The sequence below is a fragment of the Pholcus phalangioides genome, unplaced genomic scaffold (assembly GCF_987345545.1).
Source record: "Pholcus phalangioides strain wild (caught in Gottingen) unplaced genomic scaffold, Ppha-v1.0 ptg000015l_1, whole genome shotgun sequence".
Lineage (NCBI taxonomy): Eukaryota > Metazoa > Arthropoda > Arachnida > Araneae > Pholcidae > Pholcus > Pholcus phalangioides.
In genome coordinates this window covers 116933945-117074172 of record NW_028301608.1, presented here as the reverse complement: position 1 = coordinate 117074172, position 140228 = coordinate 116933945, and the positions used below count along the sequence as shown (strand labels likewise).

General features: G+C 36.6%; 2 protein-coding genes across 2 annotated transcripts; one reads left to right on the top strand and one right to left on the bottom strand.

Annotated features, from left to right (window-relative positions):
* Window positions 1-23786: 23786 nt before the first annotated feature.
* Window positions 23787-76790, bottom strand: Zip99C (Zinc transporter Zip99C). The gene is made up of 9 exons (XM_089245290.1): window positions 76284-76790; window positions 55223-55327; window positions 50959-51071; window positions 48650-48901; window positions 45037-45126; window positions 40723-40836; window positions 37437-37506; window positions 33225-33324; window positions 23787-31058 (listed from the first exon to the last, which is right to left on the bottom strand). The coding sequence occupies exons 1-9, from the start codon at window positions 76555-76557 to the stop codon at window positions 30986-30988; spliced, it is 1191 nt and encodes a 396-aa protein (XP_089101416.1). The 5' UTR covers window positions 76558-76790; the 3' UTR covers window positions 23787-30985.
* A 780-nt stretch (window positions 76791-77570) lies between these two features.
* Window positions 77571-136117, top strand: Nagk (N-acetylglucosamine kinase). Its single transcript, XM_089245289.1, has 10 exons — window positions 77571-78134; window positions 84535-84619; window positions 94735-94833; window positions 101136-101277; window positions 121978-122088; window positions 124631-124743; window positions 126473-126560; window positions 126668-126768; window positions 133100-133178; window positions 134101-136117. The coding sequence occupies exons 1-10, from the start codon at window positions 78100-78102 to the stop codon at window positions 134265-134267; spliced, it is 1020 nt and encodes a 339-aa protein (XP_089101415.1). The 5' UTR covers window positions 77571-78099; the 3' UTR covers window positions 134268-136117.
* Window positions 136118-140228: the final 4111 nt, after the last annotated feature.

Here is a 140228-nt window from a genome sequence, read left to right as displayed (position 1 = left end):
TTTGATGTAATAGTTAGCCCGCAATGCATGTCGTTCTTGGAATGCAAATACTAATACAAAGACCACAACAGGCAAAATACCCAACGAAGTTGGTGAAAGAGATGCCCATAAAAAATATGGATGTCAAATATAACCAAAATGTATCAACCCAATATAAAAGCATGTATCGCACCAAAAAATAATAGTAATTAATACTATAGTCGAATCCCGTTTTAACGAATACCGTTATAGCGAAAATCTCGTTTTAATGAACACTTTTCTAATCCCCCAGACAAGTTTACATAAGAACAATGCAAATACCTGGAATTCCTTTATAACGAAGTGATTTCTCCGGTCTCTTGGAGTTCGTTATAACGGGATTCGACTGTATATAATACACTGTCCATAAAAAAATTATGGTTGTCTTATCTAAATATGGATAGCTTCTCGATTTATCCCGAAATTTTTATCGTATTTCTTTTTGTACTTGTCGATTGTGTTAGAATTCACGACCCCCGGAGGTATCTGCAGAATTTCTAACGAATCGTTGCATACCAGAATGTATGTTTTGAGTTTATGTGTAACCCCCAATGTATTCATGTTGTCAAAGTTCTCTGCTGGTGATATCATCTTCCCCTCGGGGTACAAAGCGGGGGCAATGTTCTGGTCTGATGGTGGTGACGCTAGCTTCCATATTTGGAAGTGAAGATGGCAAATGCTTGTGTTTTCATATTATGTAAGTATCATGATGACGCTCTAATTGTTCTCGAGATTTACTTTCTTTAATGGTAGACCGGCTCGCATTCGCCCATCAAAGTTGGGAAACCGCAGAAAGCAAACTTCACTACTACTAAGACATACATATACCTAGTCCATATTCCTCTACGGAACCTCTAACGAATTGGTACATGTTGGAATGTGCGTGTATATGTAGTGAAACCTAAAGTGAAGTTTGTTTCTGTGTAATGCTTGTTATGGGTAGTGCTGCCATCTGCCACCAATTTTTCTAACTATGAGTGAAGTGTAATAGTTGAATAAGTGTATCGTTGTAGGCCTGTTGCTCTCTGTGGCTAGACTTTTCAATGGGGAGATCGGCTTGCATTTGCGCCTCGAAGTTGAGAACCACTGGAAGCCAACTTTTCAGCCGACCCGGGTTCGAACCCGGATCCTCGCGATGCGAGTCCGTCACTATGACCACTCGACCACAGTCAGCTTCAGTGCTGACCTCCACTATGCCGTCACCATACTGGTGGATACAACTGGGTCGACTATAGGGATGTGCCACGCGCGTTGTTGCATGGGGCGCCACTCTAGGAAGGGCACTGAATCCGGGATGGCAAAAGCAAACAATTGGCAGTACAGTTTGTAAAAAAAAGTTTTGTCTTTAAAGTTCAAACTAGGAATGTATTGGACAGAATAAAATGTGTAAAGTGTGTAAGTACATTGTATAGTGGGTAAAAATCGGAGGCATTTTTTCATTCGCAGTTTATACGCCAGAGGGTTGCTGAAAATATATCTCGCATGGGTGAAAATTTTCTCTCGGGCCACCCCTGAGGCACAATATACTGTGGGAAAACAACCATTTCTTAAAAAAGAGACACAATATTATACTGTTCCTCCTTCTAAGAATCATTATTAGCTGTGTATGACAGTATCTGAATTATTCGTCACCTTTCGCACATCTTTCGGTAGGAAAAATATCCAAATTTTAACCTAGGTTTCATCATTGGTTCTTTCACTAAAAATTAAAGTCTGGCAATGATACTCGTTAGCAAAAAAAGGGGCTGACGCGGTTTTCTGAGAATCTTAACCGCATCAAAAACAAATCCAGACGCGCGATTTCAGATACTTTTCAGGGTAACTGAAACATTATTACTGCAATCGATCATCTTTCGTAAAAATCATTTCACCAAGACCAAAGTCCGTAACGGAGAAAACGTCACGTCACTTGATCGTCTTCATTCAAATAATCGGATCGCTTTTCTGGAAGTCCATCGTAATTTCTAATGAGTCTTTTCGCATAAACGTCGTAGCATCGCTTTGAGGGCACAGGATGATCCCCATAAAAAAGCAATGTTAAAATTGACGATTTTAATGCAGAAATACGGAAATCTAGTAGGGTATTTTTAAAAATTAAATTCATAATTCTCAAATTCTTGGAGATAACAAGCTCGATACTGAAAAGTAGGTACGAATTTTAAAATCGATATATATAAAATTGATTTTCTGTGTATGTGTGTCCGTGTGTGTGTATGTATATGTATGTATGTATGTATGTTCTCTATACAAATCTACAATTTTAGATCGATCGTCACCAAAATTTGCATCACATTTTTCAATACTCTCAGTAATGAGGCTTTTTGAATAGACGTCATAATCATCATCGCTTTGAGGGTCAGGTAAACGATGATCCTCATAGAAATCAGTGTTAAAATTGCCTATTTTAACGTAGAAATTAGGAAATTTAGTGGGGTTTTCTGTTACATCAATAATTTTAAAAATTGTATAGAATTCGCGATTTTTGAAATATTGAGTTCGCTTCGAGAGATATACGAAGCCCAGAAAATTAGGTATGAAGTAATTAGCCGGACTTATTTCGAGTTGGATATCCATGCAATAACATTGATTTCAACTTTTTATTATTTACTAGCTATAATACCCGGCGCTGCCCGGGTTTTCTTCAATGAGGCTTTTTTGAATCACGTGATATCTCCCTCTCTTTTTCTTGAGGGACATACAAACCGTGTCCAAGTTAACCAATATGGCGACTTCCTGCGCGATTCATGAAATAAACAAATCTAGATTACTTACGCTAGGTATTTTGATAACCCCCCCCCCCCCTTCCCTGAACTTCAAGTTATCCATCTCTGCCTGTTCCAGCTTCCAAAAATGCTTAGTTAAAGCTGTGGAATTTTTTCGATGCACTTTTTTACGGGCTCATAACTAATTTTAAAATATCCTAACCCACATGAATATGGTTATTGTATTATGCAAATAAATATCAAAAGACAATACGGAGACATTAATTTTCATGCTTGAGAAGATATAAATAAAAAGTTGAAATCAATGATATTGCATGGATATCCAAGTCAAAAGTAGGTCCGGCTAATTACTTCATATTTAATCTCCTGGGCTTCCTTTATCTCTAAGCGAACTTAATATTTCAGAAATCGAGAATTCAATTCAATTTTTAAAATTATTGATGTGGTGGAAAACCCACAAAATTTCGACATTTTTACAGTAAAATCGGCACTTTTAACACTGATTTCTATGGGAATCATCCTTTGCCTTACCCTCAAAGTGATGCTGATGATGGCGTCTATTCAAAAAGCTCTTATTATTGGGAGGATTGAAAAAAGTAACAAACCATTATAAAGGAATAAACTATTATACTTATACGTACAGCATTGAAGAAATGACAAACCATTGTAAAGGCATAAAACACGTCTTAAACGCATTGCTAGGAAACCACGGTAACCAAAGTAAACGTTCGGAAAGTGATTGTTGAGGCCCAGAAACCATTGTTGCCCGACAGCTCTGACGAAATTTTAAAGTAGCCTATCGTTCAAGTCGGGTCCCATTTGGTATATATGCAAAATTTGGTGACGATCGATCTAAAATTGTAGATTTGTATAGAGAACATACACACACGCACACACAGACATACACACAGAAAATCAATTTTATATATATATAGATATCTTCTGAAGCATGAAAATTAATGTCCGTATTGTCTTTTGATATTCAAACTGCATAAATTCATGTGGGGTAACACATTTTAAAATTAATTATGGGCCCGTAAAAAGTGCATCGAAGAAATTCCACAGCTTTAATTAAGCATTTTTGGAAGCTGAAACTGGCAGATGGATAACTTGCAGTTCGGGGGGGGGGGGATGAAAATGCCTATGTAGCGTTCCTTTAAAAAGGAGGGAAAAAAATATATATTCATTTCTACGTTTCTTTAAATCTAGATTTGTTTATTTCATGAGTCGCGCAGGGACGCGACATATTGGTTAACTTAGACACGGTTTGCATGTCCCTCAAAGAAAGAGGGAGATATTGCATGATCCAAAAAGCCTCGTTGAAGAAAACCCGGGCAACGCCGGGTATTATAGTTAGTTGAATATAAAATCCGCACCTACTTTTCAGTATGCAATGGCATTGATTTCAACTTTTTCCTTTATCTTCTCAAGAATGAAAATTAATGTCTCCGTATTGTCTTTGAATATTCAACTGCATCCATTCATATTGTTTAAGATGTTTTAAAATTAATAAAGGAGCCCATAAGTTACAATGAAGAAATTTCACACTTTTAATTGAAGCATTTTTTGAAACAAAAACAGGCAGATCTATAACTTGAACTTTTTTATCGCTATTTTTTTAAATATTTAGCGCCCATCAGAATGTGAAAAAAATCTATTTATTTCTACATTTCTTTAGCATTTAGAGAATATAAAAGTGAACGAGATAACCTGTCATTGTTTACTGATAACAGAAGGGCGTTGCAGAAAGCGATAAGGGATAGTAAAAAGGAAGTTGAATCTCTAGAGGTTGACAGATAACATTTGCTCTGACCCAAAATCATTTTTAGGCACGTCAATAATGGATGTAAGAGGACAATTGCCCTAGGGTAGACAGCAATTTAGGCATGTTTAGAGCTATCAATGACTTTTTGTCAGTTTTTGATTTGAGAAAACGATATTCAATGTACGGCTGTTGCATGGGGTAATAAAACCCTCAACGATATTCAACTAAAAAAAGGGGAGGTCTTAAATCTTCTAAAAAAATGTACGTGCGAGCAAAGCAGAATGAACCAGATGATATCTATTGATGAGCTCCATCGCGAAAATTTTGGAAATTATTATCAAAAGGCAATTGGTGAAGTGGATAGACGAGAATAATGTGTTTTTGGATAATCAGCATGGGTTCAGGAAGGGGAAGTCATGTGTAACTAACCTCGTTTGCTTCTATATCTACGATCACGTGACGAAGGCTTTGGGTAAGGGAAAAAAAGGTAGATGTTCACTTTGATTTCCAGAAGGCATTCGATCGGGTCTAACATGGTAAACTCTTGAAGCGTTTTTACACGAGATTGGGATTGTGGGGGAAACTTGCTGAATTGGATATAATCATGGTTAATAGATAGGTCTCAACGGGTTATTATTGTGAACGGGGAATTCTCTGGTTGGACAGGCGTCACAAGTGGAGTTCCCTAAAGAAGTGTCCTTGTTCCCATACTTTTTCACTTTTTATCGATAAACTCGATCAGGGTATGGATGGGATTGCTAGCAAATTCGCAGATGACGTGGGGGTAATCGGGAATCAAAGCGATAGGGAGTTGCTCCAGACCAACTCAAACAGGACTAGGGCATGGGCAAATGAATGGAGCATGACGTTCGCGTTCTCCTAAAGTCATTCTTCCGCTTTTCCGAGGCTTAGTTCGTTCTGGACTGGAGTATGCTGTAAGGTTTTGGAGACCATACCTACGGAGGTACATAGACTTGGTTGAAGGGGTGTAGAGAAGAGCTACGCGTGTCCTTGCTGGCTTATGGTGCTTGAGTTATGCAAACACCAAACATAGTCCCCGCTCTGCCCCTTGTGGAATATAAGCTGGTTACCTTAAGACTGGGCAATGCTGGTAAAAAAAGCCCCGCCAGCCACCATGAACATGGGCCGAACGCCGGCCGGCATCACCCCACCGGACCTCCGACCCACGCAAGAGACCAATGAAAACATCCGAGCCATCAGCCTTCATCACCGTACTCTGTCCCCTACCATCAGCCGGATGACTGATCTGCAGGGCTTGAGCTATGAAGAGACTTTATGTTTTGAATATGTTTACATTGGATGAACGCGGGTGCCGGAGAGATATGATCGAAGTGTTCAAAATTTTCAACAAGATGAATAGGATGGACCATGGATTATTAGTACACCGTCAATCGACTGCTTATACAAGGGGGCACCAGTATCGATTGGTAAGGGACAATGTGAGGTTATGGTGTCGCAGGAATTTTTCTCCAATAGGGTTGTTAATAAATGGAATAGCTTACCCCTGGAGGTAGTAAATTGTAACACAATTGACACGTTTAAAAAGAAATACGATAAACATGTTGGGGTAAATCGAGAAGCTATCCATACTTACAATTAGATAACCATAAGTATTCCTTATGGGCATTGTGTAATATTTTATCATACGTGAATATATTGTTTGTAATGACATTTTTAATTGGGTTGCTGTATTTTTTAAATATATGGCATCCATATTTATTATTATGGGCATCTTCTTCTCAGCCAGCTCGTTGGGCATTTTGCCTGTTGTTTCGTTGTTTTTGTATTAGTATAACTTGAACTTCAATTAATTTCCCAAATATTTAGCGCTCATCAAGAAATAAAAAAAATTTATTTATTTCTACATTTCTTTAATCTATATTTGTTTCTTTGATGAGCCGCCCACGAATTCGCCATGTTGGTTACCTTGGATACGGTTTTGTATGTCCCTCAAGCCCTTCACTGAAAGGGGAAAATGTCACGTGAGCCAAAAAGCGTTATAAGTATGGCACCAAGTATGCAATAAAGAGATTTTGATGGATGGGGGAGAGGCATAAGCAATGGCTATCCATCTCAAATATGTTTTTACTATTCGTGCAGATAGAACATTTTTTCTTTCAAACGTATCTTATGTAATCGACTAAGATCGAGCCGATCTCAGGCAAATGCGAAAAGCGCAGCCGTGCATGAAATGTTAGAAAAAATGAATTAGAATTATAACAAGTGTGATATTTGACATAATATGCAGGGTGAACCCCCGACCCAGCTTTAAATTCATACCGTACAAATTACTGAAGGCCGAACTGCAATCCTGACAGCAGCAATTATGATGTGCCTATATATTATTTTCCACAGACGTCTCCTGTTTAGACACAGATTGAAAACCTTGGAGCAAACCTGTGGGCTCCAAGCGCTTTAACCTTGAGTACCGGATCAGCATCCAAGAGCATGACCCTGACGTCCCACAACCGAAATTCAGGTAAAATGTACATGAGACTACCATGATATTTGACGTATCTATAAGTTTGCCTAAATTTTAAGCTAGAAAGTTCTTTGTAAAAATTCAAAATGAAATGCTTAAACTGTTCAAATAAATAATGATTTCACATCTATTTTGATTACACTGGTGAAATAAATTAAGAGAATTTGCATATTTTATCGAATTTCATGAAAAGAACTGAACTGAATGTAAAACCACTGCTTCTAGACAAAAAAATGCAAATCTTGTACGCCAAATACGCAAGCGTACACGTGTGTGTAGGCGGAGCCAGTAGAGAAACAGGCTTTATAAGCGCGCGTAAGTTAAGACCCATTTCGTTCGCTAGCACACCTCGGCGAATTTCTTGGTGTTATTTTGCAGCAATCGGTTAATTTCAAATTGTAACAGTAAAAATGAGTAACCACCAACGTTTAGATGATGGAATGAGGTGGCGAATTGTGGGAAGGCTAGAAGCAGGCCAATCTCAAGTCCAGATTGGTAGAGAGTTCAATTTAACGCCCAGCGTCGTGTGTAACTTATGGAAACAGTTCCAGGATTCCGGATCCATCGAGAGAAAGCCTGGGCAAGGTCGTCCAAGAGCCACGACGGCCAGAGAAGATTGCCATTTGTCGATTATAGCGAGGCGTAACAGAAGTGCTACAGCTTCTCAGCTCTCTCGTGACTTGTATGCAGCCACAGGAGCCCGTGTATCAAGGGTGACTGTTTCCAAAAGACTTCATGAGAGAGGGTTGTTTGCAAGAAGACCTGCTGTTTGCGTCCCGCTCACTTCTACGGACAGGAGAATCCATTTATCATGGTGCAGAGAGCATAGAGATTGGAGTATGGATCAATGGGCGACCGTTCTCTTCACTGATGAGCCCCGGTTCAGTCTAAGCACCGATTCTCGCCGTACGTTCATATGGACAGAACCAGGGACCCGCTGCCTATCCTCCAATGTCCGCGAAATCTACCATTATGGCGGAGGAGGTTTAATGGTCTCGGCAGGCATCATGTTGGATGGCCGCACACCTCTCCATGTCTTTGAAAGAGGCACTGTGACTGGTGTGAGGTATAAGGATGAGGTCTTGGAGCCCTATGTTCGCCTTTTCAGGAGTGCAGTTGGCTCTGAGTTCATTTTAATGGACGATAACGCGAGGCCACATAGAGCTCTTCTGCTCGACGATTTTCTACAGACGAGGATATTCGCCGGATAGATTGGCCAGCCAGATCTCTGGACCTTAACCCTATAGAGCATGTCTGGAACGCTCTGGGGAGGGCAATTGCAACTCGCAACCCCTCTCCGGGAACCATCCAGGGAATGAAAACACGTTGCTGAACGAGTGGGACCAATTGCCACAGGAAATGATAAACTGCGTTTTTTCAAGTATGAAATCACGCTGCGAGACCTGTATATCTGTAAGAGGGGACCATACACCCTATTAACCCATTTTTTTGTTTATTCTGCAACCGCTGTTTCATATCTTCCGACTCCAACGAGTGTTACGCACGATCATGCGTGTGTATTACAATTATTGAATGGTTATTTGTTTTGTATTGTATCAATGTATGTACATATCAAATTTCATTAAAATCGGTACAGTAGTTCTAGAGATAATCGACCAAATCTGCAAATTCTCTTAATTTCTTACACCAGTGTATTTCACTTTCACTGCGCAATACTTCTAATATTGACTAGAAATTTCAATTTGACTCCAAAACGCCCTCTCTAGCTTAAAATTCTTCAAATTTGCAGATTTCATTTAAAAAATTTGATTACTAAGGGCATCTTCACAACATCGTGAGCCCCCAGGCAGTGGGGGTTCCTTGCAAGCACGGCTGTCTCAACAGCATCGTAGATTCTCGAGCAAAGTTATTTTCTCGGGCGTCCTACCTTGCTGAAAATGATACCAGCCTACCAATTGACATAGTACAACCCCCATGCACCCGAAGTTCAAGGCTTTGAAGTCTTCTGAGGCTTCTTTATAAGCATCGAGAGACACCCGAACTAGCCTATGCATTAAGACAGATCTGAGGCCTTAGTACCAAACACGCTGATGCATGCTTATATTATTAGGGCCACCAAATTGTTTTTGCACCGTCCATAAAATAGCTAAACTCCGTCCTTGAATGTGAAACCGATCAAACATTTCATATCCAAAGAATATCAATTCTTTTTCCTCGTGAACACTCAGCTGCTGGACTACTACAACTAAACTACACACGCACAGTATCCATATTCTTCTGCGGAGCTTCTAACTAATTGGTACATGGTGGAATGTGTGTGTTGTGGACCTAACGCGAAGTTCGTTTCTGTATAATGCTAGTTATGGTACAGTCATCTGCCATCTATTTTTTTTGAACAATGAGTGAACTGTAATGATTGAATATTTGTACCGTTGTAGGCCTGTTGCTCTCTGTGGCGAAACTTTTCAGAACTGTTGGACTGCGTAAGTATAGACTAGAGTCTAGAAGAGCGTGTATGTATGGAAATTCCAGTAACTTAGCAAATTCGGTGTATGATGATTCTCCTGTAAGGTGAAGTTGCACAAAAATTACCGAAAACAGTCTCTTCTGTCAAAAGCGAAATCGTGGAAGTGTATTGCTCCAAAGTGACGAAAATGATCTGAAATAGGAATACAAAACGGAATGACGTCGAATTCACCTTTGTACTAACCGACTGTCCCATTGAAGAACGGCATTTCCTGCACCGAAACAATGATGAACTGCTCGCATGTGGCCGTACTCTTTGAAATTAACGCGGGTGATCGGTTTTCACACACACACAAAAAAAAAACCATAAAATGTTCTTCCTTTTAAAAAGAATTGCATTAAACCTGCAGTAAAACCCGAAGAATTGAAGGTTTCTGCAAACAAAAGATCTCCATCTTTCAGAGAGGTTGTGACATTTGAGCATGTTTGTGAGCAGCAAACAGAATGTTGAATTCTTTCTTTTTGATTGTGTTTGACGAGAAACGGGGAATGACCACTCCCTGCCATAACATTCGCTTGCGTTATTTCCTCGTGGAGGAATACGTGGGTTTCATTTTCTTTTATTTAGATAGACTCTCGAATGAGCAAATTGCCGCCCACAACTCTTCGTACGTATATTGATTTTAGCCGAAACGCAGATGTTCCTTCTCGCGGGATTTTTAAGTGACTCGTGCCAGAAGAATTTGAAATCGTCGCATTGTTTTAAATGCAGACACACTTGTAGACGCGATCACAAGAACAAACAAACCAGACACGGAACCGCACTGCGTTTTGTGCCACACTTTTAAACATATAAAAAGCAGTAAATAGGTTAGTTTCTATCTCTTGCTCGTAAAACGATAAGATTGCTCTAGGTTAGTTAGTTTCATGAGAAATGGACGAGATCTAGCTGTTTATTTCAGTCGCATATGAAGGTTATGGTCAAGGCCACAGTTCGCCACGAAAAGCAGTCTTCATGTAATTGCGGTTGCGACATACGATTACGTACGTCATCGAATGCAGGTAAGAGTGAGACTTCATCGGATAAGATGCATTCCGTAGCTGACTTACGTGGCTGAAAATCGAGTCACGTGGATACACTTTTCTGGCTTTTAAAAGCGGAGTGCCTGGTATTTTCGCTTTTGAAAGCGCAAGAGGTTGAGATGATTTGTTCATTCAACGCCAAACAGATGATATGCAGCTGTTAAGATAATACTGGCCTGAACTAATCAAGTATTGAGTATTTTGGTTGTCACTGATTGCAGGTCTGATGGATGAGACAGACGTATAGGCTGAGAGTTAATCAGGGAAGATCACCTAGAGTAGTGATGGGCAAATTACGCCAGATGCGGCCCGCTTAGACATTCTATCCGGCCCTCTCCGATTTTAAAATAGTAGCAAAGAAATTTTCAATTTCAGGGTGTTTTCAAAAAATAATTTAAGGAGGGGAGGCTTGCTTATGCAAAATATAGCTGAGAATTCAAATAGAAATTAATTTAAAAACTTCGCATATGCAAAAAAGGAACACATCTTAAATATGCATAAATATTTATAAAGTTAATAAAATATACAGTGGAACCCCGCGTTTGTACGACGTTCAAGAGGTCAGGTCAAAACGTCGTATAAATGCGCAAGTCACACAACTGAGACAATGATCCTTCTCCAACAGACATACAAAATATTCTAAAATTCAATGTGTTTAATTGCGCTTGTAGTATTGAGAAAATATATAAAAGAAAAAAAACAATAGTTTATATAAACTTTTTTCTGACACAGCCAGCAATCAAAGCACCGCATCGAAAGAAAATTCCACTGGGAATGATCGAAAGAACTGGTACTGTGTGAATGTACTATACAGGGTGATTCAGAAAAGATAGGAAAAACTTTAAGATGTAATAGTACACACCAATACAAACAATTGTCATCAAAGAATGCATAGTCTAACATGAAACGCAAACGCGCCAGCATGTTTCGAAACGGCCGCTCCGCAAACGTTAAAACGGCATTCCTGTCGAAATTTATCGGGAGAAAAAGAACACCCCATGCATGCAAAGGTAACGTGGGGAAGAAGAAACCATATGCAAACCTGCGTCACAGTGAATGAAAGGCGTGGACGCCAGCCCTGTGAAGTTATTCCAGCGTGCAACCATCCTAACAGTTGTAATGTACGGGATAATGGCGCACTTTAGTAATACTGAAAAAGCAGACATGCATTTCATTTAAGAGCTGCAAACGGAAGTAACACAGAGGTAGCACGAATGTACGGTGAGCGTTTTCCCCCACAGCCAGTAATTTCATTTACGCATTCATTACGCAGACATGCATTTCATTCATCCATATCTGCTTTTTCAGTGTTACTGAAGTGCGCCATTATCCCGTTCGTTACAACTGTTAGGACGGTTGCACGCTGTAATAATTTCACAGGGCTGGCGTCCACGCCTTTTATTCACTGTGACGCAGATTTGTGTACGGAACGACAAATGGTCTTCTAATCGGCGTGATGGAGGGGGAAATGGCTGTTAGTAGTTTTCACTTAGAGCCATATTTCTTAGGCGTGCGTTGAAAAAAGACGGCTCAAAAATGATAGCAGATCTTCAGAAATTCATCCCGAAGGTACTTATCCCAATGTACATGGTGCTAACCATCTCGTGAATCTGCTCTGAAATGCTTACTCACGCAACCGGTGGAACAATATTGCCATCTGAGTTATATGAAAATTACGCTTTAATTTATACACGAATTAATAATGGAATGTTAAACACTTGAAAAAATTCTACGGTCAACTGTTAAAGTTCCTCTGTCGAATATCGAGTGTATTATTATTAAGAATGTGTATAAGAGACTAATGTAATAAAACAATGTGACATCATTGTTTGATTTCAATTGTGACCGAAGCCAAACGTCGTATAAATGTATTATAACTGAGTGACGTGACGCCTGTTTCATAAGGCCCCTTTCCACGGAGCGGATGCGGATGCGGGTGCAGAAGCGGGCCCGCATACCCTTTCACACGAACACTGAAGATGCGGATGCGGGTCCGCATACCCTTTCACACGAACACTGAAGGTTGAAATTCGTGCATAAAAACTATTTTTTCGCAATTTTTGTAACTGTTTTTCTCCTTCACCCCTGATTCAGTGCCCATATGCAGCCTAGAGGTATTCTTTGGTGGTTTAGTCTAGAACCACATAGAATATGGGAATAAAGATGTCTTAATTCCGATCCTCACAAGTAGTCGATGGGAGAAAATGTCTTCAAATATTTTCAAAGATTTTGAAAACAAATCTGTCTTTCCGGAAAAATATGAAAGAAAAATTCCAAAAACATCCAATGTTTGAAACATCCAATCCAAAAACATCCAAAACTAATATGTTCCTAAAAAAAAAATTCAGGAGATATCAAAGAATTTTCAAGTAGAAAAAAAGGGGAGGGGTGGGAACGTTCAAAATGTCTGTGCTTAGAAATATTCACATCACAATTCTGTCTTAGGCCGGGATTACAGTATAAAAGTTTTATCAAAGTTCGTTTATAAAACTTGAAAAATGCAACCGATAGGCCGATCAGTTAAGTTCGCTCGAATGTAACAGATGCGTTTATTGGTTACATTTTTCAAGTTTTATAGTGTAATACCAGCCTTAGGCCGGGATTACACTATAAAAGTTTTGTAAAAGCTGTTTGATAAAACGTGAAAAATCTTATTGGTTGAATTTTTTGAATGCAAAATGTGTGTGCGTGTGTGTGTGTGTGCACCGGTTGCATTTTCTTGAATGCAACCGATGCGCCTATTGGTTGAATTTTTCAACTTTCATAAAAGTTCTTTTATAAAACTTTATAGTATAATCCCGGCCGGATTACACTATAAAAATTTTATAACAATTATTTAAAAAAAAGCAACTAATAAATTTATCGGTTGCATTAGAGCAAATGCAACCGATAAATTTATTAGTTGCTTTTTTTCAAGTTTTATAAAATAACTTTCATAAACCTTTTATAGTGAAATCTCATCCTTAGATTAGTCTCACTTCTGAAAAATAAAATTTCATTTTTTTAAGTTTATAGACTGAATATTGAGTAAAATATACTTGTAGGTATCGGGGAACCACCAAAAATATTCAAGTGCTAGGGTCTTCAAACGTCTTAATCCGGCCCTGAGTGAACACCGTACGTGGATAACGTTGTTTAATAAAAGTATTTTTTTTAAAGTTTAAAAAAATTAGCAGATTAAAAATTTAAAAAAAAAACACATTTAAAATAATATTTCAGATATTTATATTTTTAAATAATTTTAAAAATTTAAAAAGAAAAAATTAAAATTTTTAAATTAAATTTAAAAGTTATTAAAGTATTAAATTAATAATAAATATTCGTAATGAACAGAACGGCTTATAATTTTGGTCCCGTCAGTGGCCCTTGTTGGCAGGTTTTATTGTATAAAATTGTAAAGTATGGACAAAAGCCAGTTAAAGTTGCTATATCTCAATCTCAGAAGGAAACGAAGGGATACACGTGTGTAGGTACATTATATTAATGAGCAGGGACCATCATATGGTGTTTTTAAGGGTATTTATGGCAAATAATTAAAAAAATTCCGTGAAAAATCACCTTCAAAAAGTAGCCAAAGATGCGGACGAATTCGCTCCGCATCCGCATCGTCTGAATAGCCCCGAATAAACCTATTGTCAAAACTTCTATGTGCGGATGCGGAGCCCGCACTTAGGTTTTGACACATGCGGACGACGTCCGGACCCTCATGAACATTTCCTAGGTGCGGAGATTTTTCGGCTCGTCTGAAAGGCGCAGTATATTCCAATTGTTAAAACTTCTTCCGGACCCGCATCCGCGTCCGCATCCGCTCCGTGTGAAAGGGCCCTAAAGTATACGCAGTTTTTTTAATTGCGCGTGATTTTTTTGTTTGAAGATTACCAGCAATGCTCCTATCAATTTCGTTATCTATTATCACGCCGATTAGAAGACCATTTGTTGTTCTTCCATTTTGTAGCCATGGAGCGGTTGAGTATCGAGCAACGGGTTCTTATTGTGAAAACTCATTACAAAAACGGGGAGTGATATGCAGAGACTTTCCGTACACTTGGCGCGATCTTTGGACGTGACGGTGCCCCTACCGCAGCAACAGTTTCGAGGTGGGTACAAAAATTCGAAGAATCTGGATCAGTTGCAACCAGAAAATCACCCGGTCGAAACCGTAATACAAAACATCGCGGTAGTGCAAGATAGTCTTAGAGAGTGAGTCCCGTGCAATCGCTTCGTCGTCGTCTACAACAGCTGGGATATCAACATCTTCGGTGCATCGAATACTGAGAAAATGAGAAATACGAAACCAGTGGATCATGCAACTCTGGATTAGATTTTGAATCGACAACAAGAGGACAAAAATTTTTCGATAAGATTAATCTTCGGGACGAGGCACATTTTCCTTCTCTCGGGGTATGTTAGCAAACAAAACTGCCGCAGTTGGGATGACGAAAACCCTAGAGTGATCCAAGAGCACGAAATACATCTACGAACCACGGTTTGGTGTGGTTTTGGGACAAGAGACGTGATTGCCCCCCCCCCCCCCCCACACACACACACACACACACATTCTCTTTTGAAGATGATGATAGAATTCTTCAGTTATTGTAAATGGCAACCGTTATCGGGGCCCGATCACTAACTTTCTATGGCTGGCTTTGGAAGAAATGGAGGTTGCCGGAATCGATAAAATATGGTTTTAGCAGGACGGGGCTATACTAGCCACACATCCCGGGAGACAATCACCTTGCATCGTGAAAGATTCCCTGATCTCGCTTCACGGCTGTGATCAATAATGGACTCCGAGGTCAACGAGTAATAAGCGAAATCGACAGGGACGTCTGAAAAATTAATCACTAATTTCAATGCTCGGGGAACTGCCTGCAGATAAAGTGGAGGTGGACATATGCTCGATATTATCTTTCATTATTAAATGCTGAATGAGATTAAATAAATGTTTTAAATTTTGCTTCGATTTTGGCTGATTTATTGCATTTTTATAAACGAGTACTTTATGAAACACCCTTAACGAACGAAGTTTCACTGTACTTATTTATTTTCACAGTTGTGAAATATAAACCATCATCGTTTCATTTGGACCCGCCAAATTTTTTTGTTTTTGTTTTTTGGCCCGCACCTAAAAAAAGTTTGCCCATCGCTAACCTAGAGCGTAATTATGAAAGCCGAGGCTCGCAAATGGCGTGCAAGATATATGGCGTTCCTGTAACAACAAACAAAATTTAAGTAGCATGAACAAATAATGCATTAATAGTTCAAGTTCATTTGCCACATTATTAATAAATAACAATGGAAAAGTGTGACGATTGGTGAGGTGTATACGAAGCGACGAACATGAAGCATTCCTTTATTTTGCATTAACCTGCGAAACACACAACCCTTCGTCATGAACACGATAAAATCGAACTCCTCGAGAATGTCTTCGTCTCTAGATACAACTTAAATCTCACGTGTCTCGTGAATAAAAGTATTGCTGTACATCCTTGTTAACAGCTTGCCTGTTACAAAAGTTAAATTGGCAAGAAATGGAAGGCTGGTTTTTTCTCATCAGTTATCGTCGTTTTGAATTCAACCGTGTGGCCCAAAACATTCCTTCCATGGCCAATACGGTTCAAAAAACCCAAATGTTTTCACTCCTCCCAAGGACCGTAGCATGACTTCTTGGGCAGACTTTTTCTTGGTGCCACCTCCCCTCCACGAAAGGGTTACGCAAACTAAGTGTACATTTTTTGTGGGCCCCCATTCGGCTCGGGGCCCTGGGGCAGTGCTCGGTTGCAATAGCGTACTTATGGGCCTGCTTCCCCCCCCCCTCTAATGTTAGGCTCTATGGTGGAAAATTCCTGATCTCTTGATGCTTAGCTTCTCATTCATAAGAGATACTAACCCCCGGCCGGCAAACATAGTTCGCCATACGGTGTTCCCCGAAGGAAGCATTTATTTTCTCCACAAAAAAAAAATCAATTCTACATCTTACCCGAAGGAGCAACCATTAACAACTCGCGAGCAGCAGTTTAGTGTCCCTGAGGTTTATAATAATTATTTCAAATACAAATACAACGCCACAACAGGCAAAATGCCCAACGAGGTGGCTTAGAAAAAGATGCCCATAAAAATATGGATGTCATATATTTCACTTAAAAAGGTATTACATAAATTTTACATTGCAATTATCACGCTACAGATATACATTCAAATATCATCATATGAGTTCGGCAATCATTTGATCTTTCAACAAAATAAAAATAAATAAAAAATCTTCTCATTCATAAGTCTACTCCGTGCCGGCTAAGGCTAATCACTCCCCCGACTTAAAACTTTCGTAGTCGAATTAAATACGTTACACTATTATACGTAAATTGAATTAGTATCCGCCAAGAGTTGAATTCACCGGAAATATGCACTACAACTTCAAAAAATCGAGCGTAACAACGATCTATTGCCATTTTATGACGAATACACAATTTTACCTTTTTTCAGAAGTGGGTTGTTCCGAAAGTATGTGTGAGGTAAGTGTTGTCATCTATATTTGTGAAGATAAAGATGAATATTTGCCCCCATTGTTGGGTCTGTTACACAAAATATGTATTTACTACTGGCAATTCAGTGAGTATATACTGACAAATATTTGTTTGTAAAATGCAAAAAAACAGTATCGTAAACTAGGGTTACTAGAGCCGCTTGCTGCTCCTTTCATTCCCAACCATTCATCCCGTGGCAAAAAATGGTTGCCTCGGCAGTTTCTGCTGATTCTTAAAATCTGGTCCATCTGTTTGGAAACACCCTGTATGTACGAAATTACTTGTATTCTGGAAAATACTTCCACTACTACTTAACTGTACATGCATCTTGTAAATATCCTTTTGGGGAAATTTTCCAACGCATTGGTACAGGCAGGAACGTGCTTTGGTTTCATGTGTGGCCCTAACGTATATGTGTTAGCAGACTTATGCGTGTTTCGTGTTCCGGGGTGCTGCCATCTGCCTTCCATATTTTCAAGTGAAAATGGCAAAAGCCTAATTTTCATGTTATGTATCGTGTTGAAGGTTTAAATGGTCTCTCGAAGTTGAAAAACCAAAAAAAAATCGCTCTGAGGCCAGGATTACACTATAAAAGTTCGACAAAAGATCTTTTATAAAATTTAAAAAAATGAAACCAATAAACGTTTTGGTTACATTCGAGTGAATGTAATTGCTAGGCTTATTGGTTGTTTTTATCAATTTTCGTAAAAGATCTTTTATCCGACTTAGCCAAAGTCGGAAAACTACTGCAGGCAATTTTGCGATAAGTTCAATAACGTTGCGTGGGCGTTTTTTGTGTGTTCCTTTGTTTTTAAATTAGTTATTTTGAAAAAAAACGTTTTCCCCTAAAGTTCTCGTTTGAAGCAACAAAACGTACACGGAACTCGGCAGTGAGACAATTTTCTCTCTCTCTCTCTCTCACGTGAATTAACCCTGTCTTCATCTGTGTCAGTCTCTTAACGTGCGAGAATTGGGCAACACGCTGTTATTATTACAAGAACTTTACAATGGATCTCATACAGCAGCCTTCAACTTGATGTCATCAGACAGACAGAGAGACAGAGGTCTCCGCCGTGACCTGAAGCTCTCTTGTCAGATTTTGTGGTTTCTCTCTCAGTAACAAGAAAAAGAAAAAGGTGTGTAGCAATATCATCACCAGGTTGATGCCAAGCATTTCTTTTTTTGGGATCTGACGACCTTGAAAGAAATCCATCGTTTACGAGAAATGCCTCGAGGTGTTGCTGTCACGTCAAATTACCATAATTTGAAAAATGGCGCCTCTTCCCTCCCTCCCTTTCTTCATCCACCAATGTTTTTGTTTCCAATAATAATACGTTGTTTCTCTTGTCCCATGGCAAAATCCAAGCTAACATTTTCATCGGAAACAACCGTCATAAGCGAGAATGATTTGTGAAACAATAATAGAGCCATAAAATTTAGCTCTTACTATTATTACGCCTGAACAAATTTCTAGGTAGCCCTCGTTATTGTTTGTACTATTTGTAACTTAAGAGAGTTGCAATCATTTGGTCATTTTTGTCGCACCACGGTCATTTTCTGCACATGAGGGTTATTTAGACTGGAACATGCAATTTATTGCGATTTCGCACGGCAGCGTTAGCCATTTTTGCCTTTGCACACTCATCGAGAGGTTGGTGCGCTAACCCCTCGGTGTGGGACTCCCTGCGTTAGCAATTTTTTCTGCGTGTATGATCATGCTGTGCCTCCGCGTCAGGAAAGTTTCTGATAAGGACGACTCAGATATCGAATTCGCGAAACTCTAAACATTCTTTGGTACTAAAGGTAAGTATCTTATCGACCTGGGCTACCACGCACAGTTCCACTTAAATAAACGAAGCTAAGAAAGATGACGTCGTGGTCTGTCATTCATTGTTTTTCCAGCTTTGAGGTACAAGTAATATAATCGGATTATATTACAATACTGCAATACTGTTAAGAATTTTTTTCATTTCATCAAATTTAACCTTAACGATTTTTTTCCCTTAATATTTTTAATTATATCCACTCTAAAACACGAGCTTTTTATTCACGATTACCATAACATTAGGAGTCGTCAAACTATCCATTTATCTATTTATCATGCAATGGTTTTATCTTGTTTTTATATTCTTTTGGCGTTACTAATTTTTGATAATGTGAATCATCTTAACTATTGTATCATCATACTAGTTATTATAGTATTAAGTCAACTTGATCTTACTCTTGCTATATTTAGTATAATTCATGCCCACCGCATTTATATTCAATCATCTAACTCTTGCCATAGATATGATCCCATTAATTCGAAATTAATTGCTAAATTACGAATTTATATTTTGCATTCTATACTTAATCACAAATTATCATGCATTAATATGTTCACTTACACTGTTACGTATTTTTGGACATTTGAACCAATTAATTCATTTTCAATCCTCCGGGGTTTTTTGGATGGGATATTTTGTTTTCTAATATGTCTAACAATTGTGAAATAAAACATTTCACACTTCATACCCTGGAGGATTTTGAAAATTTTTTAAATTCATCTATGGTTACTGATCATAAATCGATATTATCTAAACTCAATATTGTACATTTTAATATTCGCAGTGAAAGATCAAATTTTAATTTACTTTTATCGTATCTAGATTTAATAATTAACGAAATTGACATTCTTGTTTTGTCTGAAGTATGGGTTTATACTGATGAAGTTGATTTTTACAAAATTTCAGGTTTTAACTTAATATCTCGTTGCCGTGACTATAATAGATCTGGAGGTATTTTTGTGTATACAAATAAATCCTGTTCATTTTTTATTTACAATTCATTAACCATGCTTACTGCAGAATTGATCGTTTTATCTTTAACTGAATTACAAACTACTATTCTCTGTCTATACAGATCTCAGTCTTACTCAATTAACAATTTTGTCGATGAATTTGATGCAATATTGAGAAATGTAAAATGCAAAAATGTTATTTTTCTTGGAGATGTTAACATTGATTTATTAAGCTCTGATTCTAGCGATATTCAATACTACATTGATATGCTTTCCAGCCATGGTCTATCACCATTAATTAATGTTATAACCAGACCATCATCGCAATCCTGTTTAGATCACATTTTTATTCGTAATTTAAAAAGCATTACTAATATTTATTCTTCTGTATTTACTACGGATTTGAGTGATCCCATTCTTTGCAAGTTTATATTTTCATCTCCTAGATTGACGGCTACATTTAATTCTCCTACTGTGAAATTTATCGATTATACAGCTATTTCTTCCTATCTTTCTAACCATAGTTTTAATTCTCGTTCAAATGACCCGGGCAAGGCATTTGATGATTTTATTCTCTCCCTTGAAACAATTGTTAATAATCATTCCCGTTGTCACTTGGTTAACTCGCGTATGATTCCTAATAAATGGTTTACGAGAGATCTTTATGAACTGATTAAAATCAAGCAAAAGCTATATTTAAAATCCAAAAAATATCCATTTGATAATTTGATCTTATCTGCATATAAAAGTACAGCTTCCCATGTCAAATTAAAGGTAAAAATTGCCAAACAAAATTTTTATTCTCAACAATTTCACAGATGCAATAACCTAGATTCGAAATGGAAATTTATCAATAAATTATCAGGTACTAAAGATAAACAATCTAAATTGCCTTCTGTAACTAACCTCTCTCTACTAGCTAATAATTTTAATTCACATTTTATAAATATATCTCGTTCTAATTGTATTATACCTTTTGACTTCAAGTTTTTTCTTTCTCGTAATCCAAATTCTATTTTTTTCTCTCCTACTAACCCCCACGAAATCCTTCAAATTATTCGAAAACTACCTACTTCTACTTCCTCTGGTATTCTAAACTCTTCTATTTTAAAAATTCTCCCTTTTTTCACAGTCTCCACTCTGTCTACTCTTATCAATTCTTGCATTTCAGAAGGTGTTTTCCCGGATAATTTGAAAATTGCATCAGTTATTCCAATTTATAAATCCGGTGATTCTAAAGACCTCAATAACTACAGACCTATTTCAATCCTTAACTCTGTTTCCAAGCTGTTTGAAACCATAATAAAATCTCGACTGTTTCCTTTTCTACTTAAATCTAACTTTTTCTCCCCCAAACAACATGGATTCCTACCGAACAAAAACACAGAATCTGCTCTTCTTGATTTTACTTCAACTGTCTATACTAATATTGATAAATCTTACAAAACAGTTGCTATTTTCTTAGATATCAGAAAAGCTTTCGATAGCGTCTCTCATGAAATCCTGATAGAAAAACTTAGTTTCTGTGGTATAAGAGGTGTTCCTCTTAAACTTTTGCGATCTTACCTTAATAATAGATACCAATTTGTTAAGTGTGGTGATAAATATAGAAATATTATGAAAATTATTAACGGAGTCCCTCAAGGCTCTGTTCTTGGCCCCTTATTATTCCTCATTTTCATTAATGACTTTTGTAACATTAACATTGTTGGTAACATAATAACATTTGCTGATGATACAGTCATTATTTATAGCGCTAAAGACGACCAAACGTTGACTAATATGATTAACCAAGACTTAATTAAAGTACGCAACTGGTATTCAGCTAATAAATTAACTATTAATGTATCCAAAACCAAATTCATCTATTTTTCATTACTTAATAACCCTCTACATAATATTAATATTGTTTTCCATGATTCTAACTGCTCCCCTAATGATTGTCATTGTAATCTTCTTCAACAAGTACATTCTATCAAATATCTTGGTGTTTATCTTGACTCTAACCTTAAATGGAATTCTCATATCACAAAACTTCACAGCAAACTTCGTTATTTGTTGTACAAATTTTTTTATCTCAAATTTTATGTCAATTCCTCTTTTCTTTTAGTTCTGTACTACTCATTTTTTCACTCTCAACTACTTTATGGTCTTTCTGCCTGGGGTAGTGACTACATTACTAACCTATATCCTTTGGTCACTTTGCACAAAAGAATAATTAGACTGATTACCAATGATTATTGTACTCCCTCACTACAACTTTTCCATTCTCTAAACATATTACCTCTTCGACATCTCTATTTCTTCAAATCATTAATTATTTTATATAAAAAACAACATTCTTTACCTTTGAACACTTTTCGTTCTTCTGCAAGAATCAACTCCACCTATTTACTCCCTAGAATCTATAAAACGATTGGTAAAAAATATTTTTCATATCTTATCCCTAAATTCTATAACTCTTTGCCTGATCAACTCCTTCACAATAATACTTCATTATTAGTTTTTAAAAAACCACCGGGCCGGCCACCATGACCTTATCATGTTATATTGTGCTTAGTTTTTTTTTTGTTTTCTTTTTACTTTCTGTTCACTCATGTTCTGTCAATTATTTTTTATTTATTTATTTTTATGTTTATAAGTTTCATATCAAATTGTAAATCGTGATTGCTAGTAAAGGAAATTTGGCTCATTTCTGACTAATAATAAAGTATTGTATTTTTTTTTTTTTAAGTAAGAAAAGAAAAATTCCGGTTTATTTATCAATGCCCCTGTGTGGTCGTGTGAGCATCGCGCTGGACTCTCATCTGGAGGATGCGGCCTCAAACCCCGTTGGTGGCACAGTGGTGGCAGCTAAAGTTGGTTTTCTGAGATTTTCCAATTTCGAAGTGTGAATATGAGCCAGTGTTTTATTTGAAAAAGTCTTCCGCAGAGAGAACAGACAGAAATCATGAATTATTCATTCATTACACTTCACGCTCTGAGAGTTGAGGAAAAACTCATAGTTTAAAAAATTGATTGCAGATGGCAGCACTACACATAACAAGCATTACACAGAAACAAACTTCACGGAAGGTTCACTATACATACACCCACATTCCAACATGTACCAATTCGTTAGAGGTTCCGCAGAGGAATATGGACGAGGTGCATGTCTGGTTTAGTAGTGGTCTAGGGCACTCACCCAGCAAAGAAGAGGACGTGGGTTCGATTCCCCGCAAGGCCAATTAAATTTTCTTCCCTGGGTTTATTTTTGCATCAGCCAGCTGCTGAAACTTCCATAGTAATAGCGGAGAGTGACATCACGTTCGGATAAGCTGAAAGACCTTATTTGTCAACATTTGCAAACACACATTGCAAAATGCAATAGATATGTACTTTGCATCTTTTTTCCACTGAGAATCTCGACTGGGTTGTCTGACCATTTGATTTCGCAGACAGCGCTCAGGAAATAGATTTCACTGCTTGAGAACGAGATGAATTTATCGATCTTTGAGCCGATTCCACACAATCAAAGGTAAGTTCACCAAGAGTGAGGCGTCGGTGGCTGCTTTTGGCTTGGACTGAGAGGAGTCCCTAATCTAATGAAGAAAGCAATTAACACATTTTTGCCTTTTTCAGCTCATATCTATGCGAGCAAGCCTTCTCAGCTCTGGCGACAAAAAAATACAAAGGAAAAAATTGACTGAAAGATCTTGGACAATTTACGTGTTTCGTTGCCAACTATAAAGCCTGATATCAAGTATCTGTGCTCTAAGCATAAAAATCACAAGTCACAAGAACAAAACTCTATTGATGTATTTTTACTGTGATTTTTGTTGTAGTAAACTGTATTCTGGATTCAAGGAAGGGTGCCCTAAGTTTTTAATATCATTCCCAAGGGTGCCACGAACTTTAAAAGGTTAGGAAACGCTGCTATCAATCAAATTTTTAGTCCTAAGAAGTGGAGGGTTAGAAATGTCAGTTTTCTGGCCATTTTCTGTGAAGTTTACAGTGCTTGGAAAATAGCTCACAATGGCAAGATTCTCGTTATAAAGCAGTACATGTTATTCATCTGTTAGGCTGGTCTCCACTGCAAGCAATAACAAGTTACGTGCATGCGCAAGACTGGTATAAAAGTCTTGCGTATGCACGTGACTTGTTATCGTTCGTGGTAGCTTCTAGTGGACGACCCGCCTTAGAAATTAGTGTTTACAGGAAATCAAGAGGCATAGCGATCGAGAGCCATATCCGATATTCTTTGATTGAATTCGATTTTTTTTTTTCCGTTTTCTGAGCACATCCTCCCTGTTTAACTTCATAACAAGCTGCCCTGAGCAGTCCGAGCACTCACGGGTTAAAAACATCCCAGTAGCACATCGATCGTTTTAACGAAACCCCGAAACTTTTCTCCAACTCCCAACCCCATCTCGTCTGTAATCACCACAAAATAATTATCCGGGGAAAATATGTTGTAAAAGTTGTGTGTGCTTTTTCTTTTTTGACACAAAATAAAGAGTTCCAGACACTGCCACGAAGCTGGGCCGGAAGAGAACTCGGCAACGGGATAAATCCAGTGGCAAAGTTCTGGTGTTCATGCATTTAGTAGCACATCGATATATAACGACGTAGAGATTTCAGTACCGTTCGATGTCGTTTACCTATATCGTTCGACGTAAAAATGTCATGCATTTGTCATCGTAGAGAAAAACACTGAAATCACGCGCGTTTGCGGCTTGTAACGACGCCAAGCACTTTTATCTTCCAAAATGGTGGTTTTCATTGGTGACGCTCACTGATGAGAGAAAGGGGAAGTGAACGTCTTTTTTCCATCATTCTAAATGGCAATTTCCACGTTAAGATGAGTGAACATTTTTGAATTATTTCAAAAGAGACTAATTATCGTACGAGTAATTCTCCTTCTAAACGAATAGCTGTAAAAATGACAGCAATGTAAGACAATTTTAGATTAAAAAAAGATATTTTGGCGTTTATTGAGTGAATAAATTTTTACTACATCGTTCGATATCGGACCCGTAAAAATTTCCGACATTCGACGTTCCGACTTCTAACGATATCGTTGTTCTACTGGAGCTGCAAATCCACAAATTTCAGTCTGAACAGCAAATATTCGAGAAAAACAAACAAGGGTTAGGACTGGAAATAAAGCGGGTTTTTATTTTTTTTTAAATTGTACACGATAAAAACCGCGCAGTTTTTATCCGACATGATGCTCATTGCCTGCTAATACCATACGTACACATGCGCTCAAATAATTTTTATTAAATCTTTGGAGAATTACAACAAAAAGAAAAAACAATTTAATATAGTAATATCAATATGAAACAAAATACTCTGCATATGTACAAACACACACTCACGCAAAACAAGAGTTTTTTTTTTTTTTGCTGCTCATTCAGCGACAGAAAAAATAAATGAGATTCATTAAGGAAGGTTCACGAGTATAAAACAAAGCATCTCTCGCAATCATATATGAAAGCTGTGTAACATGCACAACAATGAAATAACTTGGGCATACCAAGTCTGATTGTAGTCACAAAAGAAAAGGGTTTTAAGAGAATGGCACTCAAGGGTATGGAATATTAAGGAGAGTGCAATTCAAGAAGCACTGAACACTTTATAATAATTACAGACACAGGTTCATCTAAAATGCATTTTGAACGATGAATAAAGTTAGTTTTAGGACTGAATGGCTCAAAGGCTGCCTTTATATGTCCATCACCAATAATTGGTGATTATTTCTCAATTATAATTAATAAAAAAATTAATAATAAATTTGTTTATATATCAATAACAATAAATAAATAAAATAATAAATTTGTTTCCTTAATAATTATTAAGGAAGCACCATAAAAATATTTGCTTGAGATTGTAAAAATGATTCATTTCATTCAACCTACCAGTCTAAAAGATTAATAACAAATGAATAAAGTAAATAAATCTAAATTCTAAATTTTTCGTTATATTGGAAATATAATTCACGACCCATTGTGAGCGCTTTCAATAAGTGAACAACACTGGAGCAATCTTTTCTATGAATGTTTCTTGTCTTCAGTGACTTTAAACCGCACACTTATTTTTTCACCAATTATTTACCTAAGTACAAGCATGTCATGTTCAATAATTAAATTAACACTTTTATGTGGAATAACTATTGCAAAATATATGCAAAAGAGCAGTACTTTCACTTCTTACTAAAATTGCAGGTGATTTGGTATTAATTGAACTGGGCTGAAATGAGTCACTTGGATGGTGCATTCAACCAAACAACAAGTTTCTCTTGTATAAACTTGGTATCAAACCAACCAAAATCCTTCTGAAGAACATCTGTAAAAGTTGTCAAGAGCTTAATAAAAATCTTTGAAAACCAAAGTCAATGCTTCTGAAACTTGTTTAGGACTGTCAAGATGCTTTTACTGCTTATACTATCTATCTCCTGTCAATGAAATCTTTCCTTCTTACAATGCATTTGGTTAATTAATAAATAAACACCTCTCCACAGTAAATGCTGGCCGAGGGGAGGGAGTATTTTTTCACATTACAACATGCTTTGGCCAGGGCCATCTTAAAAGCATCATAGGCAGTGCCATCGTAACGCATGGGCCCACCCGGGCAGGGTTCGGGAGCCTCAAGAGAAGAAGGGCCTCACAAAAATGGGATCTGGTTGAAATTATCCAGGATACACCAGGTAAGGCCTCCGAAAAACCACTTGGCCCGGGGCCCATGATACTCTTGAGACGGCCCTGATCATAGACCCTCAGGCGAAGTGGTTTTTCTGAAGCCTACCAGATAAATTCTAGAAAATTTTAACTAGATCTCATTTTCGTGACGCCCCTTCACTCTTCAGGCCCCCCATGCGTTAAGATGGCATTACTACTACTAAATCACACATGCACCTCATTCATATTCCTTTGCAGAACCTCTAACGAATTGGTACATGTTGGAACGTCCGTGTACGTGTAGTGAAACCTGACGTGAAGTTTGTTTCTGTGTAATGCTTGTTATGTGTAGTGCTGCCATCTGCCACCAGCTCTTCTAACTATGAGTGAAGTGTAATGATTGAATAATTTATCGTTGCAGGCCTGTTGCTGTCTGTGGTGAGACTTTTTAATAGGGAGATTGGCTTGCATTTGTGCCTTGAAGTTGGAAACCACGGGAAACCAACTTCAGCCGATCACCACTGTGGCGACGGTGGGGTTCGAACCCGGATCCTCGTTAAGATGGCACTGGCTTTGGCACCAAAAATCCCAATAGTAGTTTTAAAAAAAGGCTGAATTCAACCTATTTTTATGAAATTTAAAAAGATTTCAGACCTTATGAGTGTGAACCCATTCCCCAGTTAAGGGCTAGAAGTGCAATGAATCGGGCGAACAATATTTCCAGTTAGAAACGTTTTAAATTATTTCCCTCTTCCATTATTTTGTTTCTAATCACCTTGGGCCAAAAGCACAGGCGGAGATAGACTTGGAAGTCTACGGGGCACTGTCATTATTGCTGGGGGGGGGACACCGATGATGATGTCGATTCATATGTACACATATACATTAGATCAGTCGACTCTACCTTTGACGCTGGAGGGGGCAATCTCCATCCGTGGCCAAAAGCCTTAAAATAGGATGAAATGTTTTAGTGGTCATAAACTGCATGTATATATATGAATTCAGTTACTTACTCACATAGACATAGAACTGATGAAATGAAAGTGGTGAAATGAATAAAATGCAAACCAACGTGTAAAGTTGGCAAAATGACAAATGCAACTTAAATGAAAAAGGAAAATGAGTAAGAAATTATAAAATTGCAAGTTCAAATTTCTATCAAAAGAATGTAATACAAATACAACGCCACAACAGGCAAAATGCCCAAAGAGGTGGCTCATAATAATTGGAAAAAAAATTATATTCTGTAAAACCTAGAGAGCAAGGAGTGCACAAAATAAAACAGATCTTGAACATGTCTTCTCTGAACATCCTGCGGCAACATTCGTTGAAATGATATTTTTGTGGTCATTCTGAAGTGTGAAATTTTTTAGTTCCATCGATTTCAGCAACTTGCTTTCCGTGATTTAATTCTGGAATATTTTCTAGACTGCAATCGAACTGAAGCCATCACCATCAAATGATCTTATTGATGTATGTTAACTCTAAAATCGGTTCAATTTACTTATATTTTCACAGATCACAAATATACTAATTAAAAATAGCATAAATTATAGTACAATAATAATAATTACAAATATAACTTTTGAAGAGTTAAATATAAAGAAAATTTGAGTATACAGACAGATTCACGACACTGGATTGACACATCACCAAGGAATATCAAATAATATAAAACAGAGTTTTTCAACCTGCAGTTCATAAACATAAGAGAAGTGGTTTGCAGATAAACTTAAAACTGAAATGTAAATTTATAGTAATACCCTAACAGTCAATTGGACCCCCCCCCCCCTCCAGAAGGCTGGTAGCTCGGCAAATTATTTCAGCCAATTTTACTGTTCCTTTGTATAAAAAAGTTGAGAAATGCTAAAATAAAAAAATAAATGAATAAAATGCAAACTGATGTGTAAAATTGGCAAAATGACAAATGCAACAAATATAAACATTGTTGAGAAATATTTTTCAGCTTTCTTTTTCTCAGATGGTTTATAGATATTACTTTGATAATTGCAGAAAGGACTCAGAATTTTTAAATCCAACGCATTGAAATATGCAAGTACTGAGAACGAAAATTCAATAATTTTTAAGAAAATTAAAAACAATAACAAAACCAGACTCATTGTACACCTTACAATTTACATCATCATGCCTTCATTAGAATAAAAGGAAGAATTCTCTTGTTAAGAAAACAGATTCATGTAAATCAAATTTGGGTGAGACATGATATTCAAGCATCATTAAATTAACAAAGAGTTGCAAATTGCACACAAAACACAGTTGCTTGCATTTGCAAACATTGAGATTTTGTTACTTTGAAAGGCAAACATATCACATAACATTGACACTATTTCACATTAAGCTTTCGTCTCATTTTAAGAATGATGTAACAAGCATTAAACAATGTGTCAACAACTCACTAGTAATTATGAATGGTTTCAAATGAAAATTACATAATTTCTGAATGATTTTTGATCATATTGTTTTTCCTTTAAATGATCATGGGCAGTATATACCTTAATTTATACATACTAACAAAGAGAGGACAAAAGAATATAAATAACCCCCCCCCCCCAATTATTATTTATTATGCAAACACTCTCAAAATCTGAAGCAATTTGTTTTACTTTGATAAGAAATAAATTTTAAAAAGAAATAATGAAACTTAGATAACTTATTCCAGAACTCTTTTTTTGAAATTTAAAATGGTGGGGTATATAATTTATATATTTTATATTAAAATGAATTCTATTTTTCGCTCATGTTATATTCAAGGTTCAGGGATTTTTCGAATGATATAAGAGAGCAGAATCCCTGCTTGCATTAACACATAACAAAAGAGTGAGACAGTCACAGGCTTGTGCTGTGGATGCTACTTTCTTCAGGCATCTTAACAAGTTACCAATAAGTCAAATAAAGCCTCCTAAAATGATTACAATTTTCAATATATATATTGTATATAACAACTGTGATTTAACTTCTTATTTTAGTAAAAAGCATCCCCCAAGACAAGCTTAGAGCCCCCAGTCCCCAAACTTGCAGTGAGAAAATGAACCATCAGCTCAGTTGTGATCATGCGATGCTAGACAGACAATACATATATGCAAAGCCTTTTAGACTAGTCATTGCGTAGAAGACTCTGGTATTGTGCAATGCAGCTTGTTTATCAAGTCAAAATGTGGTTAAACCTTTTGCTCATCTTTCAAAGCACTCATGAACTAAGTGACTCATGATACAAGGCAAACCCTTCCCCCCCCCCCCTGCACAAAAGCAAAAGATATTTTTTTAGCATTAGCTATAGCATAACATAGATTAAGCTATAACACAGAGTAAAGAGTTGCTTTCTGAAACCAACAAAATTTTTCAGAAAAGCAGGCTTTCTTGCGAGAGAAATCAGTGTTAAGGCCGGATATCCAAATGATACGCAAGACTTAAAATTGTATGCAAGCTTCTTTCCATGATTGCAATGCCAAGCCGGTCCAGAATTAGAGGGAGGCAATTGGGGCAACTGCCGAGGCAGTAAATTTTAAGAGGGAACAAAAGCATTATTATTATAAAATCATCAAATCATACAGTGTTAGGGGTGGCAAAATCATGTTGTTGCTGCTGCACCCCCCCCCCTCCCCACAAAAAACACTTAGTTACGGCCCAGGTGCTGAGGGTTACATAAGCAAAAACGACAATTTACAAACTGAAACTGACAACAGATGTTGACGCCCCCATTTAAAATTTTAGAAAAAGTCAAAAAGAACGTAAATGTCATCATTTCAGAAGAACAGTGTAGGATAATGTTTCATGTAGATGCTGTAAAAACCTAAATATTTAGCATAATTATAGAGTAAATAATGTACTTACTGCATATATTTTTTATCTATTTTAAAATTATTTACTTTATTTTCAATTTGTTTTTTCAATTATATACGATATCATTACATAATTTTACACATTATGAAAACGAAACCTTTATTAAGTGGAAACCTGTGTTCAACAGAAAAAAAACCTCGGTCCCTTGTAATTCCGTCAAAGACAGGTTTTACAGTAATTGTTTATCCCCAGCAATGTAAGCTATGTGACTTGTTAGGAGGGGGGGAGGAAAAACATTACCTTTGAATAAAATGTCAGAAAAAATTTAAGTTTGCTGAGTAAAAACAATGGTGTTTGCATTATTTTGTCTACCCTTTGCATGTATCAAAATAATTTCAACATGCTTTCAATGAATGCATAACAGTGAAAAGAGGTCATCATTACAAAAAAAAAGACAAGATAAAAACATGTAAGGGATATGTTTTTCAATTAAAGAGTACATATGAAGAATAAAACCAATAAATAAAAACATGTAAAATTATTTTTTTGCCCTTTGGTTTGCAAAAAATGGCGACGGCAGATAAATATTCATATAACAGTTAAGAGGCTTAGTTCATAAGAAAGCTGTATATATGTTTTGTGAGAATTCACTGCAGTACAATGCTTCTCAGCTGATAACAACAGCTTGGATGATGCCCATCCATTAGGATAAGAAACTGACAAATGCCATGACACCGATTCCGATACAGAGGCAGACAAACTGTTTCATAGACTCCCTGTAAAGCACACACAAAAAAATTATGTAATAAAAGAAAGCTTTCAGCATGAATTTTTAAGAATGCAGGCTCAGCTATGATAAAATCATACTAAACATTGATCAAGCTGCAACTAGGGATGGGGAAGCAGGTGGGTCTGATGTCCCAGACGCTGGACTAGAGAGGATGCAAATTTCACCCTTTCACCTCTCCTTCAACATTACGGGAGGTGGGGGGGGGGGTTCAAAATGTGCGCTTATCCCGGTTGACCAAGCTTTTTGCTGCAACTCTGAACATGTGTTCAGACCTTTGGGGCATTAATAAATAAAAAAAAGCTTGTTCAAGAGGCAAACATTTGTTTGCTGTGTCAAAGTAAAGCACTAATAATTCAAGTTCTGCTAAATCAGAGATGATCAATGTGAAATTTTTCCATTTATGACAGTCTCCAATATCATGCAAATTATGTTTGAACTAACACCCTTTTGCCAGAATATTCATTAAAAAAAGTTGCTGTGTCATTCATTTTAAAATTAACTCAAATCTTAGACCTCAGCAGAGCCACCTTAACCTATATTTGGCGGTGTTGTTCTCAAAAGCAACAAGAGCTTATTATATTTTTTAAATAAAAACGCATTGTGTATTTTTGAGCTTGTTTTGGCATTGATGCTTCAAAGCCCTAAAGCATAATGTTTTGCATTGTTCTGCAACAAGCCCTCAGCTGCAGGAAATATTCTGCAGTAAATATTTCCAAAACAGTTTTTTCTACACTTTACTTAAAATTCTTCCAGATTATTCTGTGGCAGCACTGATTTCATTCGCAGATTTTAGCATATTCTGCTGTGAGGCTTGTAAGCAACTCCTAAATATTGAATTTTTACTTGTGAGCTGTTCATGAAGTTTCTATAATTGCTATAGTAGAATGTCGCAAAGGTAAAATGTCTCTTTCTTGACAAGCCAAGCAAGAACGGTTTTCAGCCCTTGCATTTTGGATGGAAATACCATGTATAAAGGAGACATATTGCTGTGCATTTTTCAACAAGGATAGAAAATTAAGTTGGCACAAACAATAATGACATTTTTTCGTATCTGAGTGGGTGTTAAGATGGCACTGGGCCTGAGACATTTCATGGAAACCACCGGTTTTGCTCCTGCACTCAAATGCACTATAAGTTTGTAGTACCTAACATAGCGTGTCGATAATTCAAGATAACATAGCGTGTCGATAATTCAAGATAACATAGCGTGTCGATAATTCAAGATAACATAGCGTGTCGATAATTCAAGATAACATAGCGTGTCAATAATTTAAGATAACATAGCGTGTCAATAATTCAAGATAACATAGTTCCATCATCATTGATTGGACTCAACATAACCCTTGCTTCAATCCTGTCTCTCTTTCTCTGGCAAAATGGACGTCTTCAGAAGACATTTTCACCATTGATGAGTATAATAATTTTCTGGCAAATTCTTAGTTAACTCCAGCAGCATAAAAACGTAGTGCTTTGGTACAGACTTCTAATAATCATAGTCAATACTATGGATGAGCCTATATTGCACAAACCTTTCTAGTCTTAAGGTGATATCTTTTGTTGTTACGATAAGATATTTTAATACTTTTTTAACACATTTATTGGGCTAATTATATTAAAACTTGCAATGGTGGAAACTGCTTCATTTCATTGTTGTCTGCTGATTTTAATTGAATTGGGCACTGCAACTAGTACATTGTAATCACACATTCATTTTTTAATGCATTCACGACCATCACAGTCATAAAAAGTAAACAGGTTACCAATGACCATCCAGTATTTTTCAGTTTAAAGTTAATTTGCCATGAGCTTATAAACTCTGATTTTTAAATTATTCAACTTAGAACATATACTTCTATTTTTTTAAATTAAAAAAAAATACATGGTTGTTTTTACAGAACAAAAAATTGTTTGAGAAACATGATCAGATGATATATCATTGTGAATTATTAGCTACCATTTGGATTCTTCATTCTGATTTTCAAACTTTTCTGCATGTATTTTTAAATGTAAATGAGAAATCTTGCAATTCAAGAAAATAATATAGGAAACTTTATAAATTTTTTCAATATGTTTCAGACATGACAATTCAAAGATTTTGAGGAATAAATACTAAAAAAAGATAAGAATTTAGAGAATTACATCCTTCACTTACCAGGGATCGTTCTCTTTAAGTAAGTCTGGCAGCACATTGACCAAAGCTATATTTAGGAAACCGCCAGCAGTAAAAGGCAAAATATAAGAGGTACATACACCTGCAAACAAGGTCTTAGATGAGTACAATAAATACATGAAGAGTTATTCATTGAGTAAGAATTCTTACTCAAGAATAACAAGTATAACATTAATTAAACATTAATTAATAACATTTATTAACATTAATAACATTTATTAACATTAATAACATTTATTAATAACATTTATTAACATTAATTAAAAACATTTATTAACATTAATTAATAACATTTATTAACATTAATTAATAACATTTATTAACATTAATTAATAACATTTATTAACATTAATTAATAACATTTATGAACATTAATTAATTAACATTTATGAACATTAATTAATTAACATTTATTAATAACATTTATTAACATTAATTAATAACATTTATGAACATTAATTAATTAACATTTGTTAACATTAATTAACATTTGTTAACATTAATTAACATTTGTTAACATTAATTAAATAACATTAATTAATTAAAATAATAACATTAAGAACATGGTTTAGATTATTTTTCTTGCAATAAAGAAGGAAACCATTAATAAAACAAATAAGACACAGTCATACTTTATTCAGGAACAGAGTATTAGGCACTCACTGACATTATTAACAATGACCTCATCAAAATTAGAAATTGGTTTCAATGTAATGATTTACAAATAAATGAAACAAAAAAGTAAATTTATAAATTTTTCCCTCAAATCAACCATGATATAACTTTCCATGTCTGTTCGCATTTCACCTCGTGCACGTGCTCTTGAACAAGTAACATCCATTAAATACCTTAGCATTCATATTGACCAAAATTTGAAATGGAATTCGCATATTAAATACCTTCAAATTCTGCTCCGTTTCATTTTATATAAGTTCTATTATCTGAAACCGTACATTAATAACCACTTTCTCATAACATTCTATTATTCAATGTTTCATTCATATTTAATGTATGGTCTCTCAGTTTGGGGAGGAGATTATTTAACTAATATTAAGGCTATTATCTCTCTCCAAAAAAATGCTATCAGATGCATCACTAATGATTATGTTACCCCTCTATTTGATCAATTTCATCGATTAAGAATTCTCCCAGTGCGTTACGTCTACTTCTGCTCGTCTAAATGCCATCTACTCACTGCCATTAGTTCATAAAAATATTCTTAAAAAGCACTTTTGCTTTCTGATTCCGAAATTCTATAATAATCTACCCAGAAAAATCACTGACACTACTGCACATATTTACTGCCTTTAAAAAACGCCTCAAACTTTACCTTCTGGAACTCATTAACATTGAGTCCCATTTCTGATTACATCCTCTAACATTATGCTTAATAAAATCATATCTTTAAATCACCTTCCATAATCCTGTACAAATTCATGTGCTGGCTCCATATTTATTATTTATATCATTAACATGTTATTCATTTTTTTTTCTTTTGTGTATTTGGGGTCAATATTAAGTCTATTAAGAATTCATGTTGATATTATTCATATTTAATTTTTATAGCACCTCCCCCCGTTGCATGAGAATATATATATATATATATATATATATATCCTTTATTATTTATCTGTAATATTTTTTTTTCTGTTAATTATACTATTTTTATTTGTAACCACTATCTTTCTTTTTGTACTGTTTTTTTTTCCATCATATCTGAAAATAGTTTCAGTGAGCTATATTTTATAAACCTATTCATTGTAACAACCAGTATGGGACATTTCGTCTCCTTGGTTGCCAATAGTATCATATAACATGTCTTCACACAAATTGTAAAATAAATTTGAAATTGAAAATTGAAGAGGGAAAAACAAAAATTGCTTGAGCATTTCAACACACATCATGTCTTCAGAGGAATGATATAATCACTATACATTGAATGTGAATCCCATTTAGGTTAATTACTGAATATTAATTCCAGACTGCTCAATGGGAAAAATGATTTCAATGCAAGTCAGGCACTATAGTTCGACCACAGCTAAAGTGACTTATAATAGTGTTCAGACCTATGACCCACACAAGAATGGGTCTTACAGGGCTCCATCCCTAGGGCCCGGGAAGATTTTCATCATTTTTTTGTTTTTCAAGCTATAAATTCATCATATAGGGGGCCCCATGAAAGTCTGGCCTGGGGCCAGAAAAATATCTCAACCTAAAGGTCCTGCTTCAGGATGTGGAGGGCCATGATCAGACCATAGCATATGACTTGCACAGAAATAATCTTTCCACTAAGAAAGCGAAGTGTACGTAGTCAGTGTGACATTGTTTATATCCCTGTTTTCTCTTTTTTTAATGATTAAACATCATTTGATATAAAGAAAACATACACAAAAAGGCTGTTTATACTATCAATACTTGATTCTTAAAAAAGTCTTGATAGAGAAGTGATGTACGATGGTTGTATTATATTAAGCTTCACGAAAAGCAACTTAATTTTGAAAATTATTCAGATATATAGATAAGTGAAAATACATTTGAACACATATCTAATACATATAATAATGCTGTTGCAAGAGAAAGAAAAATTCTATAGCTTATTCTTTTAGGCCTGCTGGAAGGACTTTTCAGTCCCTTCAGGCTACAAAGTGTTTGTAATATGTACACATCCTTTTTTTGCGTGTGTATTATATGTTTGTATTGGTGTAACACATGTTTGTATTAGTGTAACACATGTCTGAATTTGTGTAGTACATGTTTGTATTCGTGAAATAAAAAAAAATTTGAGGAAGACATTCCCATACACAATCAGAATGACAATATATGTGTCCCTTTTCCCTCATAATTTTTACAAAAATAAAATGACTATTCAATCCTCCCCATTACATACAAAACTAGTTCTTGAGAATAATACTGAAAATAAGCCATCCAGATATTACTTGAGATATGCAGACTGGTACAAACACAGACTTAGTAGTTAAACAGTTATATCAAGAAACACTGAATCTAATTGCTATGAGCAATGATGTCTCCAAATTCATAAATAAAGTAACAAGAAACTCCTCCCCTTCCTAAATAAAATGAGTTCCAAATAACAAAAAACTATTTTCAGGTGAAAAGATCTTTGTATGTACCATATATACTCGTGTATAAGCCGACTCGTATATAAGCCGATCCCCCCACTTCAGGACCACCAAAATCGCAATAAATTGAAAGCCTGTGTATAAGCCGACCCCAAAAAATCCATACATTTCAGAGAAAAAAAATTCTTATATTTTCATGAAAAATTAAGTTTACGGAAATTTACAATAAAAAACGATTAAAACCTTTTAATCCGTTTCTTCTGAGTCTCCAAGCTCATCGTAATCAGATCCTCATCGGGGGTCCGGCATCTTCATTTTTATCTTCATCTGGGCTGTCATCGCCATTGTCATTTTCAAAGAGGATATCATCTGCAGTTCCGTCCATCGCATTGCTGATGCAACACGTTTTGAACGATCTGATGATAATTTCGGTGGAAACAGAATTCCACGCCTCATGTGTCCATTGGCACACTAGGCCAATGTCAGGTTTCTTCAAGGCAACCACTTTTTTTTGTAGTTTCTTTATCATCGGAACCCATCCATTCGATCCACAAATTCCTCAAATAATCTTAGAAAGACTTGTCGATGCGCACATAAGGCTTTCCAGTCGACATTACCCCACCTGGTATCAAAGCCAATGATGTTTTCGATTTCTTTGCCTCGGATTTGACATCGGTTCCGTGGGGTTTGAACATATCCCATACCAATATAATGCCGGTTTCTCGAACACTGGTATAAAAATGACTACTGATTGTGGGGTCAAAATTTTCTCATCAAAAAATGACCCGAGTATAAGCCGACCCCCCCACTTGAGGAACGAATTTTTCCACAAAAAAAACTTGGCTTATACACGAGTATATACGGTAGTTTTATTTTGGTCTCAATTCTCTTCAACACCTGTAATAGGCATCAGCTGATGTTCTAGTAATATTCAAATAATGGAAAATGAAGTCTTGAATGACAGCAGCAAAAAAAAACCACTCAATTGACAACATAAACATTTTAATATTTTTCATATTGAACACAGTTCATATAATTAATTTAATACAACAACAGTATTCATTTTCCAACACTACCTTCAATAGTATAAAATAATTTAAAATTAAATCCTTACCAACTCTATCGATAGATTCTGCAGATAAGGCAACAATAACACCAGCCACTCCAATAGTAGCTGTTGATATCTAAAAAAAAAATCTAATGGTATAGATTACCTATAATAAAAAAATATGATTCACAGATACGAAAAGAACGATGCATTCATACTTTTTTCAGTTTGTCTCAATTGTTTAGTTACAGCAGATTTTCAAATGCTTTGTGGATATCAAAGAAACTCACTGGATATTAATGCAGAGACAAATTTGGGAAAGAAAGTCACGTTACTGTGAAAGAAAATTTGTTTTTCCAAATTTGTTACTAGTTGGTGCACTTGCACAGATTGCAAAAGGACCAAGCTTGATTTCCAATGGAGACTACCAACTTTTCTTTCCCATGTTCATTGCGACATTAAAGCCTCTTTCCTTGATGTGTTGTGAGCAAAGCCTGTAATTTAGTCTTCATCTAGGACAGTTGTTCCCAATAGTTTTGGAACCATGGCCCAGTGAATCAAATTTGTATGAGTCTACAGCCCAGTCTGGAATAGTTTACTCGTTCATAAGATAACTGATAAACAACCAATTACCTTTAACTATGAGCTAATTATTTGATTAATTAATTAAATTCTTTTAACTAATTGATAAATTAATTTAACCCTTTTAACTAACTGATAAATTAATTTAAACCCTTTTAATTAATTAAAGTCCTTTTTATAAATTGAATCCATTATTACCTTAAGGACTGATGTAACTTTTTTTTCTTTTTGGTACTGTATTAATAATGTGTGGAGAAGTCAAAACATAAATGAAGCTTTTCATCAGCAACTGCAGTAAACATCCTCATTGCATAGGTACCAGAACCTGGGTGCTGAGGCTGCTTGAGCACCCCAATAAATTTTATGAGGGGGCTGAGCCACCAATAATTAATGAATATACAATGCAATGCTCCACTCCCTCTCCTGCATAAGAGCTTGAGCCTGTATATACGGGACAAATGGCAACTTTCAGCCCCTCAATGTTTTCTTCATTTCGATGCCTCTGTCTCATTAGAAAATCTAATTTATCACAAATCAATCGAAACGTCTTATTGAATTTTATAGAATAATTTCACATACTTGGCAAAAATACCAAGTTTTCACTCACAGCGGGCAATTAAATTTATTTGTGCTGACATTGATGCAACACTTATAATTAGCACTTTCAATAATTTAGTGTAAAATATATTGTATGATCAAATTTTGTATTCAATAGAAAGAAGGTAATGTTAGGAATAAAAATTTCCATATTGTAATTCACCATAAAAGTCAGCTGAAGGGCAGAAAATGTTCAGTTTTAGGAGAAACACTCATTTCGGTATATTCGTGATAGATGCTTGTGTTAAATTGTGTAACTTAATCAATTTCAAAACCTTGAGCACGGGATTTTTCTACTCTAAAATTTGAAAACTTCTCTATTTTTTAACAGAAATTTTAATTTGTGAACCTATCATTTGAAAAAATGAAAAATATGACATTGGAAAAAATCGAAATGAAAACTCTTGCAACATTCTTGCAAAGAAAACAATATTCGTTATCACCAGTAGCTACGTGCACCTTGATGACTGATTCAAAACACAATATTTTCTGTATACAGCAGGTGCTTCACTGGTTAGTCGCAAACATTTGCCACCCATGAGAACAGGTGAATATATACTCCATCATTATAATAGGACTGCTTGAGGTTTTTACCGCTGGTCATAAATAGCAGGTTCAGTGGTTGAAGGTGGTTTTCTATTGACTGGAAATTCCAAATCACACACAACTATTCCCCCTTGAAGAGACGTGTTTTCTTTCCTTGGGGCCTTGCAACAAAACAAATGATTTTCAGTGCGATAGGGAAAGAGGGATCCTCCAAATTCCTATAATTTATGGTTGCAGCTGGAAGTCTTTGTTCTAGAACTATAGGAAGGTTTTTCATCTATCTCCCTTGTGTGATTTTTAGACTGAAAAATTCGAATAATATGTTTCACAATGATGAAATAAACCAATCATTTATTCATGGAAATACTTTGAGAAATGAAAGGGTAATTAATATTCTTATAATTAATATTCTTGCAGCCTGGTAAGATTGATGTCATGGCCCGGAAGTTGCGAAACACTGATCTAGGAGGATTTGGAATATGTACACCTTTGATTGCGAGAAATCTCTAGTTTATCTGTTAAAATGTTCAACATCTGTGCTTTACTGTATAAAGCAGTGTTTCTCAACCTTCCTGAAAACAAGGACCGGTAAAATGTCTAAAGCAATTTGATGGACCACTTGTGTCCAATATTATGAGACATGTATGTAATTTTTGTTGTTCCGATTTTTTTGTACATTTGTCCTGTTTTTTTTTTTCAATGATACTTATTTTAATTTTTTTATATTTACCGAAGTCAAATACACAGCATTTTTATAATATAAATTATATGATGATAATTATGGCAAAAAATTCATCTCACATGTTTGTTAAGCTTAACGTTTTGTCCTGAATTTTTTGGAGTTTTAATTGCAATTGTGCCTACTTCTGACAAGGATTTTGATGACAATTGGAAATGTCTCACATTTTATGTATTATTATTTAAGTTCCCATCTTATAAAATTTTTTCACAATGAAATATGGTCAGCATATCATTTGAATATTTTTGTGAAATACATGTTTGCTTACTGCAATTTGTAGCAGTCCTTTTTTTCCTACACCCTTCAGCAATTTCAGCAGTAATTAGCAAATTGCATTTAAAGCAAATAAATTTCAATTTTTGGTAAACTTTTGTTATATTCCGTAGTTACGATTGCAATTTCCTGCATTCTCCTTGATGGTATATAGGTATGAAGGTATAATTTTATTTGAACTCATTATGAATATTACCAAAATCAATTACAATGAGTGAATAATTTTATCAAGACTGCTTGCAGATCCCCTATGCCACTGTTGTGGACTATAGGTTCAGAAACACTGATGTAGAGAATTGAGAAAAAAATTCACACCTACAGCTTTTCATTGAAAAGCAACTAAGTGGTCACAGTGAAAATATTTTTTTATATCAACCACCTCTTTGCAGCCATCAAAAGCAATCGTTCTTGATTTTACCTGGTGTAGTAGCTTCTGAAATTGCCATGTAGGGTTTGAAAAAGAAAGGAAGACACACTTTCTTGAAAGACATGGAAAATATTCATGTCTATACTACCTCAATATGAATCCTGTCTGATGCATGTACATATACTACTTCAAAATAGTCAAATAATAATGGATCATTAACATTGATTAATTAATATATGCAAATTTACCTGTGCTTTGGCTGCTGTCAGTGGATGAAACCCTGATTTCAGCAGTATAGCAAAGTCTCCAATTTCATGAGGGATTTCATGAATGAGAATGGCAAATGTAGTCAACACTCCCATCTGTAAAATGCAATATGAAACCACAAATTTTAAATTTTAGAAATGTCCAAAGACAAATGATATAAACAAAAACCTATTTGAAAACCTATCTGTCTGACCTTAAATATATAATATAAAACATAAGTCAATCACGTATAAGTTTATTCTGAATAAATTTGAATATTAGTGAATGTTAATAGTTTTCTGTTGTGAATACAGTTTGTGAATTGAACTACAGACGTTCCAACATGTTGTATTTCATTTTCCTATAATCAAACTTCATGCATAAAACCTCTTTTTCTAGAGCCTGTGTTGATTCAGCCTAGGTAATCTGTTTAAGAATTTATGACAAGTATTGAAGTGAATTTTCATACAAAATAATGGAAGTTCATAAAAGTTCCTCAAAATTTACTTGTCAAATTGTACACTGATGCATTTGCTTTAGAATGCCAAGATTTGAATTGGAATATATGCTCAAGCCGAAGTTTCCATAATGTCTTAGCATGTTTAAACTGAACATACAGGCATTATCAGATGCATAAAATAAAATTTACTTTCACTCAAATAGTCACATAAACATAACTTCAAGGCCTAATGAATGGTGTCAAGAAACTAGAAACTCAGAATTGTGATGCTTAACTAAAAAACTATCACAACGAACTTGTTTTTGTCTTTGTTTCAAGATGTTCCCAATTTAAAAAAAAAAAATGTCAAGTGGCATTATTTGATCATTAAAAAAGTCAAAATTTTAGCTCACATGTTCAAAGTTAGTATCGGCTTACCAGTTCATTGTTGAAATCTGAAGTGTTGCATCAATGGTGACGAAATTTGTAAATTTTTATAACCAAACACCTCCAGTCTCCCAATCAAATTTCCTACATTATTTTGCAACCAAAATTTTCCGTCTTTTTTTAATATTCAAAATATCAACACAATTATCCAATTTAAAAATCTCTCTTTTCTTGCAAAAAATCATAATAAAGGTCTGTAATAACTCCTATATACAAATGCCACAGATAATCCAGATAAGGGGCCATTCAAGTATTACGTAAGCAGATTTTCAGCTGTCTTTGACCCCCCCCCCCCCTCGTCAGCAGCTTAGAACATTTCATATCTTCAAAAATGGGTGGGTGCTGACGTAAGCAACCTTCATGCTCCTTTCTCCCGTGTCATCCAAAGTCAGCAAATCCGAAATCTCCTTCCCCCCTCGATGCTGGCATAATACTTGAATGAGCCCTAAGATGTCCAACAAGGTGGCTGAAAAGAAGATGCCCATAGAAATATGGATGTGGAATATATTTTGATATATCTGAAATATATCAAAAATACCGCAACACAATAAGAGCACAATAAAACACCAATAATTATGATAAAATATACATACACATACTGTCCATAAAAATCATGCTTGTCTCATCTAAGTATGGATCACATCTCGATTTATCCCAATATGTTTATCGTATTTTTTTTATGTGTCAATCGTGTTAGAATTTATGATCCCTCCCCCTTCCCCATTGTTATGAATAAATGTAATAAGCTATTCCATTTATTCACAACCCCATGGGAGAAAAAATCCCTGCGACACCATATAACAATATAATTATCATATTGTGTAACAATGCTAGTAATGCTAAATAAAATATACACTAGCCAAGGGTTCCCACTCAAAAAATTCGAAAAAGTAGAACTAAAAAGTAGGATAGGTGTGGGTATCCCCCTTAGACAACATAATCATAGGATAATATAAAAAAAAAATTCGTAAATTATTTTTTTTATAGCACTATTTTAGTATCTTGTAAGAGTGACTCGAGCCAAAGCAAAATGACATAAATAATGATGATTATAAAAATAATTTTTTCACCAAAACAAGGTACTAGCAACCCAAGATAATTCTTTTCTGTCTCTCCCCACAATATAAATTACATTCTTTTTTGGCATCTCTTCCGCAGCCCAGTCTATTAACTCTCTTCGACAATGCACAGCAAATTATGAAGACATGTAAGTTTTTTAAGAATGGTGCTCTTTCAAGACCACTTTCAAAAGCACAATGTAAATTACACAGTCCACTGTAAGTATAAGCCAAGGTAAACCAGATGGTTTTATTGTCTCGTCAATCTTTTTTTAAAGCGATTTATTTACATTTTACTGTTCAATGCCAGTGGAATCGTTTTTGACAAATGAAGCCCTTTCATTTCTAGCTCTTTGCTGAGCATTGTATGTATTGTTTATGCCTCTGCATGCCCTAAAAATACAGAAAACTGAATGCTGCAAACCTAGAATAGGCATATGTGTCCAACTGTTTTATAATGCAAACTGTTGTTTCTCCTATACACAAAATCTGTGGTCTGATGGCAAAATGTCACAAGTCACTTTTCCCAAAACATTGAGTTGTTCACATTCTGAAGTCTTGTTCGTCAAAATTTTAAAAGGTGACAAAATTTTGTCTATCTCTTTCAGTTTATGAGAAACCAACAAAGGCAAATTGCAATAAGTCAAAAAGCCACCGTATCACATTTTTGAAAAATACTTTTTACAAATTTGCCCTCGTGAAATTTAGAAAAAGTGACTTGTTACATTTTGCCATCTGAGCACAAACGTGCACCATAATTTTGAATAATAAATGCTACTTACTCTCCAAGACCATGAATAGTAAATACGAAATTATTTTTTCCATCCAGATGCAAGTTTTAATTACTACTCTACTTGTTACATCCTCAAACTAAGCAAATTAAAAATTAATAAACCAAAAGGTAAATACATCCCCCTCCCTAAATAACCTTAAAAAACATACAATTTGTGCTTTGACAGAATCATTAATTGCAATCTACAGCATTTGTAACATTTCGCAATATATTTATGATTCCCTCTTCAATTAAAATCAATTACATAAATTTTGTTGATAGGATTTCACAAAAAGGTAGGAAAAGTAGGACAAAACCAAGAAAGTAGGACATTTTAACCAAAAACTAAGAAAAGTAGGACAAGTGGAAGCCCTGACACAAGCAGATCTATTCATTCTTACAGTACAGTACGAATCGCGCCTATTCCCCCAGCTGATAAAAAAAAGCTACTTATGCTTTAGGAGTCATTCAAGTATTATGTCAGCATTGACGGGAGAGTTTCCGATTTGCTCACTTTTGATGACAAGGGGGATGGGATTTAGATTATGCATACGTCATCAACCAACCTTTATAAAAATATGAAATATTCTTAATAGCATCTTACTCGGTGCGCCAAAATTGAGAAAAAACCTTTCGCTAGTTTGTGGGCACCTGAACTGACATTCTCCCTAATAATAGTCCCCTACAGATTCACTTTAGTGATCTCTAAATGTTTGGCGGATCCTTCAAGTACTCTGGAAATATGCCTGGGCCACTTAAATGCTCTGGAACTGCGCCACCCATCACTCAAGTGATCCGTAATTATGCCACGGATCACTTAAATAATTAGGAAATGTGCCGTGGGGGGTAACATCAGCGATGTAGAACTACACTGGGGCAGCTTAAGTGCTCTAAAACTCTGTCACATGTCACTCAAGTGATCTCTAAACATGCCATGGATCGCTTAAGTGTTCTGGAACTGTACCACTGGTTACTTAAGTGATCTGTGAATGCACCACAGCTGCTTAAATGTTCAGGAATTGTGCCACGGGTCATTTAAGCTATGTGTAAATGTGCCCCTTAGTTCATTTTCACAAAATTAGGTTTGAGTGAGTGGGCCACAGATAACTTTCAGGGCCACATTTGGTCCGCAGGTCAAGGGTTTACATATATGCCTTAAAGGGTGGGTCACAATGAATTTCTTAAAAAGAAATTTTGAGTTCTTAGCCTTCAAATAGCATTGAAATTAACAGAAATGGATTATAAGATTATGCTTATACATATAAAGGTATTTTCTTTTGAAATTTTAATTTAAAAAAAAATACTTTTTTACATTAAAAAAATAAATTTTCTTCTGGGGGAGTGCATGAGCCCCTTATGCCCCCCTCCCTCCCACGTACGTCTCTGATCCCACCAATATGCATTAGGAGGTGGGGGACGACAGGTGGTGCTGACGAAATTTCGCTGACATGGGGGTCAGAGCTTTGCTGACTTTTGCTGACATGGGGGAAGAGAGGATCAAAAATGGCTAAACATTTGCTGACGTAATACTTGAACGGCCCCGTATCAAAAATTAACAGTGAGTATGAAATGTTTTTGAATGTGAAAGCTCTTCTTTTACCTTGCAACTGACTAGAAAACTTGCTGCCACAGCTAATCCATGAGTGAAGTTGTCTATACTGTTGGCCATCAAGTTCAAATAACCAGCAATCTGGAAAAAAAATAAAAGTAATAATTTGAAACAATGATCGAGCTATTTGAACAATAGTGCTATAAAAATAGTTCAGACTATTTTCTACACATCTAGAATGCTTTAGGTTTTTGTCTTTTCAGTTTTGCTACCAAGTTTCATGTTTATTACAGTAGCCACAGCTTATGGCAAACCCAAATGTTGTTTTAATGTAGGAAAATCATTGGTTATAACCAGATCCCAGATGTTGAAATTTGCGTTTTTTTTCTTTTTCAATTTTTTTTGCATTTTTCAATACTTTTTCACTTTTAAGGCATTTTTCCAGGTTTTAAGGCATTTTTAGGGTATTTTTCACTTTTGAAGTTTTTTCAAAATAAAAAGTAGGATAGAAAAATTAAAAAAAAAAAACATTACTTTCATCACTTAACTTGTATCTTCCTTTACAGATGACAAACAAAATTTATATAGAATCACTTCCAGGTAAATTAAACATTCACTAAAAATTCCAAGAGCTGGTCTCACTTAACCAAATAATAAATGAAAGAGAATGCAAGAAATTCTGATCATATATGGGATGTTGAGAGAGAGGTTTCCATTAGCGAATACCTCAATGAATACACATAACAAGCATTACGCAGAAACAAACTTGGCATCAGGTTCACAACACATGCATGCACATGTACCAATTTGTTAGAAGTTTTCAGAGGAATGTGGACAAGGTACATGTGTAGTTTAGTAGTCCTTGCAGAAAAGTATGTAGCTTATCGATGCTGTTGATAATATCAGTGTGCTAAAAGTGGGGTAGGCCAATTTGCTACCATGAAATTTGAAGAAATGGAGAAAAAAGTGGACTAGGAAAAATTTTTTTACACCTTGGTGTCTTTACAGAAACGACTGAAATTGAAGAGTTAGCAGTGAATAAATCAGATCTCCCCTCCAAGTATTACCAATAACATCTGTTGATGATGTTGAGAGAAGTTTATCCTGTCTTTCAGAAATTTGATGAAATCTAATGTTGAGAATGAATGTGATTTGCAATAGATACTATACAGTTTTTTCTCTTTGACCTCCAGTTAATATAATGACTGGTTCAGTTTCCAAAAAATTTGTTATGTTATTTTAATATAATTTTTTCGTCACTTTTTGATAATTTTTTCTTTTAGTTTTTAAGGCATTATATTTTTTATTCTACAATATATTACCACCAGAAATATATATATATATATATATATATATATATCTTGTGCGTGTGTGGTTCATAAATACTGTAATGGTTGAACACTTATTTACATGCTGCACATTGTTGGTTTTTTTTTTTTCTAACATATAAAATTTTACTTGATGTGATTTTTGTTTCTAAATTTGACCAAACTAGTGAATTTGTTTCTAAATTGCACTCCTTTGTTGACATAAATATACAAATACAACGCCACAACAGGCAAATTGCCCAACGAGGTGGCTGACTTATGAACATCATGGATCCCCGAGCCATTTTTTGGAGGCCCTACCTACTACTACTACACCATACATGCACCCCGCCCACACCCCCCCCCAACAAAGTGAAGTTTTGTTGTTTCTCTGTAATGCTTGTTATGTGTAGTGCTGCCATCTTGTGCATAGATTATTATATATTTATATAATAATATGGCCTCAGAGAGAGCACCAAAATGTTCGGCAGGGAAGGGTTTTTTTTCCAATTGGTAACCCTGGAATCCAGATAATTTAGGCTCGTCACTGGACCAAGTAAAGGGGGGAAAGGTAGGCAGTGGCGTCAGAACCAGAGATGCTGCGTGTGCTCGAGCATCATGGTAATTTGTAACACTGGTCTGAGCACCCCCCAAAATTGATTAAAAAATCAGAGTTTGTTATATAAAGCTGAAAGCGAGCACCCCAATGTTCAAAACACTTCCAATACCCCTAGGGATAGGACTTCCTTTCTTTCAAACCGAGAACAACTTATGTCTAGTGCAATTTACTACCAAATGAGTTGTGCTAGAAGGGTGCATGTGTATCCAAGTCTTAGTGTGTATCTAGATTACAAAAATTTTAGAGTTGCCCTCTAAAAAAATGGGAGACTGAGATAAGATCAGTAACTGTAATGGATTGAATGATATTTACTGGTATTTATATTGGATAAAAAAATCACATGGCAGAAACATGGAAAAATTTGGGACCTGTAGTAATGGTCATTATAATGTAAGAGTTGTTATAACGGATAGTTATTATAACGAACGTCTACTGTACTTTGTTTTCTCACATTGTAAATTCACTATAGAGGAGTCTGCCAAGATCCTAGCCTGGTAGCTCAGCTGCAGAATGTGAGGGTCATGATTAGGGATACGTAAATTTTGTATTTACGAAATAACCGCGATAAATGCTAAATTTATGAAATAAATGCAAAATTTTTGCCAACTTTGACAAATAAATGATGAAATTGATTTTTTTACTACTTTTTCGCGAAATCTAGGTAATTTATACTTTTTGAAGTGTAAAGTCGTAATTTTTCTCAATACTTGTGAGTAACTAATAATAACTTGAATTGGCCACCAATTTCAACTTGAATTGAGACCATAAATAAAAAAAGATCACAAAGTTATAAAAACAAGTAAAACTTCCATATAATTCGAAAAGCATAGACGATACAGTTCTGCACAGGAAGACAAGAACTATTAAATGTCAAAAATTTTATTGCCAAAACAGTTATATTTATTATCGACAGGTGGCACTAAAGTTTGTCAATTATAATATTTAGTGCTATCTGTTGATTAAGAAGTGTAACTATTCCATCCATGTATTTTCGCATTTATTGAAAAAAATTTAGGTCTAAGATATCACCCGTATACAAGGAATGTTGTCCATAAAAGGCTGTGTTTTTGACTATATAATAGAATATGAAGAAGGGGGGGGGGGCTGTGTTTTTGACTATATAATTTTGGGGGTTTTTTTTGCAGTATTATACCTGGATTATTTTTTTTGGTTTGTTATATTTACAGCGTGTGTATGTTTTAAGCAGGGTATAACAGAGATTAAAAAGTATATACGTGAATGGGCCAAATTTTAAGGATTTGACAACTGTATTTTTTATCCACCGGTTATGTTATAAGTGTACCCGACCAACCAAAAGTGTATATGCAACTTTTTTGAATTTCGAAAAATGATGCAAGCATTTGAAAAATAAGGTTAAATTAATAGAAAATAGAGATACTTTTTTTTTAAATGCGAAATTTTTTATTTAAACCGTTTCATTTATTCGAGTTGTTCTTCGTGTGCGTGTGTGTGTGTGAACAAAGGTGAATTTTTTTTCATTTGGAATTCATTATTGTGAACAAATGCGAAATTTCTGATTTCAAACATCTTTTTTTGTGAATAAATGTAAAATTTCTGATTATAAAAAAAAAATTTTGCCAAATTTGCGTATCCCTAGTCATGATATGTATGGAGGGATTTCATAAATTTATCAATTGATTTGCATACTCAGTTTTTATCCTCTGTTTAATAAGTTACTTTTAAAAATTCAATCGCCCAAAAACAACCAATCACTCACATGAATTGGTGCAGCAGCTTTAACTGTTGTTGCACTATTTGTCATCTTCATTTTTGTCGCTGCACCATTCTGGCTGCTTGTCATAATTCTGTGATGTCCATTGGGCTGAGACTTCCTCTGATAGCACGAATTGCTGGATTCGATTCCCTCATTGTCACCAGTGACTCTACCATTACAACTTGGACCAACTGTCACCTTGTCATAGCAGTCCTCAGAAAAATTATTTACACTTTCTTCTTTAGAAGATGGACTCTATGTTGGGAATGAAAAATATGTTTGGAAATTATTCTATGTTTTAATTTATAACAGAATGCCATATTTCATAAATTAGTATGAAATTAAGTTCTATAACATTATTACTATTTTTTTTTTTTTTTTGGATATGTACTATACTTTATATTTCTACATGCATGAAGCATAAGAGGGGAGGCAATTATGTGGTAAATCTCTTTCAGTGCAAAAGAGCAAGGGACAAATTTTACAAACTAAAGGTGCATCTATGTGTGTGTGTTGCCTTTGAGTAGTTTGCTTGGATTTCCCATCCATGTGTACCATTGTCACAAAATACAAAATATTTTGTGAGCCAAGAAACATACACTAAACTTTGGAGGCTCCACTTACCATGAATTTCAGGGGGGGGGGGGGGGGCTAACGTTGTCTCTTTGATTTCGTATAGCCAAGGCTGCAGTGGGAACTGGGTTGCGTAGGGGAAGCAGGAGAGGAAAATTAAAAAAAGTACAACAAATTTGCAAAGCACAACCACAACAAACAGAAATCAGAGCATGTGAGCCTGTATAGATGTACCTTCATATTTTTTTAGATTAGGAGACACTGTACACAAACTTTAATTTTGATATCCCCCCCCCCTCCCAATTCATCATTTTACATGGTGCTGTTTGTTGCCCATTGATCAAGCAGTCATTTTACTAGTATACAGCCAGGGCCATCTCAAGAGCATCATGTCCCATCCTGAGCCAAGTGATTTTTTGAGAGACCACCAGGCAAATTTACATGCTTACTTTAAAAAATTTCAACCATCTTGTTTTTGTGAGGCCTCCTCTTCTCTTGAGGCCCTCAGGTTGTGCCCGGGTGGGCCCATACATTAAGACAGCACTGTATACATCTATCCAAGCTGCATATAGTTTAGCTCGACAAATTTACAAGTTATTTAAGGTCGACAGAACTTTCCTATGCACCGTTCTTTCCATTTACATATTCAACCAATTAACCAATGACTGATCACAGCCCCAGCCATAGGTGTACGTAGAATTTTCTCGAGGGGTTTCAATATTTTTTTCTTCTCAAGGGGGGTTTAAGTTTTTTCCTGCAAAATAACACAATAATCTCGGCTTGAGAGGGAGGGTTAGAATCCCAAACCCCCCTTTGTGTGCGCCAATGGTTCCAGCATATCTATATCTCGACATACAGCCCAGTTTATTGTGAGCCAGGTTTGCTGTATTGGGGATTTATTGTGTCTACATGTACACATTAAATCCCCACTATAGCAAACTTAGCGTAAGTAACAAACAAAATTTTTGGTCTTTTTTCATAAGATTTCTTATATCATGCTTCTCAGATCATGCACTGAAGCAAATTTTAAATCTCTTGAAATTTTGTTATAACAAGGTTTGATTGCAGGGCCGGTGCCAAGCATGAGGCAACGAAGTGGCCACCTAGAGAGGCATATTTACAGAACAGCATTTTTTATAGCAAATTTGTTATGACTTTCACACTCAGATTTTTACATTTTGAAATCATTTTGAGGGAAAAAGCACAATGGGTAGCAAAATATTATTCACCTCAGGTGCAAAATTTCTAGGACCAGCTCTATTTGATTGTGTTATCACCATTCACTTTATAAGAAAAATTACTTTATATCAAGTTTATGTGAGATTGGTTATAATCTCTTGAGTACAAAAGACAAATATCTTCTATATTTGTTCCTTATGTATTCCATAAATTTTTATTGGGACGGTTTCTAAAGAAAAAGCATCAGGAAAAAAAAGGGTCCAGCAATTGAAAGGTTGTCAATCACTGGTATAAAGGATAGTGAAACTAAACAAAGAACATAGAAGCAGGTAATTTTTTTTGTAAATAATTACAATGAGATCACAGCAGCCCAGAAAAAAGCCAAGCTTCATTTTCTTATCAAAAACGTAATGAGTACCAAATGTAGTGAATCCAAAAACGTAAATTACAGAGCTATAGCTGTATATAAAAAAAATGCTCAAATTCTTGAACACAAGCACAAAGACTAGCATAAAAAAAACTCAAATGTATTTAAGTCAGACTGGAAAATAAAAACGCACCACTTTTTCTGGCTGTGTTGCAGTGAATATCATTTCCAGGACAATGAATGAGAACATGCCCATTAGAACTGATAGGCCCAATGTTACAAGGCTTGCACTTCCTTGAGAAGCCACTAGAAATAGAATATGCATAAGAATGAATATAAAAAATACAAAATTGTGAAACAATTCAAACTTGCATGGTCAATAAAATAGTTTTTTTATAATGTCAATGGAATTATTTTTTTAATTTTTGAGCATAGAAAAAGAAAACATGTCACAGCATTTCCATGCGCAGAATAAGTTTACAAGGTGTCCCTTCAATTTTTATGAATTTTACACTATTTACAAATTTATGGAATTAGTATATTTTAATGTGATTATTATTGAATGCTGTTTGCAAAAATGTTCTTCTCACAAAGGGAGATTTTTTTCGAACAGAAAAAAGTTCAAATTTTTGTCTGTAGAGGGCACTGTACAAAAACAAATCACTGGAATTATGCAAATCAGAGTCATATAAAATGCAAAGTGTACAATTAGCAGCTCATTTCTGTATTTTCCTGTTACAGCGGAGCTTACATAAGGTTTTCATTATGATGTTGGCATTGGTAATCATTCACACTCTGGTCAGATATGGGCCATATAAGCGAGAATCTACTGTAATGTTTATATTATTGATTGCACATTAACCCCTTCACTTCCCCAACATATGCAGTATACATTCTTTCATTTAGATATTTAACAACCAGGATGTATGCCCCATCCCCATGTGTTGTTCCTTCAATAGAATGCCTGAGTTATTAAAACCTGATTAGTTGGTGATATACAACTCAAATAACACAGTCCTGGTCGGACGTGTGATACATGTATGTTACATTTATGCTAAATATAATATTAAAAAAATTAGAAGTATTACAATGCTGTAAGTCATTAAAAAAATTAGAGACACAAACATTTTCTTATATTAATATAGAATTATATTAGACACACCTCCTATAACATTTGCCTGAACACATAAATAAGCTACATGTAATAAAGAAATAACATTGGAAAAAGCCCATAAAAATATGGATGTCATAACCTAAATTCAGCATCAAAGTTAGAAAATTTAAAAAAATAAGCTGAAATAACCAGTGTTGTCTTAACCCATAGGTGTACCCTGGCTTAGGGCCTTCTGGTGCAGAGGGGATTGATTTTCTCTGGGTTTCAAACTTTGAGGCAGGAATCATATGAAAAGTTACCGGTCTCTAATATGAAAAAAGTCTCTCCACAGAAAGTACGCAGATCTTCAACATGATACTTACATAACATGAAAATTCAAGCATTGACCATCTTCACTCACAAAATATGAAAAACGGATGGCAGCACCAGCAAAAGAATGTGAAATAAGCACAACTCTGACAACATAAATACGTTGGGCCACACTGTACATACACATATGACACGTTCTGGCATGTACCAATTTGTTAAAAATTCTTCTGAGTAATGTGTAAATTATGTATGAGGTACATGTATGGTTAAGTAGTAGTGCAGAGGGGACCTCTCATGATAATGAGAGCTGATTAAGCTTGAAAGTTGGTAAGCAGAAAAACCATTTTCCCAAGGGGCCTTACGATGCTCTTAAGATGGCCCTGGAAATAACCAAAGGTATGAAGACATATGCTTTGTGTTGCAGATATGCTGCCATCTGTTCATACCTTGCCTGAAAAAAAAAGGCATTCTATAGATTGCCTGATTTCATACTTTACCAATAAAATATGTAGTTGAGTTAGGGTATATCTACTTTCAAGTAATTCAAGCTTCAAAAAAGTGTAGCTTATCAAAAAAAGCTCATGTATATCATCTTCTGCACAATATTGTAATTGTTCATAAAAGGTAAAATTTTCATCCCAAAAACCAGGGTTGTTTGGTTTAAACCAAACCCTGGTTTTTTGGATGGCCTAAATATAATTTTTTTCCTTGAAAAATATCATATACTGGTTCATTACTAGCCAAAAAACATTTTCATTCTTACCACATTTTATATTCTAGGGGTACATTCAGATGGTATATCTTTAGATGATATAAGTAGTTTTTTTTTTCCCAAAAAGTCTCATAAATGTAGCCTGAATATGTATATATTTTTTCATATGAAGTATCTTAGTTATTTAAAGTTATATACAGAAGTGAAAATTTCTCATTCTTACCACATTTTTTAACCTTTGGCTAAATTATGATGCTCTATCTTTAGCAAATTCATTAATAAGGATTGCATATCACCTCTAAATGTAGTGGTGTAGGTATCTCAGGAATTTTTATTTTTTTTTTGCTTTGCTTTTTCCTTCACAAAGAAGCAGCAACAGTAGTGACACCATTATGATAGGGGGACACACACAGATGGTCTTATAATCCAATAAAAACACCAGCTATCTCTAAAGGACAAAGACCAATGTACACACTAGTAGTTACATTACTTCACAGATATTTTCATTTTCTTTCCCATAAGTAGCACAGCACATCTCACACTGTATATCACCCAGTCTTAATATTCAATAGTTTTTTTATAATTTCATGGTTAAGATCAGTTGATCAAGGTTCTTCTGTATAGTAGTAACAGATTTATGAAAAATAATCATCTATGTACAGGTGATTATAATTAAAGTTTTGATTCCAAAACTATACAATAAGTACTAGTTAGAATGACTTGAAAATTTACATGGATACTCCTGTAGCAATGGGAATTTCTTTGGCAAAAGAAAAAAAAGCGCAAGTAGTGCAAAATGCACAAGTAGATGATGCTGTACTTGGCCAGCAGTATGATCTATTTGTGCAACCACATCATTTCAGCGCTTCAAGAGAATCAGTGCATGGATAGAACAACTTTTACCAAGATGCACATTGTAATACCAGCAAAGCAGCTGCTGAAGAACTATTTTGACAATAACAGGATGACATGACACCTGGCTGGCAGTCAGTTCACCTAACCTTAACCCTTGCAACTTCTGGCTGTGGGATATCTCAAAATGTTATGAACAGTAGTCGAATTACAAACTTTGGTTAATTGCAAGCTCCAGTGCATCTCCTATATGTTAGAAGTTCCTCAGGAATACTAACGTGGGGTTGCGTTTGGTTTAATAAAGGTGAATTACAAGTGCTTCCACATCATTACCATGGCATACTCTTGATCTGCTGTTGAACAAGCATTTTTGTGCTTTCACTTCATAGCCAGAACACGGTGGACAAAATATTTAACATTTCTTGAGTAAGTTGTAGTTATTAGTTCAATTACTTCATTTTTGTGATGTTACCATGAACTATGAAATAATGCAACGCTAATTAAGTTATCATTTTGCCCTGACTGGCTATCTTGTCCATTCTGTGAGAAAATTTCCCACATGTTGGATGAGTAGTGTCGTTAAATTTACATTTTTAAATATATTTTTCCCCTTTGCCATATAAAATTCCATTGCTTCAGGAATTCATTCTGACAATGGTTCTTTTTTTTAGTGTTTTGAAATCAGTACTTTAGTTATAATCATCCTGTATATTGTAAATCATTGCCAATTAATCTGCATTATTTAATGCTTCATTAAATACATTATATTCACCTAATTTTTAATATAGTTTTTGCACAAAATAGCTTTCTGAAAATAACTGGAGAAAACATCTTTATATTATATGGTTAATAACATCATTAAGAATTTTCAAACACAAAGTAAGTCATTGAGTTACGCAAAAAATAATTAAATTTCAAAAGTTCGTTTTTGTTGAAATGTAAGAAATATTTATTGATTAATTAAATATGGAAATATATAGTGTTAATTACATTATTAATAATACAATAATTAAAAACATTTTATTTTAATTAATTATTAGAAGTTTTAATGATTTTTCAGAAATTTTATTGCTTTTAATGTTAATGCTATTTAAACCAAAAAAAACGTTTTTTTTACCAACCCTGCCAAAAACTTATTAATATACCCCCTTTAAAGTACATGTTGGGAAGAATAAATTTCCCATATATCGGGTATCTGCTGATAGAATAGAGCAGCGATCGATTCGCAACTGGTGCTCCACGCTTCTTGAGGAAAATTAAAAAAACGTAAATTGAAAAAAAAATTATACTCATTTAAATAATAAAAATAAACCAGTAACTTAGATGTGTGTATAAAAAATACGCCTATGTTCTCCACTATACAAAATTATATATCAGAAAGTCTCTGGGAGACAAAAAAGGTTGAGACCTGCTGGAGTAGAGAATTCTGGCAGTTTTATCCCTTATTATTATGGTAAATGATAAACATACAATTCTTTTGATGGTCCCATGCCTCAGGAAGAAGGTGTAGAAATACATCTCCAAGAAGGCTACCAACAGCGAAACTCAGTAACAATCTCAGATACCTGGTCCCACCTAAAACAAACAAAAAATAATACATGTATTAAAAGAAAAATTTTGTTAATGCAAAAGTTATTTTGTAGCTTAGTGAAGGCTGGAACAAATGTAAATAAGTGGAAATTAATATGGGGGGAACATATCTTGATTGTCAGATGTGCAAAATGTACAGCAGTATTGATATAATGATATAATGACTGAGTAAATTGAACTGTGGACTTTGCTCAAAAAACTTTCATTGGAGAAAGTACTAATTTTACACTTCACAAATAGTTCATGTCAATTAAAACTACCAGAGTAGTAATTTAAATTAAAAAGACAAACAGTAATAATAATAAAATATTCCATTTGATCATTACTTGCCCAAAGACAAAACAATTTAATGCCATGCTGATAGTATTTCACATTGGTTTAGTAATGAAGAATCCAAATGTGGTGCTTTCTTTGAAAGAATTTAAATCAGCCAAGTCACTTTTATACAGAGTCATAGGTGGAGATTGACTCGGATGTCTGGGGGGGGGGGGCACGATGATGATGTTAATTCCTTTACAACATATACATTAGATCTGCCCACTCCCTTTTTGACGCTGGGGGGGGGCATTGCCCCTCCCACGCCGCCCCCCCCCCCTGTATCTCCGCCCATGTACATAGTGTAGCCTTTAATAATTACAGCAATTATAAAAAAAAATAAAAATACCAGGAACAAATGACAGACTATAGGTTATAACGTTAACAGAGTGAATACAAATACAAATACAAATACAACGCCGCAACAGACAAAATGCCCAACGAGGTGGCTGATAAAAAGATGCCCATAAAAATATGGTTGTCATATATTTCAAAAATACAGCAACCCAATTAAAAATGCAATTAACACAAATTATAAATTTTATATATTATAGCATATTCAAGGATCCATTACAGGGATTGCTCCTCTTTTTATGTGTGAGAGAGTCATAATAAAATCAAATTTTTTAGAACACGGGTAAATCACTATCAATCTGGTTGTACTTTATTTAGTATGATATGAAACCTGTCACATGCCACTGGGAATGAAAGGAATTTTGTATAAAAAAACTTTTTGATACAGAAAGTGCACATAAAATTTGACTTTTTGTGAGCTATTAGGGTATAAAACCTATCACAATTATGAGAGAAAATTGTAAGATTTATAAATGTCTAAAACAATAGACAACTACTAATCAATTGAGTTGGTTTTCTGCGATTTTCCAACTTAAAAGCATGAATATGAGCTGGTCCAGGCCATTTTATAGGGAATTCAAACTAGCGGGTCACTTTATAGAAAGAGCATAAAATGTGCCCCAAGTCATAATGATTGATAAAAAAAATAAAAAATTGTCATAGCCCACCAGTTAATATTTTTTCTCTTCACTGGTGGGCCAAAAACCCTACCAGTTAACGTGTTAAAAAGGGGAACCAAGCTTTTTTTTTTTTTTTCAAACTGAGCACAACTCAGGTCTATTGCCATAGGCAATTTACTACCTAGTGAGTTGTGCCGGAAGTGTAAGAGCGTGTACCTAACAGTCTGAGTGCGTATCTAGTGTTGTGTATGATTTTTCAGTGCCGCCATCTATATCTCAGAAGTGAAGTGAGTGATGTGTAGTGACTGAATATTTGTACTGTTTGTAGGACTGTTGCTCTCTGTGGCGAGACTTTTTAATGGGGAGATCGGCTTGCATTTGCGCCTTGAAGTTGGGAACCACAGAAAACCAACTTACTGTACTACCGACCACCACTGTGGTGACGGTGGGGCTCGAACCCGGGTCCCTGCGATGCGAGTCCGTCATTATGACCACTCGACCACCACAGCGGGGAACCAAGCTGGTCTCTGCCTACCATCTCTAAAGAAACTTTTTAAAAGAGCATTCTAATCCATAGACCTACTACTTTCACTTTCCAACAAGAGCAGCTCTAGGGCCATGCAACCCGTGCCAACATCTTCTTAGAGCAGAAAGCCTCCACTCGCAATATTTTCGATGCTTTGACGTCATCACGTTCTGGCCTGTTTCTTCCCCAAAGGAAGCTGCTTGTCCCTTATAATCGCCATATTGACAGCAGTTGGCACGCACGGGAGCGCAGTTTTTAATGATAAATTTCTAGTTTAAATGTTTATTTTATTCATTTCTTGGCAAGGCAATAAACAATATTGTTGTCCAAGTCCTTTAAAAAGAATAGTTGAAAAAAACAACAGCTAAGCCAGCTGCCAGCGATATTTGCTTTTGTGAAGGAAGTATAGGCCTATCTGTACAACTGCATATAAAATCTGATGAATTCATTTATTACTGTTACATGAAATGCATTGATGAATATTCTGTATTATTAATTGCTAATCTCATAATCCCAACTTTCAGAGTAGGGCTTTATGAAGTTAAGACCTTAATTGGTAATATTAATGCTGTGGTATTTGAATCATTTTTTAATGTTATCCTTCAACTTAAGAAATTTTTAACGAATAAACAGTTGGGAGGGGGGGGATTTAGAATAATCGAAAGGAAATATATTTCATGCCCCCCCTCCACATGTAATGAAAATCCCAAAGTAATGAAAATCCCTAATTTTTTTAATGTTATATTAAAAATTACAACTGAATACATTCACGAATTTTGAAAAAATTCAAAGTCTAATGATGCTTTTATTTCATGTCGATATTATGCATATTATCGACATGAAGATACAAGGTGCATTCTTATTCCCAGATTTCGTTAACAGTAAATATGAGTGATCTCCAGGGCCGCAACCATATGCTTGGTCACCCGGAGCAAGCACGCATTTTGACGCCCCCTTGTAATGTTGAAGGAGAGGTTTCAGAATGAAATTTGCGCCGTCTCGGGTCTAGCGCCCAGGGCACGAGACCTGCCTGCTCCACCCTAGTTGCAGCCCTGGTGATCTCAATGTTCCTGCATATTTTGAAAGTACAGTTGAACCCCATTATAGCACCCTCTGTGTTAGTGCCAACTTCGCTTGGTGCCAGAAATTTTCAGTGAACAGATATTCCATATAGGGATTATAATGTAATGTAGAACTAAAATAATTTCAGAGGTAAGTGTAAAATATGTGTCTCTTAAGTTTTACATCAAGAAATATTCAAGTAATATATATTGTACAGTTTTTAAAATTCCATGAGTTTTCTCTTCTTAAAATTGAATGAGTGTAAAATAGGTTATTTTATTTCTAGAATAACATTAATAAGACAGCGATATAGTACTTCATTATAAACGTGTGAATTTATGGAATGAAGCCTCTCCAAAATGCTATTTCAACCTTGTATAATATGATCCGATATAATGCCAAAATTCTTTGGGATGGATGGTGACGTTACAACGGGGTTCGACTGTATTATGTTAAAAAAAATGTCAATTTATTTTTCCATATAAATTAACAAATTTTGATGAATTTATTAATATATTGGAAACACTTCAAAAAAGAAAGGGAAAGATTTCAACTATACATAAATTTTTCACATAAAACAACATGATTATTAGAGCCCAGATTATATGCATTTGCATATTTTGGCCTTTTTTAGCATTAATGCATATAAATGCATAAAATCAAAGAATTTTCAGTATATGTGCATATTTTTGAAAGTTTGTTTAAGCTCACTCAACTTTTTTTATAATTTTTCAAATAAATATTATTCATAATATTTTCATAACATCGAATTTTTCGCGCAGGTGAAATTTAGTGAATTAATACATATTTATAAAGTATTTTACAAATATTAACCGTTTTGTTGTAAGACTGTTTCTAGAGATATGTGAAAGTGTTACATTTTTCTAGAAATAGTGCAGAAATTCTTTTGTTACTGGTAATTTTGTTATTGAGCAGCTAAAACAAACTAAAAAGTAAAAAATGCCTGAATAAAAAATATGTAGAAGTTATTTGCATATGCGGTATATATATATATATATATATACCGCATATGCAAATAACTTCTACATATTTTATATATATATATATATATATATATATATGTGAGGGGATATTTTTTTGTAAATGAAATACATATGCACGAAAAAAAAGAAAAGATGTGTTTTTAAAACATTTATAAACACATCTTTTTTTTTGTGGATGATTTTATTAATGCATATTTTCTTATTTCTTATTTCTTTTTCAAGAAATTTCCTTGCACATATTTTGGAATTTTCAGTGCATATTTGGTATTTTAAGCACACATTTTGGTATTTTAAATGCTTATTTTTGCATTTTTAAGTGCATATTTGCATATTTTCAAAGCATATTTTACCACTTTTTTAGTGCACATAATCCGGGCTCTAATGATTATTATATTATTGATATCAACGTGGCAGTAGTGTATAATCATAATATTAAATAGAATTTTACCCCATGTCTATAAATTTGGTCAGATACATATTTTGCCTGTCTTGAACATAGATGGCTCGTTGCTTCATAATGTAATTCTCAAAATTGATCCACATTTGGATGTTATTGGCTATATTGTTATAGCCATTGCAACTGATAATTGCATTAGTAACAAAATAGTGGGTTTTTGTCCAGTAATTCCCATATAAATTTCCATGTCCATCCTCGCCCTTCAACATATAGGGCTAGATGATTTGTTTTTCCTGATAGTGCATCTGATCACGAAATCTAGCTGTATACATCAAAAAATGTTTTTTTCAAATAGTTTTGTCCCCGCCTATAAATTTTGTTAGGTTCATGTTTTGCCTTTATTGAACTAGATCACACGTTGCTTCATAATATCATTGATCATTTTTGTCGCACCACGGTCATTTTCTGTACACGAGGGCTAATTAGACCGGGAACTACAATTTATTGTCAATTCCAAACGGCAGGCTTGTTTTTTATACTCATCGAGAGGTCGATGCGCTAACCCCTCGATGGGGGGACTCCCTGCAGTAGCAATTTTTTCTGCGGTCAAGTCACCGTTTTTTGTTGTACCCCTGTGTCAGGAAAGTTTTCTGATAAGGACAAACCGGGTATCGAACTCGCGACACCACTAAACATCCTTTGGTACTTTAGGAGAGCATCTTATCGACCGGGCTACCGCACCCCGCTTCATAATATAATTCTCAGAATTTATCTAAATTTGTCAATGATGGGTACAGAAGGTGCATTTTCAAAATAGACTCGTAATGCGTTATGATAAACAACTCTGGGTTCTTTAGAAATTACAAAATACTGTGTTGATGAATTGGGTTTTCCGTGTTTTAACTGGAAAGCAGGGGGTAGCCAGAAATTTCGTTCGGGGGGGGACCACTTTCATTTCGGGGGGGGACCAAAGTGACAGAACAATAGATTTGGCCATCTTTTTCCCTTTTTTCGGTCATTTTCTCACATTTCGGGGGGGGACCAGACCCCCAAGTCCCCCCCCCCCCCTGGCTACGCCCTTGCTGGAAAGTATGTACAAATACTTATTTAACAGTTTAATAGCCAAGTTTGGGAAATATATAAACAGGTACTAACAATATTTCTTTGAGGTAAGTTTTAGAATGTGGTGGGATTCTGTGGATTTTTCCCTAACTTATTTCTAAAGAACCTTGTACTTTATAATAAAATGCACTTTTAAAAGAAAAGTTATAGAGTTAAAAAATGTTATGGAAAGAAGCTGGTGGCATTTAAAAAAAAAAACAGTATTTTTGAAATAAATTTTTACTACATGAATCACATCTTAGCATAAAATGTTATGCATCTGTGTATGAATGAGAATCTTGCAATCATCCATATCCAATCCATAGTAAAAGGGGCAAAGCAATATATATTTATTTCATGAAAAGTTCATTTCACATATTTATTTTTAATAAATGACTGAAAATATATGGTGAATATCTTAATGAAAAATAAAGGATATTATATAACTGAATTTGTCTCAATTTTCTTTTGGTTATTCAATTGATATTTTTTTGCTTAAAATCAGCAGAAATAAAGTTCTGAAAAATTAATGCTCTTGGGAAGTTTTGAGGTCAAAGGGTAATTTTTCCAAATATTGTCAAGTTTTTATTAAAAACTCATTTATACTTGAAAATAATGTTGAATTATAACTATAAACTCGTCTATTCGAGTGCTCAATTCTTTACTCTAATTCGACCTCTTTTTCTTTAATATTAAGAAAAAATATAATAACAACGTGGGTCAAATATATAACATCGGCGTAATAGTGTGTGGTGCTGCTGGAAAATGATCTTACAGGGAAGATGGGTTTCGAGGACTAATCTCGATGACGTCACGAATCTCCGGGTGAAGCGTTCTGCTCTAGAAGGTGTTGCCCATGCAGCCGCACAAGGTAATGCTATAGAAGGTGGAAAAAACTTTGTCGAAAAAAATATGGGCGGGGGTCCTGCACGAATACAGATTTTTTTTCTTGAGCCGCCCCGCTTTCCACGCATAGACTTAATTAACCTTTACAGCAGCAATCCCGAGATATCTCGGGTTCTGAAAACTCTCTCTCATATCGGCAACCCTGAGCCTAGATACCGTTGTAAGTTGTGAGTTTTCTTCTGATAAAATGTCCCCCACCCGTCTGGTTAACAGACTGACAGGACAGTGAGGGGGAGTCAGCTCCTGTTCAAAGTCTGATAACAAAAGGGGAAAAGAAAGGATGTTTGTCCTTTCCCTTAGAGGTTGTATACGATTATGCTTACAGCATAAATAACAGAAAACGATCGTGCGTGTTTTTTCCTTCCTTGTTTCATTATCATCAGCTCAAGAGATCGGGGATAAATATTCTTGAAAACAGGTGGCAATTTCTAGATGGTTTTGTGATTTTCCCTGCGGCAGTTCGTTGCGGATCAGGAAAATTTTTAAAACTGCTAAAAGGGTCAAGATATAATATTATAGACATAGGCCTATGGATATTATATAGTAATATTATTATTATATGTTTGCAAGACATATTTCAAAGATAGATGGCAGCTACATAGTTGATCAGCTCTTCTTCTGAAGGGGCTTTTTACGTTTTTTTCTTGCAAAATAGCAACTATAAGCTCGGCTTAAGGGGGAAGGGATGGAACCCCAAACCCCACCCCCTCTTGCGTATGCAATGGCTGTCATCTATATTTCACGTCCACAGCTCCCATGTTTTAATTTTTGGAATCTAGCAACCTCAGTTATACATCCAACAAGAAAATATAATTATGCAGTGTTTGTTATAAAATGGGTAGCATCCATTACTCATAGTGAGCACAGTAAACGCGTATTTCACTGACGTTTGCAATATTGCTCCATGCACTTCCTTGTTTTTAAATGAAAATACCGAATCATTTTCTTTAACTCTGAAAAAGCCAGGGCCAAAAGAAACTTACTTTTCTTTTACATTTTTCTCTTCTGATGATGTAGAGGCATAAGCTTGTTCTGGAAAGAAGCGTCGCGAATCAGACGAGGAAACAAGAAAACTAATTACACTTGGTCCTTTTTTTTATTACTACTTATTTATTCTCATCCAATAGTCAGTCAGTCTGTTAGGGATGAAACAACATAAACCATCCTACGGAAAGAGCCTTTTACTTAAAATATTAAGAAAAGAATCACTACGAGAAAAAGCTTCTCAAGGTCACAATCCATTAAATGCCATTACTGGTTCCTGCTGCTCCAAAACACACACACATTATCTGAGAAAAAAGAATCGTTTTTCTGCAGTGTTTATCTGATCAGTCACCGAAAGGATTGATATTAATTGAAGGGTACAAAGAGAAGAGGACCTTTCCGCATTCCAATAAAAAATTCCATCGAATAATTACTCGGAAACACAGAAAACGAAAATAATAAAAACTGGAATATCTCTCAATCTCTTTCCGGAACTTCCAGCATTGATTTAAAAAAAAAAGGTAATTGCAATTTTTTTCCCTTGCACGTAATTAATAACTACCCGTGCGAGCTTCCTAAAATGTCATTGCAGCAATTTCTCATTCACATACAGTTGAACTTGCTTATTTCTGAGCTCAATGGGATACCAAAAAAATTCGAATTATCCAATTCATAAGTACAGGATGACTATACTTTCATAAACGAAAATCAAAAACGCTCATTAATTATGAAAACCTAGCATTAAAGCCTAGCACTTACCATGCTAATTTTATCTGTGTTGCAACTAGTGTTTCCATAAAACGTAAACGATCACGAAAAGTATTTCGTTTGTAAATTTGTAATTTTCTTTTACGTATATGCTTTTAAACATTGTAAAAATTCATTCAAAAAGCAAAAATTTCAATCACTTCAACACATATGCTATCAATTTAATTTTTTTTAATTATTCATTTTTAGGGAAGAATAAATTTTTTTTTTTTTTTTTTTTTTTAATTTTAGTATTGTTTCTATGGACATCGACAAGTCATGGAAACATGCAATTTTTCTAAAAGAAAAAAAAGAGAAAAAATTATATAAAAATCAATCTAAATCGTAATTCGGCAGGTAGCAGGTTAAACAAAAAATTACAGTTGAACAAGCATATGCGATTTCCGTTTAGACATAGTGAAAAATGTTGCATGGATATTCCAAAATAAACGAACAATAATGCTAGGGAAACAAGAATCCCCTTACACATTTTACCGGACAATAAACTGCGATCTATGGAAAAATGATCACTCATACAAACGCACTTACCGAGTACTAGTACAGCATCTGCCATTAGCAGGTGCTTTTTTAGTGTGCCCGTTGGAACTGATAACGAAAATATTGCTTCTAAGAGCCGAAACAAAATAAATTCAGATTTTTTTAACGTAATCTTTTAGTGTTCAAATGTAGGCTATGTGCGGAAAAGATCGGTAAACCATGGAATAAAGGAAAAAATTACTAGAGGTTAGCTAGAATTCTTCCCGCTGCAGTTCAAGTAATTCAACATTGCATTGAATAGTAAACTCGATGGGAATTCCTAATATTCGAATTATCCAAAAATTCGAATAACCAAGTTTGAATTGGCCAACAGATTCCCTTACTATTTACTCATTATTTCTTTCGATGTTCTTCGCGTCAAATATTCTATAAATAGCGACCGACAGACATATCTGACGCACATGAGAGAAATCACGCTGAATAGATATCGGGAAATTGACGTATATTCGTTGGTTGTACAATTTATATGCTACCACCTATATACTGTATTTTCCATAGTAAACGTCGATCAACAAGTGTGTGTGTGCATAGAAGACGAGTTGGTAGGAAAACATTGAGGTTCAGCCTCGGATTAGATAAACACATTTCGAGGTTTCAGCTGACGAGATTTACGTCAGCCTCTGGAACACACAAACAGAACAGTGGATCTCGTTTGCTGGAAGATTATCGTTATTAAAGAGTGGGAGTCAGGACAGCGAAATGAGTGCTTATCCTCAATGACCAGGACACGAGGCTCTGAAAACCTTCACGAAATGACAGTCTAGGTTTCCTCATCAATGTATACTTAGTACTGGAATACTAAGAGCACTCAGTGCAAAGACTCATTTATATAGCAAGATTCTCTATTCAGAAATGAGCTTGAATAAATCAAAGTCAGTCAAAGAATTAGGCGCAAATTTTTGTACATGAAAAACTAAAATTAGGCGCCTACCCCACCCAACAAAAGTAATGGAAATGTGGTCAAATTGTACAATTTTCAATTTCACTGCTTTCTGTCTGAATTTTTTTTATACTCATGGTCTTTGCGCACTCCCTGAAGTTTTAATGCGTTTACTTGTAAGCATTTTACACGCTTTAGACCAGAAATGTCCAACTTTTTTGGGTTTTGAATTCGCGTCGGGATAATTTGAGCCACGCTCGAAATACAAAAAAAAAAGCCGATGAGCACAATTTGAAGCAAAATTTATCATTTTTCAATTCATCACAAAAAAAAGCTAAGCTGTTTCTCCTTTCATTCGGTGGCAAAAGGTAGTTAAAATCATCCGAAACAGTATTAAAATAACAGAAAAAAAATTATTTACGTCAGTTAGAAGACGCTTGTTGGGCTGCATGCTGCCCGTGCAGCGAAATTCCCTGCTTATTTTCCGTCCCAGTTGCTTTATTTTCCAAAGACACAAATGGTAAATGGAATCGAAAGCGAAATTTCGAGCAATGTTTTTTTTTAGAACAAAACGTCATTCACAACCAATGAACAGTTTCAACGCCAACGTGTGGAGGTAGCCGACCGAAATGAAAAATTGGAGCATATCATCAATTGAAAGGAGGTTAAAATCCAGACCGCTATTTTTTTCTCATCTCGTTTTCAATGGCATTGAACTCGAAAAAAAAATAGACTAGTGTAAAGAAAAATATTTCACATTTCCACTACAAAACTATTTCATAAATAATTTATTTCTGTATTAATTTTATTTCAATGTTATTAATCAGGTCAATGACTGGTTGCGATTGAAATCAACTCAAGCAGAAATTATTTAACAAGAAAAAAAGTTTAAAAAAATATAGCAAATTTCGAGATATTTCGAACGAATATACGAGCTTTCGGGATATTTCTTTCATCACTAATCACGTGGTCCATGCCATAACTTTCATGTTGCATCTACTTGACGAGATATAGTGCGTGAAAGGATAAATTTAAATACCGTAGCTTTCATTAATTTCAATGCCTTCTTCGAAAAAGAGTACATTACGCAATCAGAAATCGTAACAACTTTATCATTAGAATGTCAAGATAATTTTGTTCATCATACAATCTGTAGAGAAATGTGCAGTTGAATCTTACCAATACATTATAAAATAACATGTCGTGGCAGATTCATTGACTGACTGGTTCATCATCGCAGAGCCAAAACCACTGGAGCTATAAATATTAAATTTGGTCAGCAGTTTTATTTTATAATGTAGAGCAGTGGTCCTTAACTAGAGGTCCGGGAAAGCATTTTGGGGGTGCGAGATAGGAAAAAAAATTACATGTTTTATTCGGGAAAATTGAAATGATAAAAATTGAATTTTCTGATTCTTAAAAATCATGAAATTATACAGACATTTTGATACCTTGTCTTTTAACTTTCGCTTGTAGAAATGTGTCACACGAAACTCGAGTTGCAAAAGTTTCTTTTCGATCAACGTTCATTTCGTTTGAGAAAAACACCATTAACCCTTTGAAGGGCAGATTGTTTTCTATGGGTTTTAGAAAAATATGCAAACAGGTGACATAGGCACAGATAGACATGATGATGTCAATTCATTATATGCATATACATTAGAGCGGTCGGTTCCATCATTGACGCCACCCATGACAAGTGGTCTCACTATGGGAACACCGCGCCGGAAAGAGAGCGGTGTAGATACCCAAGAATTTCTCGCAGTTTATTTACATTATTGTACCTAGTGTTATTAAGCATGCTGCGCTTAGATTTGATACTGTCGTGAGCATAACTCAGGGAAAACGTCAGAAAATGTAAGTTCCAAACAAACATATATATATACACATAGGGTGTCCTGCATGAGATCTAACTTGGCTTTTATCTCATTCATCGCAGAGGTGTGGTTTCAATTTTAAAAATTCTCAAAATCGCTCTACAGTTTCTAGAGTGAAAATACGATATATATCACAAAATAAAAAAAATCTAAATTTTTTTATATGGGCACCATGTCCGAAAAAAATCCAATTAGAAAGTTGTTTTACTGTCTCTTCTAAAGCCAAAAAAATTGCACGTTTCTAAGTGAAATATTCGCTAAGACATTTGAATTTAAAAATTGGAGAATAAGTTGGGGGATAAAAAACATAAATGAGGGAAAGGGGCATTGTCCGTTAGTTTATGCTGTTCTTTTCTAACTTTTCTCCGATTTTTGAAGTCAATTATATCATTTAAAAATGTGAATGTTTTTTTTTGTTGGCCTCAGAAGAGGCAGCGCAACAACTTTCTAATAGAGTTGTTTAGGACACGGTGTCCTTATAAAAACTTAGATTTTTATTTTACGACATACTGTATTTTCACTCCAAAAACTATAAAGGGTGGTCTTTTAATACATCGTCAGCATGTTTTAAATTGGAACCATTTCTCTATGACGAACACTTGATTAGATAAAGGCTGAGTTAGGACTCACAGTATATTGTTGTACCGGCTGGAATCAATAAGTGAAGAACTATTCATTGAAACTTTTCCCAAATTTTGGGAAAGTTGTTAAAAAAGTTAAAACGTTAAAAAAGAAAAGTAACTTTCTTTTCAGCTTAGTTTTTAAATTTATTTTTAAAAAAGCCAGCAGCCTATTAACATTAGCCGAAAAAAGGAATCAAATAAATAAAAGAGTTTATTAACATAAATAATTAATGTAATTGATTACAGAAAAAATAGCGAATATAAAACATTTTACAAGGGGGTGCGGTAAAGTAAATCGTATTGCATTGGGGGTGTGGGATGGAAAAAGGTTAAGAACCACTGATGTAGACTCAATATAAGAAGGGATTTCTCAAAATTAAACCCCCTAAAGCAGTGGGGGGGGGGAGGTTCCCCCAACCTTTTTTTCCTTCCCACATCCCCAGAGCAATGAGACTTAAGCCGCACCCCCTTGGATAATGTTTTTTATGTGTTAGAAAATTCAATTTTTCTGTAATTGATTACATTAATTATCTGATAATTAATTTCTAGGAGTTCTTTTACTTATTGTTTAATATCGTTTTGGCTATGACTAATATTCAATTTTGACTTCATTTTTTTTGAAAATTATTTCTTATTTCTTTCTATTTTTTAGCATTTTTTGAGATTTAGAAAAAAGATTCTTTGAATAGTTCTTTACTTATTGATTCTAGCCGCAACAACTATAAATGAATGTTTCTTTGACACTTGACTGAATTTTTCGACATTTGTCGTGTTCACGACAGTATCAAATCTAAGTACAACGTGCTAGTAACACGAGGTACTAATGCAAACAAACCACGAAATAGTTTAGGTAAATAATGGTATTTTTTCTTAACTTAAATATAAAACAAGTATGATCGAGTGATCAAAAAATGAACTTTGGCACATTTCTGCCAGTAGAAGTCAAAAGAAAATGAGGCGTTAAAAAAAATTGGTGATTCATATTTTTTAGGAATTCAAAATTCATTTTATTCATCATTTTAATTTTCCTGAATAATCAGTCAACACGTTGTATATTTTCATCTCGCACCCCCAAAAATCCTTTTTCGCACCCCTAGGGGTGCGCTCACCCCCGGTTGGGAACCATTGCCCTAAAGAGATCTTAACCCTTTCAGCGGCAATCCCGAGATATCTCGTCAAACTTGATCCGCTTTATTTCTGTCACCCCGAGATATTTCATCTTCTAAAAACGCAATGAAGCTGTTTTTACAATAAAAAATGTTTTCCATCCTCCCCTCCAACCAATCAACTGCAGTGGGTGGAGTCAGCGCTTGTTCAACGTTAAATAAGAAAGAGCGAGAAAAATAAAGAAATATACGCACACACATACAAGTATAAATGATACAAAAAGATTTTTTCCCCAAAAAAATTATTTCTCTCCCTAGAAAGCCACAACACATGGAGTTTGTGTATCATAGTCAGGGAAATAAAAGCGATAGGCGTAGTAAATTTTCTTGTTGGGGGGAAGCAGTTATATGCTCAAATCTGAAAAAATCCTTAAAATACGTATCAATTTGTGAAGGTTTCACAATTTCAAATATGGCACTTATAATGTAGATCAGAAAAATTTTAAAAACCGCTTAAAAGGGGTTAAAGAAGAATTTTCAGATTAACCAAATCCAAGAGAGCGAAGCCGCTGGTAACAGCTGAGTCTTCATATACAGTAATTCGAGCGCGCACAGCAGTGTTTCTTTTCACAAAGCAGCACTTCCAGCCCAGTGAATTTCATTTCAAGTTCTCACACCATTCTGAGCTCTAAGGAAGCTCCACCTTAAATATTAAACAAATCTGGCGTAAAATGCAATACTGCCACGGATAGGCAGGGAAATGACTTAGGGGGTATGCACTGCATCTTATTTTAGTTGGCACCCCGTTACCACCAGTCAAGGTTCAAGGAAATCAATCCACCTGTATCATGAGATATTTTTCAGCTCACACGCCTGATTAAAACCCTGAAATACAAAATTCTAATGAAGTTCCTGATTGCGTAGCAGAGTAAAATAAATCGATAAGTACCTAACTTGACCAGAGATGGGGGGAAAAAACATTCTTCCACTATAAGAACGTAGATATTTGTCGGGAAAAGAAACACTGTATTTATAGATTATATCGGTACAAGTCGACCAAACTCAGCAATAGTATCGGGTTTTTTTCTTTTCTTTAGATAGCCGCACAAACCTTTCCGTGACCAGAGAACGATCACGATTATCGCGCCTCACGATATATTCGACCCAGATACACAGTTTTTCCACGTAGATGTCACTATGTTATCGATTACTGAGAGTACAGACATTCCCGTCATTATCGAGACGGATTCAGCCAAATGAGAGGACATCATGAGAACAGATTATCTTTCGGTGAAAAAAAATCTAATAAGTGAAATAAAACACCAAAAACGAAGTACGAGAAGTTTTGGTTTGGATGCCTGTGGTATAACATGTATGCAAGAGAAGAAAAATCACCGAACATATTTACATTCCTCAATCAGAGCTTCAAGATAACCGTTCTCGGTGATCACAGGAGCTTTCAATCATTGATACTACTCATGTCTTCCTTCCAACGAATTTTTTCTCGCCAATATCAAACGATACGCAGTGGGAACCAGCAATTTTCATCACTGAAAATGCCCCGCAGGAAAAAAAAAAGCTGATAAACTCGGCCACCCAGTCCAGTCTTCTTTTTTTTTTCTTTCTCATTTTATCTGATAGTGATGGCCAGCCAATGCAGTGAATTGAGTACGTGAAGCGAGAGGCGTTTTATGAAACTGCTTCGATTGACCTTCAAAAGCACCATTTTTCACTAACAAAAAAATCTAATCCATGTCTCTACTCTCGAATAAAAATCTTACCACTGTTTTGGGACATAAAGTAGAAAATAAAAAACTGTTTGACAATAAATTCAGGAAAAATAAAATGCTCTGCATGACCTTCGTTTAAAATGAACAACGAGTGACTTCATGAATGCGATACGCACTGCATATTCAGTAGTATGTAGGATAAAGTAATCAAGGTCGAGAAGAAGCGAATCCGTTCCTGTTTGCAAACAAATGAAAAATTCATCAAGTTCACCGAGTCTTTTTTTCCTAAACTGAAGAGAAAAGAAGTTCTCCATTCAATAACAACCAAGAAAGAGAGAAAAAAAACTATCATGCTTAAAAAAGATGATCCGATACGGAATAAAACAACGTCACTAGCACGAGATCTCCTTAAAAATCTTGAAACCGGTCATGAATTCCCTTCAAAACGCTTATTATAAATGTTGCATATTCCGTTAGTTTTTCATATAATCATACACAAAATTTCTTTCCTTCTCCAACTTCTCGATTATTCAACAACAATTTTCAAAAGTTTTTGAGCAAGAAATTTCTTATTGTTCGATATAATACAGCATTTTCACATTTCGCGCGAAAACAAATACCGGTCTTCATTTGTTTACAAAGTTTTTCATTGATTTTAAAATCATTAAATCTTTATTTCAACTGGGTTTTTTTTTCTTCACGAAATTCACTTGAAGCTCAATAAACAAAGACGATTTCTTCACAGAATTGATTTGAAGCTCAATAAGACGATATACGCAAGTAGATACAATTTTACCAGGGAATAAAAAAATACTGAACTTTTCCCCTCCCGGATTTTGTAAAACCTCAGTAATTCATCGAACTATAACTAAGAGATGTCATTTTTTCTGTGATCTATGGATATGTATCAGACGAATTTGGCACTGGAAAAAGCTTTCACAAAAACGTCACTGACAAAACATTCTTGTGACCATGATAAATTGCTCCTACTCCATGGAATAAATGCTTAGAGAGCCAAAAAAATACATATATAAAAGCAATTAACACACTGAAAGTGGAGGAAAAAAACACTCAGTCTTAATGAAATGTTTACACAGTGAGTTACTCGTGACTAAATCGCAGGTGCTCTGAAGAAATGTTTTTCTCACTTTTTTTTTAATATAGCCTACCTATATATATTTAAAAAAAACAGCTGAATCATCTGCCACTTTTTTATGTTTCTGGCATATCCATCTCGAAAGAATTGTATTTATTTTATTTTTTAATCAAAAAGTTAAAGCAACAACCGAAATGTTCGTAAAGAAATGTAGTACTTGTATCTGTTGATTCGATATTATACAGTAGGTGATGAGGTTTCGAATCTCACAGCTGCAATCGCAACAAGAACAGGTGATAAACAATGTTCTTGTCAGCAATAAATTCAAAACATATTTATGTAAAAAAAAAATCCTTTTCCTTGCGATTGTGTAGCTTTTGTCAAATTTTTATCCTTTTTTGACATTATACCGTTTTCAGCCTAAATACGATCTTAAGTTGTTTTCTCAAGAACTGAATAGCTAGCTGTCCTATAAGATTTATACTGGAAAAAATAGAAATGCAGTGAAACCTTCGATGTAACGATATACTGCGGACCAAGAAAAAATATCGTTGTAAAGGGATAATCGCGTTGTATTGAGAGGCAACATAATCATCACGTGCCAAATTTGTTGTCATCAAGCTGTTGGCATCTTTTTTTCTAAATCGGCATTGTTAGTACCACCAAAAAATGCATTTTTGAGGTTTACACACCGCAAAAAATTTTAATTAGTTTAATAAACAGAATTCAGTTAGATGTACTTCCCCTGTAAAAAGGTTTATCGCAACACTTTCATAACACAAAAAGTAACGATACCGAAAACTTTATTACCCAGGAGCGTCGAAAGTGCTTGGAACTTGTGGGTGCTCGTCTTGTTCTTTACGTAGGAAATTTTGATTTCTGAATCAATTCAGTCGATGCTCAGACCCATGCAATAGATTAATTAGCGTGGGTGCTCAAGCACCGTTCGTCGGAGCCGGGTGGGCAAGGGGGTGCTATTCTCAAGCACCCGCAGCACTCCCCCCCACTCTTTGGCTCCGACGCCATTGCAAATACAGATAGTATTAGACATCTTCGAAAGAACTAAAATATGTGACGAGTTTAAAAATATATTGAAGGATATTTCGAATGATAAACTATTATAAAATAACATAGTGGTTTGAAAATCTCAAAAAATATCGTTATAGAAGGGTTTATCGTTGTAGAGGGATTTATCGTTATATCAGTATCGTTAAAGTGAAGTTTCGCTGTATCTACGTTTAACACGAACATGTAAATAGTGTACATTTTTTGTACACAGTACCATTAATACATTTTTTGATCGAACTGTTCTTTATCAGGCGATTAATTAAGATCTAAAAATCTATACGCTGAACTATTGTACATAGTTATTTTTTGAAAATAAAATCAATCCTTTTTTTCAGTTTATACGGAATTAGGTTAGTACAAAATATTTTAGGTACTTCTTCGACTTAGTCATAACGGAGTTCGACTGTGTATAAGTACGATACATAATTCTAAAGACATGACAGTTTGAAGTACAGTCCTGTTTTCGTTACATTGTGCCAACTTTTCGGAAACGTGGCCATTTCGGTCAGACAGTCGATAAAAGACGTATTAACATCGCAAAAACACCACGAATTGCGTACGGTATGTGCAATCGTGACTAAAAAGAACATGCATCTAGCTCAAAAATGGTGTTTAAAAAAGTTTATCCTCCGAAGGGGAAATAAAAAAACGAAAAATGTCACACCTGAAAAACGAAGAATCGTATAAAAATGCCGGAAGCAACTCTGAAAACTGTTGAATAATATGTTAAAAGAGAAGAGGCGATAAAAGATTTGAAGTAACGTTATCTTCTCACATATTGTGATGATGAAAACAGCGCGACGAAAAACAGCTCTTCCCTTGATATAACTCTTTCTTTCTTTGCTCTTTTGTTCGAAGGTCCTTTCTTCTTATTTATTCATCACTGATACGAAAAAAAAAAGTCCACGATCTAATGACCGATAACATCACTTTAAACGCACGCACAGTAACCAGAGCATGAGTTTTAACGGAAGAGCATTCATATTCACTATTCACCGCTATTATGTATATTTTTTTGAAATATGGAGGAGATAACATAACGCCTTCCCACTTCTCAAGTCAATTTATTCTTAGAATGAATTCCATATGAGAGATTAGTAATAAAATTCGAGATATTTTTTATTGTTCGATCATTACGTTGAACCAACTTCTTTGTATGAGGTAAATGGACAATAGTGAACATGAATAGATGGCAGAACCAATATAACACAAAAAAGCATCTCTGTCAACATAACGTTAGAGCCACACATATACACACATTCGTGCATGCACCAATTAGTTAGAAATTCCCCAGAGAAATGATTACAAGGTGAATGTACGATTAAATAGTAATAGTGTAACAGAATGGAAATAATTTACATACACAAGAAAATCTGCTCTTGTTTTTTTTTCAGCTGAAAATTTTACCCATATGTATTTTGAATGTATGATGCAAATTATGAAGTGCATTACCAGAAAAATAATTATAATTAAGACATTTTAAGATTCATCTAAAAAAGGTTAGAAAATAATACTGGACACACTACCTCTGAAAGAATTCACACTAATATACGTGAAAACACAAGGCACTACACTGAACTATTGAAGAAAAGGGAAAATATTTCTGCCTCCATATTAGGATATAACTATAAGATGTTGTTTCAATACTGATTTCTCACATTTACTGAGAGAACAATAGCTAATTTCAACACGTACATAACTTTTAACAATTTTACTCAACGCTCACGGACATACAGCATTATAGCTGCTTTTCGTTAAATCTTGTTTCATAAGATTTAACTGCTATTATTACTTATCTGACTTATCTGGTCTAGTCTCTGCATAAAATGGAATACATCTGAAATTTTCACAGACCCACATGTAAAAAACTGACATGGCTGCAACTAGAAGTTCTTTAGGATGAATCTCAGAACTTTCTTTTCACATTAACTAATGGGCCTGTGAGAAAAAAAAAGCCTGCCTGCGAAAGATTGTATCTATGGACCTGGCTCCAAGATTTGAAAGTTCCTGTAGATTATCCATGGCTATTTTTACTGCAATTTCTGAGTATTGTTAACTTCCAGATACATGTCAAGAAATTGTGAAAACTAAATGTTCACTCAATTATACAAATTCTTTTTCAAATAGCGATGCCAACCATTTCATTTTTGCAAATCTGGAGAAAGCGTGAAGAAAATTCATATTTCCTAAGCTAAATATGAGTAATACTGTGCATATAAAAAATTCAGAAGCCCCTTGTTACACCATGCATCGAGAGTAACTGCTTATGAAGGATTACTGTAAAATGCTAGCAGATGATTCTTCTACCTTGATGGAAATGACACAGCACTCTACAATACCAGAAAGTATTGAAATACCGACAAAAGCAAAACTGGATACGAAAACATATTCTGTCGGTAACTGCAAACATTCGATTCAGTGACCCCTACCCATAATTTGGCACAAAGAATAATTTCTACACTTACTCTCTAGAATCATAGCACAAAATCTCATTATCACAAGGCCCTTATGCACTTGAGGCTCCCGAGTCGCACATCAAGCCAGCAAGGCCATGGTCCCACCCTACTTGCTCATATTAAAATTGCCCTAAGGTGAACATAGGTGGAGATAGACTTGGAAGTCTGGGGGGGGGGCACGGTCATTATTGCTGGGGGGGGGGCAAGATGATGATGATGTCGATTCATCTATACATATATGCATTCGATCTGTCGACTTCACCTTTCGTGCTGGGGGGGGGGGGGCAATACACAGAAGTTCACCTTATTTAAATGGATTTTTCAAGGTGGAGGATTTCTGCATCATGTGATGGAGGGGAATGGGAACCTGAAATTTCAGGATTTTTAACCAATAAGTATTTTCAAGCTGCCAGAAAACCTACTCTTAGGCTCCAAAACAGAATATGTCCAAAATCTGTGACATATGTCGCAGAACAATCAGTGGTACTACAGAACAATCCGGAAGAATTTTAAGAAAAGTGTAGTGAAGAAATACTATTATGGGAATGTTTACTGTTGAAACATTTCCAGTCAGCCGAGGGTTCGTTGTAGAACAATGCAAAACATTCTGTTTTGGGGCTTTAAGGAGAACCTGGCTATAAGGCTGCCTTACAGTAATATGGCATAACCCTGGTCAGATATGTGGCGCCGATTAATGGGATAATATAGCTGTGCACTAGCTGTATTATCAAGTGTGGCCCGTCCAATAATAAAGCCTTTTCAGGCAGGTTTTCTTTAAGTATAGAAGAGGAAAAATATCACTGCATGTCTATGAGCAGAAGTTTATATCATTTGAATGGGCTTTTTCAATTGACTTCTGGTACACTCTAGTCTGATATGTGCTGGACTAGCAAAAGTCTACTGCATATATAGGGCGATTCAGAAAGCCATCGTAAAACTGAAAAGACAATTCAGGCATACTATAACAATCCAAAATCACATAGGAACATAAGTGCACAAATGTCATCCGGAACAGTTATAGAGAGTTGTTGTGTCTCATACTTTTAAAGCAATCCCAAACTCAGCGAGCATGAAGTCGCAATTCAGAGAACATAAATACATTAGGGGCCCACACACACACACTCAGAAAACGCATTCCAATTCATTATAAATTTGGCAAGGGAATGTGTACAAGGTGCATACACAGTTAAAGTAGTAGTAACAAGTATGCAGTTCATGCAAAATTTCTGAATAATCGGTACATGCCAGAATTCGTGTTCTGAGTGCATTTGCGGCCCCCAACATATTTATGTTGTCAACATCTTATGTTGCGACTTAATGCTTGCTGAGTTCAGGATTTTTTTTAAAGTGTGTGACGCAACCCTGTAGTCCAGAATGGCATTTGTATGTTCCTGTGATCTTGCTTGAATTACCTTTTCCCTTCACAGCTAGAGCCCTGTCAACCCCCTACCCTTGTTGGAGGGCCATGATTTCAGCACTTTTAAATCATGTACATTTCATATACAGTTAGTTATATTAATAAAGTCTTTACCTTTGGCGCTGTTCATTTTGAGGCCAGTTTCGATGGGGATGAATATGACGGGCACGACGCCGCTCAGTCCGACGACACAAGAAGCGATTATCGAGAAGATCCAAGTCTCGTAGCTGCTCATCGGAGATCCATCTCCGGGATGATGACGATGATCCACTTCATCTTCGATCGCGCTGTCTCGGAGATGCACTTCATCACCGAAACATTCGCATGGCAAATGCAAAACCAGCAACAAACCGATACAAATGATCGGGGTGCCGTCGTTGCTCCTCATCTGTCTATCGTCAGTTTAGAAAAAGGAAGAAAAATCGAGACTATAGATCAACACCGACGGGAAATCTCACCGATCATACCGCTATTTCGTTTTTTTATGATGGACGTCAGTGAGAAAATGATGATCAGCTGATGATGAGCAGCTTCAGCCGGAAAATTATTCGGCTCATCGCACTCCTGCAAGTAGCAGACGATCCAAACTAACAACAAACCACAACTGAGGCCTTAGCTACAACGACGAACGCCCAAAACCCAAAACAGCTGAGCCGAGCACTGGGCATTGATGTTGATGACTACATACATTTTTTGTGATTTTTTTTATATAAATTTGTTTATGAAGTAGCAAAAATTGTTTTCAATTGTTTGCTTTTTGTTTTCATTGATATTTTTGTTTTCTAATCGAATAGCGGCAAAATAATCATCAGCGAGGTGTCATATTATTTTTTGACCATACAAGCTGCATTTTACGGGACGTTTTTGAATTTTATTAAATTTCTGTGGAAATGTCTAGCTTTCTCAATGAAACAAATTTGCATTCATTTCCCTCAATATCATTAGAAAATTTTCACAGAAACATTATGTTTATAAATATAACTGACTTGTTAATAATGTACTTTTTTTTTTGTACTGCAGGTTTGCTCCGTGATTTTAATGTTTGAATTTATACAGATTGTAGCCTTTTATGTCATACTAATTAACAATTTTTTGACAAACTTTACGGTATTTAACAGTTTTAGAAACAATTAACTGTTGTTTTGGTGTAAATCGGTCCATGTGCCGTATTTATCATCCCAATGTGCCGTGTTCGTCTCGATGGAATATGGTCACGTACATCAAAGATTGTTATTGAAAAAAAGTACAATGAGATATATGCACATAAAAAAGCGTTTTAAAAAACTGGTATCTGTCACCCATTCTCCTCTAAGGTATCACCTATCCACGGCCTCTTGCCTCTTCATCCTAGAGAGGGGCCCCGCGCAAAATTTGTGACAGTCTCTTTATCCTACAAAAAAAGTTTGAGGCCCCAGGAAAAAGTTTGTGACGGGCCTCTTTTCACTCTGCAAACTGATTTTCTACAAAATAAATTGATTTCCGGCGGGGGGGCAAGGTTACAGCTCTGTCATCCTGTGTGAACCTTAGAGGAGGAATACACATACAAGAGGAGAATACTTTATTTCTCCTCGATGGTGTGAACCAAGGTTTCTAGAATATATGTGATAGGTGTGAACCCTGTGCCTCCCCATCTGACACAGAAGGAAGTTCCGTAATCGCTACCGCCTATCTGACAGAAAATGCCACGCCTTTTTTCCTGCAGCGTGACCCAATCACATGATTTGATTTCGTGTAATGTCTTTGAGGTTTAATGAGATGCCATATGATATAATCTCGTCTGGTCGTTGTGTTACGTTGTCACGTGTTTTTTGTGTGTCACGTCTTTTGAATTTCGGTTTCAGTTTGGAAAAATCATTTTCGATTTCATTTGCTTTGAAGAAAACTGTCGTCTGGTTCTCTGTGAAGAAAGCAATTTTTTTTTAGAAACGAGATGTCTGCGGAAAATGTATTTTGTGGAGTTGAAGGGTAAGTTCGGTTCCGCTATAAAACATATGCTGTTTAAAAAATACTAATTTTCGATCCGTTTAACAAAACTAAAGGGAGGGGGGGGGGGCCAGTGGCGTATTTACGGGGAATTAGCGGGTTTCAAATAGCCCAGGGCGGCAAATTTGAGGAATGATTGGCCAAGAAAATTTGGAGAAGGGTGGCAAAATTCGTATACCCCTCAATGCGGAATGCGAGAATTTTGTGCGGAGTCCTGCCCTCATGTATAACCCTCAATAAATTCTCCTCTGCCCATTTAGATAGAGGCCGGATTAGTGAGTGACCTAAAGAGTTTGCAAACGTGAGTAAACAAAAGAGTGAGCATGAGCAAGCATGTGAATGACCTAAAGAGCAAGGGACCAGATCAGTGAGCGACCTAGACAGTAAGTGATGACCGTAGTGACCGTAAGTATGTGAATGAACAAAAGAGTAACCTAGGGAATGGGATAGCGTGTGAATGGTCAAAAGAGTGAGGTAGAGAATGTGAAAGCATGTGACTGACCAGAAGAGTAATCTAAAGTGTGTGCAAGCATGTGAGTGACTTGGAAACACGGGTGTATTTGCAGGAGTGGAGGGAGTCCAGCAGGTTATAGCACAGGGTGGCAAATTCGAGGGAAGAATAGTCAAGAAAATTCATGTGAGAAAGGCGGCAAAACCATAAATGCGTCTCTACCTTTGGCCCTGCCAGAACCAAAATGGGGGGACGGGGTAACTGCCCTAGGGGACAATAAATTTTAGGGGGAATTAAGAAACACTTATGAATTATCAAATTTTGCATTGGAAGATGTGCCAGCCAATCTCCCATTTGAAAAAGTCTCTCCGCAGAGGGTGGACAAACCTCGATACTTACATTGTTAGAATATTATGTTAATGGGCAAGCAATTGATATATTTATTTCTGTTTTTGGTATCTGGCAACAGATTATTAATCAAGTATTTTGTTTAGAGTTTTGGCAACAGTACAAAAAATATGGCTGCTCATGTCTGGACAACAGATGTTGTCTCCTATTTCTAAGTGCTTAAATCTCTATTAAATATGTGTCTGTTCAGTTGAATATTCTGGTTAGAATCATTTACACTCACACACATCATTAGTAAGAAGGACATATCAACTGATCCACATAATAAGATAAATAACATGAAAACGCAAGCATTGACCATCTTTACTTCAAAATATCAAAACAGGTGGTAGCACCAGTAATGACGAGAAACAAGCACAACACAAAAATGTTAAGGCCATATATAAACTGGTGGAAAATAAAATCTCAGCACTAAGAAGAAATTAGTTTAGAGGAATGAAATTTAGGCAAAGCAATTGTCTAGGTAACATATTTATTTTATTAAAGTTTCAAGGTCACAGGTTAAAGTAAGCCTGAGAAAATGCATTTCAAATGTGAAATGGTGGTACATTAATAACCACTGTAGTCGCCACGATTGTGAATGCATTCAGGGCCGTCTTAAGAGCATCGTGGGCCCCGGGCCAAGTGGTTTTTCTGAGGCCCTAACTAGTAAATTCTAGAATTTTTTTAACAGCTCTCATTTTTGTCAGGACCGAGTGGGCACATGCGTTAAGACGACACTGCATGCATCATGTCATACAGGTGCCGTATGTCATTTTGTGGGATGGAGTTCCATGCCTGTGGCACTTGGTCAGTCAAATCAGCAATGGTTAATGCTGGTTGTGGATGACGCTGGATTTGTCTTCCCAATAAAGTCCCATACGTGTTCGATGGGAGAAAGATCTGTGATCTCGTAGGGCAAGGCAACATGTCAACACTTTGTAGAGCACGTTGGGTGACAGCAGCAGTATGAGGACGAGGTTATCCTGTTGGAAAACACCCCCTTGAATACTGCTCATGAATAGCAACACAACTGGTTCAATCACCAGTCTGACGTACAAATTTGCTGTCAAGGTGGTAGGAGGAACAACGAGAGTGCTCCTGCTGTCATAAAAAATCGCTTCCCCAGACCATGACTTCTGGTGTAGGTCCACTGTGTCTATACTGCAAACAGCTTGGTTCCACGCGCTCCCCTGGCCTCCTTACCAACGTGACCATTGCTGGCGCCAAGACAAACGGCTCTTATCTGAGGACACAAGAGATCCCCACTCCGCCCTCCAGTGAGCTATAATTTGATACCACTGACGTCGCAGATGGCAGTAATTTGGAGTTTGTGGAATGAACGCTACAGGCGTCTGGCTCGGAGCTGTCCCTCAAGTAATCGATTTGTTACAGTTTGCTATGTCACTCTGTGGGGACAACAGAGAAGCTCTAATTTCTACTGCAGATGCAGTAGGATGCGCCACAGCCCTGCGGCGAATACTGCGGTTTCTCTTAGTAGTGGCCCGTGTACGGCTTGACCCCGGTCTTCTTGAGACAGTGCCTTCCCGTAACCACTGCTGCCAATAATTATGCACAGTGAATACATCCCTGCCAAGTCTTTCCGCAATATCGTGGAAAGAAAATCCACCTTCTCATAGCCCTATTACATGGCCTCGTTCAAACTCAGTAAGCTGATGATACTGCCTTTTTCGTCTCCTTAAACATATTCTTGACTCAAACATAGCTCACAACGTCCAATATGGATGATAAATAACGCTCACAAAGTTTACATCGCATATTTGAAGCAAACGTGAGTTGTATGATCATAGTGGCGCAATTTTTTATTTGTCTAGTGTGAAATTTAAATGAGCGTCATGTTTCAGATGTACAAACACAACTTTCCAAATTTTGTTTATCTAGTATAACTCCTTCTTGGTGTTGGGAGTTTTTTTTTTGTCAGTGTACATTTAGAACACACATTCTCTGACCAGCATGAATCAATTCATAAGAAATTTTTCTGCGGAATGTGTGCACTTTCCTCTGAAATGCACAAGGTACATGCACGGTCAAGTAGTAGTAATGGAGAAATTATGTTTTGCCTTCCACCCCATCACAAAAATTATGGAAACTGTCCTTGACCTAACCAGGTATGGTTTGAGGATTCCATGACAACTATGAGATCCAATTTTCTGATTTTCTAAGTATCCAGATCTGTCTTAGAGTCAGAGGCCCCTGGTCCGAGTGATTTTTCTGAAGTCCCCTGCCTTAGAAATAACTCCTATAAATACCTGCCTACCAATTAACATACTTGCTGTAAAATATTTAAGGCAGTTCTCGGTTTTTCTTGAAGTCCCTCTCTGTACTCAAGGCCCCGGGTCCGTGTGTTAAGATGGCACTGCTTCCACCCAGACAGGGCCATCTCAACTAAAGGGACATGGTAAGCACTTGAGGAAAGCACCGGAGATGTTGAAATGAAAAAAAAACATGGGGGGGGGGGAGACTCAAAGTTGCCAGTTTTGCCTTATAATATACTAGACTCAATCCCTTATGCTGCTACTACTACTTAATAATACTTACTAATTACTACTTAATCGTACATGCCAGAATTTCTAACAAATCTGCACATGCCAGAATGTGTGTGAGTGTATGCAGCCCTAATGTATTTATGTTGTTGATTGTGCTTTTTTTGTGTTCGTGCTGCCATCTGCCTTCCATTTTCTGAAAGACAAATAGCAGTATGAACACAAAACAAGTGCAAGTCGACAAGCCCTTATGCTGGAAGAAGAGTAGTGTGCTGCATTGTATGTTCATTAATTATTGGGGGAAGTCCCCCCCACCTCCCCGGTTCTGGCACCTATGCAAGACACAGGAAGAGAACCTCGAAGTAATGAGATTTGATGCTAAACCAGACATACACCTTATCCATATTCCTCTGTGGAACGTCTAACAAATTGGTATATGTTGGAATGTGTGTGTATGTACAGTGAACCTTCTGTGAAGTTTGTTTCTGTGTAATGCTTGTGTAGTGCTGCCATCTGCAATCAGTTTTTTAAACTGAAGTTTTTTTCTCAACTCATAGTGAGTGATGTATAATGAATGAATAATTTAACGTTGTAGGTCCCAAAGCAAAATGTTTAGCACTGTTCTGCTACGAGCCCTCTGCTGACCGGAAATGTTCTGCAGTAAAAATCCTCATACATGTAATAGTATTTTTGCACTTTTTCTTAAAATTCTTCGGCAGTAGCGGTAATTGTTCTGTGACGTACGTCGCAGATTTCGGCACATTCTGGTTTGGGGGTTGTAAGCCTGTTGCTCTCTGCAGTGAGACTTTTTAACGGGGAGATCGGCTCTCATTCAGTCCTCAAAGTTGGAAACTGCAGAAAACCAACTTCAGCCGACCACCACTGTGGTGACGGTGAGTGAAATTTGATGCTATGATTTTCGAGATTAAGCACAAAAATTAGCAGGCAGGTACTTCAAGATAGGTAGCGAGGGGCCCAAAACATAACTTGCCCATGGCTCAAGGTGCTGGTGAGAAAGCTCTGAAGGATCACCACAACATTTTCCACAGGGGTCTTACTGATTTTTAAGGTAAGCAAGCTTTTTAGGTCTTTATCATGTAGCATTGTGAAAGGTTTGAAACCAGTTGACATACAAAAACCACCAGAACGTAGAGCTCAGGGTACTTGAGTGTCTCCCCCAATAATTCATGTATTTGTAATGTAACACATCCCCCTTCATGGAATACACTCATTCCCATATAAATTCAAAGCTCGTTTTTACTAACCCATACAGACTGGAATGTGCCGAAGTTGATTGGTGAATAGGCATAAAAAGGGGGAAACAAGAATTATTTTTTTTTGAGTTGTGTATTAGCATCCTTCAACAAAGAAAGCAACCAACAAAAATGAATATAATTCACACAGAGCTTAAACACAGGGTTAACGATAAATTAATTTATTAGATTATCAAATAAAAATAAGGATTATCCAAAGAGGAGATCCACATCCGACATGTTTATTACTACTGAGAATATATCATCTTAACATGCCAAATACTAAATGATTAAGTACCCCAATAAGTAATAAATAGTTAAAAATTCTTGTATTCAGAGAGATAATTTTGACTAAATTGATATGCAGAGGTTTTTAACAGCTAGTTGATGCAAAGATATATTTTGGAAAGGGAAAAAATTCAACTGCCCCTGCGGGGAATCGAACCCACATCCTTTTCACTTTCTGGGAATACCACAGGGTTCCATCCAATTACCCATCTTTCAGATGTATCTCAGCCTGGTCCTCCATTTCACCGCAAGATCTTTCCTCGTTCTCTCTTTAACTTCCTTCTCACACTTCAACTGCAGGGAAAAAAGATCCCGTTTATCGCACTATCCCACCTTATATAGGCCCGATCTATGGTATTAGCAATCCCTCAGAAGAATTGCTTCATAGAACTCGCCAGTTCCCTTCATGTTGGCGGCTCTGTTATTTCCAAAGTCTGTCGAGGTGCCAGAAACTAACACTGTCTGCGGCTCGCTGTGTTACAGGAATAATCAGTTTGTAAAATCCAAGTTTTGTAAATGGAAAAAGATGTTTAAAAGAATGGTATATTGAAAAGCGAAGGCAGGCTTTCACAGCCGGAAGTTATAATAGTATCCATACTTTTGTCTCCTTGCTTGCTGCCACCTGCACAATGTCCGCTCTGCAGTAACATCTGCTTATCAAACACAACATAACAGCCTGAAAAGTATGTTTACTATTATTAGTATGGTATATTGTCTGAGACTAAGATTGGTTTGTAAAAACGTGCAGTTTGTATAAATTTGAAGTTCTTAAAATGGAGCATCAACTTGTAAGGCAGGACCTGTTTCTCACATGAGCAAAAGTGGTGCATGCCCAAAAGGCTCCAAAAATTTTTAGAACCCCAAAACTGGCTGCTTTTTGTATTATACTCATATATAGGCACGGGTTCCTCTCCCTGCCTCCGTCTCAAAGAATAGCACACATAAGGTGCCCCAAATATTCATATTTGCCCATGTCCAGAACTCCCTGACACAAGGGACATCTAATATGACCACCAGGTTCTCCTGAGTTTTCTTTGCCTCTGAGCATGGATGTATGCCATAAGGGGGGGGGGCTTGATTTGAGGGGGTTTTTTTGTGACAGCTTCAAATAAAACTTTATATTCCTGCAGTCTTTTTCTTTACTACTGGTTTTTATATTTCTCCATTCAAGCCCCCAGTTTTTATTCCTGTTCATAGGCATAAACTTGTTACACACGGGCCTGAGCCCCCCCCCCCTCCAATTCTGATCCCTCCCAATATTTCCAATAACTTTACACTTACGTGAATGGCCTTTTGAAATTGATACAAATAATTTTCAAACGCTGGTATTGGTTGGTTATTTATTAGAACAACCGTTTCATGATTCACAGCACTTTAGCTGGTAGTCTGGCATTATTTTTTAACACCAAATGGTGGATGTACCATTTATGGATCAGTACAATGTATGTACATTAATGCAGGTATTCTCATCATTAACCAGTTCTTATCTTTCTTTGCAGAGGTGCATCAGTCTCTAAATTGGTCTTGATTGCAAATTCAGGGAAGATATTAAGTCAGATCAATGGACCCGAAGCTAATTATTTGGTATATTTATGCATATTACATATATTGACATTTTTTTTTAAACAACTATATATCGGGTTTCATAAACGTTGTCATCCTACGTTGCCAATGGCGGCTAGAAAATCAGTATTGGCACCTAAAATTTTCTATATTGGTATTGTTAAATTGCAGTCCAAAGATAACACAAAATTTTCTGATAATCATTGCAGTTGGTCTTTCAATATAAGTGGTCATTAAGTGCCGCAAAAGTTAAAAATATATATATTTAGGACTGCTTTCCTCGAGTCCTTTTCTTTAGGACTGAGGGAAAAATTTCCTTGGCTCCTAGGACTGGCACCCAGATATTTTCCTCCAATTTGTCAAGCCCTGGTACCAGGGCCGCAGCCTGGGGGGGGGGGGAGCAGGCGGGTCTGCTGCCCCGGGCGCTAGACCAGAAGGGATGCAAATTTTAAATTTTTACCTCTCTTTCAACATTACAAGGGGGCGCCAAAATGCTTGCTTGCCCCTGCTGACCAAGCTTCTAGTTGCAGCTTTGCCTGGTACATATATATACACACACACACCAAAAAATGTGCCATGATTGTCAGAGCTGGCAGCATAATCAAATATAGGTTCCTTGAATGGGATGGGGGGACCTTGAAGGGTGTGAATAGCAAATGGAGGCAAAAATTTTCCACCTATGCCAAAACTACAATTTTTCTACTGGAGGAGGGGCAACAACCTCTATTGCCAGGCCCGTCATTTGGGGGGGGGGGCCCTGGCTTTTGAAAATACACTAAAAATGTATATACAAATATATACATACATTGAGTATATGTGTGCTTTGCCCCCCCCCTCCTCCCCCCGGAAAAAGTTGAAATGACGGCCGTGCCTATTGCCCTTCCCCAGAGTTACTAGACATCATCTTTTAACATGTCTTCATTTTTTATGTCATTTCAAGCATCCTCATATGGTTTATAAAATTCTCCTAATTGTCTTCCTTTCAGGTTTTTGGAATTTCTGTTCTTTTCCTGGGAAAATTATTTTTTCACTCTAAAACAACTCTATTCCAACACATTACACATTATAACATGCTTTGACCAATCGCTTTTAAATTCCCAGAATACTAGAACCCAAGTTGTCTCCAAGCAGGGTAGATGCTATTTTAATTACGACCAAGCTTGCTCCAGGTTAATATGAAAAAAGCAGTCTGAAAAAAAAACTCATCTGGAAGCAGAAAACCACAACATTCATTTTAATTTTGCTCTCCGGCAGCTCATTCTGTGTATTGAAAGGGGGGGGGGGATTTCCTCTTCCATTCATTAATAAGAAAACATTAAGCAAACGACACTCAATGCTGATTCCTTTGGCAAAATCACTGCTGTCAAAAAAAGTAACTCCCAAAAAAGGAAAAAAAAGCCTCCAAGGGTGCAAGAGCTATGCCGAAACGGTTCGCAGAGGTACCCCTCTAATGCACTGTAGTGCGTGGACTTTAGTGCGTGGACAATTAGGGCTACATAGTGTATTATATGTGGGTGTTTTTGCAACATTTACCTTGCATTCCCCGGTTCTTTATCAATTTTACCCCAGTGATCATTGTCATTCATTCATTATTGTCATTGAATGGATGACAATAATGAATGGAACAAGACTTTAGTTAAAGAGTTAAACTATATAAATATTTATTCTATTAACTATTAGTATAACTTTAACAAACAATTATCACAATTAGCCCTTTCTTTCAGACATTACAATGAGACAACAAAATAGAACGCTCTCACCGCTATGTCCAGGTATTCGCGTATTACTTCACATTGTCCACAAGACAGTCCAAGATGTCTCAGGTAACCAGTAGCCTTCTCTACATCACTGCAGGAGACACCCCGACATCAAGTTCAGACGGTTTTGTGTCTTGAAACATGCATTGAGGCTACAGGTCAGCCACTGCGTGGGAAATTGGAGGCGAACGTCCAAGGGTAGCCGGTCTTGCCACTAATCAATCCGTAGGCAACGGGATCACAACGAGGTTGGACTGTCACATGGAGTCAAGCGATGAGGCGGGTGTGGTGCCAAAGGCACACCTTCCAGAGTTTAACACATTGTTTTAACTGAGAGATGATCTGTCTCACACCTCAACAGGGCGTGGCGCTTGAGTGATGAAGATGGGAAGTTAGTCGGAAGAAGTAGTTGGAGGAAGTAGATGTTCGTGCAGATCTGTCTGGTTTTTATACAGGAACGTTCCCACAATGCTTCATGAAAGAACCAATCACAAGGTCGAAGGTGCGGTATTGAGCTTGCGTCCAATTTTTATAACTTCATGAGAGAAAAGGAAATATAGTAAAAATATAACAGAATCTGGCAACCAAATATAAAGACTGCGGTTGATCTGCGGACACATGATCCTGCCGATTGATCCAGGAAACAAAAAGGTAAAACAAACTAAAATCTATTAAAAATGACTAGAATAAGGACAATTTCCATGGGGGCCTAAATGGTAATGTTACATTTTTTGTGTCGTGTAACATGTTTGTATTTGTATTATACATTTGTGTCTTGTAATTTGCTGTTTGTTCATTTTAATAACAAAAAAACCCGGCCTTCAGGAAAAAGAAGCATGAAAATTTTGTTCACTGTACACGTTCTTTCCGAGACAAGGAAAAAGAGATCTGGAGGGGGAACTTCAATTTTTTTTAACTTCCCACCAACTACCACAATCGCGTTAGCTCGTGACCTTGGAAAGTAGTTCTACCTGGAAGTACAAAGTCCTGTACTGTTATTGGTATAACCAGCGAGCTATCAAAGTCAGTGAATGAATATGCTGAATTTTCCGATTTCGTAGAGAGTTTTTTCCTCCTTTGGGTTTCACAATGAAAATAACAGTAATTTAATGGCTACCAACCTGTGCGTTCAAAGACAGCATATCTACGGCATAAATGCGCTCTATTTTCCACAATGCACATTCGCTGGGCCTCAACTAGATGCTTGGTGACCCTGGGCAAGCGCACATTTTGACGCCCCTTGTAATGTTGCAGGAGAGGTTTCAGAATGAAATTTCTCATTTGCTTCATGTGTTTGTGTACATGATTAGCTTTCATCTCATTTGGTATAATCGGGCAAATCAGGATTGAGCTAACTTCAATTTTATATGCCTCCACTCAAACGAAAAAAGTACTTATAAAGATGATTATTATAGTGATTATCACCATTGGTCCTGATGAGATTCTGTAAAGTTTCGCTATTGTTCGTCTGCGAAACCCTTTCTTCAATAAGAGAAAATACTCGATTTCATCACACCAACACGCTGTACTTTTCTTTGAGATTTTAATAACTCAGACCACATAACAAAGCAAAACTCATATGTACAAAAAATACTACCACACAGTTTCATTGCCCATCGCCTTTCTCTTTTCCTCGCTACTTCTAGTAGCCTCTCTCTTTTCCTATGTCCGCCCCAGGCAGATCCCGACACCAACTGTCCCTTTTCTCTCGTCCCCTTTCTCTCTCTTTTTCTTTTCTCTCCCATCACCGTTCAGTTCCTTGCATCATCATCTCTTTCACCTCGCGGTCGGGGGGAGGGGGTGGTTTGTCTCCCTCATACCTCACACGCCCCCTCCAAGAGAGAAACTTGCCTTGCAGAGGCTTGTTTCTTGAATACATCACACAACCCACAATGCGATAAAGCCTATGGCTTTTCTGTCACCCTTCCTCTCGCCTTTTACAATTATAAACAACATTGGAATTCAGCCTTCACAAACCATTTTTCGTACAGAAAGATTATCGCATTGTTGAATTAAATGTTTATACTAATAGGTTACATTTGGAAATATACCACACACAATACTGTCAGACCATATTGAAAAATTATAATTTCCCTTAGACATAAACGAATATAAGACACAATACAACACGACAAAGTAATAGCATATAGCAATAAAATAATAAAAACCTAGGATACAAAAAAAAAACCATAAGAAAAGATACAAAAATAAAATTATTTTCCAAAAATTTTCTGACAACCTAGGTTCTACAATCGTGACAATGCGTCTGGTACCTGGTTTAATAGGCCAGCCTTGTGAACGATCGTGAAATTCCACCTTTGCAGCGCCAGGGCCCAGCGCATTAGCTTTGGGCTCTTGGGGGTGGTATCTTGCATATACGTCAGGGGATTGTGATCCGTTATGATTTCAATCTTGGTCCCCATTGTCCATTTCTCGAATTTCTTAAGGACGAAGAGAATGGCCCATGCCTCATTTTCTATGGTAGCCCACTTCCTCTGTATGTCAGTAAGTTTGTGGCTCACAAAAGCTATGGGCCTGCATAGGTCCTCAGAATCCCTCTGGGTAAGACATCCCCCAACTGCAAGGTCCGATGCGTCTGCGTGCACTTGGAAACTTTTGTCATAATCTGGGTTAGCAAGATGCGTCACGTGACATAGGGCTTCCTTTAGTTTCTGAAACGATTCTTCTTCTATCTCCCTCCAATCGACTTTGTTTGGGGCTCCCTTTTTTGTGAGGTGGGTCAGCGGTGCTGACAACGCCGCGTAATCCGGTAAAGCGGTAAAAGCCCATCAACCCCAACACTGAGCGGACTTGTTTCTTATCGGTGGGCGTCTTTAAATTTCTTATGGCTAGTACCTTCTCTTCATCAGGCCCGTGTCTACCCCTGCCGATCCGGTGCCCCAGATACTTAATCTCTCTCTCTGTAAAGCTACATTTTTCCATTTTGACTGAAAACCCGAGATTTTCCAGCTCCCCCAGCACCAGTGATAGATGTGCCATATGCTGCTTCCAGGTTTTGGAGAATATAATTATGTCATCAATATACGCCTGAGCGTATTCCCGTGTTTTCTGAGGATCTGGTTCATCTGTTTTTGGAAGGTGTCGCTTGCTCCTACCAGTCCAAACGGCATCGTTCTCCACTGGTAGACCCCATTGTAGGTAGCAAAGGCAGTGAGATGCCGACAGTTATCGTCCATCCTTATTTGCCAGAAACCTTTCCGTAAATCTAAACAAGTAAGCCAATTCGCACCCCCTGCCAAATACATTAATTCTTGCATATCTTTCATGGGGAAGGTGGGGCTCCTTGTTACCGAATTTAGTGCCCGGTAGTCCACACACATTCGAATTGACGAATCCTTCTTTGCGACACACACGACCGGGTAAGCGATTTCCGCCTCCGACACTTCAATGAGGCCCGCAGCCAGTAATTCCTGGACCTGTTTGTCGACCTCTGCCAGATACGCCATCGGTATCCTGTAGCAATGTGGTTTCCACCTCGTCACGCCGGGTATGAGTTCAATCTTGTGTTTTCCCACCTTCTCTGGCCGAATGGGTCTTGTGAATAGAGCCTTATGTTTCATAATAATTTCCTTCAATTCCACTTCTTGTTTTTGACTGAGGGTTTGTGCGCCCAGCGCTTCTATCCCCCTCCTGAACTTGGCAATCCTCGATTGTTCTATGGGGCATGTCTCCACTACCCCAAAATTTTCATCCCCTTCAAAAAGTATGTTGACTGAGTTCACGCTGGAGGCGAACCTTCTAAGTTTGTTTTGATGCACATGTTTCACAGTGCCATCTTCCATCTCGACCAGAAAGGAGTACTGGCTTTTTGGCTTTTGATGACACCTGGCCCTTGCCACCTAGCGTATACCTTATTTTGGGAATCCGGTATCAGTACAATGATCTGGCCACCCTGTTTATAACTCCTCACTGTCGACCTTAGGTTGTAATAATTTGCCATCCTATCCTGTTGTGTAAGACGTAAGTTGTGCCTGTTCTGCCGCTCTTTCTAGTCGAGATTTCATGTCTAATAGATAGGCCGACACTGGCCTGGTATTCAACTGCAACCCATCATGCTTTCCCGTCCATGTATTCTTTAGGATCGCCAATGGGCCTTGCGGGGGTCTACCGTATAACAATTGAAATGGGGCTACTCCAGTGGTGCAATTCAGAATTTCCCGATATGCCCAGAGTGCATATGGAAGTTGTATATGCCTTTTCCGGCCCTCCTAGTGTATGATGTGATTCAACATTTTTTTTAATGTTTGGTTGAATCTCTCCACCAACCCGTTTGATTGAGGATATCCCAGTGTTGAGAATTGTGGACAAGACCCTATTCTTCTCTCGAACTCCTTGGTTAAATCTGCATTGAAATTTGTGCCATTGTCTGAGGCTATGACATTCGGTATGCCTGTCCTAGCGAAAATGCTTAACAATGCCTCACAAGTGCTCTTTGCCGAAATATTCGTGAGTGGCAACGCTTCTGCCCACCTAGTGTGTTGATCCACGAGGCACAAAATGTATTTATGGCCCTTCGAACTGCTGTGGTTGATTGGACCAATTACGTCGATATTGACTACCTGGAAGGGCAATTCTGGTCTTGTCACTGGGGTAATTGGGGTCCTTTCCCTCGTTAACACCCGTCTAGTTAGTTGACACTCCTTACATGTCTCACAATACTTCTGGACATCCGTCTTTAGGGTGTCCCAGAAAAATGAGTACCTTATTCTTTCCACTGTTTTCTTTACCCCCATGTGCCCCCCAAACACTGAGGAGTGAACTATTTGCATTATCTGTTCTCTCCTGCTTCGGGGCAGAACGAGCTGTGCTACTCCTTCCCCGAGGATTTTGTCCCGGTGACATAAGAGTTCACCAGCCATGAAGTAGTTAGCCTTCCCCTCCTTCGCATTCTCCAAGCTTCCTGCAAGTCCATACACAGGTTTTGCTCTCGAAGGAAGTCGTCCCTTATCAACACCACCGCCACTTCCCCTCTTTCTTTAGCCCTGCTCTCCTCTATAGTTTCTGATGATGGTCCCTCCAATTGACTTGGGTTGCAGCTGCTATGTAGTGACCCTTCTTCTTCAGCCCTCCCCTCCTGTCCCGTCACCTCGCTCAGGGCACTGATCCCCCGTAAACTGATTTTGCCGTATTCGTTCTGGTTGTCTTCGTTTCCCCTCAACAGGTTACTTACATTTGGCGGTAACAAGACCTCCTCTACTAGATTTTTTCGCTACTGCACACAGGACCTCCTGATGCGTCACGTTGGGTTTGTCCCCGATCGCCATTCCTAATGGGATGCTTGAAAGTGGGCATTTCACAGCGGGGCCGAAAATTCCTCTCAAGAAGATGGTTGATTTTCCATGTGTTGGAATTCTCGGAACTACATCCTGCCTCACCACGGTAATCTCGGTGCCCGAATCCAAGAGAGCCTTAACCAACTTCCCATTCACACTAACCGAAATCCTTTCCAACTTGCAGAGATGTTCCCGGATGGAACTCCCCTCGGTTTTCTGCCCGAACGATCGAACCCTTGCCACAATGGCTCTTTCTTGTTCTTCTATTTCTGTCTCTAATGTTTGCGCTCGATTTATATTAGCCCTTCTTCGACTATCTCCAGCTTCAGCTATGTTGCGCTCCGCAAACACAGGGCAGTTGCGTCGAAAGTGAAACCTCAAGTTGCATTCGAAACATGTAGGCTGCCTCCGATTCTCCCTTAATTGCGTCCATTTTCTACTACCCTCATATGATTTGTTCTCACTGCTGTGCGGCTGCCCTGGTCCCCGTTCGTTTGATATATCCCAATGTTCATCCCTCCAGTTTAACCCCCCGTAGTTTCATCCTTTAGATGCAACAAATGTGTCGCATTCTCTCTCGAGGTTTTAGCCAACCTTCCCCTTGTCGAATACCAGTGTGGGACGCTGTCTCTGGATCCAACGTTTGGAACATTTTATCGGCCACCACTAATGTATTGATGCTTTCGACATCCTGAGCCCCTCTCAAACTAATGTAATGCTCCCATTGTGACGCGAGTCTTGTCGCGAACTGAACGAACGTCTCTTCCTTGTTTCGCCTAGTCTTCCTGAAATTTTCCAGGCAGGTCTGGGGAGAGGGTTGATATTCCCTTAGTACGATTGTTTTTAGTTCATCGTAATCATCGTACTGATCACAGTTCATGCACGTAAGTAGATTCGCTGCCCTTTCTCCTAGCATGGAAATCAAAATCTTTGCTTTTGCTTCCTCCGGCACCTTCTCACTAAGAAACGCTTTTTCTAGGCTGGTAAAAAAATAACTCCAGCCTTCAGGCTCTGGGGGGACCTTTACTGTCAGCATTTTCACTACCCTCAAAACCTCATCTAGGGCTCTAGTTCCCCTATTTCCCGTCTCGTTTGGATTACTCCGATTAGCTGAGTCGATGCGCAACTTCTCCATTTCTAACCGCTCCTCGCTTTCCAGCCTAAACTGCCGTTCCCTCTGTTCAACCCCCCCCCCCCTCTGGATTTCCTCCCTCTCTACTCTTTCATTTTTTATTGTGTCTAAAAGCACTCTAGCCATTTTTTCTTCATATGCTTTGCTGTTCAAAATAATGCTATTCAACTCTAATACCTTTGAATCTGGTGCTACCTTTTCTCCTAGCTCTATGGCCAGTACCCTAAGCTCTTCTTTTCGATACTTCAAAAGGTAGGACATTTTGCTATTGTATATATATACATATATATATGTCTAAAACATTCATGCACACAAAAGAAAGGAATGGTAACAAAATCTCGATGGCAAAACAATGATAAACAAACGATTGAAATTATTCAAGAACACTGTACATATCAAATTATAACCAAGCTCAATTATTGCGATCAAGCTTCGCACTCACCAACCGCAAAAAAAAAAACATTGCATCTCTTTTAATAAGTGCTCGTTCTTGTGAACCTGCTTTTTCCTTCATTCTCACTTTTCAAAAGCGGATAAAAAAAATCTCGCAGAAATTTTTGTATATATTATATATCAAAACTATTATATCGTCTAAGAAGGCTTTCAGTCTGAATTCCAACATCTAACTTAATGAGAGAGAAAAGAACAGAAGCATAGACTTACTCGACTGGTGTTCCTCCACTGAAGTTATGCTCCCTCGTTGCATTCAGGAACTCACTGCCGCACCGACCTATTCGACCAATGTTCGCACCACTGGATACTGTGAAGTCCACAAAGTTCAATGCCGAACCACGATCACACCACTCGATACTCCAAAGTTCACGAAGTCTGATGAACAATCTCTTCGGAGGTGTCACCGCTGCCACCACTGTAAAGTTTCGCTATTGTTCGTCTGCGAAACCCTTTCTTCAATAAGAGAAAATACTCGATTTCATCACACCAACACGCTGTACTTTTCTTTGAGATTTTAATAACTCAGACCACATAACAAAGCAAAACTCATATGTACAAAAAATACTACCACACAGTTTCATTGCCCATCGCCTTTCTCTTTTCCTCGCTACTTCTAGTAGCCTCTCTCTTTTCCTATGTCCGCCCCAGGCAGATCCCGACACCAACTGTCCCTTTTCTCTCGTCCCCTTTCTCTCTCTTTTTCTTTTCTCTCCCATCACCGTTCAGTTCCTTGCATCATCATCTCTTTCACCTCCCAGTCGGGGGGAGGGGGTGGTTTGTCTCCCTCATACCTCACAGATTCCTTTTTCAAAAAAAAGTGTTATGGGTGATGCCTCTGGCTTTCTTTTGGTTGAGCTGTAGATGTCATGATCCTGGTTAGTGTAAATAAGAAGTTGTAAATACATTTATTCACACCACATTGTTAACATTGTATTCATGTTCCCTTGAGAATTCTTCCACAGGCTGCTGTCAGTGTGACTACATTGTTTTCTTTTGAAGGAAAAAAACCCTTGGGTATTAGGTGAACTTAAGTATTCACCCACTTTATTGTATATTAAACATCATTGCAAAGCACACTACTGCTACAAAAATAGGCAGAGTTCTGATAGGGGTTTGATGGGTTATTGTGTGCTACCTATTGGAACCCTGTATCACTAATTATGGTTTGACATTTGTAACTATTTTTGGGTTTCTAGATGATCTCATTGTGTTTCATAATATAAGAACAGATCAAATAAGACTTCTTTTATAATTTGTTAGTAAATTAAGGATTGCCAAAAAAATGGTTGTTTACAAAGCACCAATTATACATAGAGTGCTCTATGTTCATAAAATTGCCTTTCTCTTAACACTTCTTTAAAAGAGGATCAAACAAATTATATCTCTATCAACCGAAATGACACTGAACCCATTCCCTTCAGCTGATCAAGGTTCTATTGTATCTCCAAAAATTCCAATCCCTAGTTATGTGTTCATTTTTGTGATACTTTTCATTTTTAGTTATTAGGTGAAGACAAGTGCTTGGAGATAATATCAAATCTTATAATGAAAGCCAAAAAGGATGCCAATCTTGATCCTGAAACAGCTCTAACTGGATTAGTGAGTATAAATTGCAAAAAACATTATTTCTTTCAATTCCTTCTTGATTGACCAGCCCAAGTTTCTTTATATTTTGCAACATGTTCAATACATGTGTCCTTATATATATAATACAAAGTGGTTATAAATAAGCTGATGTTATTCAGACATACTTAGCACCCATTCTGATAGCAGTATCTCGATGAAACTTGGTATATAGGATACATAGACCATGCGGAAAAAAGAAATATTCGATAAAAAACAAAAAAGTTCAATTTTTGACAGCTGGTGAAAAGGTGTGGTGTTTTTTTTTATCACAGGTATATTTGTCCCATAGTCAAAATAACGTATATACGAGTATTACCTAGGTCGGAATAGTGTAAGTATAATTCAACTGACAACTACTTCGACCTATTTAGTGCCTGTATATGGATGTATTTAATTAAAACCTGGTATACACATTATGTGGACCATGGAAAAAATATACTGTTATAAAAAAACACTGCTATTCACCTGTGGTCAAAAATTTAACTTTTTATTAATCTTTCCTTCCCCCGATCCATATATTCCATGTACCAAGGTTCACTATAATACCTCCATCAGAACAAGCGCTACATGCGTCTGAGTAGTGTCAGTTTATTTATAGCCATCCTGTATCTCTGCAAAATTAAAGTGTGTTTGGAAAGCCAAATTGGTTGGTTTTGAATTGAAAAACAAGATTGATAAATCTCACTCATTTGCCTTCATGGTAAGCAGGAAAATGGCCTTGTTTTAAGATTGTTACGCTGTTGGAAACAGGCCTGTGATAGAGGGGGGATAGGGAAAAACCTTGAAATTACCATATGATTCATAAATAATTTAATTGGTCTTTTATGAGCAATAAAATTTCAAAAACAAAAGAGAGCTGTCATTGGTCTTTCAAATACTTGGATATACAATGTAGTCCTATAAACCAGTGGTTCTCAACCGGGGGCCATATGGCCCCAGGTGGGCCCTAGGATATTCCAGGGGGGCCACGGATGAAAATCTCGCAAAAGGGGAGCCACTGCTACTGATACGGGGGCCACGAAGAAGTTTATGAAATTAAATTTTTTATTCACTCTGACTAAAAAAATTTAATTGCCAAACAAAATGCATAGAATAGCATATCTTTTTCGCAAATTTTCCCCTATTCAAGTAACATTAACGTGAGAAAGAAAATAAAATAAGTTGTTCATGTAATCTCGGTGGTTTTACGACTTGGGGGTGACAGTAGGCCCTGACCCAAACTATAGAAGAGGTTTAAGCAAAATGGAGTAACTGTACAGACAGAAAAGTGTGTGTGTTCAAAGACTTTTCATTGAAGAGGGCTGCCATAAAGAAAGCAGGCAAAGATTTGTTGACCATTCATTAACATTCTTTTGAGTGCTGGTAGTAAATGCAATCCAAGAAGTCGATGAGTGAAAAATGAAAGGTACTAAAAACAACCCATCATTTTCATGCAATACGACGGATAACCATCTAGTTTAGCACAAAGCTATCTTCAGCAGTGATCTGATGGGGAATATGTTCATAAAAATCGAATAAAGAATGATTGCTCTGGAGTATTTTTTTATGAATTTTGAGAGGATGTCAATTCATTGCCTTTGCTGAAAACAAAGTCGAATTCAGTTATACAGTTATAACGAACTCCTAGAGACCAAATCATACATGAGAAAAAATACCCGCAAAATTTAATTTTTTAAACTACATTGCTGTATAACTCAAGAAACTGTAATTGCATAAAATTACTGTTGTTTCAATCGCAAGTGTCCATATGCCATTCCTTTCCATTTAACAGGAAAAACGTAATTTTAAACATATTTAAGACGGTCTTAACGTCATTTGGTTTGCTGATTGGTATCTATATGCAATCCAAAAGGATAATGTATTGGGACTTCCTCTAAGATTGACACTACACCTTTAAAGTTTTTTAATCGATACTGCAATGCTTCCTATTAATTAACTGATCTACTACTTAAGCCTGCTGCTGGCCTACTACTGGCCTTTGATCTTTGAAGAACAAACACACCCCGCTTCCCATCTCATTGAGATATTGAAGCGTTCCCGGAGGATGGGTATGTCTAGAAATTTTATTAGATATCTTCAGAAGATGATAAATGAAAATATTACATAGATTGCACATATAAATTCACACATAATCAATGTTCGTCAATGGACGGATCATAATTTACGGAGGAAAAAAAATCAACTATAAAATCTACATCATAATCTTCCGAAAGTTCTTGATTCCATCCGAAGATGAACACTAGCGTCCATAACACTAATGCTCTAAACAGCGTCCTTTGACACTGTGGTCATAGCCTGGTTGAGATATAATATATATAATCTCAATTTTTACAAGTTGATCAGACATTCAGCAGTACGAAAATGTCGATAGGTGCCTACTACTGGCTTGCAACATCCCAAATAATTTCAATGCAATTTTCCTATCCTGCAAGAACAATGTTGTGGAGATTAGAAAAAAAATTCTTAAAGGACGTATGACCGCATTTACAGCAATTTAAATCCGTTTATTTGAGACTCACTGCGTCTGCTGATTTCTCAGAAAAGTGCAATAAATTCTCGTCCGTAACCGGCTGAATTCATCTCTTTGTATCTGCAAACCTAAAATTTATGGTTTTTAGTGTTGATAATACGCATGCAAAACCAATTCAGTGACGCGTTTTCACAATCTGCAAAAACTGCCTTGATTTGATAGTTTGAAATGATGTCTAAATGCCAAAGATTTGGATTTCGAATCGAAATGAAAATGTCAAATAATTGAAATTGTTCTTCGTATAAATGAAATATTTTAATATTGAAAGCTATATATAGAGATTAATCGTGACCCTAGTCAAACGTCTCATAAATGTCAAATTTTGTCATAAAACTGAGAGTGAGATGCAAATACCCTCCCTTGCGCACAAGTGGAATTTCGAGACATTTACGCACAACCGAGCTCCTGTTGGTCATTCTTCTTTTTTTCTCCCCACCCTTTCTTCCTTTTGTTTCCTTCCTAAATTTATAAAAGTAAAAAGGACATAATCATTATAAAAAGGACTGTTTTCAGATCAAATTGCTGAAGTTCAATTACTTTAGTGCAAAAATATTAAATTTTTTTTGGGGGGGGGGGGGAATGCAGTCAAACCTCATTATAATGAACTCCAAGATACCGGAGAAATCACTTTGTAATAACGCAATTTCATTACAAAGGAATTCCAGATTTTTATATTGCTCCTATGTAAACTTATCCGGGGATTAGGAAAGTTTTCATTAAAACGATATTTTTTTTCCCGTTATAACGGTATTCGTTAAAACAAGAGTCGACTTTATTTCGTCCCAAACTATTTTTTTACGTGTATATGCAAGCTCATGGGTAACAGGGCGTATGGCACTTTACTGACGGGCCGTTAGTCTTAGAGACATACTTTCAACTAGAAAAAGTATCCAAATCACGTGTCCAACTCAGATATGTCATTCATGTTGTAAGGGGTTGTATAGTTATAAAGTAAAAAACTTTTTATATCATCCCCTTGTGCCAAAGAACCCAATTAAGACGTTGTTGCTCTGTCTTTCCCGATGCCGACTAAAATAATTTCACGTTTCTAAGTACAATATTCACCGAGATATGCGAATTCGAAAAATTGAGAAAATTTGGGAAAAGAAAAACAACGATAAAATGGTTTCCCCGTATTTAATGCTGTTTCCCCCCCCCCCCCAACTTTCTTCGAATATCTCAGGGAATATTGCACTTAGAAATGTTGAATTTTTTCGTTGGAGACGGGGAAACAACTTTCACATTGGGTTTTAGGGCACAGGGTGTCCGCATAAAGAGTTAATATTTTTATTTTAATAACTATGTAACCCTTGGCAACATGAATCAAATATCTGAGTACTACACATTATTTGGGTACTTTTTCCAACTGGAAGTATGCTTCTAGAACCAATGGTTCGCCAGTAAAATGCCATATGCCCTGTTATCTATGCGCCCTGTATATTAAATATAGTACGGACTGTTATGTGAAATATTGCCCTGTGTTTAAGCCAACTCACACGTTGCTTCGTCCGCCTGCGAGAGAGCGGCCACATTATGAACCAAAAAGCGACTTGACGGTAGCTTGTCATCCAACGAAATATCATATTTTTGCCGTATCAAAATTGATGTCAACAAACCGATAATTTTCTTATTTGAAAATCTGCTTATTTATATTTTCCGATGGGCTTGAAATCCTGATAATGAATCATTATTATGTTCACACGAGCAGTTTTGTCACTACGTACATGATTTCTCTGGAATGAATGGTTCAAACAAATATTCAAAAAAAATTCACACATATTTTAGTTCATTTTTTTAAATTCATAGTAGGTCTACAACATGAACCTATATCCTTGATACATTTATTATTGTTGAAAACTATGTGGAAGGTTTAACTTTTCAATTGTGATTCATTTGTGTGGCTACTCCCTCATTACTACTTTTATCCGCACGAAGAGAATAAAATTAACAAAACTGCTTGATACCACTTTTTGCGATTTTTATCATTATAAGAATGCGTATTTTGGTAGCCACAACTGACATTTCTCAATGAAACCATAATCATTTACATACAAAAAAAACTAATTTGGAAATAATAAAAATTTCATCCAGTACAGTAACTTGATGACATTGTGCCGTCTTCAAGCGCAGAGTTTACATTGATTGAAAATGATTTATTCTATTTTTTGCTGTATTCTATTATGTTTGTGTTTTGCTTTTTCATTATTTTTATAAATTGAAAATTAATAAAATTAAATTCAAACATATTTATACTTCAGACAATTTTTGAATAACTATCTTCTAATGGGAAAACGGGGGGGGGGGGGAGAAGGAAGGGGGAGTAGAAAGTTATTCATGTTCGCAAAGGGGGGCCACAGGAATGAGAAATGGGTGAAAGGGGGCCATGGACAAAAAAAGGTTGAGAACCACTGCTATAAACGATGCCCTCTACATCAATAATCACCTCTATAATAATTTTACTTCTGGTCCTGATGCACTCTCTTCTCATCGTCTTAATAGTTTCTATCTATAAGGGGTTATTCAAGTATTATGTCAGAATCGAGGGGAGGAGGGGTTTCAGATTTGCTGACTTTTGATGACAAGGGGGAGGGGTTTGAAGGTTGCTTACGTCATCAACCACCCTTTTTGAAGATATGAAATATTCTAAGCTGCTGACGAAATTTTGCTGACAAGGGGGAGGGGGTCAGTGTTTTGCTGCCTTTTGCTGACAAGGGGGGAGGGAGTCAAAAATGGCTAAAAATCTGCTGACGTAATACTTGAATGGCCCCTAATGATAAATCCTACATAACACATTTATCTGGTTCCTTGAATATCATTATGCATATACATTCCACTGTAGTACAATAAACCTGTCTTTGCACTAGGATTTATAAAACTGCCTGACCCTATGTCTAAATTACTGGTTTCAGGAAAAACTGTTCCGAACAAATCACTACTGTTTGCAAATGCATAGGAAAATTGTTCTGCCCTAAAACTGAAGGTTGTATACCCAGCAAAGTATACCAGTTAAGTAGCTGGCAGCGAGATCGGTTCGCAGATTTCCCCTAAAGCAACAGGCCTACAGATACAATTATTCAATTATTATACTTCACACTTAGCAAAATTGATGGCGCACTACACATAGCAAGCGTTACACAGAAAAAAGGTTTCGCGTTAGGTTCACTATATGTACACATACATTACAACATGTAGCAGTTCAAGAAAACAGTTATTTTCCAGATATTATGCTTTCCTTATATTATTCGGAAAATAACTGTTACCTTGATATCTCGAGCTGAGAAAAAGCCATCTATCTCTCTATGTAGCAGTTTGTCACAAATTCCGCAAAGGAATATAGACAAGGTGCATGTGTGGTTTAGTAATGGTAGTAACTATATGTAATCTGGGATTGAACATTTGAAATAAAAATTATGGCATCCACCAAATCAATTAAGCCTGTGTGGGACCCAAACTTGCCGGAACGGACGATTCCTTTCCATTAATCATAAATTAATCACAGTAGTATTGGTGTACGCAAAGGTGTTTTGGGGTTCTAACCCCCAAGCCGAGATTATAGTGTTATTTTGCAGGAAAAAACTTAATTCCCCCCCCCCAAGAAGAAAATAATCGAAACTCCCCCCTTGAGAAAATTCTGCATACACCTATGCACAGTAGACCTATGTTATATTTATAATTAACAACATGAATAGAAGCATGTAATTTTAGATCGTATTAATGCATATTTTCTTTCTTCCCCGAATGTAAGGGCCTGTGTATGAGCGGATGCGAGGTAGAAGAAGGCAACAGACATTTAGAAAAAGTGTTTTTAGAAAAGTATCCCAGCTTAACCAAAAGCTGCATTGTTGCGAGTGACACAATCGGGGCCCTTTACAGCGCAAATCCAAAAGGTATACTTTTTGTTGTACTCCAATTTGGAGTTTATGGTTTTTTTTTTTTCCCAAATATCAAGGCATCACCTCTAAGATTTGTAGGTGAAATGTCCCATTTCAAAATTAGAATAACTATGCTGAGAAAAACTGCCTGCCACCTATGATCATAAAAAGTTAAAGTTCTCGCCAAAATGAAAACTATCATATTCTCTTAATCTAGCTTCGGGAAACATTGACTCGGATCCATTTTTGTTTAAATAAATATGTTAGTCAAATTTTATTAGGTTGATTGAAAGCCAACTCGAAACAGGTAATTTCAGTTATCTTCTGAACTTTTAAAAAATTTTGATTTTTTTTAGATCAATAATGATGAATGAAAATCATGCCAAAAACAGGATATTTCCTTCATGCTGGGATGTATGGTCAAGGAAGAAAATATAGCTGAACACCTTCAGCAACACTAATCATTTTTGACTCGCTGTCCTTGGCCCAAGCCCCTCCCTCAAAAATTTCAATAATTTTACGCCTACAGCCAGATCACAATTAAATATTCTGCTAAAAGGAATTCTGATTGCCTTATTGAAAAAGAGTATTCCCCCTTCTGAGAAAAGTTCCTACTGGGAGTCAGCCCCAAGGCGACTTCATCACCCTCAGATCCGAAGACACCTCCATGTGCTGGGCTTATTGATTCACTGATAATATATATTGATCATGTGCCACCCACACACACACAAGGACAGCCTGACAGGGCTCCAGCACAGGAAAATCCTTTAAAAAAAATTCACCATGCGGGGCCTATGAAGAATCTGGCCTTAAAGCCTACCAAAGATACCAATCTATTGTGGATTGGGAGCATGCATCCCTTATTTGATGTGCTTTGTTTGAAGGGGTAGCAACTTATCATAGCGATAAGCTATTTATGACGAACATAGCTCCGTCACGTGGTAATAATCCATGTGGCACAGGGCCGTAATCACGGGCGCTGGAATAGGGAGAGCGCCAAATTCACCCTTTAACTGTTTCTTCAACACTACACGGGACGCCAAAAAGCTGGCTCGGCCGGATGACGAAGCATTTAAACGCATTGTGCATGTGCAAAAATGTGGCTTCTTGAGTGCTGAGCATACATGCCGTATTTTGTAGGTCATTCCCGTACTTTCATGTAATTTTTGAGATTCGACCTTTTTTGTAAAAATATCCCATTCATTTACGTGTTCTTGACCAAGCCTACTGGAATTTATATTATTTATTAATATCGAGGATTGGAAATATTTTAACTCATAAATTGTGTGGACTTAAAACTATATATAATATTCGTTTCACAAATTTGTGTGTGTCGTATTATTGAGCGTTTTACTTCGTGGAACTCGTTTTGACGATAATTCTTGATGTGTCCCGTTTTTTCCGTATTTGGATCTAGAAAATATGGCCAATCTAAGCTATAATGATGGGGGCTCGTTCTGGGTTAGAAAATTGGAAGGTGGAGCTTGAGTTATGACATCATTAAAAAAAGGTGTGTTTTTAAAATCTCATTGGTGTAGAGGACTTAGAGAGACTAATTGAAGATAGATGGCGTGACGCACAAACGAAGAAAGAGAGGAGAAATAAAACGCGGGAAAAAGTGGTGTTTATTTGTTATGTTTACTGGCGTCGGAGTTCTAATCTTTAGAATATAATTTATGATTTAATGATGGTTATTATTTGACTCACGGACGTGATTTTCATCAAGTCAAGGCAAAATCACAGCATCTATCGTGGTATCTTACCGCGAATACTGACACGACGTGCGGTCCATTTATCTCCGATTGTGAGTCGTTCTTATTGCACCCCTTTTCTCCGACCGTGATTTCCACCATGGCTAACGTGTTGGGTTGTTGTTACATCCATAATCGCTCGGTCCCGCTCCATCGGGAAAGTTGGAACGTGCTCTCCGGTAAACTGAAAAAACTCAAAGATGGCTTGGTCACTAAAGAACTGGTCTCCTCATCGTACGATGATTGCATTCAGTTTCTTGATGATCATATAGGAGACCGTGATCTGATCATCAGGGAAATGGAGGCTGAAGAACTAGTGTGTCAATTGGACAAGAAATTCAGACATGCATTCTATGAATATTTGAAACTCAAGGGGCCCCCTCTTAGTGATGAGGAAATTATGAAGATTAAGAAAGACATTTTTCATTCTATATATCCATTATGCTTGTGGAAAAGAAAGAATTGTTTGACTTCTAAGCAGATTTCCACCAAAGGGAAGGGAACTGATCCTGGGATCACCAAAGATTCTATGATGGATAAACAAGCGAAAGCTGGTATCTCTTTCAAAAAAGGTACAGTTGCAGATCCGAAAATTTCACCTAAGGCAAATGAACCATCAACATCATCAAGTCGATTAATCAAATCTAAAAAGAAAGCAGTAGTTACTAGTCTTCCTGAAATAACCAATTGTCTAAGAAAAACTAATTACAAGCTGCCTACCGTTCTGATTGAAGCAACTAGTTGTAGAAAAGGTGATCAGGAGCCATCTAAAAGGAAAATTGTGTCTGCCGTTGTTCCTGAAGTGACCAGTCATCAAAAAACTAATATGATTCCTCCTAGCAAAACAGTGGCTACCATTCTTCCTGAGGTGTTAAGTTATCAAAAAGTTAATCCGAAGCTTTCTATTGGTAAAACAAATTCTACCATACTTCCTGAAGCAATGACTATTTGTCAAGAAACTAATCAGGAGCCATCTACTGGCAAGGCAGTGATTACCGTTTTAACTGACTCAAGTAGTTGTCAAAAAGCTAACCAGAAGCTGTCTATTAGCAAGACTGTAGCTACTTTTCCTTCTGAAGTAACTGATTGTCAAGGAGTTTATCAGCAGCCGTCGATCAGTGAATTGAATCCTAAAATGATCAGCAACAGCTCAACGGTAATCAAAAGCAAACATGCAGGCTATCTGGATGAGAGGATTAATGTCACCAAGAATGCTAGTATCCCTTCCATGACACTTACACACTATGGAAAGTGGAAGGAACTCTCCAAAAAGCTATCGAAAATATGTAGAGCAGGTTTTACGTCAAAATTTGTGGAGACAACTGATATTTCCCTCCAGCTTACAACATTTGAAGACTTCCGTGCCGTCACTAAATTCTTCAGAGAAAGCAATGTCAGGTACAACACTAACCCCCTTGTATCAGTTGGAAATTTCAAAGTGATCTTAAACTATTATGTAACAGCTTCACTCGAGGAAATCAAAGTTTCCCTCGAATCTCTTGGCTACGAGGTAATTCGAGTGACTCAGATGAAATGTTGGGAAAACAAATTGTATTGTCTGATCCCAGTATGGCTAGTCAAATTATCCAAAACTGACAAAAATAAGGAAATCTTGGCCCTGAAGCGACTAAATGGTTTCAGAATCAAAGTCGAGACTTACCATGAGAGGAAGGGTGCAATACGATGCTATCGTTGCCAGCGATGGGGACATGAATCCATAAACTGTTTCAACGATTTGAGATGTACGAGATGTATTCTCCCCCATCCGACATCAAAGTGTCCCAAAATAAAAGGTTCGGATCCTCCACAATGTGTGAATTGCCTTGATTTCCATGCAGCCAGTTATAAAGGATGCTCCAAATACAAGAGTACAATTTTCGAACTGAAAAACAAAATTGAAAAGCAGTTTTCTATTGAAAGCAAAAAAGGTGATGAAGAAACGTCAAAAAACAAGGCAGGAACACCAGCTGTCCCATCTGACATGGTAAATTCCATGACGACATTAACTGCTAAGATTTCCAGGAAAGTCGCGGCAGCAGACACTAACGAAAAGCAAATATGTGAGTTCTTGTCAGGAGCTGAGAAAGTGATCCGTATGGCTTTGGACTGCCAATAACAACGAATATTCAATCCAAAGCATAAATAATAAAAAACAGTTTTCAGGTTCTTCATCCTGAAAACTGTTCCTGATCTGTCCTCGTGTTGTCTATGATTACGCATAGGGTTTTATATCATTTCTATTCTAGTGTTTTATATCATTTCTATTCTAGTGTTTTATATCATTTCTATTCTAGTGTTTTATATCATTTCTATTCTAGTGTTTTATATCATTTCTATTCTAGTGTTTTATATCATTTCTATTCTAGTGTTTTATATCATTTCTATTCTAGTGTTTTATATCATTTCTATTCTAGTGTTTTATATCATTTCTATTCTAGTGTTTTATATCATTTCTATTCTAGTGTTTTATATCATTTCTATTCTAGTGTTTTATATCATTTCTATTCTAGTGTTTTATATCATTTCTATTCTAATGTTTTATATCATTCGATCAATGGTTCTCAAATTCTTGTTACCCCCACAGCTTCTCAGAATAGTCTAAAAATAAGATCAATTCATATTACTTGTGACCAGGGTTGGGTTTTTGACGCCAAAAACCTGGTTTTGGAATTGACAAGCATCAACAAATTACTGTATTTTCATTTTATGCTTTATCACTGAGGTTTTGGACACTGAAAATCTATTATTGATGGCTAAAGTTTTTTGTTTTTTTTAGTATGATAGCACTCTGTAAATTAAAGGAAAAACTATAGCTTTTTATGTTGTATTTTGGTACCTTGAGCAAAGTCAAGGATTTTAGATAAGGCACAAATTGTACTGTCCAAAACCTGGGAAAAGCCTAGGTATGATGTGGAAAATCCAATAGATTTTTCTCCTAATTAATGTAAAAAAACATTTCAAAAGAATTTATTCATACCAATTTTTTTAAAAATTGTCGCAAACAAAATATCTCAAACTATACAACAAAAATAATCAAGTTTTCTTTGATGATGTCATACTTCAAAATTCTCTAGTGTTTAAAAAAAAGCTTCATAGGTGATAGATTTTCTTTTAATGATATTGCTCTGGATGATACTAAAAAGAACCAGTCCTTAAAAAAAGTTATAAAAAATAGTCTAAAGGTAAAGGGTACCACCACATAAATAACGTATTAAAAACTTGTGTCACACAGGACTTCACCATAGAAATTATACACGGAAAAGGGTTCTGCGAAGTCAGAAAAGGTTGAGAATCGCTGCCCTAGAGTATTGACATAGAAACAGTAGCTCCTATAACTATACCAAAGGTAAGTGTGAGGTATAAAAGTAACCACAAGTAGATTAAAATCTGTCAAAAACAAAAACCTAAAATTATACTAGTCATTTCATTTTTGTCAAGTTGGTGGTTTAAAGCTAATAAAATTTGGGTAGTAAATTTATATTAGCCACATAATTGTTGCAATCATTAAATATTAATTCTTTGTGTAACACAGGCACTTTAAATATTACATGCAATCGTGTGTATTTTCTATAGAATTTTGAAAAACAATATTTGAGGTTTTTGACATGACAGTTTAAAACCTCCAAAAGCTGACATGCATCAGAAACCTGCCAACCTTGCATGTTACCCCCATCTAGGAGCTGTGATGCATACTTTAAGGATCATTGGCATTGAAGAGTTAGTAATTCTTACTGATTTACAACCACATTTGTTATTATTACTGAATTCATTATAGCCAAGTCATTTGTTATTGTTGCTAATTTCATTATAGCCAAGTCATTTGTTATTGTTGCTAATTTCATTATAGCCAAGTCATTTGTTATTGTTGCTAATTTCATTATAGTCAAGTCATTTTCAATCATTTGTTATAATTGCTAATTCCATTTTATTCAAGTTATTTGTTATTTCTAATTCCATTGTATTCAAGTCATTTTCAGTTCTCTTAATGGCTGAGATCTGTTCAATTTGATCAATGTTTTAACAGAATAAAAGTTTTGAATTATGCTTTCTGCTTCTTGAATGGAACAAATGAGTTAAAGGGCACTGGGACCCCTTATAATTTTGCCATAATAGGTGTGATGAATGTTGTCATGGGAATTCACATAACCCCCCCCCCCCTCATAAGCCGAGATATTTTTTTTAAGTGTTTCACACAGTAATAGATGACCCCTCCCCCTATTGAAAAGAGGTGCATGTGTGTGAGGATGCCAATGCTTTCAATTTATACAAATACAAAGGCTGCAACAGGAAAATTCCCCATTGAGGTGGATGAAAGAAGATGCCCATAAAAAATACCATGGTTTTAATCGTGATTTTTTTTTTTTTTTTTTCAAAAAATAAGAAAAGTGGCCTAAATATAATTTTTTCCCTTGGAAAATATCATATTGCGTCATTATTAGCCAAAAAATAATTCATTCTTACCACATTTTATATTCTTGGGGTATATTCCGATGGTACATCTTTAAATGATGTAAGATGATACAAGTGGTTTTTTTTTTTCAAAAAAATCTCATAAGAAAGTGGTCTGAATATAATTTATTTTTTTTTATATTAAGTGTCTAATGGTTGCTCAATTGTATTATCCCACAGAGTTGTTTTTGTCTTTATCCTTCACAAAGAAGCAGCAACAGTAGTGACATTATGCTAGGGACAGGTGGTCTTATAATCTAATAAAGACACCAGCTGCCCCCCCCCCCCCAAAGGGACTCAAAAGACTAGTGTACTGGTAGTTACATTACCTCACATTTTCATTTTTTTCCCATAAGAAGTAGCTTATATCATTGGTGCTAGGATACTGGAAGGGGGCTGAGAAGAAAAATTAAGGGGTGAAGAAATAAAGCTTTTATATTAGTGATAAATATTATATAGCGATATTATATTAGTGATAAATATTATATAGCGATATTATATTAGTGATAAATATTATATAGCGATATTATATTAGTGATAAATATTATATAGCTTTTATACTAGTGAAAAAACCACCCATAAAAGCAGGGCATAGACCTACCTGGGCCTCACTGCCTACATTTTGCAGCAGATTCCCTAGAGAATGGGGTTTTTTTCCAGGCCCCCAGTTACATTTTTCACTAGGACCCCCCCCCCCCATATTTAATTTATAGTGTGAAAAAAAAATGATGGCCCCGGGCTACAGCTCTGTCAGTCCCACTCTTGTAAGGGGTCATGCCGGGGGGGGGGGTCTTATGTCCAAAAATTTTGAAAAGGGTGCCGTGATGTTGAGACGACCCTGAATAGAACTCAGAGTAGCGGGGAGCTCAATAAATTATAGGCCATGGTCTGGAGGCCAATAGACCTATTATTTGCAAAATTTTCGTTCAGTATAAATTCACTGGAAAAAATCTATTCAATACGTATAAAGGATCTTGCTTCTAGGTGAGGGTCGAAAACTCATGGTAAGACCAGGGAGCTACGAGGAAAAAAAATATGGTCCAAAGGGGGCCACAGGCAAAAAAAAGGTTAAGAAGCACTGCCCTATATCATCCAGTCTTAAGATTCAATAGCTTTTTTTTTTACACTTTTGCCATTAAGCCCAGTTAATCAAGGTCCAGTAGAAACAGCTTGAAAAATAATCAGCTATATACAGGACGATTATAATTAAAGTTTTGATTCCAAAACTGTATAATAAGAAGTGGCCGCTGTGGTGGTCGAGTGGTTATAGTGCCGGACTCGTGATGCGAGGATCCGGGTTCGAACCCCACAGTGGTGGTCGGCTGAAGTTGGTTTTCTGTAGTTCCCAACTTCAAGGTGCAAATGCGAGCCGATCTCCCCGTTAAAAAGTCTCGCCACAGAGAGCAACCGTCCTACAACGGTAAATCATTCAATCATAACACTTCAGTCATAGTTAGTAAAACTGGGGGCAGATGACAGCACTACACATAACAAGCATTACACAGAAACAAACTTTACGTCAGGTTGCACTACACGTACACGCACATTCCCGCATCTACCGATTCGTTGGGGGGTTCCGCGGGGGGGGGGGTGGTGCATGTGTGGTGTAGCAGTAGTAGGTAGGGGCTCGGGGATCCATGATGTTCTTAAGTCAGCCACCTCGTTGGGCAATTTGCCTGTTGTGGCGTTGTATTTGAAGTACTGGTCAGAATGACTTGAAAATTTGCATGGGTGCTCTGGAAATTTCTTTGGAAAAAGAAAAAATGTGCAAGTAGATGATGCTGTACTTGGCCAACAGTATGATCTATTTGTGCAACCACATAATTTCGACAGTTCAACAGCATCAGTGTGCGGATAGCACAACTTTTATCAAGATGCACATCGCAATACCAGCGAAACAGTTGCTGAAGAACCATTTTGACAATAACAGGATGGCACGACACCTGGGCGGCCGTTCGTTCACCTGACCTTAACTCTTGCAACTTCTGGCTGGGGGGAAGATAGCTCAAAATCTCATGAACAGAGGTTGGATTGCATAACATTGGTGATGTGCAAGCACATCCACATCATGACATAGTCTGATCTGTTGTTGAACAAACATTTTTGTGCTTTCACCTCATCGCCAGATTACGATGGATAATATATTTAACATTTCTTGAGGAAGTTGTACTTATTCGTTCAATTACTTCATTTTTGTGATGTTTCCATGAATTATGAAATCGTGCAATACTAACTAATTTATCATTTTGCCCTGAATGGCCATCGTTCCCATTCTACAAGCAAATTTGAGTTCAATGAGTATAGTGTAGTTAATTTTCTATTTTTAAGTATTTTTTCCCCCTTTGCAATATAAAATTCCATTGCTTCAGGAATATTCATGTAAATTTTCAAGTCATTCTGACAATGGCTCTTCTTTTACATTGTTTTAAATCGGAACTTTAGTTATATACACTATCTACCAATAAGTATTTGGACACCTATGCAAATGACGATATCTGCGGTCCTGAGATACGTCACGCCCTCCGCCGGTATATATCGTGTAGGAAACAACATCGGCATTAGTCACATGCAAGATGCCGCGCAGTTCGGAGCTCTCTGATTTCGAGAAAGGTATAATTATCGGGTATCACAAAAATGATCGATCCTTAAGGGACATAGCTAGCGAGCTGAAGTACCCAAAATCGACAGTGGCCTATGTGATTAAGAAGTGGAAGGTGAGCTGTGATTATCGGAATTTGCCCCGAGTCGGCAGACCAACGAAACTGGGAGATAGAGACTGACGGGTGCTGTCCAGAGAAATTCGGAAGAACCGCACCCAACCGATGGCCCTCATCCGCGAGGAGTTTCAACAGGCATCAGAGAGTATTGTTTCAATGAATACCATCCGTAAGGAAGCACATCTGATTGCTTTTCATGGTCGTGCTGCTGCCCATAAGCCTTTGATCACAAAGTCCAACCGCGTTGCTCGGTTAATGTGGTGCAAAGCACATCGAAATTGGACCGTAGATCAGTGGAAACGGGTTCTTTGGAGCGACGAATCAAGGTTCACCCTCTACCGTTCGGATGGCAGGGTCTGGCGTCTGCCTGGAGAACGTCTCCTGCCAGAATGCATTGTGCCAACAGTCAAGTTTGGCGGAGGTGGAATTATGGTCTGGGGGTGTTTCCCCTAGTATGGATTGGGACCCTTGGTCCCCATTCATGGTAAGCTCAACGCCGATGCCTACTGCACTATTTTCGATGACAATGTGCTTCCTACGTTTTGGCAGTTTTACGTAGGAGAGAAAAGGAGTAGAAAAAGTAGATAAGGGCGGAAATCGGGATGTTGCAGAAACGTCTGTTTTACTGCCGTAACTGTGAAATTCTATTGCACAGTATTTTTTTTATAGACAAGGTGACTTGAGGATGTCTCAACAACGTGATTTACTGGAATCCATGGCATGCCGTGTTATAGGCAGACTGGAATCCGGGCAAACACAACGTAGTGTTGCGGACGCTGTTGGAGTCGCCAGAAGTGTTGTTGCAAGGCTGTGGAATCGATTCCAAGAAACAGGAAATGTTAGACATCGACCAGGGCAAGGTCGGCCACGCGCCACTACAGCAACTGATGACCGGTATATACGGTTAACAGCCCGTCGAAACAGAACAGAGAATGCTATGCAGCTGCAAAGACGGTTGCTCTTGGCAACAGGACGAAGGGTGTCCAGCCAAACAGTATGTAATCGGCTTCATGAGGGAGGGCTCTATGCACGTAGGCCAATGGTCTGCATTCCGTTGACCCCACGCCACCGTGCGGCCCGAAGAAGATGGGCTGCTGAACATCGAGATTGGGAGCAACATGATTGGAGCCAAGTGCTGTTTACAGACGAGTCCCGATTCAGTCTGGAGTGTGACACCCGACGTGTTCTGGTATGGAGGGACAGGGGCACTCGAAATAGCCCCACATTCGTTCGTGAAAGGTCACAATACAGACGAGCTGGTTGGATGGTATGGGGTGGAATCAGCATAGGCAGACGTATGGACCTGCATATCATTCGGAATGGCACTTTGACGGCCCGAAGGTATGCAGACGAGATACTGCGACCTCATGTCATCCCTTACGCTGGAGCCATTGGAGATTCCTTTGTTTTCCAGGATGATAATGCCCGACCGCATAGAGCTCGGCTGGTGGAGAACATGCTTGAAGCTGAAACAATACAGCGTATGGAATGGCCAGCGTGCTCTCCTGACCTGAATCCATCCGAGCATGTATGGGACATGCTCGGACGACGCATTGCTGCGCGACCAAGGCCGCCTGTTACTGTCCGAGACTTGCAGATTGCACTTCTTGAGGAGTGGAACAGTATTCCCCAAAGTCTGATCGATAACCTAATCGCATCCATGGCAAACAGGTGTGCAGCAGTCTTAGCTGATCGAGGAGACCACACGCCCTATTAAAACTCATGCATCATGTCTGAACAGTACTTTTTTTTATCGTTTACATGTAACCAAATTGTTGTCCTAAATCATCTTTTTTCCATATTTTCAAAGAATTAAAGCTTAATTCCAAATTTTTTTACGTCTTTTTTCTGTATTGCGCATTGATACGCGTGTACTATCCATTGTATGCCAATACGTGGCTGTCTCGCACGGTTTTCTTCACTTTTTTGCTTGCTCCCCTAATTGTTTTGAGCAGTGTATAATGAAAGTAACCGGAGAGAGAGAGAGAAAACACTCCTTTATATTATATGTTTAATATAGTAACATTAACAATTTTCAAACACACAGTAATTGATTGAGTTCAGCAAAAATATAAATTGCAAAAGTTGGCTTTTATTAAAATGTAAGAAATATTTCTACATTAATTAATGTGGGAATAGTATTAATTGTATTACAAACATTTAATTTTAATTATTAGAAGTTGAAATGATTTTTCAGAAATTTTGTTTTTAATGTTAATGCTGTTTCAACCAAAAAAACCTGGTTTTTCGCAAACCCTGAAAAATACAGATGCCAAATATAGCCAACACACTCAATACAAAAGGGCATATATATGACCCAAAAAAATTAATATTTTAATACACTGCCCATAAAAAGGAAATATTTTGGTTGCCTTAACTAAGTATGGATAGCTTCTCGATTTATCCCCTTATGTCTATCATACTTCTTTTTGAACGATTCAATTGTGCTAGAATTCACAACCCCCAGAGGTAAGCTATTCCATTCATTGACAACCCTATTAGAGAAAACCCTGCAACACCACAACCTAGAATTGCCTCTTACTAAACAACACTGGTGTTTCCTTGTAGAAACAGTTGATTGACGGTGCATTAATAACTCGTGGTCCATCCGGTTAGAAATTTTGAACACTTCCGTAATCCTTCTTCCACCTGACACCGGCATTCTTCCAACAGGACATATTCAAGAAATTGAGTCTTTTCATAGTTCAAGCCTTATGTGCCAACAACCCCTCAACCAAGTCCATCTCCCTCTGTGGGTATGGTCTTCAAAATCTTACGGTATATGCCAGTCCAGAACGAACTAAGCCTCGCCTTACCCAGAAGCCTTCCAATTTTATAGCCTCATGAAAATGTTCCACTTGAAAAAAACAGATTTTTCTGAACTTCATTTTAAAATCTTCAGCTGTGCTTCACTTGAATGAAAAATTCCTAAAGAAGAATACTTTTAATTCTTTCAGTCCCAAGCTAGCCATGTTTTCTCAGAAAAATAGGAGAAATTAAAATTTCAGGTACAGGAAATTAGCAATTGCCGAAAAAAAAGTTGCTAATGGCAGGAAATGAAGCGCTACTGAAAATCAGTGGAAGAAAAATTCCATGGAAAAAACATTGATTATGACAAATGTACGAGGTATAGTTTTCCTTTATAAGTTGGCAAAAAACATTTAATTCTTGGAGAATATAAAATTAAAGTAATATTCTTGAATATACATGAAAAGAGTAGCACATTTACAAAGAAATCAGGATGGGAATATCCTAGGAAAACATCATATGGTCACCCTATACCAGTGGTTCTCAAACTTTTTGAAATACAACCATAACACCTTTTTTCAAACTTCAGTTGAAATTTAATCAATAGATGGCGCTGCATGTATACTATTCATGTTTTTTTAAAAAACCACTATTCTGATTGAGGTAAGTCAGTGCTTGTGCGTGGCCTGTTCTGAGTGGGGGACTGCGGGTTGCTCCGGACAATGCGGGTAGGGTGCCGGGCCATTCAGCCCTAAGTTCAGACAAGACCTGGACACTGTCCCTTGTGGGGGGGGGGGCATTCATCTCGGAGCCCCAGTCATAGGGACTAAGGGGCACGGGGCTTGTTTTTTGAGCCTTGTGGCCCGGCGCAATTGGTTCTGTCCAGCATGGCCCAACCTCTCAGGGTAACTGGCTTATATCCCCTAAGGGACAGCGCCTGGGTCATGTCTGGTCTTAAAGTGCTTGTGCGTGTGTTTGCCTCTGCAGCAGATACATCAACCTGTGTTTGACAACCAATGAGAGTTGAATGATTGCAAGGCTTCCTATCATCAAAATCTGCAACTACACTACAGTTGGACTTGCTTATAACATGCGGATATTAAAAATTTTTACATATAACAAAGTTTTTACATGTCCCGTGAATTTTGTATTGTTTATCTGGTGTGCTATTTTGATTGCTTATAACGAACAACGATTCTGGCAAAGTTCACCTATAACAAATTTTCAACCAAGGGAATGTCATAAATTTAAAGAAAGGATTGAGGTTATTTATGTTCTCAAGAATCTAACCTATAAACCACCTTCATTGCACATTTACCTTTCAAATTATATTCAAACGTTGGTTGTGGTGGTTTCATCGTGTGCAAATTAATTTTGAGAATGTCGAAGTGCAAAATGATACACATTGCTTCAAAAATTGTAGCTGTACAGTTGGTTGAAAGTGGAAAATAGAAAAAGAAAGCAAGGTATCAAAAAGTTCTGAATTACTTGGTCTTTTTTTTGCTTAAATGGTTTGGGAAAAAATAAAACATTTTTCAGGTGTATTTATGCTCTTACTACTAAAAGAAAGGCATTAAATTTTGCATGGTGATTTGGCAAAAATAATTTAAATGCAAAACATTCAAAGTTCACAAAAATATCAAGAAAAAAAAGAATACGAGATTTTAATTAAAATTTTCACATCTTTATCAAAATATATATTATTTCAATCTATTCATTACAGAAAAATGTGTATCGTGCATGTAAAATGTTTTATTGTGAATCATTTTCCAAGCCGGAACAGATATAACGAAGCTTCAGTTTTTCCAACTTTGTTATAAGCGAGTCCGACTGTATATAATTTCATCAAACATTTCAATTAAAATTTTGCAGGTCTGTCTAATACTACTATTAAATCATATATATGCACCTCGTCTATATGCATATCCCTCTGCAGAACTTCTAATAAATTGGCACATGTTGAAGTGTGTGTGTTGTGAACCTCGCATGAAGTTTGCTTCTGTGTAATGTTTGTCATAGTGCTGACATTTACTACATCATCCATATGAGTTAAGTGTAATGGTTGAAGATTTGTGCCATTATATACCGGGCTGTCTGCACAAACATGAAAAATAACTTTTAATAGGGCAGTTTCCTTTTTTTCAGACACCCCCATAGTTCCTAATTTATCAGTTGTGTGCTTTACTTTTGCCTATTGAGTACATGGATAATAAGTAGCACAGCTAAGACTTTGTTGTGTTTTAGGTTTGACATATATATATTTATTCACATTTTGAAAATATAAAATAAATTTATATTTTAAGACGTTCAAATTTTGGAAAATCTTTTGCAACCCCCACCCCACAGTGTGTCCTTTACACAACCCACAGTTGGGAACCCAGCAAAAAAAAATGTATACCGTATATACTCGTGTATAAGCCGACTCGTATATAAGCCGACCCCCTCACTTCAGGACCACCAAAACCGCAATAAATTGAAAACCCGTGTATAAGCCGACTCCAAAAAAATCCGCGCATTTTAGAGAATGAAAATCTTATATTTTCATGCAAAATGAATAGCTAGCGGAAATTTACAATAGAAAATTATTCAAACTTTTTAATCCATTTCTTCTGAGTCTCCAATCGTAATCCATAATAGGGGGTACGGCATCTTCGTTTTTATCCTCATCTGGGTTGTCACCGCTATTGTCCCTTTCAAAGAGGATATCATCTTCAGTTCCGTCCATAGCATTGCTGATGCAACACTTTTTGAAGGATCGAATGATGATTTCGGTGGAAACAGAATTCCACGTTTCATGTACCCATTGACATACTAGGCCAACGTCAGGTTTCTTCAAGGCACCACTTTTTGTAGTTTCTTTAACATCGGAACCAGGGCCGCAACTAAAGGGGTGCAGGCGGGTCTGGTGCCCCGGGCGCAGGACTAGAGGGGACGCATATTTCACTCTTTAATCTTCCGTTCAACATTATGAGGGGGAGCCAAAATGCGTGCTTGCCCCGGCTGACCAAACATCTAGTTGCGGCCCTGATCGGAACTCATCCATTCGATCCACAAATTCCTCAAGTAGTCTTTGAGAGGCTTGTTGATGCTCACATCTAAAAGCTGTACAATCGACGTTAGCCCACCTGGTATCAAAGCCAATGATGTTTTTGATTTCTTTGCCTCGTCTTTGACATTTTCGGGGGTTTGAACATATCCCATAACAATAATGCCGGTTTCTCGAACACTGCAACAAAAATGACTACTGATTACAGGGGTCGATATTTTTTCACCAAAAACTGACCCGAGTATAAGCCGACCCCTCCACTTGAGGAACGAATTTTTCCACAAAAAAACTCGGCTTATACACGAGTATATACGGTAATTGAAATGCACTACCCTCAAAAGTATTGACCAATATAGCATATAACTCATATTTTTAAAAAAATTTCATCTTCATTTCCCGCAAGAGGCTGGAAATAAATAATTTTTACATTAAATTTCCAAATTATAGCAAAATATTTCAGTATGTTATTTTTCACAGTAAAATTGTAGGCATGCAGAAGTAAGACAGCAATACATTATGTGAAGTACTACAGACATTCCCCCTTTTAAACTAACAAAACTGTAAAATGTTTCTGCATGTGTTCAAAGAAATCAATATTCGCTTAAAAATGAATAGTAATATTTTAATTTTCAAACCGAAATTGTATAATAATTACAACTATCATCGTGTACAGATGTAAAGTTCAAAGTAGCAAACTGTCTAAATCTGCAGTGCCAAGTAGCTGGAGAAGAAACCAAACTTGAAGTGAAGGTCTGTACTTTGATAGGAGACAAGACAGATATTGGTCGTTATGGAGGAGGAGACAAGATTACAGTTTCCACCGCTGGAAAAACATATTAGCTAAAATGGAAGAACATATTAGGTTGGGGAAAAAGAAATCCATCATTTTTACGTGAACTTCAAGACTTGATTTAACATATTTTGGTCAAATATGCACCGTTTTATTCTATAATTTGTTGCCATTTTAAAGGTAGCTTCATAATGCCTCTCTCATAGAAGTCTTGGTCCCTATGGTCCCTATTGACAAAAAACTCTAGTAATCAATTTTCACAATCTTCTCTTGATGCCAATTTCTTATCACTAAGGAATTGCAATGCAAGAAAAACATGGTAATCGCTTGGTGCAAGGTTCAGACTATATGGTGGATGCATCAAAACTTTCCAACCAAGCTCCCGGAGTTTCTGGCGAGTCACTATAGACGTGTGTGGCCTGGCGTTGTCCTGATGGAACACAACACCTCTCCTGGAGCTTGGTTGGAAAGTTTTGATGCATCCACCATATAGTCCAGACCTGCCACCAAGAGATTACCATGTTTTTCGTCAATAGGGACCAAGACTTCTATGAGAGAGGCATTTTGAAGGTACCTTTAAAATGGCAATAAATTATAGAACAAAACCGCACATATTTGACCAAAATTGGTAATTCGAAATATGTTAAATCAAGTCTTGAAGTTCACGTAAAAATAATGGATTTCTTTTTCCCCAACCTAATATATCAATGAGTCTAGAACTAGGCAATGTGTACCTTGGGCACATTTTCTCCATCAATTCCTTCGGCGTCTAATATCAAGGAAGGTCTGTTGACTGTTCTGAATGATGAAAACATTGATGTATCCCAACTTATAGCAGTTGATGCAACGGGACTGCAGTGAATACAGGAAATTCAAGAAGTTTGGAAGACCTCTGCAGTGGGTGATATGTCAGCTCCACTTTAACGAGTTACCACTAAGACGCATGATGAATCATCTGGAGAAACCAACAGTGGATCCTTGGGTATTTTCTGGACTTAGTTGGCTAAGCTCCTGCCTAGCCAACTGAGTACCTCCCAGTAGTTGATTTTCAACCTATTGAAGGAAATTTTCCATCTATGGGAGAAAATGATATTTTAAATCTCGGATCAAAAATATCTGTGGGATATAAGCTGAGCTGTTTTTTCAGGTGAATACCCTCTGAATCTGGCAATGTGAAGTCCTGGGAAACTTTGTTAGCCATAATGAGCCATCTGGCATTAGAGAGTCCTTTGAGTTTACATAAGCCGCACTGATCCTTCTGCCACCTTGAAGGAAGTGGCTTCTTTTAGCACTAGAATATATGTCCCAATGTGGTTTTACATTAAATATAATCCAACCATGAAGGATGCTTCCATTAGCCTAAGGCATACACTTTTGTTCTCTCGGTACCTCAGTGATGATCTGAAGGTCATCCTCCAAAAAAAATACTCTTCATTCAGCGAAATGGTTAAGTGTGAGATCCAGAGAACCTGCTGGTAGCCATGCTCGCAGTTAAACAGAGACACATTCGAGAGTTAGGTGTGTGAAGAATTCTTTCTGTGAGGTCCTGGTCAAAGGAACCACCCCTTCGAGTATGCAAGTTCAAGATTTCAGCAATCAACGTCAACACTACATTGACCTCATCGACTGGCAGCATTGTGAAGTTACAGAGCCACTGCTAACATTCCATTTATCAAGCGAAGATGTAAAGCAGTGTATTTCCAGCAAATTTCTATTTCCCATGACACATCAAGGCAGTTAAAAGGTGTGTTGAAGCTGTTTGGACTTTTCCGGACAAGTATGCAGGGCTAAAGCTCACAAGATGGAGTAGTTAGAGCAGAAACTTTGAACATGTTGATCATGCCCACTTTCGAAATAAAACCCAAATTCAACACTGCGAAGTAAAGACTAAGAGCATGGTTACAGTAAGGACACAGTGCCCAAAGGTAGAGTAGTTGGGATGGGCATGGGTAGAACAAACACCTAGTCGTGGAAAAATCTGGGTGGTTCATTGAGCCAGCAAAGAGTTGCATTTTTACAAAGCAAGTCTTACAAGAGTCAATTTTTGAAAAAAGTTAGATTTATTGAAAATCCTCAATTGTACCGTACCATTGCAAAATTTCAAGGTTCTTGTGGGGAATGAAGATGTAGAAAAATTTACAAGTGATATATTAGTCAATGCACAACTTTTGAGGGGTAATGCATTTCAATTATACAACTTTTAATTTTTTTGCTCTGGCTACTATACAATTCTAAAAAATCCCCAGTTTCCCCCTTTCATTTGAATTAAATATTTCATCGTCTGGGAACTGGCACCTATGCCTGTTACCATGGGCCCCTCTTGAATCAAGGGTACTTGATGCCATGTGATGGCTTGGTGTGCTCTCGAGTTAGGACTGCACTATCTTATGGGTTTAGCTTGCTTATGCAGAACATATAATCTTTCAGAGGAAAAGAACGATTGGCATCCCAAACTCCATGACAGTTGAAGATAGTTTTATCAGTTAACTAAACAGAGCCCAGTGATTTTTTTCTGAAAAAGTGTCTTCTTTGCATGTATGGTTGGATGTGAATTCGTGTGGCTTTCTCAGCTCATGAGTAATGTCATGACAGGTTACGAGACAAGAAAAGTACTGAGGAGAAGGAAAATAGCAGGTCACAGGCTTTGCCTGTTAAGTAAACAACTTAGCAGGTTAATATTTTTTGCATTGCGTTATGCACAATTTTTTTATGTTGTGGGTGTGATTGTAGAGAGATACTTTTTTAAATGGAAGATCGACTCGCATTCACACCTTTAAGTTGAAAACCATAGAAAAACCAACTTCAGCTGACCACTGCTATGCCGTCAATGAGGCTGCTGTACAGTGGCATAATCATACTGAGACTCATATTGCAAGAATCCGGAATCAACCCCCACCAGCAGTACAGTAGTGGTACCCGAGTTGTGGTCGGCTGAAGTTGATTTTTTGTGGTTCCCAACTTTGAGGTATAAATGTGAGACAATCTCCCTATTAATAAGTCTTGCAACAGACCTACAACAGTACAAATATTCATTTATAACAGTTCACTCATAGCTTTAAAAATAGATGGCAACATTAAAAATGCATGTCACAACACTAGGCATATACTAAAACTACTGTTAGGTTCATACAGGGTGATCAGCAAATAAGCCCTTATTTCAAAATTAAATATCTCTACAACAAAGATCAATAGAATTATGCGGTAAACGGTGCGTTTATTAGCAAAACTGTAAGAATGTTGTACAGAAATTTCGAAAATTTAGTTGTTTTTTTTTAATTTTTTAAAATTTAAGAAAAAACAACAAACTGGAGATTTTGGGGTTCCGAAAATCCTCATTTGTGTGAAGAGAAACCACTGCATTCGCCTAAAGTTACTGCATGGGCTGCGGTATGCGCCAGAGGCATTATCGGCCCCTTCTTCGTGCGAGAAACGATTACTACTGAATGTTACGTTACAATTTTGGAACAATTTGTCAGCACACATGCCGCATACCGCAGCCCATGCAGTAACTTTAGGCGAATGCAGTGGTTTCCCTTCACACAAATGAGGATTTTCGGAACCCCAAAATCTCCAGTTTTGTTTGTTTTTTTAAATTTTAAAAAATTAAAAAAAAAAAAAATCCGAAATTTCTGTACAACATTCTTACAGTTTTGCTAATAAACGTACCGTTTACCGCATAATTCTATTGATCTTTGTTGTAGAGATATTTAATTTTGAAATAAGGGCTTATTCGCTGATCACCCTGTATGTAAACTGGAGTATTTACAAAGGAGCTATAGCCCAGGATGGCAAATGTACGGAATGAGTGGTCAAGAAGCAGTTAAGTGGGAGAAGGGTGGCAAAACCATAAATCTGCTTTTGCCAAGGAACTAAGTCTGTGAGCAACCAAAAGAGTGTGCAAGCAAGTGACGCACAAAATGAGTTAGCTTGAGAGTGTGCAAGCATGGGAGTGACTTGGAAAACAAGAAAACATGTCAATGAGCAGCTAAATGAGTGACTCTGTGAGCAAGGGATGAATAGAAAGACTTAGTGTGCAAGCATGTGAATGGTGAAAAGAGTGACATAAAGAGAGAGGGGAGATTAGCCCAGTCGGTAATCAAAAGAGTGTATAAGAATGTGAGAGATGAAAAGAGTGTGCGAGCATGGAAGTGACCTGGTAAATGGGAGAAACATGTCAATAAGCGACTGAAAGAGTGATCATGTGAGAAACCAAAAGAGCAACTTGGAGACAAAGGCATATTGAAAGAAGAGGTGGGGGACTAGCAAACTTCAGGAATGAATGGTCAAGAAAATTAAGACTAGAATGGAAAAAGGATGGCAAAATAGTTATTGCCCACTCATGTGGAAAAATCATAAATCTGCCTCTGCACATGAACACTGTGGCGACAGCGTCCACCACTGGATGGCGCTGTTCACGTAATAGGGAAAAGAAGGCGCCTGCGCGATGTTGGAACTGAACTTGGATTTTGCTGCTCAAACGAGACAGGCACGCGGTACACTCATTCTTGTAGGTTCTGTTTATTTGTATTTAATTGTTTAATAAATGTTTAATATCTTTGAATCATAGAAGGAAGTGTTTGTCGTCAACAGCCTTATTCCTTCTACGACAACACTTCTGGCAAAGTTCATTCGACAGTAATTTCTTCATGGCGATAGATCAGAGTTATTCAAAGTTTAAAAGAAAGATGCGATCAGTGGGATTCGAACCTCAGTGTAGCATGATGCCCAATCGTTTCGAGAATGCCCATGTGAATGGTGCACAATCTTGATTAATTGGTGGCTCGACAAAAAACACATGCAATTTAGAAGCTCATGAAAAAAAGATGAATTTATGTAGGCCTAGTTCCTGTCACTGCCACAAATTCTTTTACTTCACTCTTAGGCATTCATTTTTTCATCAGGGATCTTCAATGCATGGCCAAAGCCACGTCATCTTTGAAACCTTTTTACAGTGGCCAGCCAATGAAAACACAGATATAGTTACAGAATTTATATAAATTCAGAAAAATTAAACCTCAGTGAAGAAATATATTCCAGAATTGGTAGAAAAGTAATTTCAAAATTACATAAAGAAAACATTTCAGAAATAGTTTCAGAATCGATAAATAATTTCAGAATTAGTGGAAATAAATACTTCGCAATTCATAATTAATAAAAAATATCAGAATTAATGAAATGTCCACAATCTAATGTTTTTCTTTGTTTCAAGTATAGGGGGTCTCATTATCATTGTTGGGACAGGCTCTAATGTTCTGTTGGTGAATCCTGATGGAAGCACGGCTCGTTGTAGCGGTTGGGGCCATTTGATTGGAGACGAGGCATCTGGTATGAAGCATTTTATCTATTAGCTAAATTTTTATAACTTTAGAAATAATTTTGAAATGTGACTGCATCCAAATCTTGCACAAAATCCAGGTTTTTGCTGTCCATCGAGTATGCGATAATTAGTTTATAATTTTTTTGTTTCATGAAAATATTAACCCCTTCAAACTAATAATTTACATACTGAGCATGCTCGAGTTGATGGACTAATGATGATAATGAGTCAGATAAATCGAGATTTTAAAAAAACCACAGGCCACTTTGACTCATTGAAGGGTGGTGGGAGCTCCTTTGTGTCCCAGTTTTTCCAAAAATTCATAACTTCACAAAAAATAGAAATTTTTTGCTTTAAATCATACAGAAATGTAGTTTATAGTTTTAAAAGTTATAGGAAGATGGTTTTTACTTGTCCATATTTTTTTTTCCATGATACTAATGGTAGCTTGTATCATTTCATATTTTTGCTGACAGCCAAAGAAAAAGTGCTTGTCAACTTTTAACAAATTTTGCATCATCAATTGGGTAAAATGATGTAAATTGAATGTATAGCATTGTAAATTTTGTTTTTGTATTTTTGATTCCAAAAGATTATTTCTGGAATGTATTAGCTGAAGGAAAAATGTGGGACATATGCAGTCCCACCACCCTTCTACAGCAACCCCCAGGGCCAGTCTTAGACCAAATGGTGCCCTGTACAAAACGAGAAGTCTGTTCTCCCCCCCACCCCCAGGTTTTGGTACAGGGTGATTTGCTGGAGGAAGTGATTTATTGCTAGTTAGTACTGTCTCGTGAAATACAGGATGGATTCATTCTCCCATACTATCACCCCTTTTGGGTCTGGGCCTGTCCCCACCTCCTGGTTGACTATAAAGGGATGAAGAAGTCGGAAAAGCTTTCTTAGAAAGATATTACTATATTTCATTTGTAAACAAGCATAAAAACCAAATTATACTTGTTTAATTAAGAAATTTGAAAATATTAAAAAACAAAACATCACACATTTACGCAGAATACTCATCACAAAGGATCTATCTTCTTCACTGTTATTTTAATTAAATTTTTAAGGCAAAATACGTGTAGTGCACGCATCACATATGGGCTAAACTGATAATAAAAGTGGTCAAATTAACCCATTAAAGACGACTTTGATTTTTTTTAAAGTAAAAAAATAGTGAGTGGAACCACTTCCACCATTTATTGGCAAAGAAAAAAATTAAAATGTTGAATGGAAAATTTTCTTACCAATCGCCATCAATGGGTTAAAAAGTGATATTTCCGTATAATTTCGTTCATATTTACAAAACTTATGAATTTCATTTGAAATTATCCCTTTCAGACCTAGTACTAACAAACAGGAGGGGCAGGCTTGTAACTAGGCTAGAGCAACAGAGGTGATGCCTTGGGGTACCCCCGAACCGAATGGGGGGAGTGCCCGAGGCATCACCTCTTGTAACTCCTTTTTCTGAACATAACCCTTTCAAGGAGACCCCAAGAAAAGTCTGCCTCAGGCCCTGAGAAGATAGGCCATGGCCCTTGGTTGGGGTGTTTTTTTCTCACTGTAGATTTTAACCTAAACTTGGGAAGGATTGTGGGGTGAAGGTTTTAATGATAGAACAATTAACTTATTGTTTTACATTATTCCATGCTGAATATTTTTCTGTGAAGAGATCTGTGGCCTTTTGCAAAAGGAGTCCCTGAAATTTGCCTTGTTAGAACAAATTGTCTGTGGAACACGAGGTAAAGAACCTTTGCTTTTACTGTATTATGGAACTTAGCTTTTTATTGTACTCTGTGCTTGGTCTGAGAATGCCTTGACCGGATGTGTACCAGAGATGAATAAATCTTTGCAATATAAATAATACTTCAAGTAAGGTAACCAGATTTTCAACTCATTAAGTAAGGGGCCGTTCAAGTATTACATAAGTAAATTTTTAGCCATTTTTGACCCCCCTCCCCACCCCTTGTCAGCAAAATTTTGTCATCAGCTCTGCCCCTCTGAATCCTAACTCATATTTTCATAAAGGGTGGTTGCTGACGTAAGCATTAAGCTCCCCCTCCCCTTGTCATCAAAAGTCTGCAAATCGGAACTCCCCCCCCCCCCATCGATGATGACGTAATATTGGAACGGCCCCTAATGGGCATCCACTAAACTTTATTGAAACCAAAGTGAAACATCTGACCCCCCGACCGATTTTTTGCAGGCTCCAATATAGTGAATTTAGTGTGTAAAAAAAACTCTAAGAGAATTGTCCCGGGATGAAGCTCTTTGTCAGTCAATCACACCCTGTGGGAAAGCCATGATCCAAACAATTATCGCCAAGCAACAAGGGCTTGAAACAAAGAAATTTAAAGGAAGAAAGAAAAATGTAAGAAAACTAAGCATAATATAAGGCGAGGAATTGATACATGGGGGGGGGGAAACGATTTTAATGGTTTTGTTGTGTTAATCATAAAGAAAACTCACTTGAAAGCAATATAGTTGTACAGTTGAAATTCTATTTTATTCATCAATGACTGTTTTGATGAATTTCTGATCTCATTGCAGCAATATGGATATCTATGAAAGCAGTGAAAATTGTTTTTGACTGTGAAGACAATTTGCGAGATCCTCCTCATGATCCGAAAAGAGTGAAGAAATTGATGCTGGAACATTTTGGTGTAACTTGGTTTAAATTTCTCTTTTGCTCTTGTTATTCGTGTACAGTAAAAATCCTATACAAGGTGAAAGTGGTGCCAAACAAAAAGGGGGCGATATATGAGCCCAAGTGGAACATAAAACACCTTACCAACCCTGACTTATCTCTTACCGTTTTCGAATTCCTGAAACAAAAAGGGTCAAGTCTGAAAAAACCCAAAGCTGTAAAGTTTGTGATACGCAAACTAAGCACATATTTGAAAAGAGTAAAAAAAAAATACTATAAGGTGTCACCATTTCCATTAGAATATATGGATTTAATGGCGAGCTACTAGGGCTGAAAGATTGGGAAAGTTCAAAATCAAGTTTTTGCCAAAATTTTATTCGCTAATTCCGCAAACACCCTTCTAGCTATAAACTGTCCATTGTACCAACTTTCAAAAGAACCTACAATAAACAATATTAGTCTTAAACAATATTTCTAGTTCAGGAGAAATTCGGCCTTTTGCTTGCACTGAAATCAGCATTTGTTGAAGTAGACATTTTAACAGATTTTTGTCGACAATTCGATTTTACACTTTGCTAATTTCTCAACGCTTGTAGCTCACCATTAAATACAGATATTCTGTATAGAGGCAGTGTGTCATCTTATCAGATTTTTTCTGCGAAATAAAATTGTCCCCAAAATCTAACCACAGATTTTAAATTTTTGTTGAATACCTACTTAAACAAATGCTGATTTCAGTGACATATTGAAAACAAAACACTAAATTTCTCCTGAATCAGGAAACCAGTATGGTTTATTGTAAGCTCTTTTAAAAGCTGGTGCAATATAAACGTTTTTTTGGTAAATTTTAAGAGTGTTTGTGAAATTAGAGATTAAATTTTGGCTGACAATTCGATTTTAAACTTTACAATTTTCCAGCGCTGTTAGCTCGCCATTAAATCCAGCTTTTCTGATGGAAAATGGTGTAACCTTATAAGATTTTTCTATTCTTTCTAAATACTGTATGTGCTTAGTTTAAGAGTAGGTCTCTCAGAAACTTCGCAAATGTGGGTTTTTTCAAACTTGCCATTTTTTTCATAATCAATTATCCACCATAACTCAAAAACGGTGAGAGATAGGACAGGGTTGGTAACGTGTTTTATGTTCCACTCGTCTATCGCTCCCCTTTTATTTGGCAAAATAGATCACTTGCACCCTGTATAACAACACCCTTTATAAATATAATCACCTATATGACAATATTACTCTCTTGTCCTGATAAAAATTTCAGTGTTAAGTGTAGATATTTCACTTATAATGATAGTTTTCTCCAGTCCCTTGAGTATCGTTGTACAGGACTTTTGCTATGCATGTGAAAATTTGAAGTATCCATGTTCATTATAAGCAAAAGTCCAACTGTATTTAGATTTCTACGAATTTCTTACAATTTAGGAATAACAGCCTTTTTTTAAAACTGTAAATAAAGGTAATATTTTTATCCCTGTTTCTATGAGTGCAGGACCCTGATAAGCAGCGGAGGAGGAGGGGACTAACACAGCTGCACTTATCACACACTGCTGGGAAACATGTCTATTCTGTTCATAAATTAAAAAAAAAATACTGGATGTTGATGAGTTCTTCTTGGATTTCCCGCAAATAATTAAAATATTTTAGATATTGCTGAAGGAAAATATAAAGCATCGTTTTTGGTACATAAATTTATCATTAAAATATTTGTGTTTGTTTGGATTTTCTTCCTTTTAAAGGTACAAGACAGATACGGGATGGTGGACCATTGTTATGTACATTTCAAGAAGTCATTCTTTGCCGGCTTGTGTGCCAAACTCGCAAAAGGTACCGCATCCATTTTTTTAGCTTTTATTTGTTTTATATTGAATTCATATTTTTCATGTTAATTGCTTAATGCAAGTTGATGGATTCCTGATCTTTCTTCACTAAAGCTGCTGTGGAAGAAGGGGATGAGCTTTGTCTCTATCTTTTCAAGGAAGCTGGGCGATATATTGCAGATTTCATCAAAGCCATTTTGCCCAAAGTTCAAAAGGTAATTAGTTATGGTATAATAATAGCTAATAAAGTGATTAAACCCATTCTAACTCGGCAAATCTTTAATGGAATGAAATTGTTGCAGCAATTTTAAAAACCGTATTTTTATGAGAAATGACAAAAAAGCTGACACCAGCGATTTTCTTAAAACATGTTTATATGGCATAGAAATGAATAGCTGATATTTAGATTTAATGCTATGTATGCATCGTGGTGGATTCACCTTGCAAAGACCAGGGCTTGACAAGTCGAAAAAAATTTAGGCGCCAAGCATGATTTCCCCCCCCCCCCCAAAAAAAGTCCTAAATAATGTTATTTTCAACTTTTCTGGGACTTCTTCCGGGACCTTTCTCATGTTGGAAGACGTTATGAAATTAGAAAATTTTGTATCGCCCTTACACTCCAATTTAGCAATTACATATAAAATTTTTAGGCTTGAATACCAATTTTCTTAGTTGCCATGACCACTTAGGATTTGCCATTCATGTGTTTAGCTTATACACTCATGTCCATAAATTAAGGATAATTCAGAATCACACGGAAATCGAAATCTAAAGTAAAAATTTCACCTGTAAGGCGCTCAGTGCCATAAGCGAGTAGTTATGACACAGAGGACGCATGTGGATGAATTATCAGCCGCCTGGAATGTGGGCGTACTCAGATGGAAGTATCCGAGGAACCTGGAATTGTCCAAAGTGTCATCTCTAGGCTTTGGAAACGATTCCAGGAAAACGGAAATGTCAGTAGACGTTACAGTACATGTCGCCCCCGAGTAACAACGCCGAATGAAGACCGGTATTTGGCAGTAACTGCCAAAAGAAGCAGACGGAGCACAGCATCCGACCTGTCTCGTCAGCTATCTGCAGCCACGGGTACCACAGCTTCAAGGCAAACCGTCTACAGACGTTTGGGAGATATTGGTCTATATGCTCGCAGGCCTGTCAGATGTGTTCCGCTCACGGCAACTCACTGTCGGCAGCGATTAGCCTGGAGTAGAGAACATGCAATGTGGACATCATCACAGTGGGTTTTCCGACGAGTCCAGGTTTAGCTTGCAGTCTGATTCACGTCTGACTTTCATATGGAGAACGCCAGGTACCCGTTACCACCAAGACAACATCATTGAACGACACCGTTACGGTAGTGCAGCATTGCTCGTTTGGGGTGGAATTATACTGGGTTATGTTCAAACCAGAATCATGAAAGCCCAAATTTATCGGGACATCATTCTGGAACAACATGTACGTTTGTTTAGGGGTGCCATGGGTGCAGAATTTGTGTTTATGGATGACAACGCCCGTCCTCACGAGCAAACATCGTAAACGAATGCCTTGAATCTGAGGATATAACCCGTATGGAATGGCCAGCATTCTCACCTGACTTGAATCCGATAAAGCTTGTGTGGGACATGCTTGGCCGACGAGTTGCAGCCCATCAACCACCTCCTACATGTGTACCGGAACTTCGGAGAGCATTGCTTGCTGAGTGGAGTGATCTTCCCCAAGATCAGATCGATAATTTGATACTCAGCATGCCTAGGCGTTACAATGTATTAACCATCATACCAACCATGTAATAGTAAGTTTTTGTAAAGGAGATATTTTTTACTATTGCTCCAGAGAGCAAAAATCGTAGTTTTTATGAATGGTATCATACATACACCATCGTTTTTGTTCTTCATCTTTTGTTTAATAAATGGGCTTTATGAATAAGTAACGTTTGTTTTGTTTCTGAACCTTTATTTGCCGGAGCTGGCATTATCCTCAATTTATGGACATGAGTGTACTTGGAATGGAATGTGTCAGAGATTATGATAAAACTCCTTTTGAACATTTTAGCTGGAGAGAATCGTCCATCAAACATCTAAATTCACAAATATTAGGTTCAGTTTTAGTTTTAAATGCCATATTATTGACTTTTTTCAATGCCATTTTGAGACAACTTAAGTTGGCTTCCTTCCAATACAAACCCATTCAATATTCTATCGAATTTAAAGTTATCATCCCATCTATAAATGACTTGTACAGTACCTGAATATTCTTTGGGAAGATATGGAATCAACTAGAATCCTTTGTAGAGAGCTTCTTTAGGATGTCCGGTATTGGCAAGTTGACTGACAGTCTTTTTTAAATGAGCTGCATGAAGTATGATGCTTTCTCCATCCAGGATATGGTAAGAGAAGATATCATACAGAAGTGCCGATTCAACTCTAGCTGTTAGGGTTTTGAAGCGATCCTTCAATTTTTTCCGAGCAACTGCTGCATCATCACAATCGACCATGATGTTTCAGAATTCTCTCTCTAGGTTGAGAAGATAGATTTCGCCAGCTTTATTATTGCAAACTTGATTATCACATCACTTTTGGTGATGAATCAGCATCTAATTTGACCTCGGTTTCAAGCGCTAAAGCATACAAGCCTTTGTTCCTGAGTAAGAATGTGACTTCATCCAACAAGGTCATAAAATTATTTTTATTCAATTTTTTGATTGGTCTCCAACAAAACTTGTTGGAGTTCAGAGTTCTGCAATAAAGCAGCAAAATGTACCCCCTCCCCCAGAAAATTAATTCCTAACATCTGAAAAAACCCGGGATGAAAACGACTGTACCCAAGCCCCTACCAGTGTTGGTAGACTGAAGATGCTTATCTAACTTTCAGGCACTAATGTGATTCAAAAAGTCTGAACACAATACTCACACAAATCACGAAAATTCAGTCATTTGCTGCTTCACTTTCAATATGGTAGAAAATGGCAGCACTTATTGAATATGAAACTAATGCAAAGGCTAAAACAGACAAAATTCCCAGAACCCTGACATCATGAATATGTTAGGGGCCACATGATACACTCACAAAATTTCCCAACACTCATTCATTTCAGGAGAACTACTGAAGAATTGGTGAAAGGACTAAAGACATAGGTTCTATTTACACGTGCTCTATTTAGGCACGGCTTTTTCAAATTATAAATACATTTGAAATTTCATATTTAATTCACTAATAGTTAAATATAAAATGTTCGATACCTAACGTTCTCCTGAATAGCAATAAAATATACACTTTTTGTCAAAAGTGAAAATATACTATATATAACTCTATGTATAAAAAATTTAGAAATTTCATACTTTTTTAAAAATAGTGACAACAACCAATAACGTTTGTGAAAGAAAGATTCTACATCTCTCTGTAGCACTTAAAATTTTGTGTTACTTTTGCCTCTGGTTGTGACCTCCATCTCTGTATCTAAAAAAAAAGACGTTTCTTTCGGCTGGTTGCCATCTCTACATTGAATGAAATGCTAAAATGGTATAGCTAAATTGTGAAAAATTATTTAGTCTCCTTCACATCTCCCGAACCAATTTAAATGGAAATTATCAGCATTTTTCTAAGAAACAAGAGTTCTCTCTAACAAAAGCCACCATTTCCATCATAAATGAAGTGCTAAACAGGCTTTTACCGAATTTTGAATACTAAATCTGCTTCCATTCAAGCTCAACCCCTTACTTCCAGAACCAGTCAAAATAAATAATAAGCATTTTTCGTTGTTCCAAACAGTAAAAGACAAAAAAGGGGGATCAAAATACAACTTAACTTCCTTCCATCCAAAGGACAAAATCTTTCCGTTTTAGCAGGTTTTTTTTAATCTACAAATATGGCTTCTGTTTACACATTAGACAGTTTCCATCTTAGAGGTTTCCCATAAATGGAAAGCATTGTCTACTAGACCATTCAAGACAGGTTTCCATCTCATATAGTGTCTTAGACAGATTTCACCGTATTTCAAATTTTGCCAGGAATTTGTGGTACAGTAGCCGCCGCTTATCAGAATCATGTTTGGTTCAGCCATTTTGATTTTTATAAGTTGTTGATTCTTATGTCTGGAAATTGTTTTGCTGTTACTCTTCCAGTTACCGCTGGAGTATGCGAAGAATAGGGGAATGGGGGCTTCAGGCAATAGATATTACAGTGTTTTTAAAGTAAAAACCCTTATTATTTCTCATTGAATATTTTAATTTCTAAAATTTAAAATTAGGTTAATTACCTGTAGCATATCATTGTTCACCACAGTGGTGGTTGGCTGAAGTTGGTTTCCTGTGGTTCCCAACTTCGAGGCGCAAACGCGAGCTAATCTCCCCATTAAAAAGTCTCGCCACAGAGAGCAACAGGCCTATGATAAATTATTCAATCATTACACTTCACTCACAGTTAGAAAAACTGGTGGCAGATAGCAGCACTACACATAACAAGCATTACACAGAAACAAACTTCACATCAGGGTTCATTACACAAACACGCACATTCCCGCATGCACTAATTCGTTAGAGGTTCCGCAGAGGAATATGGACGAGGTGCATGTGTGGTTTAGTAGTAGTAGCATATCATTGCCCTTAGATATCGTTTGTTGTCAATGTAAACTAACTAAAATGTTAACCAAAGCCGTCTCAAGAGCACCATGGGTCCCCCAGCAAGTGATTTTTCTGAGGCCTTAGGAGGCAAACTTACATGCATGCTCCTCGAAAATTTCAACTATATCTCATTTTGTGATATGATTGATCATATTTACCCATGTGAGACCACCGGGCCCTGTCCGGACGAGACCGTGTGCTAAGACAGCCCTGTCAGTAACTGTACTGCTACTGTATTATTGACATACCCCCCCCCCCAATATGGGTGGAGCTGGCAGGGCTTCAGCCCTTTGACCCAGGATGATTCTCATTTTGTTTTTCACTCCATAAGTTCACTATGACCTGGGACCCCTTATCCTATTTTCACTGAAGATTCCAGCCTAGAAACTCTGCTTCAGAATATGGGGGGGGGGGGCATGATTATTGTCCAAGCTCATAACTCTAGATCAGGAGCTTCCAAAATTTTGTTACACACACACACATCGCTCACTTCAGAATAATTTTTTATATATAATCGTCAGCTCTCCCCAAGTCAATTCACAGGATCCTATGATATACTCACAGCTTCTATCACTCCCTGGACATTTCTATGACCCCAAGAGCTGTTATTGCCCACTATGGGAAACACTGCTCTAGATAGATTCGCTTATCAATTGCTTCTTTCACAAAAGACCAGTTTTTGCTTTTAAACCTCTCGCGGCTAAATTCTGCCGTCGCGACCCCACTGGGAGTCGGGTCAATGAACTAACAGGATTGCGAGAGATTCTCCAAAATAAAAATTTACAAATAAGAAATTCATTTTTATTTAAAAACACGTCAAAACTAAAGAATGCCTTTATTCAGCTAAGTTAATTACCATGTATCAGACAATGTAATTTTAAAAAATTCTACTTGTACAATAATCAATATTATCGGCTCTGTCACGCCAGAATCACTAATGTGCAATGTCCTTGCAAATCTCCCCCTTGAATGTGGGAAATGATGTTGAATGTTTACTCTACCCACGTTACTCTTCGCAAGTTATTTTCCTAAAATGTTTTGTAATGTGTGTTTCAATAGGGCATTATTGAAACACACACATGTGTTATATTCGTGTTTCAGGCATAACTTAGATAGCAAAACAAGATATCCAAACAGCTGATAAAAAAACAGGAAAATTTGTACATTCGTGCTTCCTGCATGCAGCAGATGATATCAAGTTAATACTTTTACAGGGTGACTTGGAGAGAATGACCCGATTTCAAAATTGTATATTTCTTAAAAATTACAAACACAGAATAGAATGATATGTGAGTATACAGGGGTTAATGTGTCTACGTTTTATGAACAATTTTTGTCAATGGTCGATTTCAAGTGTAGAATAATTTTAAAATCAGATGATTCTTTCTTAATCACCCTGTATATGAAAATCAAGCACCACACTTATACACCTCGCTACGTTTCCATCTTGCATAAGGGACACTTAAGTACATCAAAAAACAAAGTAAATATTTATATGATATTAAAAAAATTGAATATCTTTGGAAGTCTATCACCTAATTAAAATCGAAAGAAGCGTTCTGAAAAGGGCTTTCAGGACAGCACGTTTACTGTCAAAAAATTAGGATGCCCCAGAAACCTGGGACATATGGTCAGCCTATGTAGGGATTAAAATGCCTATAAATTTTTTGGTTGACAATAAGTAGTCCTCCAAATAACCTTTGCGAATAATCAAAAATATTCTACAAGTTCCCACCACTGAGATGAACGATGGCAGTTTGAGTTTTTGTTTTTACTATTATAAGCATAAATCTGATTCTTATAACTGAGGATTTTTGTATGTGAAAACAGTGTTTGGGTTTTGTTATGCGGATTTAATTCTTATAAACGGTGGCTACTATATTCGTCATCTTAAAGATTTTTTTTTTTTGGCTTCCTTCGTAAGGAACTTCTGGAAGAACCTGGTGGACTGCCGATCGTATGTGTGGGTTCAGTTTTCAAAAGCTGGAAGCTTTTGGAATCAGGTAACAATTTTTCTGTTTTGTGTGGTTGTGAAAACAAGTCATCCTTGGTCCTCCATGATGATGAGACCTGGTATGATGTTTGAAAAAGTATTTGAATTGGTAGGTTGGAGTATTTACAGCCAGGAGAGGGAGAGCGCAGAAACTATTATTTTACCTATGGGCATGATGCCACTATACTTTCATTTTCAAACATTAAGAACAAATTAATATGTCTATGAAAGAAAAGGCATTTTAATGTCGAAAAATGTGAAGAAAACAGTTTTAACTTTGAACTTCTGTGTGCGAATTATCAGAACCTTCTGAAGAACATCAACTGCTAACATGCAATCTCTATTGATTTATGAAATCAGTTTTGTATAATCTGATCCAGTGCGATCCGAAAACATTATTTACAAGAGGGTAATTTCACTCCTATCCAAAATTTCAAGAAGTACTTTTGTAAAAAAAGCGGGTTTATTTTTTTTATTTGTATGAGTATTTTCACTCAACAAAATTTGGAATAAAATTGAATTTTTATGCGTGAATTATTATGCATCTAGATGCATATTGCGAAACATTGATCAGATCTAGTATCCTCTATACCAGGATTCATCTCTTACTACTTTTATTGAGGACCCTGTGGTTGATCAAAGAGGGTACCAAGAACCCTCTGTGCTCTGCTTTAGTCACTCACTTTATTTCATTGTAATGTTTTCTTCATTCTAGAAAACATATACCATAGACTACCTTACACTCAGCATTCTACATGGATTTTAATTAGCAAAATAGTAAAAAGAATAATGCAATTCCGTGCTGAAGATAAATATTCTTTTCTGATGTTATAACATCCATTATTAACATTTAGTAAGAGCCTTTACTGATGGCTTCTTGAATCTGTATTGTTTTTATTTTGGTGATGGTAAAGTATTTATACGTTTCACAGGATTTTTGGAGAATATTAAATGTACAAGCCTTAAAGAGTGCTCGTTCCTGACATTGAATTGCTCTGCTGCAGTGGGAGCTGCGTATCTGGCTGCTAAAGAACAAAATGTGGAATTAGCAATCAACTGGAAAGAAAACACATCAGTTCTCTACCATTATAAACAGTGATGCAAGTATTACCTCCCACTATCAACCCCCATCCTCAGGTTTTGAAGTGATAATTAAGTGGTTTAATTACTTTACGATGGAAAATTTGATTTTGTTTCAATTGATTGTGTGTGAATCAAGGACTTGTGAGGTCATGCTGCTCAAGTACGGTTTCTATTGAGTAATGAAAAACTAGGCCTTTTCTGCCCCAGAGTTTTCAAAAATAGAGTTTTAACATTTATAAAATGAACTTGAAGAAAAGAAAAAAATAGTTGTATAATTTTTTCCTTGTCAGGATTTGGTGCTGTTAATGATTATTCTCTTTTGGGACGATATAAACCGTATGTAAAATTATCCCTTATATGCATTTCGTGGCTTCTAGTGCCCCTTCAGAATATTGGTTTACTGAATTGTACTTTAAATGAAAGATTTAAAAATCTGTTATTTCAGCTGTAACAGAGTGAAACCCATCGAACAAATCTTGTTAAACCCAGACTTGTTGAGTTGAATCAAATTTTGGCATGAAACATGGCGATTGCAAAAAATTTGCTTATTGATGCATATTACATGTTTGATGTAATTTAGTAAGCATGCACACATACCTGGTTTATATTTTTGGTTGTATACGTATATTTGGTTGAGAGAATCTTTCTCATTAAAAATCATTGAAGACAATTTTAATTCCTAAAATACAGGACGATCATAATTATTTTCACTTCAACAACCCTCCCATAAAAAGAAAAACCTTTTTTTTGAGTAAAAGTTTCATCAGCTTTGGAAATTTTTGTAAAACATGATGGAATTTCATGTTCTCAAAAAACAAGATTAATTAGAAAAGACACCACCAGGGGTAAATATCGGGATTTATTTCATAAATAACAATGATGGTAGCAACTGTTTAGTGTGATATCTGATTTTATGCAAAAAAAAAAAGGAGAAAACGTTTCTTCGTGTAGAATTATAACAAATCAGCTGGAATGTGTGAATCAAATTGGTCAACTCTGAACCATCGTGATACCTTCTAATGCCTTTCTTGGTGAATTTGCCAATTTTCTTTTTTGTGGGGCATAAAATGCTACACGACCTCCTTCATGCTGTTTTCAAATTTGAGAGAACTTTTGGTCCAATTTTGATCCTTTAATTGGCAAGCATTGAAATATATCCAAAGGAGAACAATTTTGAAGAGACATAATTAAGCAGATGAATAATAATTCAGCCCTGAATGCTATATTACATGAAAAAAAAATTGTTCTCAATTTTAAAAAAAAATAAAGATGGAATCAACTGCACCTTAGTTCGGATGTGATCTCCACTATAAAACGGATGGTTCATTTTAAAATAAATATAGTAAAACCTCGTTAATGGGTGACTCTTGGGAGACCAAAAATATGACCTCGTAAGCAGACAGACTCGTTAAACAAAGTAAGCCATGGCCATGATTAATCCCATCTCCCTATTGATGCATTCATGCAGAAAAAATCAAATTTTAGTTAATCAAATGCATTCTGTCATGAAAATTGATTACTCAAGTTTTTCTTAATTAATGTTTATTTGCTACATAATTACACATTTGAGCAACACAAAATATTATATTAGCTTCTTCGATTTTTGAAAATTCACAATTTTTTCTGGAGAGGCCCACCAGTTTGAATTTTTTTTTTTAAATGGCCTAACTAGTTTGGTCATAAAATGGTCGGTAGATGATTCAATCACTATATTTTCTCAATGTATTGCTACGCATTCCATATTTCGTAGCGGAAATAACTGAAAAATTTGGGATCTATATACTGGGAAATACAGGACCACCAATTGTGGGAAAAATTCCCAATTTATTGTTGAAAACTGTCTATAGATGGGAAATCAATTCCTTCTATAAATCTGTCAATTGGAATAACTTCATAAAAAAAAATTTAACACAACGAAAATGTCTAGCAAATATCAGAAATTTGTGTAAGCATCGTTGAAAAAACTGAGCATTTCTTTAAAATTATGAGATGCTAACTGATAACAAAAAATATGGCAATGTTTCATAAATTATGGTGGGGGTCCTGGTGATCCGAAAGTCAGGGCGAATCAGGTAAATAGAAAACTGGGCAGGGAAAATGTTATATTTGGCAAAAGTCAGAAAAAAGTTCTGTGAAGTGGGAAAAAACAAACTCAGAAAACAAATTCGAAATTTGGAAGGTCTAGATTTTTAATTATATTTATTTCTTCTGGAGTTTTAGTCTGGGAAATGGACGACCAGGTTCTGCTGTGAACCCTGTATGGGATGATGTGGTCACCATATGTATTGCTTATTATGCCCATATAAATTTTTAAAAGTTCAAAAGTACATTTGCCAGATTTTTAAGTAAATTATCGGATTTTCATGAGAAAATTACAGGATTCTAACCTTCTGAAAGTTGGCAGGTCTACTTGTTTGATCACATATCTTTGAGCCATTCTGCTGGTAATTATAGGAACTTCACAAACAGCTCACAAGTAACAATTAGTTGTTTATGAGTTGTTTAGAAGCATCAAATGCCAAAATGAGCTCAAAAATATATAAAATGTTTTTATTCAAAGAATATAAGAAACTTGTGTTGCTTTTAAGAGAGAGCCAAATACAGGGTTAAAGTAGAATTTTGACCTTTTTACCTCCACTTATTCCAAATTTGGGAGTTAAAAAAAAGCCACTCTTTTTCAAACATAGGTGTAAACTTTAATCGGGCTCGAATTGCCTTCAAATATATATATATATATGCCTGCATGCAGTAAAACCTGTCTAAGGTGGATACTGTACGAGACAGAAACTTGTCTCAAATGGAATCAAAATGTAGTCTGTTCAATGATTAGTGCTATTATTTTCAATTAATAGACAACAATAAAATGGGCTGCACTACCATCATCTGTTAAATTTTTCTATTCCCAAGCCCACCTTGGAAATAAGCGTGTTAATTAACTGGTTAATTATGGTCATCCAGTTATTTGTTTATCCTAAGAGAATTGTGATTCTTGTCAAGTTTATTTTTAGTGTTACTTGTTTCAAAATTTATTTTACATGTACTGTTATTGGCAACAACAACGCATGTTGCAAAATTTTTTTTATCAGTTTATCATTTTTTAATTTGTAATATTTATTACTTTTTGTTTTTTTGTTACAAGCTGCTCAATGAAAAACTGCCTTATCTGCCGTTTTAACAGAGATAAGATAGATATACCATTTGTGTTTGTACCCTTTTGTACATTTTGAATGAGGACAAAAGAAAATAAAATGTATTTCAAGGAACAATAAAAAAGCCTCCGGTTGATTATTGCCAGTAAAAATTTTGAACTGCCTGTTGTAATATTTTGTTTGGTTGTCAGGTTTGAGGGCACCATGAAAGAACTATATTTGCTTGAAATTTTTTGGACTGGGACACATGATAGAATATTTGTAAATATATGGTGGCGCTCAAGTCTTTTGACAACCTGTAAATGTGCCTTCAAAATCTGTACACCGTGTCCTAAAAGTTTAAAATTTGCTTTTTTTGGTTAAATATTTTTAGCACATGGTGTAAAGAAATTCAATTTTTTCACCATAAAGGAAACAAATTTTTCAATATTATAATTTTTCACAAAATAATTATATTTTTATCATTAATTTGTTAAAATTATGCGTCTCAAAAGTTTACAGAAACTATTTCACGTGTATCCAAATTTGAAATACATAATCATGACGCAAGGCTTAAAAACTTTTCCTCAACCACCTTGTTGGGCATTTTGCCTGTTGTGGCCTTGTATTTGTTTTAATTCAGTAATGGAATAAGGTGTATGATAATCATGTTCAAAACCACAATACACCACATTTTGAGAGATTAGAGTAGACTCAAAACCCACGTAGCTTATGGTGACAAATGAATTAGTGTTATTTTCAGTGACAAAAATAAATGTAACTTAGATACACATATAGTCCTGTTTCATATACATGATTTTACCACCATTTGAGGGAAACGCCACAACCATATTTCTGCAGACATCAGAGTGGAGGTTCTGTGATGGTATGGGCACACATCTTTAACAATTCTAGATAGGAGACACAATACTCACAAATACAGAGACAGAAGAAAATCAATTCTTTTTGGTTAAATTTTAGGAGGGCAGAACTAGTTGTTCTTAAGTCAGCCGCCTCGTTGGGCAATTTGCCTGTTGTGGCGTTGTATTTGTATTGTATTGTATTGTATAGTGTTTTTGAGCATATAATAATGCTCCCGTGCATACGTCAAACATTTCGAAAACCTATTTCAAAGTGAAAAATGTGACTCTACTGGACTGGCCACCAATGAGTCCTGATCTCAACCAGGTGTGCGGAGCATAATAACTCAATCTGTCAATGGGCAACAGTTTAGCTCAGTGAATGCCATAGAAACTGAATGGTGCAATTTGGACCCACAACTCCTACAAAGTTCAGTTCTTTTCATGGAAGAGAGAAATCACTTGTTTAATGTCATTCGAAAGAATGGAAAAGTTATCAGTTATTAATTAACATGTGTTTGTCAGAAATTATAATGTATTTGAATATTCTATAAACTTTTGGGACAGGGTATTTGAATTTTTTTTAAGATAAAAATCTTGACCACTAGAAAAAAGGCCTGGTCCACAGGTGATGTGGCAATAATTTCATTAAAAAACAAAATGAGTGCTTCATACCTACTTCAAAATAATTTAGTTTGAGAACAGCAATAATACTGACACATTGTCTGATGTATATTGCTTTGTAAGGTAACATATCCATATAATTCCGGAGCAAAGTCAGGTTTATTGTTATTTTTACATAAAATGTTTTATTTTATCGCAAAATATGAATGTTTACCTTTTTTGGTTCCGTTTGCGGTTGAATACGATGATCGCGGCCGATACGTTCCGATTGTTGCCAAACTAAATTATCGTTTCAGTGTTCAGATTCAAGAGTATATTCAAATTGAGATAAATTGGCGAAGTTCTGTGCCGGAATACAGTTGTAATTGGGTTGGTCAGAACATATAAGTGCTCTTTGCGGATATACAGGGTGAATGCGACATGTTCTGTCAAACAAAAGAGGGTGATAGATGAGCCCAAGTGGAACATGAAATACCTTACCAACCCTGTCCTATCCCGAACCATTTCCGAGTTGTGGTGGATAATCGGTTATGGAAAAACCCGAATTTATGAATTTTCTGAAAGATCTATACACGCAAATTTTAAGCATGCATTTGGGAAGTGCAGGGGAAAAAATCCTACAAATTCATCGAAATATCTGTATTTAACGGCAAGCACTGAAAGATTGGCAAAGTTCAAAATCGAATTGTCGGCAAAATTTTTCATCGCAAATTCCGCACGCACCCTTCTCACTACAATGTCAAATTTGGCAAAAACATTAACACCAGCTTTCGAAAGAGCCTACAATAAACCATATCGGTGATCTAGTTCAGAAGAAATGTACTCTTTTGTTTGCAATACATCACTGAAATCAGCATTTGCCGAATTTTAGGTTTTGGCGACAATTCAATTTTTTATTTCGGCAATCTCTCAGTGCCTGAAGCTCGTCATTAAATACAGATATCCTGTAGATAGAAGAAATGCCACCTTATGATTTTTTCTGCAAAATCAAATTGTCACCAAAATCTGTATCCGCTGATTCTGAATTTTCGTTGCATATCTACTTCGACAAACACTGATTTCAGTGACGTATTGGGAACAAAAGGCTAAATTTCTTATGAACCAGAACATTGGTACGGTTTTTTGTAGGCACTTTCGATATTGCCCACTTTGGGAAACATTGGTTTATAGTCGGTGCCTTGGCGCAATTATTGCCGGCAGGTCTGGATAATTTTTAGTCAATGATCTAGCATTGATGTTCGAGGTCCAGTCTCGCCATACCCGATCTACGATGAACCAATGTGTTCTGATTAATGTCGCCACCAGTCGACAGAGTTGATCTATTTCAAGCTATGAGAGCTTTGTTCATCCACATGATGTTTTAAG

Excerpts from the sequence above, each read along its gene's own strand:
- Zip99C (XM_089245290.1), bottom strand. The coding sequence starts at position 76,557 with ATGAGGAGCAACGACGGCACCCCGATCATTTGTATCGGTTTGTTGCTG. Across the intron at positions 55,328-76,283 it reads CAAAATGAACAGCGCCAAAG|GTGGGACCAGGTATCTGAGA; the intron begins GTAAAGACTTTA and ends TGTTTGTTTTAG. Across the intron at positions 37,507-40,722 it reads TGACAGCAGCCAAAGCACAG|ATATCAACAGCTACTATTGG; the intron begins GTAAATTTGCAT and ends TTTTTTTTTTAG.
- Nagk (XM_089245289.1), top strand. The coding sequence starts at position 78,100 with ATGTCTGCGGAAAATGTATTTTGTGGAGTTGAAGG. Across the intron at positions 101,278-121,977 it reads TTACAGCGCAAATCCAAAAG|GGGGTCTCATTATCATTGTT; the intron begins GTATACTTTTTG and ends TTTCAAGTATAG. Across the intron at positions 122,089-124,630 it reads GATTGGAGACGAGGCATCTG|CAATATGGATATCTATGAAA; the intron begins GTATGAAGCATT and ends ATCTCATTGCAG.